Source organism: Muntiacus reevesi, chromosome 3 (assembly GCF_963930625.1).
Source record: "Muntiacus reevesi chromosome 3, mMunRee1.1, whole genome shotgun sequence".
Taxonomy (NCBI): Eukaryota; Metazoa; Chordata; class Mammalia; order Artiodactyla; family Cervidae; genus Muntiacus; species Muntiacus reevesi.
This window is the reverse complement of record NC_089251.1, coordinates 8,010,541-8,147,600: the sequence shown is the minus strand read 5'-3', so window position 1 is coordinate 8,147,600 and position 137,060 is coordinate 8,010,541. Positions and strand designations below refer to the sequence as shown.

Below are 137,060 nucleotides of genomic sequence, written 5' to 3'. Positions count from 1 at the left end.
CTTTGGGGTATCAGACTGACTCAGGTTCCAGTGCTGGTTTTGCCATTTACTAACTCAGAGATGCTTCATCCCTCTGTGCCTCAGTTTCTTCACCTGTAAAATGGGTACAATCATCATAGTCCCTGCTTCCTTGATTGTTGTGGATTCAGCACACACACTGAGCACCTACTACATACCAGGTGCTAGGTGTTGGGGACACAGCTATGAACATTAACAGAGGCGCCACCCTCACAGAGCTTACATCCTGGTGATGTTATGCACGTACAGTGCTGAGCACAGGCATCAGTTGCAGTCACAAGCACTGACCAGGGGAGATAAGGCAGGAACCTCCAAAGTCCCACTATGGGAGGGTCCAGGGAGCAGCCTGGCTGCCTGGAGGCCCCCTGGACCTCTGCCCCGTATTTGCCTCAGGTACCAGAGGAAGTGGGATGAGTTGGCTATGCAGGAGAAGCTGTTTCGCCAGGAGTTTGAGCAGCTGGCCAACAACAAGAAGGAGATCGTGGCCTTCCTCAAGCGCACGCTCAACCAGCGGGTGGATGAGATCGCCGACCTCAATGAGCAGCTCCAGAGCCTGCAGCTGGCCAAGGAGATGGAGAAGGATGCCTTCGAGGCACAGCTAGCCCAGGTGCGCCACGAATTCCAGGAGACCAAGGACCAGCTCACCACCGAGAACATCATCCTTGGTGAGGGGCACTGGCCGGTGAGCCGACAGGCACACATCACACCGGGGGGGAAACCCAAGGCTCTGTCTCTCTGGGCTCCAACTCCAGCTCTCCCACTGTCTTTCTGACCTTGGGCCAGCCCTACTCTCTGGCCCTGTTATCCCACCTGGGAAATGGGGATGATACATCTTCCTTGAGCAACAGCTACGTGCAGCTTCCCACACGTATCTTCCATGGTAATGGCCCCAGCAATCCTGAGGCAGGAAATACCATCTCCACCTGCCATTGGGTAGGTGAGGAAGCATTTCAAGAAGATGGAGTGTCTTGCTCAAGGTCACCCAGCTGGCAAGGGTGGCTGTGCCTTTCAGGTGACAGCAGGAGTGCCTGGTCCAGAGAAGGTGTTCAGAGTTAGAGGCTGTTGTCACAGTCAGTTTCATGAGAGTAGAGGAGAGTGTCAAGGGGGGCTTCCTGGAGGAGGTGGAACCTGAACTGGGTTTTCTAAGACTTGGGGAGAAGAGGAAGAGCAGTCCAGACTGAACCAGAAAGGCGGACAGGATTACGTGTGGGGACAGGGGACTGGCCCTACTGGATGGGGAAGGGTGGGGTGCGTCATCACACAAAGCCCTGCCGCCCCCACCCCCGGGACCCTGCCCTCCCGAGGCGGCCGTTCACCAGGCCCGTGCCCTGTGGCGGGGCAGGGGGAAAGCTGGCAGCCCTGGAGGAGTTCCGGCTGCAGAAAGAGGAGCTCATGCAGAAGTTCATGTCGCTGGAGGACCAGCTGCGGAAGCAGGAGAACGAATACAAGGATTACGTGCACAACCTGGAGAAGAAGTCGGTGCTGGACAAGGACAGGTGGGCAGGCTGCTGCAGGCGCAGGACCCCCCCCACTGAGGCCAAGTACAGCCAGGTCTTCAGGCCTCCAACAGCCTTGGCTTCTAACTGGGCAGGGGGGAACCATGCCAAGTCCTTGATACCCCGACTTGCCATTCCTCGAAACTGTGGCTGATTTGGTGGGGGGGTGGGTGGCGGGGGGCAGCGGAGAGAAAAAAACAGGCTCCCAGTTCTCACACAGACATTGGAGAATCCCTGGACTTCCTTGTGCCACTTATTGCGACTTTAAAGTATATTTAATGGTTCATCATACACGGACATGGTTCAAAATATTACAAAGGGTCTACAATAAAGAGCTCCTGCTGGTGGCCCTGGCCCCTCCTGTGGGGGACAGAGAGGTCTAGGCGCTCTGGGGACCCCCCTCTGCCTGAACCCCGCCTCACCCCCACCCATCCCGCCTAGACTGAGAAAGGAGATCATCCAGCGTGTGAACATGGTGGCCACAGAGTTCCGCAAGGTGGCCACGAGCCAGATGTGGGACACGACCAAGCGGGCCATCACAGAGAACAACGCGGTGACCCTGCAGCTGGCCAAGATTACACGGCAGGGCACGCAGCTGCTGGCGGAGAACGAGCAGCTCCGGGGCCACCAGGACGACCTGTGCAAACAGCTGGAGCTGCTGGAGAACTCCCAGAAGCTCATGGCCAGGAACAACCGGGGCCACCAGAAGGTGCGCGCTCCCGGCCCTCACCCCGGGAGGCCCGGCACGGAGAGCAGGAAGGAAACCTAGGGCCCCATCCTCGGGGCAAATATGGCCCCTGCAATGGTGGACCCGGGGTCGGAGCATGGGGGAGGCAGCCGTGAGGCAATGGGGCCCTCGTTGGGAGGGCTCTGGCCCCCATCGCTGGTTTGTATTTGACTTGGAGCCCCCATCACTGGCTGAATGGGAACCCAGCCCCAGGGCCCCTACCCGCACAGGCGACTTAATGGGTGCACAGCAGCCCCGAGGTGAGTCCAGCGGGTGCTGGGCTCCCAGGGCCGCGGCCGGCCTCTCTGGGGGATGCAGGGCTGGCTGAGGGCCTGCGGCAGGGCCCAGAGCATGGCCACCTGCCCACACTGCAGGTCATCCTCATGCTGACGGAGAAGTGCCGGGAGCAGCAGCAGGGCGCGGCCGAGGCCAAGCGGCTGCGCGTTCTGCTGGGCCAGCTGGAGCAGGACCTCCTGAAGCAGCAGCAGGACAACGAGGCACTGAGGTGCAGAGCGGCGGGAACACCCTCCCTCTGTGGTCATGGGCCAGCGACTCCCCGCTCTGTACAGGGGCCTGGAGGCTTTGTCCGTCACACAGGCTGAGGCCCGGGGCTGGCCAGAGAGAAAAGACAGGGCCCCTTGTCCTAGGACGGGGAGGAGGCTGACCTGTCTTGTCCTGGGCCCAGGAACGAAAGAGACCAGCTGAACCTGCAGCTGGAGCGGCAGCAGGCCGAGGGACAGCGGCTCCAGCAGCAACTGACCAAAGAGCAGAAGGCCCGGGCCAGCCTGGAGACGGCCTTGGCCCAGGCCACCTCCTTCCTACAGGACATTGTACAGGTGAACTGGAAGTGGGTGAAAGTGGGGACGGGGGGGGGGCGCAAATCAAGGACTAGAAACTGCCCGGAGATAAGCAGACTGCCAGAGATGACCAAGCCAGGCCCAGGGCCCCTCTCTCCCCTGAGAGTTTCCTGGCAGATCTGTCTTTTTCTGATTCTCCACGTCGAGCCATTTGAGGTCTCAAAGGAGCTGGACGAGGCCTCTGAGACCCTGGAAGTCATCAGTCTTCCTATCTGGAAAATGGGTATTCCACCATAGCCAGGGAATACTGAGATTAATAGGCACTGGGGTTGGAGTTTCCCAGTGGTGGATGCTGGGGCCACAAAGGGCCTGACCTGGCAGGCCCACCCGTCCCCTTCTCGGCAGATGCAGCCTAACGAGGAGGACGGTGACTTCGATGTCGTGTTCCAGCTGCAGCGAAAGGAGATGCTGCAGCAGTTGCTGCTCATGCTCGGTTCGGCTGTGGTCTTGAGTCCCCAGATGGCCAAGGCCCTGCACCGGGAGAGCCAGCCCTGTGGCCTGCCCAGGGAGGGGTGAGTGTGTGACCCCGTGTGACCCCAGAGGAAGCAGCTACAGAACACGTCCAAGGGCTGTCCTCGACTGAGCTGGGGCCGGAAGCCTAGCTCCCTGGAGCTGCTCTGAATCTCGGCTTCCTCGTCTAAGATGTGGAGGGGATGACACCAGTCCCCTCCCCACAGCCAGGACAGCAGCACCCAGCTACTCAAGACAGGGTCTCTGCTACAGCAGCTGTCCGGCATCACACCCTACCGGCCTGGGGACCTGGGTCTGGTACCTCGACGGATCCACATCCCACCCAACCCTGAGGACCTCAGGCTGCTCTCACATACCACCCGCATGGGCAACTTACAGGCGTACAGCAGCCCTGAGGTGAGGGTGCCAGGGGGCCCCAGGGACAGCCGGATGAGGGCCACCCTTGGATGAGGGCAGCCCTTGGGTGCATATCACCGCTCTGCCACACCGCAGCTGTGTGGCTCTGTGGATGTGGCTGGACCTCTTTTAAGCCTCCACTTCCCCATCTGTAAAATGGGCTGAAGAAAGGTGTGTCAAGGCCTCAGTGGATCCAGACACGCCCACACATCCCCTGGGAGGGGAGCCTGCTGGATCCTGTGGGCCCCTCCTCCACAGGCAGGGGAGGGATGGGAACCCCACCTCGGAGGCTTCAGCTTCTAAGGTGGCACCTTTACTGTTACAGATCCACACCTCTGCTCCTCAGAAAAAGTTAAAAAAAAAGCTTAGTCTTCCTAAAGTTTCCCTACTTTCGAAGTAGGACACGGAGAGAAGACCAACCTCCTATCCTAAAGAAGGACAGTTCCGGCCACAGTCCCCGCGTTAGTCCACAGGCAGCCTGGGGCAGCCCAGGGAAGAGTTATATTAAAAAAAAAAAAAGACCTCACAGGCTGGTGTGGCACCTCTGTGGATGGGTGGATGGGTGTGGGCATGACAGTCGGGCAAGCAGCCGAGTCCACCGGCCTCAGGGGCCTGACGAAGACCCCTGGCTCCGCTGGCGGATGTGGTCCAGGAGCAGGTCCGCGGCACGCTCCAGCACTGGAGGCAGCAGCTCCTGCTCAGCAGGGGAGAAGCGGCCCAGCACGTAGGCCTGCACTGCATCCTGGTGGGTCGGCCGCCCGATGCCCACCCGCAGCCGTGGCATTGCCTGTGGGGGAACCAGAGGGGCCCAGGGAGCTCTGGTGAGAAGGAGTGTTGGGGGCCCTGTGCCAGCCACCCGACTCAGTGCAGGATGGAGGCGCAAACTCACACTGGAGTTGAGGCAGCTCATACAGGAACGGACTCCATTGTGGCCCCTTCAAGGGATAGGAGAGGGGGAGTCAGTGCTTCCTTGGGTCAGCACCCTTCACCCCATTCCCTGCCGAGCCTGGGGTCAGCACTTTTACCCCCACTCCAACCCGAAGGCTGGCTTCCCTATCCCACCTTGACCAGCTCAGGGCCTCACCTGGCGCTTCCTCCCAACTTCAGAGCCACTTTCCCCAGCGGCTTGTCCAGCTCATCGTGTACCAGGTAAACTTCCTCAGCAGTCAATCCAAACAGCTCCGCTTGGTCCAGGGAAACAGTGGCCCTGGTTACTACTGATCCGCCCAGGAAGGTTGTCCTGACTCTGGGCTCCCATGAAGAGAGACCACAATTAACCCCACTTGGTGGTAAAGAACCCGCCTGCCAATGCAGGAGACATAAGAGACTCAGGTTCAGTCCCTGGGTTGGGAAAAATGCCCTGGAGAAGGGCATGGCAACCCACTCTAGTATTCCTGCCTGGAGAATCCAATGGACAGAGGAGCCTGGGGAGCTACAGTCCACAGGGTCGCAAAGAATTGGATATGACCAAGCGACTAAACCACCACCACATATAAAGAATCTGAAGTTCTCAGTTTCTCAGTCACCCAAGGCAAGGCAGCAATTGGAGCTCAACTGGTACCTGGAGCTCTAGGTGAACCGATTTGCTGCAGTCCAGAATGCAGTCCGGGTCCCTGGGCCCTCCTGGGGGGCACACACGTGGGGCCCTCAACTTACCCGCCCGGGCCACACTGTGCCCGTTGAGGTTCATGAGCCTCCGTGGCCGGAGCAGGACCAGCTGGGCATCTCCGAGTGAGGCCAGGGCGAGGTCCGCGGCACAGCGCCGGTCGCGTACCCAGCTCTCCGCCACTCCCAGCCGCCGCGCCAGATGCCCCAGCACCGCCATGCCCACGCTGTGCCGCGTGCCAGGCAGTCCAGGGTTTCCCAGGCCTGCCACCTGCGGGCGACATCAGGGAAACTGAGCCCCGACAACTCTCCCCATAATCTATCTCACAGCGCGACCCCACCCGGGGCCCCAAAGCAGAGGAAGGTAAATGGAAAACGACCGGAGTAGGTTAAGGCCACGAGGAAGAGTCCAAGAAACTCTAAGACTCCAGATGGCCAAGTGGAAGCGCCCCCCAGAGTGGGCTGGCAAGGCCCCCCAGTGCAGGAGCGGAGTTCCTGGAAGTCTGGAGCCCATCGGAGCATCTGATCCATTCTAGATAAGAAAACTCAAGACAAGGAAGGGGGAGAACTTTGCCCAGGAGACAGTGGCAGACCTGGAGCTAGGGCCCGGGAGTCCCTACAGGGCTGTCCCCCACTCCACTCACCAGCCACCGCTTCCCCGCCGGCCGGGGTTCCAAAACGCAGCGGCTCATGGCTCGACTCAGCCACAGCCCGGCGCGCGAGAGGCCTAGCGGCCCCATGCTGCCCCCATTCAGGACGCGGACCCCGCCCCCTGACGTCAGCCAGCCCCTTGGCCAGTCGCGGCCGCCCCTAGCTGCTAACGCCCAATCCGGGGCGGGCCACGTGGCCACCACCCTTCCGAGGGGCGGAAGTGGGGGGGCGGTGGCCTGGTCCGGGCGTCCCTACACATTCCGCGTTGCCGCGTCACCGTCTCCTGCGGGGTTTGTCGTGGGGCTCGCGGAGCCCTTGTTTGACCACTGGATTGGGAAGGAGTGTGCCCTGTTTTGACCCACCCCTGGGGCCCTGCCTCGCTGCGGAAAGCAGAAAAGCCTTTTCCTTGGCTTCCCCAGCTAATAAAAACTTGCTAAAGCCATTGCAAGGTGTCATCTCTTAGAGCGTTGTGGATTGGGAAGATCCTCTGGAGAAGGGATAGGCTACCCACTCCAGTATTCTTGGGCTTCTCTGGTGGCTCAGACGGTAAGGAATCCGCCTGCAATGTGGGAGGCCTGGATTCCATCCCTGGATCTGGAAGATCTCCGGGAGGAGGACATGGCAACCCACTCCACTATTCTTGCCTGGAGAATCCCATGGACAGAGGAGCCTGGCGGGCTACAGTCCATGGGGTCGCAAAGAGTCGGACACGACCGAGCGACTAAGAGCGCAGCTTCTTTCCGGCTCGGTTTGAAATTGGATTTCAGGGATTGGACTCCTCGGGATTCCGGGGGCGTGGCTAAAGGGCGGAGCCTGTGGGCGTCCTGGAGATGATGCCTAGCAACGTGGGAAGGAGGGGGCCAAGAGGAAAGTGAGGACCGCGAGTAAGCTGGTCCAGGTCCTGGGGTCCTCCCGGAAGGGGCCTCATGACAGACTCCGGAGAGGTGCGGGAGAAGTCTAAAGCAAAGGCAAAGGGTGGGGGAGAAGTGACCACGTATGGGTTCTCAGGGAAGGTTTTCGTTCAGGAGAGGCCAGCTCAGTTGTGCGATTCTGTAAAGTCCCTAGCTGCTGTGCAGAGAACAGAGGTCTTAGGACCTGCGGCTGGTGGGGAGGTCGGAGGGGTGGCCGGAGCTGGCATAGAGACAGAGATGGCAGTGACCCATATGAGAGAAGAGGGGGTATCTGAGAGATCTGTAGGAAGTGGGATGGACAGGACTTAGGGACTAACGGAACATAAATCTCGCAAGACGTTGCTGGACCCCCAGGGCCTTTGGCTTGGTGCAGGGCCTGAGCTGCAGACAAGAGTTTTGGGTGTCAGTAGCTGGTAGAAGCTGAGGGGGACCAGGAGGAGAGCAGAGAGCAGTGTGAGCTTGAGATCTTGACCACAGGAGAGAGAGGCAGGACTGGAGAGAGGTTAAGGGGAAAGGGGTTGGGAGGGCCGCCAGACCCCAGACTGTGCCTCCTCCCAGGCCCCCTTTCCACCCCCTCCTCCATCCTGTAAAACACCCGAGGAGAGTGTGTCAGTGGAGTGGGGATTGTCTTTGAGGCTTGCTCCAGCTTGCTGTTGCTTGGTTCCAGGATGGTCTGGAGCATGACAAAGCTCCCTCACAACACATCCCAAAGCCATGGGTGATTCCCATGCCAAAGGGGACCCTCCAGCGCATCTTTGGGACCAGCCAAATCTTCCAGAACTTTGATGATATAAAACCAAAGGCTACGGGGTTAACCGTGCCCCTCAAAGTCAGGGAATAGTGAGTGTCTCCCTTGCCCAGGGGTCCCAGGTTCCTTCTCCTGCACAGCAGAGCCACTGACATGCTGTGCAGCCTTGGGTGAGTTACTCTCCCTCTCTGAGCTCCAGCAAGCTCAACTGTATACTGGGGCTCTTCCACCTCAGCAGCAAAAATAAGGCTGGATGGGCTCCACGGATGGCCAGCCTGCTCTCCCTGGGTCTCTGTCTACCCCTCTTGTCTTCCTACCCAAGTCCCCCCTCCTTGCAACGCATTCCCAGCCCCCCAGCTCTATGTCCTGGGCTGGTCCCAAGTCAGGGCCAGCCTGCCCCCTGCCTGTGTCCCCTGCCCCCCACAGCTACCATCGAGCTCATCAGTGCTTGGAGCAAGAGGACTGGGAGACGGCCGTGCTCTTCTTCTCCCGCGCCCTCCACCTGGACCCCCAGCTGGTGAGAGGGAGGGTTTGGCTGGGCACGGGCAGTTGCTGTCCCCCGCTTACACTCTCACCTCTCAGGACCACGAGTGAGTCCCTGTGGTAGCCGAGTGGCAAACCTCGGGGCGGATCGTGGGGAGGGGAACGGCAGTCTGGGTCCCCTCTCCCTCAGGTAGAATTCTATGCCTTAAGAGCCGAGGCTTATATCCAGCTCTGCGACTTCTCCTCGGCCGCCCAGAACCTCCGAAAGGCCTACTACTCCCAGCCAGAGAACAAAGACTACCTGGAGCGACTCGCCCTGGTGCTTTACCTGAAGGTGAGCGGCGCTGCCCGAGGCACCCGCCTCCCTCCCCGGCCTGCTGGCTCTCCCTCCAGCTCTGGGGGTTTTCCTTGCTCCCGGGGCCAGCCCTGACTTCCTGGCGACCTTCTTGTCCCTGCTTCTGTGGCCCCTTCTGCCACTCCTTCTCATGACCTCTCCCACCTTCCAGGTTCGTCCGCCACCAGAGCTGGGTACGTCCAATAGAACTTTCTGCAGTAGTGACAGCGATCACTTGGCATGATGATTACAGTCCATTCTGATGGCCACTAGCCACGTAGAACTGTTGAGCCCTTGAAATGTGGCGAGTGTGACTGAAGAACTAATTTTTTAATTGTACTGATAGTTAATTAGAATCAATTTGAATTTGTATGGCCATGGGCAGCAGGTGGCTATTGTACTGGACAGCACAGCCCTAGAGTCCACAGGCTCTAAGCACTAAAAAGACAAGAGTGTGACTGAAGAACTAATTTTTGAATTGTACTGATATTTAATTTGAATAAATTTGAATTTGTATTGCCATGGCTATTATACTGGACAGCACAGGCCTAGAGTCCACAGGCTCCCAGCACTAAAAAGACAAGAGTGCCCCCCATTTGTAATGTGTAATAAAGATGATATTAATCCATAAAATCCCAAAAAAGTCCTGATTTTTCCCCCACATTCACAACTTTGATGTCTTGGTTTTTAATGTCAATAATAATTCAATTCTGGAAATTCCCTGATAGTCCAGTGGTTAGGACGCTGCATTTCCACTGCAAGGGGGTGGGGCAGGATTGGATCCCTGGTCAGGAACTAAGATCCCACTGCCATACTGTGCAGCCAAAATAATAGGAATAATAATTATTATTATTCAACTCTGAAAAAAGAAACATTCCTAAAACCAGACCACATGCTTAAACTGTCTGCGGGGGTCCTGAGGCCAATCTTGTTCTTTCTGTGTGTCCTTGGAAAGGTCACTTCACTTCTCTGAGCCTCAGTTCCTTCATCTAAAAGGGGAATGTTACCTAGTCCCAATGAGATAAATTTAGGGTGTTTTTTTTTTTTTTTTTTTAATTTTTGCTGCACCTGGGCAGTTTGCAGGATCTTAGTTCCCCAACACACATCCTTGTAGTCAAAGCACTGAGTCCTACCCTGGACAGCCAGGGAACTCACTAAGTTATATGTATCCCTAAGAATACAGGAATTCCCTGTATTCTTTATTTTTTTATTTTTTAAATTTTTATTAGTTGGAGGCTAATTACTTTACAATACTGTAGTGGTTTTTGCCATACATTGACATGAATCAGCCCCTGTATTCTTAATACAGGGTTTGGCACCTGGAGCCCTGGTCCAGGAAGGAGCCTGTTATCGTTAGATCTGCTGTTCTGATCCACCTCTCAGGTTTTCTCTTTTTTCCCTATCTCTCTGTCACCAACTATATATTTATGTGTCATGCTGTCTCCCCAGCTCTGTATCTCTGTCTATCTCTATCTCTTAAAATCTCTCTCTGATCTGAAGGACTCTGTCCCCATCCCTTTTCATTCCACCCCGGTGATGGCCATCCCTCAATTCATGGGGGCTGCTAGACTGGGCTCACAAGCAGGATTGACGACCCCTTTGTCACCAGGGCCAGTGCCTTTTTGAGCAATGCGCTTTTCTGGATGCCTTGACCGTCTTCTCCCAAGCCTCTGAGCTCCAGCCTGAGAAAGTCTGCTTCCGGTATCGATGGTGAGCACCCTGGTCAAGAGCTTTCTAGCCTTTGTGCCCCTCAGCGTCTCCTTCCCGCCCCTCTCACTGGGCAGACCAAGCACCTTTGCTCTCCGCCCACAGCCTGGCCTGTCTCCTGGCCCTCAAAAAGCATCGTGAATGCCTCTCGTTCGTCACCAAGGAGGTGAAGCAAGGCACCACCAATGCAGATGTCTACATCCTCCGGGCCAGGCTCTACAACTTCTTCCAGAAGGTAGAGCAGGGCAGGCAGGGCCAATGGGTGGGCCTCCTCCCTGTTTGGGTGCTGAGATTACAGGAGGCGGCTAGGCTATCCACCAACCCAGAGGCCACAGCTCCCAGTGTGGTGGGAGCCCTGTCCTTCCCGAACCCTGACCAGTGCTGACCACTCCTGCCCGGTCAGGTAGTTGTTCCAGCATCATTCAGCCCTAGCTCTCTGCCAGGCCTGCACCAATCCCTGAAAACCACAAGGTGAGAAGTCTCGGCCTGCCCTGCCCTCACGGAACTCACAGGCCAGGGAAAACAGCCCCCAGCAAATAATTACACAAGGACTGACTTCCCAATTATGTGAAGCACCATCAGAGACCGCCAGGCATCCTTTAGATGTGAGACTTGGGGTCACAAAGAAGGAGGGGCTGCAGGGATGAGAGAGTGATAGGCAGGATCTCGTGAACCCCGGGGGGCCCTGACTTCTTCCTGGGGAGCAGCAGGAACCTCAGAAGGGTGCTCCCTGGGGGCAGTGGGCCTTAGAAAAGTCCTTTTGGCTGCCAGGGGGCATGTGGGCTGGGGGGGCAGAGGGGCAAATTGGGAGACTGGAAGCCTGGGTACCATCCATCTGGATAGGAGTGGGACTCAGGGAGGATGAGCAGGATGGTGGCAAGGAGGAGGGCAAGTTCTTCAGACCTTTGCAAGCAGGACCAGAGAGTGACTGGGGGTCTGGAGAGGTGAGAGTGAGGAAAGCAGAGGCATCCAGAACAAGGCCTATTGTTCCAGTTTGGCTAGGATGCTTGGGTGCTTGGGGTAGGGGGCAGGGGGACTCAGGAAGAGGAGGGGCATGATGGGCTGGAATGGGCAGGGTGTCCTCAGGGTGCTGGAACCAAGAGCTTCCCTCTGCCAGGGGCTGGGCTCTTATGTCCCACAGGTGACTCAATGGGAGAGGCTCCTTCAAAGGTAGGAGACTAGTCATTATTGACAATTATTGTTGATTGTTGGGATTGCAGCTGCTCCCTACAATGCATAGACACATTCTAAGCACTTTACTCACATTTGTCTCTAAGGCTGGCAGTAACCCTCTGAGGTTAGACACAACCCACTGTCCTCTTCTTACAGATGAGGAAGCAGGTTCAGATGGTTTGGCTAACTTGCTCCCCTTGAATCCAAGTCCACCTATTCCAAAGCCCTGTCCCAACCTCTGCCATTTTTCCCCTCCCAGTTTCCACTCACACCCAGTGTCAACACTGCCTCTCTCGCCCTCAACCAATTATGCCACAGGACATGGGTTACTTGCTAAAAATGTTGACTGACTGACTGACCTGCTCACCCAGTGGAAGGTATTTGTCTAGGGATGTTTTCTGCTCATGCCCAGGCCTGAATCTGTTCTTGGTTAGAGTTGTCTTGGGCTTAAATGTCAGAGGTGTGCGGGAGGGTGTACAGGGGAGGACAGGGAGGACATGACAGTCATGGTCAGGAGACCATGACCTCCCCCTACCTCAAGTGAGCCTCGCAGAAGTCCTGCAAGGAGGAGGCATCTGTAGCCCCATTTTACAGCAAAAACCACTGAGGCAGACCTGGCTCACCTGAGGTCACATCTGGAAAGGGGCCAGTAGGGATGGGGCCTTGGATAGGATTTTCCCACAATGCTCCCTTCCTCCTTCAAGAGACAGAAAAGGCAAAACAACAACGGAGGGGCGGGGGGGACACTGAAGATGGGTGGCATGGTGCTGGCCTGCCCAGAGGTCTGCCTCTCCCCAGTAAACAGGGGGGAACTCAGCTTGAGTGCAGTCCTGACGCTATCCTTGCCTTGCACCCCTGCAGCCCAACCTCTGCTATCGAGACCTACACAGCGCCTTGCTATTGGATCCCAAGCACCCACAGGCCAAGGTGCTGCTCCAGGTGATGGTGGGCCAGGCCCAGCAGGCTCGCCAAGATGCTGGGGTCCTGGCCGTGCAGGGCAAGTTGCAACATGCGCTGCATTGCATCAATTGTGCCATTGAGAACAACCCTCTGGACCCCAGCTTCTTCCTCTTCCGGTACTGGGGGGGGGATGCTGTCTTGGGTCCCAGGCCCTGCCTTGCCTCAGATGTGCTATGTGATCTCGGGAGCGCCCTTGACCCTCCCCAGGTCTCAGTTTCCCCATCTAGTCCCTAAGGGTCTTTCCCTGCTCTCCATCAGGACTGAGGAATCATGGGAGGTGATTTCTGCTACTGCCTCTGGAGAAGGGGCAGGCAGCAGCCTGTTAACCTGGGAATCCTGGACCCCCAGGCCTGCTGAGCAGTTTATACTGGGAGACTCAGCCCAACCCAGCCCAGTAAAGGAGGCTTAGGTTTGAATTTATGCCCGCTACCTCCCCAGCAAGGGCTCAACACCTCATTCTGGGCCATTTAACTTCCCTGACCCTGGGTTTTCTCAATAAACAGTGGAGGTAAAACAATCATCCTGTGTACAAAAACCCTTAGCAGAGAGGCTGGCAGGCACGCTGCTCCCAAAAAGAAAGAAGTTATTTGTAAAGCAAAGTAGAATCATCAGGCTATCTCAGTAGCAATCGGGGAGCCACACAGGCCAAACCTAGCGCATGAGCGGGGAGGTCCCCCCACCCTGCCGCCTCCAGCGGTCTGGGGACCCAGACTGCATCCACTCTCTGGGACACCCCGAGTCGGTGCAGGCACTCTGGCTCTCATATGCCTCTCCCGCAGGGGCACCATGTACCGACGGCTCCAGGATTTTGACTTGGCAGTGGAGGACTTCCTGAAGGCGCTGGACATGATGAGCGAGCACCAAGAGGAGCTGGTGCAGCAGGCCCAGCGTCAACTGCTGCTGGCCTACAACGACTTCGCGGTGCACTGCTACATGCAGGGCGCCTACCAGGACAGCGTGCTGCTGCTCAACAAGGCCCTCAAGGACGAGCAGCAGGAGAAAGGCCTCTACATCAACCGCGGCGGTGAGTGGGGTCCCGGGGAGCCCGGCGTGAGCCCCTTGCCTCTCTAAGGCCTGCGCTGGGCGCTCGAGGGCCCTGAGGGAGGGAGGGAGGGAGAAGGGGCCGAAGGGGAGTCTCAGGGTCCCACGAACACACTACGGAGCGGAAACGTTGTCTGAGAGACCATCTGGCTACACAGTCCTTCAAAATGCTCAGATCGGGCCACTGGAAAGAAGCGCCCAGCTGCATTGAAAAGCCGCTGCAGGTGCTGGCGACCGCCCACGGGTAGCATCAGTTGCAGGCCCCGCCTCCTAGGGGGTGGAGCCAACTGGGCCGCGGCTCCTGCGCCCTGGGTTTTTGCGATCCCCACTCAGTCCCCGCGCTCCAGATTGCTTCTTCCAGCTGGGCAACCTGACCTTTGCTGAGGCGGACTACCAGCAGGCGCTGGCACTGAGTCCGAAGGACGAGGGCGCCCACCTGCGCATGGGCCTGTTGCAGGAGAAGTTGGGTTTCTGCGAGCAACGGAGCAGGTGTGAGCCGACGGTGGGTGGGGCGGGGCCGTGGGCGGGGCAGACTGGGCTATGGGCGGGGCCGGGGAGATCAGGGATGGAGACTCCTGCTTGGGCTCCCTGGGTCAAGATGTCTCTGCTCTCCCAGTTAAGTCTTCTAAATATCAATTTTATTTTCCAAGTTTTCGCTAAAAATCATTCACTTTTTCTCTGAATATTGTTACGGTAATTGCGCTTATTAAAAAAAAAAAAAAAGTAAGTATTCAGTAACATAAGACTCAGAAAATGGAAGTTCCTTCTAATACCTGTCTCCCAACGCCTCCCCTGTCTGGGTGAGTTTGGTAGAGTCCTCCAGATTGATTTCTACGCATGTATTGGCAATTGCTATCATTTTACAAAAGTGAGATCGTGCTGAGCTGATATTTGACAGGCTTTTTTACTTCCCATGGCCGTTACACAAAGGATGACTTCATTCTCTTCTATTGTTTGCAAAGTATTCCATTCGGCGGAAGTACCACAGTTAATTTTTCTAGACAATAGTCTGCTGGTGAATTTGGGCTGTTTTCAGTTGTTTTTTTTTTTTTTTAATGATAAATAATGCAATAATGACACCCAAGACATGTGTTTCCATCCATTCATACTGTCGTTATTCATAATCTGTCGTTAGATTGCTGGAAGTTAAATTTTTGATTTAATGTTAAATTTTAACATTTTAAAGATGATAACCAATTGTTCTCCAAAAAAACAACCAATATAAACTTCCCCCACTAAAAGAAAGTCATTTCCCCAAACCTCCCTAGCACAGAGCATTAACACTATTTTTTAACTTTGCTAATCTGTAGGCAAAAAAAAAAAAAAAAAATGGTTCTCTTGCATTGGATTTACTTTGCATATTTAAATTGTGGGTGCAGGACAGCATTTTTCCTGTGTTTATTGGCCATTATGGTCTGCCTAAAATGTTCTCCCATTTGCTTTTAAATTGTCCAATAAAAACTTTTTTTGGTTATAAGAGTTCTTTGTAGACTGGAAAGTTTGCTTATTATCTGTCTTATGTGGCAAAATATTCTTCCCTATTTGCTGCTTTCTTTTGTGGTGCTTTTGCTACTAAATAATGGGATTTAATCATGGTCAAATTAGTTTTTTTTTTTTCTCTTCATATTTAGCTGCTGGGTTTGTGACATTCAGAAAGCCCTTCCTATTCCAAGATCATAAAAGTGTCCATTTATTTTGGGACTTCACACTAGCATTTAAGTGTTGGGTCCATCAGGAGGAGTGTTGGTGGCAGGGAGCAGAAACTAGCCTGGTTTTCCCCCAAACTCCCCAGTGAGGTCCAGAAGCCCCCATTTCCCCCAGGTGGCCTAGCTCAGAGCACCCTGTGGCCCACTGTGTCCTGCAGGCAGTTCCAGAAGGCAGAGAACCACTTCTCAATGGCCATCCAGCACAATCCCCGGAAGCCCCAGTACTACCTGTACCGAGCCAGGAGCCGGCAGCTCATGCAGAACATTTTTGGGGCCCGCCAGGATGTTGCCACTGTCCTGCTCCTTGACCCCAAGCAACCCAAGGTGTGTTCTTGCTGGGCCAGGAGGGTGGGCTCCAGAGTCAATACCTCTGACCATCTAAAGATACATCCTGTCCCTAAAAGAAACCTGGATTCCTAGCAGTGATAAGCACTGCTAATGCCAGAGCATTTACTTTGTACCTTCTCTGGTGGCTCAGCGATAAAGAATCTGCCTGCCAGTGCAGGAGACACAAATTCAGTCGCTGGGTTCGGAGGATCCCCTGGAGGAGGAAATGGCAACCCACTCCAGTATTCTTGCCTGGGAAACCCCATGGACAGAGGAGCCTAATGGGCTACAGTACATGGGGTCACAAGAGTCGGGCATGACTGAGTGACTAAGACAACAATGATGCCATAGCATTTACTATGTGCCAGGCACTTGGAGATGGCAACCCATGCCAATATTCTTGCCTGGAGAATTCCATGGATAGAGGAGCCTGGAAGGCTACAGTCCATGGGGTTGCAGAGTCAGACACAACTGAGCAGGTAACACATTAGCCAGGCACAGTTCTAACCACTGCAGCTTATACCACCCTGTTTAACCCTCTTTAACACCTACGAGACAGGTAACATTATCGTCACCCCATAATTCACAGAGGGAAGAGGGTAGGGCTTAGAGAAGTCAGTTCCCTTGGCCCAGGTCATGGAGCTTGGAGGTCACACCCTCCTCTGGCTGACTCCAGAACCCTTGATCAGACTCAGAACTCCCTCACATAATAGTTCCTTCCTCAAGATCTCCCAATAGTTCAGGCCCAAAGAAACAACAATTTATAAAAGGACTTCCCCCTGATGACTCAGATGGTAGAGTCTGCCTGCAATACAGGAGACCCAGGTTTGATCCCTGGGTTGGGAAGAGCCCCTGGAGAAGGAAACGGCAACGCACTCCTGTATTGTTACCTGGAAAAATCCCATGGATGGAGGAGCCTGGCGGACTGTTGCAGTCCATGGGGTCACAAAGAGTCAGATGTGACTGAGCAACCGATGCTGAATTTGTAAACCCTTCTCTTCTTCAGCCCTGAGAAGGGACTCGGCCAGTCAGGGCAGCGCCACACCATCTGCCCCTGTCCTAGCCCACACCTGACTCTGGTCACCTTCCTTCCTGGCAGCTGCTCCCGATGATGAGCAACCTTTTCCCCGGCATGTCAGTGGAAGAGGTGCTAAGCAGCCAGGTGGCGAACCTGGCTAGGCTGCAGCTGGAGCGGGTGGTGGGGCACAGCTTGTACACCAGCACCCCTCAGGACATCCTCGAGTAAGTTTCTACGGGAGGACCCACAGGCCCAGAGTTGGGGGACGGCTGGGGCTCAAGGCACATGCTTGCCTTTTCAGGCCACCATCCAGTCCCGGAGAGGGTGGGGTGAGTCAGAGAGGCTTACCCAGCGCTCTGACAACTCGCTTTGGCAGGCAGCTCAAGGATCGGAAACAGAGGGCCCGGGCCCTGATCGTCTCTTGGAAGCTGGAGCCGCCTTTACTGGAGACCTCCAAGGAGATGGAGGCCCCTCGCCAGTTCCCGCAGGCAAAGCCAGAAGGCCCAGAGGAAGAGGTGCAGGTTTCTGGGAAGGAGAAGGTGAGTGCACCCCACGCCGGGGCCGGGTTTCCTGGGGGTGTGAGGTGGACTGTACCCCAAGCCAGGGCTGAGGGCTGCAGGCTGGCTAGAGGCTGGCTCTGCCACCACTCAGCTGTGTGACCTGGGCTGGGGACGTGTTGCTGTGAGGGGGAGAATGTACCAGTAAAGGGGGGGACACCTGAAGGAGTGCAGGTGAGAATGGGGGCCCCTTACAGAGAGAGGCTTCCTACACTTTGTCCACACTCACCTTCCCTGGTGGCTCAGACTGTAAAGCATCTGTCCGCAATGCGGGAGACCTGGGTTCGATCCTTGGGTCAGGAAGATCCCCTGGAGAAGGAAATGGCAACCCACTCCAGTACCCATGCCTAGAAAATTCCATGGATGGAGGAGCCTAGTGGGCTACAGTCCATGGGGTCGCAAAGAGTCGGATACAACTGAGCAACTTCCCTTTCACCTCTAGTTTCAGTGGGCGGTGGGGGAGGGGGGCTCCTCTTTGCTGCGGTGAGCGGGCTTCTCATTGCAGTGGCTTCTCTTGTCACAGGGCACAGGCTCTAGGCCCACGGGCTCAGTAGTTGCAGGTCATGACTCTAGAGCTCAGGCTCAGGAGCTGGGGTGCACGGGCTGAGTTGCCCTGTGGTGTGTGGGCTCTTCCCGGACCAGGGATTGAACCTGTGTCCCCTGCTCGAGCAAGCGGATTCCTAACCACTGGACTACCAGGGAAGCCCCCAGGATTTTAACACTTGAATTCATTTCTAAAAACTTTTCATTGAGTGGAACATAAAGTACACAAATCCTCAGTGAACTGGTTGATGAATTTTCACAAAATGAATACCCCTTATGACTCCATTCTCCAGCTCAAGAAAGAACACATTCCCAGTTTTCCAGAAGCCCTTCTCACCTGGCTCTGGGCCCCTCCTCCCTCAGGACTGTTCTGATTCCTAACACTGCCAACAAATGCACTGGTCCTTCTCAATGGAGGATGGCACATGCCTGTTTGCCTCTGGCTCTGTTCATTAAGCTTCCAAGTTGGTAAGAGGCATTCAAGTTGACTGCTCCTTCTCATTCCTGTGGACAGTTCCATCCTGTGGCTATCCTACCATTTTATTGATCCACTGGACTGCTGATGGACAGCAAGTAAATTATGTCCAAGGGAGACTTTAACCACTGAAGTCCTTGGAGTGCCAGCATCCCTTATCAGACATGGAAAAGGCGAGCTCTACATTTTTCCAACTCATGTTAGGATACAGAGCTACAGATCGGGGGTCTGTGTGTGCCCTGAAGTCATCATGGGCTCCCTGCTTAGTGCTCCAGAGCCCTGCCCGTTCCATCTCGCTACCACATGTTCCCCGCTGCAGCCTGCAGGTGTGACCAGCTGCCAAAGGCCTGGCCGTAGACTCTCCCACCGCCCACCCCCACCTGGATTCCAGCTCTGCTTGTGTGCCTCTTAGCCGAGTGCCAGGCTGCTTAGGCATTTCCTGGTCCAGGCAATTATAACAATGGGCATTCCCTCCCAGATGCGCCTAGAGATGAATGGGATGAGGCAGGGAAGGTGCAGAGAAGCTCCTCAACCCCTCTAGCCATTTGGCAGGGCGCAGCACTTCACAGCATACAGAAGCCTTTCCCACACTGGAATTTGCATTTTGCAGATAGAGAGACGAGGGCCAAGCAGCCTTTTGACACTGCTTTTCTTGTGTCGCCACACCTGTCTAACCTGGTCACCCCCACTCCTGTCCACTCAGCCGCTCCATGTCCCCATCCAGCCCTAAACTGCAGCCCCCGAGGAACTCTAAGTTCCTCTAGAAGGCTGGCCTTCTAGAGCTGCGGCCTCCCACAGCCTGCCAACTGCCCAGCCTGTCTCTGATCCTAGGAGAAGTTAAAGCTGGCCCCCAGCAAGGAGTCATCCTTGACCGACAGCTACATCAGCCAGACCTCTTTAGGCTCCATCTTGGGCTGTAAGTCCCCCTGCATGGGCCAATACACCAGGGAGGGCAGAGGTCAGAGGCTCCCAGGTCTGGGTGTGAATCTGGCCTCTGCTGCTTACTGCAGTGTGTATATGGAGCAGGAGGGCTCATGCCAGCTTTGTTGTGGGTGGTGGGGGAGTGGCGGGTGCAGGGATGGGGAGTGAGGGGAACCCTCGGGGATGCCCAGCACACAGCCTGGGCAGCCAGCTCTCACTCGAGGCACTTCATCGTTGCTGCCTGCTCTACCTTCATTCCCCGCTCAACCCTGTCCCTCCTCTCTCTGCCCCCTTGGCCTCTCCCTGAAATTAGCCCACAGAGCCTGTGCATGTCCAGGGGGCTTTTACCCTCAGTTCTGCCAGGTGCCAACATGGAAGGGACAAAATGAAAAACCTGAGAACGCGGCTTTGAGTCCTGGGAGCAGCTGCGGGCAGTCTGGGGAGGGATGGATGTAGGGGCTCTAGTCCCCTTCCTGCCATTTAGCAAATGTGTTGAGCATCCCAGGGCCGAGCCTGTGCAGGACACCGTGTGCGGGCATGAATGGCACAGTCCTTGCCCCAGGGAGCTCTTGGTCCTGAAGGGAAGACGGTACACAGGTACACAGGGAACTGGACAGTGTAGCCATACCACGGAGAAGAGTCCTGAGAACGATGGGTGCATTTAGCCCCTGTTGGGGGAGGGTCAGGGAGGGTCAGGAGGGTCAGGAAGGGCTCAGAGGAAATGGGGTAGCCAAGTGTGGGCAGAGTAGAGTCCAGAGAACTGCTGCAGGCAGAGGGCCAGGTCCCCGCAGGTGCTGGTGGTGACGGGGACACAGGGCGAGAGGCGGCCGGCAGAGTGGAGGCCAGCGCTAGACAGTGGGGACCTTCATCTCTCCCCTTTATCTTATGGCCATGACCCACCTGTAGGCCTCAGGGTGCCAGGAGGGCTGGGCTTAGTGAGATCTGGGAGGCCTTCCCCCTTGGCCACATGAGGCCTTTGGGTCATAGGCAAAGGTGAGGCCTAGAAGCCTCCCTTTCCTGGGACTGTCTGGGGAAGGCAGCCTGACAGCTTCTCTGGACACATCCTTCCCAGTCAGGACCAGGTCCATCTCAGAGACAGAGACATCCAGTACGGGTCAGGAATACAGGAGCACTTCCACCACTGTTGTGACAGCCTCTGACTCCTCACTGCTAAGGACACCATCCTCAGACTCAGGGGACAGTAGGAAAGACCTAAGCCTGAACCACAGCCCCAGAGAAACCAAGTCCACCCCAGGCCACCACCAGAGGCCCAGCAGGACAGAGGCCACCTTCATCCAGAGCCAGAGGCCCAGCAAGACAGACGCCACCCAGATTCAAAGCCAGAGGCCCAGCAAGACAGAGGCCACCGTCATTCATAGCCAGAGCTCCAGCAGGACAGAGGCCACCCTCATCCACAGCCAGAGGCCCAGCAAGACAGACGCCACCCAGATTCAAAGCCAGAGGTCCAGTAAGATGGACACCACCCAGATTCAAAGCCAGAGGTCCAGCATGACAGAGGCCACCTTCATCCACAGCCAGAGGCCCAGCAAAACAGAGGCCACCCTCATCCACGGCCAGAGGCCCAGCAAGATGGACACCACCCAGATTCAAAGCCAGAGGTCCAGCAAGACGGACAATGCCCAGATTCAAAGCCAGAGGCCCAGCAAGATGGAGGCCGCCCTCATCCACAGCCAGAGTCCCAGCAGGACGGAGGCCACCCTCATCCATAGCCAGAGGCCCAGCAAGACGGACACCACCCAGATTCAAAACCAGAGGCCCAGCATGACAGAGGCCGCCCTCATCCACAGCCAGAGGCCCAGCAAGATGGACACTGCCCAGATTCAAAGTCAGAGGCCCAGCAGGACGGAGGCCGCCCTCATCCACGGCCAGAGACCCAGCAAGACAGAGGCCACCCTCATCCACGGCCAGTGGCCCAGCAGGACAGAGGCTGCCCTCATCCACAGTCAGAGGCCCAGCAGGACGGAGGCCGCCCTCATCCACAGCCAGAGACCCAGCAAGACGGATGCTGCCCAGATTCAAAATCAGAGGCCCAGCAAGACTGAGGCCGCCTTCATCCACAGCCAAAGGCCCAGCAGGACGGAGGCCACTCTCATCCACAGCCAGAGGCCCAGCAAGATGGAGGTCACCCAGATTCAAAACCAGAGGCCCAGCAGGGCAGAGGCTGCCTGGAGCCCAAGGCAAAAGCTCAACAAGACCCAGGCCACCCAGGGCTCAAGGCGGAGGCTCAGAAAGTCCAAGGGTGCCCGTGGCCCGAGCTGGAGACTCAGAAAGGCAGCTGCTACCCAGGACCAAAGCTGGAGAATGATCCAAAGCCCCAGCAAGATCAATACTTCCTATGACTCAAGTTGGAGCCCCTCCAACACTGAGGCCACCAAGGGCCAGGCTCAGAGTCAGAGGCGCAGCCAGTCCAAGGCGGCCCAGAGCCAGAACGCAAGCCCAGGTTCCAGCAAGACCGAGGTCACCTGGGGACTGAACCCGAGTCTCAGCAACATGCAGACTGCCCAGGGCCCAAGACGGAAGCCCAGCCCCGGCAGTGAGGCTCCTCTCTGAAAGGTATGCTCAGCCCCTCACTTCCTGCTGCAGTGCAGGGTGATTCTCCCCTCTGCTCCGCGCTGTAGCCTCCTTCAGAAGCAATCAGAACCTGGGCCAACATTCTCTGGTCCTGTGACTAAATTTATTTGTATTTGTTCTCTTCATGTACAAAATTAAAAACTTGAAAAGCTCAGCTCCAGTGTGAACTTGAGTCCCTCTGTTCACGGAGACAGAAGTCTCAGCCTGGTTTTACCATATGGGGACACGGGGGGGGGGGGGGTGTGTGGTATGGTACTGGGGCAAGGGCCAGAGGAACAGAGTGAAGGAGGGCACAGCCATGAGCCACTGTCCCTGAGTTACAATTCACATTTTAAGAAGGCTCAGGCTGCGGTCAAGTCTCCTTGAAATTCTGGGGTGACCAGTGATTTCCCTGAGGAAGGAGGCAAAGGCCAAGATGCCCTCAGACCAATGAAGAGCCAGGGCCTGCCCAGGCCTTCTGTCTCACGGCCCAGCCAACAGCCCTCCTCATCTTCACAGTATGCTCTGGGTCCCACTCTGCAGGACCAGGGACCCTCCGGCAGTCCAGGGCTTTCCTTCATGGCCTGGCCAGGTAGAGGAGGACAGGGATGCCAGCTGGGAGAGTCAGAGGAAGAAGGTGATTCGGGAAGCCACCGTCTTGCAGCCATTGGAGGAAAAGAGCTGCTCGTCCTCGGGGAAGAAGGTGGTACTGTCCAGCACGGCCTGGACCACCTCATCCCTGGGCTCCAGGCCCAGCTGGGCCAGCTCGTTGAGCACACAGTGCCGCACGTGGTGCCGCTGGAGTGGCAGGAAGGGCACCAGGACGTCCAGGAGATGCTCTTCCATGATGCCGGAGCGCCAGAAGCCATCTGCAGGGCGGAGCCATGGGAAGAGGCTGTGCTTCACAGGGGTCAGCCAGGCCCCCGCCCACCCCCACAGGGAAGGAAGTGCAGGAAGGCTGCTGACCTGAATCCTCCCAGCCCCGCACGGGTGCTAGGCTCAGGGGAGGCTGTCCACCAACCCTGAGCGCCAAAGCCTCGGCTGGAAAGTACTGGGTCGGTGGGCAGAGCATCTGACCTGGGAGAGCCTGACCCACCCCCAGGGAGTCCAGCCCAGCCCTGGGTGTGATCTGGGAGTGAGACCCCAGTCTGGAAGCCCCCCTGGCGTGGGGTCCTCAGCTGAACTCACGGTGCGGGTTGTCTAGCACAGCCTGGGAGATGACCGGTCCCAGCTCCTGCAGGCCGATCTCTTCGCGTTCCCTGCGACTGCGCCACGCCTCCAACACCACCTGATTGATCTGCTCACCACCGGTGTTGCTAAAACCACGGGGGACGCAGACCGTGAGGGCAGGATGCAGCTCTGGTTTCCCACATGCCTCCTAACAGGACCCACCCAGCTCAGTGCCAGCAGGAGCCAAACACATTCAAAACGCCCCCAGGAACCGCTTCCCCTCTCCTGAGCCATCCATAACCGCGACCCTGGAAGTTTGCCTATCTGTGTCATGCACTTTACAGTTTATATTAATAGGACACTTTTAGGTCCCTTACCTACTTTCCCTCACTCAGCCTCGAGGACAGTAGGGTATTAAGATTGGCCCTGCTCAGAAAAGGAGATGGGAGCTCAGAGAAGTGAAGTGATTTCCCCGAAGAAACACAGCTAGAATTCTCAGAGGTGGAACTGGTTCCTAGTCCTGTTTTTCTCAGGCTTGTGTCCTCTTGGTCACAAAAGAGGGAAACCTCTTAACCCAGCAGGAGTGCCACAAAAAAATGAGGATTGAGAGACTGAACCCAGGCTTTGAGAATGTCAAAGGGGAGTCAAACACCTTGAATGATGGTGTCACCAGTGAGGGTATGGGGGACTTTGGGGGGGACCCAAATGGGCCCTGGGGGGGAACAGTATTCTGCCATGGGACAAGACTGGATAGCTGAGACCTCTGACAAGTGTTCCTGCACCAATGCCTGCTGCAAAGTTGGCCCCACCTGATGAAGATGAAGATGGCTTTGCGATAGTTGGTCCCATAGACAACCCAGGAGGAGCCCAGGAAAGGTCGTAGGACTTCTATCAGGCCTGGGGCCAGCTTGTCCATCTCATCGAAGAGAAAGAGGGAGCGGCTGCAGGCAGTGAGGTTCCCCTGCACCCAGCTCTTAAGATCCTTCTGTGGGAGAGAGGCAAGAGTATGAGGGGGCCTGGAGCTGCTTCCCCAACCCCAGATTCCTTCCCAAAATAAGAATTAATGGAGCTTCCCTAGTGGTCCAGTGGCTAAGACTCAGTGCTCCCAATACAAGGGGCCAGGTTCAATCCCTGGTCAGGGAACTAGATCCCACACGCCACAACTAAAGATCCCACACGCTGCACCAAAGATCAAAGCTCATGCATGCTGCAGCTAGGACAGATGCAGCCAAATAAATAAATATTAAAAAGAATTCATCTTCCCAAGAAGATATAGTCTCCCAAAGAGCACTGATCCCTTAATGAGGCTGATGGCGAAACTGTGGCCCAGAGAAGGGCAGAGAGTAGTCCAAGCTCACACAGCAAGTCAACAATAGAACAGGGATGCAGACCCAGGCTTCACACCTGCCTTGTCAGGGGGCTCCTTCCCTGACAACTCTTGCTTTCTAGAAAAGGGGAGGGCACCTTCCTGCTCCCTGAACCTTCACAACAGAGTTGTGACAGCTGAAACAGATCAGCCTGGGAAGTACCTTGCAATCAACAACAATAGTCAAAAGAGCTAATATTTCCTGAGTGCTTACTCCGAGCCTCCTTACTCTAAGAGCTTTACAGAGAAGATAAAGCAGGTTGTCTGGCAAAGGTAAGTGCTCATAACACCTGCGATTCTATAATCCCACATCCCTCACAACAACCTTGGCACACAGGTACCATTACTGGCCTCCAGGCATTAAATCAAGAACTCCCTGCCAGGTGATAGCACCCTAAGCTTTGTTTAGGATGGGTCCTGAGGGTTGAAGGCTGTAACTGGCTGTGTTGCCTGGAGCAAGGGATTCCACTCTCTGGGCTCAGGACTCACTCCCACCCTAGTGGAGTCACCCTACGGTGCAGAGGGTGGGCCAGGACACTACCCGCCTACCTTGTAACGCTCCATGTGGCTGGGGTGGGGGAAGTGGATGACTGGGGAAAAGTGGTGCACGTGGGGGCTACGGAGGCCATCCCGGAAGAGGTAGTGTGCCAGCAGGGAGCTGACATAGGACTTGCCAGTGCCAGTCCAGCCATGCAGAGAGAGGACCAGCGGCTTGGCGGGGGCTGGATCCTGCAGGAAAGCCTTCAGTGCCTTCACCACCAGTGACCTGGCCAAGTGCTGGCCCGCCAGGTGCTGGGCCAGGTCACACTCCAGACCTAGGGCCACAAGAAGAACAGTGTCGGAGCTGAGGACACACGTCTGCAGTGGAACAGGTTCAGGAGGAAAGTCATGTCTGGGAATCTGTATTCTGGGATGTTTTTTTACAAGCTGTCTGCAGAAAGGGAGTGAGGCCCTTGGCGGGGTTGGGGCGGGGGATGTCCTCTGCCTCTGGCTGACTCAGCTCTGCAGCACCCCCACCAGGTGGCCCTCTGGATCGCAGCTCAGCCCTAAATGGTTGCCAGCTGTCAAAAGGGTCGACCCCAGACCCCTGCCCACCCTCAAGGCAGGCTTCTCCCCTGACCGGCCAGTCCAGTGCGGAGGTCTAAACTGCCCACCCTCGACCACCACCCAGGGCTCTGCTGTCAAAGGCATCTCTCCATCCTGACTTCCAAACAGGCATCCCTAAACCCTCGCCCCAAGTCCTGTGCCCCAGGCTCTCAGAGTCCCTCAACGCCGGGCCCACTTCCAGCCCGGACCGTCTGGAAGTCTCGAGGGGTCTGCCCTTGGGTCTACTCTCCACGTCTGGCCCCGGCACAACCCCGGCATCCAAGGTCTCCCCTAGTCCGCCCGGCTCTCCGGTCTGGGCGCCTTACCCTGCAAGTCGGGCCGGAAGTCACATTCGCAGAAGGAGCCGAAGTTGCAGCGCAGCGAATTCAGGTCCCAGGAGGCGGCCGCGGCCGAGACCAGCCAGATCAGCCCAAGGAGAGAGCCCCAGGGCCGGCAGCTGCGCGTCGCAGCCGCCATCCGGGTGAGGCCGAAGCTGGGTCTGGGGCCGCCAACCGCCTCTGCCGAGAACTACGACTCCCGACGTGCATCGCTCTGCGGCGGCCACCTCCTGCGGCCTACAACTCCCAGCTCCCCTCGCTCCCGTCTCCAAAGCCCTCCCCGTGGTCCCCCGTAGGCTTGCAAGGCGGCCTCCAGGGGGAGCCCGCGAACCGTCCAATCCGGGACTGCGCACTGCGTTTCCATGGCCACGGTAACTGAGGGACCATCACAGCCCCGAAAGAATAATAAATGACGGATTATGACTATCAAGGGTGACGTAACAACTGTAGCAAAAACTTGTGCGGTACCTTGTAAAGCGCCTTTTCTGTGCTCTTCCCCCCCTCCCCTTTTATATGATAAAAGAGCACTAATAGCTTTTGGTGAGCACCTATTATGTGCCCTTAACAGACGATGCCTTGTATATCTTGGGCTTCCCAGGTGGCGCGAGTGGTAAAGAACCCGCCTGCCAATGAAGGAAAGGTAAGAAAAGCGAGTTCGATCCCTGGGTCGGGAAGATCCCCTGGAGGAGGGCATGGCAACCCACTCCAGTATTCTTGCCTGCAGAATCCCATGGAAGGAGAAGCCTGGTGGGCTACAGTCCATGGGGTCGCAAAGAGTTGGACACGACTGAGACTTAGCACAAATGCATGCCGCTTGTATATCTTATGATAACAGTACCTCTCATCAAAGGCATGGTGATATTTCCATGAAGTACAGGCACATGAAGTGTTTTGGCCCCCAAAGTAATCAATAAATGATTATTGAAAATCCATTATGGAACTTCCCTGCTTGCCCAGTGATTAAGACTCTGTGCTTCCACTGCAGGGGGCACAGGTTTGATCCCCAGTAGGGGAAATAGGATCTTGCATAACCCTGGGGCATGGCCAAAATATATATATATATTTATCTATTACATATAAAACATGGTGGTCCCTCACCTAGCAGCTACTATGTGCTACATGCTTTAACAGTAGCCCAAAGAGATCAGTTCTGTTATTGGCCCCATTTTATTGAAGAGGAAACCTGGGCCCAGGAGGTTAAGCCCCTTATTCAAGGCCAGTCAACTAGTGAACTGAACCCAAGTCTGGCTGCTGCCTAAGATCTAATGCAGTATGTTATCCAGCCTCACTTGGTCAAAAGTTTCATGAAGCGAAGGGCCCCAGACGTTTCAAATTCAGTGACCAGGCTCCCCAGGCCTCCAGCCTAGTGTGGGGTGGTGATGCACACTGCCTTCCTCCTCTGCCCATCGAGTCAAGACAACTGCCTTCAAGGCCCTCCTCAAAGATTCCTGCTCCACCCACCACACACACACACACACACACACACACACACACACATTTTGGGGCCACATTCCAAAACTTGAAAAGAAGTGGGTAGTTCCCACTGTTGAGAAAAGGCAAGAACTTCCAGTCAGGATACCCCAGTTCCAGGCTTTCTCATTCTGCTGCTGTGACTCAGGGAAAGTCCCTTCTCCCTCCAGTTCTGTTTTCCTGAGGGAAGCTGGAATCTTAGATTTCATAAAGCCCTTCCACCCCCAAACATCCGGGATACTGGACTGTACATTTGTGGGAAGCTTTGCTGCAGCTTCTGGAGGCAAAGAATGGGGAAGGAATGGGTGCAGGTCAGTATTTCTCCAACTGGTGGGAATTAGCTATTTATCACCCTTCTGGCCTGTGAGGAATGGTGATACTGCCATGAGGTATAGGCACAGGGAGTGTTTCGGCTCACAAAGTAATCAATCAATGATCACTGAAAACCCATCATGGAACTTCCCTGGTGGTCCCAGTGGTTAAGACTCTATGACAGGGATTGGATTTTAGTATTGGCTGTAACTCTGGCTCCTGGTACAATCTAGAAATGTTTCAAGTGCAAAATGAGTATTTGTTGAATGAATTGTTTCCACTTTCACCTGAGAAAAGACACGTCCACCCCAAAGCCCCCTGAGAGACAGGAAAAAAAAAGAGTCATAAAAGTTTATTATATGAAAGAAAGAACATGGTTTCTATACATATATTTACAGAACAGACAGATGTATTTACAGCCAGAGGGAGGCCTTGGTGTCAGGCTTGGATTGTGGGCGGGGGGAAACAGATGCCCGGAGAAGAGTGAGGAGGTATAAGAAGCCTCCTGTGGCTCAAACCCAGGGCAACCTCAGCAGGAAGGGGAGAAGCAGAAACTGGAGGGAGAAACAGGGGTCCAGTTCTTCCTGAAGGGAAGCCTGGTGAGTGTGGAGCAGGTAGGATGGAGCCCAGCGTCTGCGTAGACCCTGGAGGTGCACAGGAGATCCTGGAGTTGAACCCGGAATATTCTCAGGCTGATCACAGTGTCCCTGGGGTGCTCTGGGGCAAGGTCTGTGCCCTTCTGATCCCGTTGCTGCCCGCAGCTGCAGAGGGGAAGGGTCCATGGGGGTCACAGCTCGCTGGAGCGGACAGCAGGCTCCAGTTTGTGGGAGAGGGCAGTGAGGACCTTGTCAAACTTCTCATAGCGGCGGGCCTGGCTGCTGCAGGCGCCCTGGCTGCCCCAGAGGAGGCGCATCTGGAACTCAGTGCTGAACACCTCGAGGAGCTCCGGCCGGGCCTGGAAACCTGCAGGGTGGGGCACAGGGGTCAGGGGACCACCATCTGGCTAGGGAAGCTGGGGCTCCTACCAGGAGCCACCACATCCCGCAGGGCCCCATTCCAAGGGACTTCCCCCCACATCTGCCAGGGATCCCACAAGGTTTGTGGATGAACATAACCAAGCAGTTTAACACCTGGTCTTTGTCCTACTATTCCTTGATAGCTCAGTTGGTAAAGAATCCACCTGCAATGCAGGAGACCCTGGTTGTATTCCTGCGTCAGGAAGATCCCCTGGAGAAGGGATAGGCTACCCACTCCAGTATTCTTGGGCTTCCCTTGTGGCTCAGTCGGTAAAGAATCCGCCTGCAATGCGAGAGACCTGGGTTTGATACTTGAGTTGGGAAGATCCCCTGGAGAAGGAAAAGGCTACCCACTCTAGTATTCTGGCCTAGAGAATTCCAGGGACTATATAGTCCTTGGGGTCGCAAAGAGTTGGACGCGACTGAGCGACTTTCACTTTTCACTTTCAATAATTAAAAAAAATTTCTTAGTTGCGGCATGCAGGATCTTTCATTGCAGCACACAGGGTCAGTAGTTGTGGTGTGCGGGTTTAGTTGCCCCAAAGGATGTGGGATTTTAGTTCTCTGACCAGGGATCAAACCTGTATCCCCTGTATTGGAAGGTGGATTCTTAACCACTGGACCACCAGGGAAGTCCCTGCAACATATAATTTTAAAATGACTAGAGGGACTTCCCTGGTGATCCAATGGCTAAGACTCCGCACTCTTGATGCAGGGGGTCTGGGTTCCATCCTTGGTCAGGGAACTAGATCCCACACGGCACAACTAGAAGATTCCAAATGCTGCAACTAAACATCCCGCAACCTACAATGCAGATGGAAGATCCTATGTGCCTCGACTAAGACCTGGTGGAGCCAAATAAATAAATAAATATTAAAAAAACAATAAAATGACCAAAACATAAACTATCACTGCTAACTTGGGGGGAGATATTGGGTGATTCTTTTCTTTTTTGTATTTTTCTGTAAGTTTCAAAATTTGTCATAAGAAATATATATACATTTTGGAAGTAAATGTAAAAAAATTTTTGTTTTGTTCTTTCTGAAGAAAGACTGAAAAGACGTTTACCAGAATGCTCACAACATTTACCAATTACCAGGTAATTGTTGGTGTTTTATCTGGGTTTTGTTCAGCTGTTTGTCTACAGTGAACTTTTGTGAGTTAAATATTGCCTAAAGAAGTAAAAGGTCTGAAAGCCGTTATCTCTGCTTCTTCCATAAGAAGGGATTCTACTTTCTGATTGAACTGACAGCTCCTTGAAGACAGGGTGAGTCTGCCTCAGACCCAGTTCCCCAGGTCAAGTGCTTTGTAAACAACCTTGTAAAATGGGCTTTTCAGGATGCCCACTTCACAGATGAGAAAACTGAGGCTTAGAGAAGCTAAGATACACAGCTACTGTGCTCTTTGAATCATCCCCCAAGCTGACCTGGTGCCTGCCACTAACTCGTCAAACTGCTGAATGAGTGAATAAAAGGGGTGAGGAAAAAGAAGTCAGGGAGGGGTGGGACAAATTGAGAATGTAGTACTGACGCATATACATTATCATATGTAAAATAGATAGCTTGTGGGAAGTTGTTGCATAGCACAGGGAGCTCAACCCAGTGCTCTGTGACAACCTAGAGAGGTGGGATGGGAGGGGGAGGGAGGTTCAAGAGGGAAGAAACATATGTATACTTATGGCTGATTCATGTTGTTGTAAGGCAGAAACCAATACAACATTGTAAAGCAATTATCCTACAAATTAAAAAAAAAGAAAGAAGTCCAGGAGACGGGGCAGCAAAGAGGGATGGAGAAAGCCGAAGGGATGTTTGGAGGAGAAGGGAGAGCAAGTTATGCGGAGGGAGGCCCAGGCTGCAGGACCAGCAGTGGCTTGCCCCCCAGATGCAGCCCGTGACTCACCCTGCAGCTTGACTTCGGCATTGGTGTGATAAAGGCCGCCATGGTGTGCCACCGTGCGGGCGGCCTCCAGGTGGGCCAGCACCACCTCCACGCCATGCTCCGTGCTGCCCCAGGGTTCAGGGCCCTCGGCCGGGGCCGAGTCACATTCCAGCAGAGTGATGAGCGGCAGAATGTGAGGAAACGTGGTGTTGCTCAGCGGCGGGCCTTCTGCAGGGAGGGAGGCACGTGTTTAGAGGTCTCAGAGGGGCCCACCGTCCACCAAGGTCCAGAAACTGAGGATGCGTTAGGGGAAGGGCCCTGCCTGAGGTTCCAGCGAAAGCCCCCAGGATTCTGACTCATGAGACAAGCCCCTCCCTTTGGATTCCTCCAGCTGAACCCACTGCACCTTGGCCCAGCCCACGGGCTGAGGCTGGACCTGGACATGGCATACACGTTTGCCAGGTGCAGAAAGTGAGCGCAAGAACGGCCTGCACAGAGTTCAGTCAAGCCCTCGTCATCCTCCCTACTGGGAGAGTCTGGGCCAGCCCAGAGAGGGCTGGAACCCGTCTGAGGTCGAACAGCAAGACGGGGGAGGTACCTTTGCCCTCATTGAGGCTCTTGAGGAATGGCTTGAGCGTCTTCTCATAGAGGATGGCACCCTCTGTGTGTTGCTGCCGCAGGGTCACCCATGTCTGTTCCAGCCGGGCAATCTAGGGAGATCAGACTATGAGCGACTAGCCAGCGAAGGGGCCTGCTGGGGCCACAGGCCAGTATGCCGAGCCGACACCCAGATATGGGATAATAATTATTAGTACAGTCACCATTCCGGTCTCAGGGACAGGGCTGACGGCTTTTCACAGGTCTCCCATGAAGTCCTCGCAACAACCCATTTTACAGATGCGGGAACTAAGGCTCAGAGAGGACAATAAAGGCACTCCCCTCATGAGATTGTTTTAAGGAATCAATGTTTCTAAGTACTCAATGTACCTTGTGCATAGTGCTTGCTAAACGCTAGCCACGTTATATTTATTCTTTCAACTCATATAATGCTCCTCAATCATTTTACAGGTGGACAAAGGGAGAGTGGGGAAAGGGAAAGACTTTGTCTGGAAGCAGGTCGGCATCTAAAGGACTCAGTTCTCCCAGTTACTGTCACCAGTGCTGCCTAAAATGTCCTCGGGTTCTTCCTGATTCAATAGACAGCCATCCCAAAGGGACACGTATCAGGGCTCCTGGCAACAGAGACTAGCTTATGTCCGGTGCTACGTGGGCCCCTCAGTACCTGGGCCATATCCAGGGCACCCATAACCGCAGCGAAGCTGAACATGTTGCCCATGGTCCCTCGAAGCTCGGCTGCCAGCTGGATGGTCTTGTGCAGGAGCGCAGCCCGCTCCTCAGCGGAGCCGGTGCAGCCCAGGATGTCCACGGCCAGCATGATGGACATGGTGTGGAACCTGTCGGAGCGGCCGGGTCAGAGGGGCGGGGCCAGGATTCTAGGGTTGGGGTCCCTGTGGTTAGGCGCCGAGGGGCGGAGGACAGAGCCAGAAGTGAGAGGTTGTAAAGGGTCAATGAGATTAGGGGGCGCGGCCAGAGTGTGGGCGGGGATAAAGCAAAGTTAAGGGGTTCTGACTGGTCAGTATAAGTCAGGGGGCGGGGCCAGAGACCCTTGAGCACCAGGCTGAGGAGCGTGTGACCGATCAGTGGAAATTATCGGAAATCATCTGACAGAGCTGTTCTAAGAAAAGAAAGAAGCCAGAGCTGATGGGCGGGCCAAGGCTCATAGATTGTGGTCGGTCAAGAGGATACAGAAAGTGAATTCGGAGATAAAGGGCTCAGTCTGGGAAACCAGGATTACTTGGAACTGGGTAAAGAAAGCTGAGCTCTGAAGAATTGATGCTTTTGAACTGTGGTGTTGGAGAAGACTCTTGAGAGTCCCTTGGACAGCAAGGAGATCCAACCAGTCCATCCTTAAGGACATCAGTCCTGAATTTTCATTGGAAGAACTGATACTGAAGCTGAAACTCCAATACTTTGGCCACCTGATGCGAAGAACTCATTTGAAAAGACCCTGATGCTGGGAAAGATTGAAGGCGACAGAGGATGAGATGGTTGGATGGCATCACCGACTCAATGGGCATGAGTTTGAGTAAACTACGGGAGTTGGTGATGGACAGGGAGGCCTGGCGTGCTGCAGTCCATGGGGTTGCAAAGAGTCGGATACAACTGAGCGACTGAACTGACTGAATGAACTGGATATCAGGAACAATTGGTCAATGGGATAGGGGGCGTGGCTAGGATTTGGAGCCGGGGTGAGAGGCTGTAATTGGCCAACCGGCCACAGTAAAGAGCAGCGAGGTAGTCCATGGGGTTGGTTGCCGGTGAGTTCCCGTGTGCGCGCGCCTTACCTTTCCAGCAGGTCTAGTCGTAGCTGCCGGCCATGGGGGAGAGTGAGCAGCTCCATGCCCCAGCGGACTCCCATTAGGGTCTGCATCTCCTTGGTAACTCCCAGTATCCTAGCAACCTACAAGGACGCCCAGAGGGCTGATTAATTTCCTGTCAGGGCTAGCCCAAGCCATCTGGGAGTCAGAGAGCTTTATCTAGCAGGGCAGCCTGGCTGGGAAGCCGGCTCTGAATTCCAGGTTTATGACTAACCCTCTGACATGGAGCAAATGAGTTTCACTCTCCCCATCTATAAAACTCAGGATAAATGGGAAAATGCCCAATGGGGTCTGACATGTGCCAGAGATGCCTGGGAAACCCTTATTCCAGAAGAAATAAGGTCGAGGGAGGGAAAGGGCTTGTCCTAGGTCACACACTGGACCTAGAACCCAGGGCTTCTTCCTTCATGCCTAGCACACTTCTCAGCGCTGTTTCTTTTCTTTCTTCTTGAGCTCAGAGACAAGTGTGACCAAATAATCAGTGTTCCCCTCCCCAACACACACACACACACACACACACACCAAACTTCAGAGGGAGAAACTGAGGCGTAGGTCAAGTTAGGGTCCTTAGATGGGCAGGATTCATTCAAAGCAAAGGCCCAGGCATTAACAATTTATGGACCTAGACAATGAGTTTTGTCCACTAGGGGGTGTGGGGGTGGGGAGTCCGGCCTTTTACAGTCCCTGGACGGGCCAAACCAACTCTCACCGGGCTCAAAAAGTCTCCCAGGGAGCCAGACACCACTAGTTTTCAGGACTCCTCTTTCCAGTGCCAAACTGACATCTGGAGGAAGCAAGAGTATCTCAGCTTTTGCCTTTTTTTTTTCAAGGAGAAAATGGGAGCCCAGAGAGGTAAAGTGATTAGTCAGTCACACAGCAAGTAAAGGGCAGCCATGAAGTCAGAATCCAGGACCACTGCTCTACTTGGGGATGTGGGGGCCAGTTGCTCACCACCCTGACCCCTGTCCCAAAGCCAGAGGATAGAGGTAAACCCCTGCCCCAGTGTGCACCCAGCACCTACCAGGCAGTCAACCTTGGTGACGTGCCGGGCCAGTGTCCGGGCATCGACCTCTGCCAGCAGCTCCTTGACCTTACGCAGGAGGCCCACCTCCAGTGGCCGGTTATCCTTGGGGATCAGCAGTGACCGGAAAGTAGCCGGGTTGAAGGAAGAGGTGGCTTCCACGACAGGGACTGTGAAGGTCCTGCCCCAGTCCCCTTCAGGGGCCCCGTTTTCTGACAGTTCCTTAAGCTTCTCCCCATAGCTCCTGGCCTGGCGGCTGGAGGCTTCAGCTGCTGCCCACTCTCGGCTGCCACGGGCAGGAGGCTGGAGCTGGCAGTAATGGCCAGAGTCCGGGTCACTGTAGCTGCTGAGCGATGGTGATGGGGAGGCCTTGCAGAGGGTGTGGGAGGGGCTGGAGTAAGGGCCCTTGTCCGACTCCCCATGGGGCTTTGGGGCACTTCCGGGACACAGCTGGGGTTCGCTGGAGCGGCGGGTGACAGGGGAGGCGGGCAGCGCTGTGGCTGAGGGGGCAGCAGGGGCGGCGTGGACACGGGTCACTGCAGGGAAATAAAGAGAGACAACTAGTTACCATGACTCCCTAGCCAGTGAGGTTCCCCCATCGCTTTCCCAGAGGACAGGCTCCACCTACCCCCTACAGGGGTGATATCCCAACTCCCTGTGCCCAGGCCAGGCCCAGCCGACACTGGCACATTGACCAGCCCTCAGCGATACTCTCAAATTCCCTGGACCCCAGGGGTCAGACTTTCTTACCTTAAGGCTGCTGCAGCCTTGGGGAATCACTGAGCTACTTGAAGGAGCTTTCTGTGATTCAGAGAAGCTAGCTAAGCAATTGTTGGAGTTCACTGTGTGGAATCATTTCTCAATGAATTAATAATAAGGATTTATTGAGGACATGTGTTCTGGGAGCTGGTGACATGCTGGAGCTGTACCAGTCAAAACAGTAAAACCATCATCCAAAATTAGAGGTGATGTTTATTGAGTTCTAACTGCCTATGAGATCCTTCTCTGCCCCTTAATCTGTTTAACCCTCTCAACATCCTGTGCGTGAGTACTTTTATGATCCTCATTCTAGAAGATGAGAAAAGTGAGACTCAGAGAAGCCAGCTGACCTGCCTAAGGTCACCCAACCAGCAAAGGGTAGAGCTGGGATTCAAAACTAGGTGTCGAGTCCTCACTCTTGGGTACTTCACTGTGCCACATTGCTTAGAAGTTGTCCAATAAATAATTTGTGGCAAAGCATCTTAACATTTATACTCAGGGGTGTTGTTTGGAAGGCAAGTTGGCAGTTATGACAAGCTGGCAGGCCCATGGTTAGAGAAGAATTTGTAACAACCCATATAGACAGCTACATGGCAACAGGGCATTTCCCAGCAAAGGTTTCCCTGGGCTGTCCCTCTGTCTGCATGCTTTGCCTGCCATGTGGACAATATGTGGTTTGGCCTGTTGAAAACATCATTTTTTTCTTCCAGAAATGAACTAGTGGCATCTTTCTACAGTAGAAATCTTCTTTGTACTTAAAAAAAAAACGCACAGTGCTCTGTGCTTTCTGCTCAATTTTGCTGTGAATGTAGAACTTCTCTGAAAAGATCTATTTAAAAGAAAAAATAAATAAAGCAAGCTTGACCAGTCCAGTTGGATCCCACCATTTGGAATCAGGGATACATTAAATCCCAGCCAATACAGGGCCTGGTCAAGTGGCTCCTCACATATGGAGGCATTTGACCAATGGGGGCTGAGTGTTGCTGACGGCACAAACTTCACAGCATTGGAGCCCAGATTCAGTAACATTCAGGAGAATGCATGGAAACCACATGCACAGTGCCTGGTATCCAATAGGGACTCAATGAACTGTTGCAGAATGAGCAAGCCATGGCTATGTTTTGCATGTCAACATGGATAGTTTTAGTATCCACTGTTGCAGGGCATGGCTCTCAGATAAGAGGAAGAAGCACACATGATCAAACACTATAAGAGAAATCGTCAGACAGTGCACACATGGGCACACGAGGCCACTCCCACCAGACCCCCCATGTCCCGCCTCCACCAGCCATACCTGTACTATAGGCAGGGGAGCTGGGGCTCTCGGAGATAGGGGACATGGGCGAGTGCAGGTCTTGGATCTGGTCCATGCTGAGTGCACAGTTGCGGATGGATTCCCGGGGGTGGGGCAGTGACGTGCTGTGGAGCAGACACTTTCATGAGCAGGGAGCCCAGAGGTCAGGGTCCTCAGCTAGCATTAGGACCCCCACCTCTGCCTCCATCCTAGATCTGCTGAAATTCAGAGGCAGAAAAGGCTTGGAAATGATCACATCCAACCTCCCACCTGGCAGGTACAAAAACTGAAGCCCAGAGGAGGAAGGGCTTATTCAGTCCACAACCTGCACAACTGTTCTCTTCCCTGGGAACCTTGCCCCCAACTTGGAGAACCATCTCAGGAGAGACGCTAGCAAGAAAGATGGCCAGGCTAAGGGAGCCAAACCCACCATCCTGGCCTCTCCTCACTGATCCCATACTATTACTCAGGATGCCTTGGGCACACATGGCCTGTAGATCCTGGCACTGTTTTAATCACTGGTTCCAAACCACAGGCCAAGTGGTTACTCCCCAGAGGGTATCCAACCAGCAGTTCCTTGGCTGACAGCATGAAGTCCAGGCCCAGGGAAATGGGACCTATCGAAGTGCTGAGGCAAGCACATGAGTGCTAAGTCGCTTCATTCGTAACTGACTCTTTGCGACTCTATGGAATGTAGCCCGCCAGGCTCTTCTGTCCATGGGATTCTCCAGGCAAGAATACTGGAGTGGGTTGCCATTTCCTACTCCAGGGGATCTTCCTGACCCAGGGATCAAACCCGCGTCTCTTATGTCTCCTGCATTGGCAGGTGGTTCTTTACCACTAGCACCACCTGGGAAGCCCCACAGGATGGCACGTCTTGCAGCAAACAGCCAGGGAAGCCATAGAAACTAGGGGCACAGACTTTGGAGTTGTGGACCTGGGTCTGAATCTTGGTCCTACCACTCTCTAGCAAGCAGCTACCCCTCTTCAAGCCTTGTTCTCATCTACAAAGTGGCAGCATGGACGGGAGTCACCTCCCAGGGGGACTCGGGAGTCAGTGAGGTTGGGAAAAGAGCATCAGGAGAAGGCCAGGTGCACAGTAGGGCCTCAGGAATGATTTGCAGCTGTGGCTTGTCCTCAGATCAGGGCCTGGTGTCACCTAGCCCGACACCTGGGCATCATCAAAAATGTCACTGAAAACATTCCATTTCCTGTGCAATGGTTTGCAAAGTGTTCTGTTCTGATGCCCACCTGGGCCTAGTTAGGTGGGGTGAGGTGGGGTAGCATTAGCAACAGGGACCAGGCCCCCGCCTGGGATAGGACAGCATCCAGGGCTCCTCCAGGCCAGAGGGAGCTTTCTGAGTGAGGGCCCTTGATAGGTCGGCACGTGGAGGCAAGAGACGAGGAAGGTCAGGGCCAAGGGTGCACAGCAGAGCTGAGACAGCAACTGGGTTCTGTGGGCTCCCGCACCCCACTCAGCATGGCTGGGTTTCCTCCTCTTGTTCCGCACACACTGAGGCTCCAGAGCAGTCATTTTACCCCGGACCAGTATGACTGGGTCTTCCCTTTCCCCACCAGCATTCACATTACTGACACCCCCACTTGACAGATGAGAAGACTGAGGCTGAATGTGGGTTCTCACTCACCTGGTGGGGCAGCCATCGCTGCGGGTGACTTTGTCAGCAGTGAGCCCATCAGTCATGGTGACGCTGCGCCGCTTCATGTGGCTGCCCTTGGGGCCCGAGGGGCTGGCGGGGCTGGCGGCCTTGCCCCCACCCTGGCCCAGGCCGTAGCAGGCCTCCAGGTAGCGCAGCGGGAAGGTGCGGTTGACCGGGCAGTAGATGATGGCGCCGCTCTGCTCCGACACAGCCTTGCGGCTGCCCACGTGATACCGCACCAGGGCGGGCACGTGGTCGAAGCTCTCCTGCTCGAACAGGTACTGGATGTGGGTGTAGCTCTCGCCCGCCTTCACCACCACCTTGTTGATCTTGAAGTGCAAGGCCTGGTTGCGCCAGCGGCACGTGAGTACATAGTCGCCCAGGCTGGTGAGCGAGTCCCGGATGAGGAAGTCGCCATTGCGCTGCACCAGGGTCTCCGAAACCTGAAAGAGGCAGGGTCAGGCTGGAGCGAGGCAGGAGAGGGCCAGAGCCAGCGTCTGGGGCACACAGTCAACAGAGATAGCTGCAGCTTGGGAGGGGGACCCAACGACCCACATTCAGAGGGCGCATCTCAACCAGAAGCCACGGACCTGGGCACAGAGGCTCGGACATGGAGGGACATGGCACCCTCGAAAGGGAGCCCCCAAGATCTGAAACTCAGCTCTCAGACCTACTCCTTCTTAGGGATCTCGTTGGGCACAGTGAATTCCCCATCCTTCTTCCTCCAGTCAGGGCTCTGACACATCTCTGGGCTGAATATCCTCCCATTCCTGCTCACCTAGTGAACCCCTATCCATTCCACTATGGCCTCTCTCCTCTCTACCCCTTCCTTGGGGCAGCACACACCCCCTCCCAGGCAACCCATTATTGAGCTTCTCCCACTGGGTTCTGACTGCCTGCCTGTCGACCCCCACCCTGGACTACCAGCCATCGAGAGAAGCCATCACCTATTTTATCTCTGTATCCTTGGTGCCCAGCACAGGAGCTGGCAGAGTTGATAAAGTTGACAAAGATTTATAGCAAGCATGAAAAATGGAAGAACAGGTGACTGTTAGCCCAAGCCTCTGCCTCAGCCCAGAAAGTCAACCTTATCAAAACTGAATCATTGAAGTGCTGATATTCACTAACCAAACACATAAGAGGCTGATGTATAGACCTATAACAGTAACTAAAAATAGTGGTAATAATAATAACAACCACCACCACCATAAATAAAGGACAATGTTCATTGGGCTTACTGCATATCAGACATTGTGTTAAGCACCTCACATGAATTAACTCATTTAATCCTCACGTGCTAAGTTACTTTAGTTGTGTCTGATTCTTTGTGACCCTATGGACCATAGCCCACTAGGCTCCTCTGTCCCTGGGACTCTCCAGGCAAAAAAACTAGAGTGGGTTACCATGCCCTCCTCCAGGGGATCTTCCCGACTCAGGGATCAAACCTGCATCTCTTATGCCTCCTGCATTGGCAGGCAAGTTCTTTACCACTAGTGCCACCGGGAATTCTCACAACCAACCTTTACAGTAGGTACTATTATTAGCCTCCATTTAATTTAGTCCACACCTTTCAGCATGTGGGATCTTAGTTCCCCGACCAGGGATCAAAGCTGTGGCCCCTGAAGTGAGAGCACAGAGACTAAACCATTGAACCACTAGGGAAGCCCCATATCCTCCATGTTATAGGTGAGGAAACTGAGGCTCAGAGAGGTGAAGTGACTTGTTCAAGGTCACGCAGTCAGTTAAATGGCAGAGCTAGACCTCATCCCAGTCTACTCTGATTGAACCCACTGAACGATAGTCAGAGCTTTTCTGGTCTGGGACTGGCCAAGGTGGTGGGGGTAAGGGTCTAGGGCCAGGGTCCCAGCTCAGGGCCCACTCACCTCACGTGGGATGCGGCCATGGTACCAGGCGTGGCTGCGGAGATCTGTGCTGCTGAGTTTGAGCTCTTCCTCCAACTCCTTGTGCAGTTTCTCAGGCGATGAGTCCAAGATGTACTTCTCCTTGGAGAACTAGGCGGGAGACAGAAAAAGTTGGCATCCAATCTGAAGCCCCTTCCTCCTTCCCTCCCAACGTCCCCCACCCCAGGTGAACTCATTCCGTCCCGGGACCCTGGGAACACTTAGGCACAGATGCCAGAAAGGTTCTCACCCATGAGTCCCTATCCCAGTAGGTGTAGAAGAATCTCAATTAAATCCACCAAAAAGTGCCTACTGTGTGCTAGGCACTGCATTACTGCCAGGGTAGACAGGGAAATAAACAAGCCTGTCCTCAAAGAAGTTCCTTGTCTAAGACAGGAGGCAAAAACAACACAAGTATTTCAGCAGACTGCAGTCAGCACCACAGTACTGGACAGCGGCAAAGAGCCAGGTAGCTTTCGAAAGGGAGATGCAGTATGGGCCAGGTAGAGTGGTCTAGGAAGGCTTCCTGGAGAAGATGGCACTCATGAAATTCATTTTGTACCAAGGACACCAAACTGATCTGGAAGTAGGGGGAGGGAGGATTTCTACAAGTGGATAAGACAACAAGTACTCAGGTAAAATTGTGGACAAAAACAGGGTTGTGTGGATGAGGATACATTCTGGGACAGTGAATTATACAGGGGTGGAGGCGGCAGCTACAAAGAAAGAAGCAGAGGCCCCCGCCAAAGGCATCTGTGATGTCCTTTATTGTTCACAAAGCCCTTTCTTCCTTGCTATCCCAAGCAATCCCTGCTAGATGGGGTGGCCAGCCCAGCAGGGAAGCCCGAGGTCACTCAATGGGGATAATGTCCAGGATCCCCCTTTCCACCTGCCCAAGGGGGAGATTCCTGGTTTCCTGGTTGCTGTGGCCTGGGGTTGGAGGCCTAAGAACAGGGAGATGGGAGTCCGTGCTGCCAGGTACATTCCCATCACAGAGCCCAGCCCAATTCTGGCTATGTTGTGTGAGTTCCCTGGGCCTCAGTTTCTTCCTCTATAAAATGGGCACAATTGCAGAACCTGCCTCACCAGGTTACAAGGATAAAAGGAGACAATACTCCAAAGCACTGCAACCAGCCCATAGATGTGCTTGTCACTGTGAGAAAATGTAATATTGCTCCCTTTCCCCAACTTCAGGCCCCAAAGATGCCTAGTCCAGGACAGACAGATCCAGCCCAGAACTGACCAGGCAGCAAGACAGATGAAAGGGGTCACTAAAGGGAAATCTCTCCGCCGGAGCTGCTCCTCACCAGGGTCCAGTGGCCTCCAGTCCACTCCCTGCCTCCTCTGACCTTTCACAGTTCTCAGAGCCTAACCCTGACACTCCATTTGCTAGCCTTCTGCTTCTACTGCCTCAGTTTACCTCAATCTACACTGCTCCCAAGACACGGCATTTCCCAGCTTCAGAGATATCTAGAATTTCTGACTCCGTTATTTCCACATTGATGGAACCCCCACCCTAGGACAGGTCTTATGCCAGGGGCTGAATCCAAGGTCATCAGCACAGGCAGCCTCAGCCCTGGGGGAGCTACGCAGATACTGACAAGCAATCCCAGGGTTTCTGGATGCTCAGAGACACAGAGGGAGCTCCGGGAGGAAGTGAGCGTGTCCCCCCTCATCTGGTCAGGGAGCCCCTGAAGAGGTGATGTCCCCCACCGAGGCCTGAGTGAACCAAGCAAAAGGACCACAGTGGGGACAGACAGGCAACCAGGTGGGCAAGAAAGAGCTCTGGGAAGACAGTGGCGAAGTCAGGGCCCTGGAGACAGAGCTAAGGCCCTGGGGGTGGAGGAAGAAGCTTCAAAAGGACTGGAGGGTGGCAGGGGCAGGCGTGGCAGGGCTGTGAATCTGCCTTGGGAAACTGAGATTAACCCAGAGGCCACAGCAGAGCTGCAGAGGGTTTTTAAAGCATTGGGGCCGGTTCTATCAGCTGTGTGGAGAGGGCCTGGAGTATGTTCCAGGCAATGGCAGGGCAGGGTGGGGTGTGGGGGTGGGGACTGGGGGAAGGGCGTTTAGACAACCATTGATGGGGTGCAGGGAAGAGAGTGGAGGGGTCAGAGAGGATTCCAGGCAGAGAGCTTGGGAGGACAGAGCTTGGAGACACTCTCCAAGGTGGGCAAGACTAGGGGCAGGAGCAGCTTGGTGATGGGCTCATAAAATTCTGAGCTTTGAGGAGCCTGTAGGGCTCTGGGGCAGATGGCTGGAGTGGGTGACATACATGAGTGCCCAGGGAAAAGCAGGGCCTGGAGATGGGGGTTCTGAACATCCCCTGCCCAGGGTAGAACCTGATCCCCCAGAAAGGCAGGGAGTTCCAGGGTGAGCTGACATTTGGGCCTTCTCAGGTTCCTACACTTCTCCATGGCATCCCCTAGTCTTCAGGGCCCTGGCCCCTCTCCTAAACCACACCACACCTGGGGAGGGAAGAGTGCAAGTCATGGGGCAGATTCCTCTTTGACAAAGAGCATGCAGCTGAGAAGTTGCCCCGGTACCACAGCTGCAGCAAGAGGGACGGGGGGGCAAAGAAGGGGAGGGGGCTTCGTGGGAAAGAACCCGGTGCCAAGACTCTGCCTGCCACTGTGTGACCTTGAGCCAGTCGGTTTCCCTCTCTGGGCCATAAATAGGGGCTGGGAGCCTGGACTCTGCTTTGCCAAACATAATCAATCGTTAAGGAGAACCTGGCCGATGAACTGGGTCGTCCCACACACCTGAAGTTAGGGAACCCTAGGGTCCCTGTGCCCTCTTCCTCACCTTCGACCCAGGGGTCCCTAGCTCCCAAGGGGAGTGGGTGCTGGGGTGCGAATGCAGCATCCCTGCACCCGGGAGCACTGCTATTGGCCAGAGATGATCTCACCGCCTCCCGGCCTGCGAGCGCCTGATTGGCGGATGCAGGGATGCTGCGCTCAGCCGCCGGCGGGGCAGTCATTCAGGCGGGCTCGGAGTGTGTGTGTGTGTGTGTGTGTGTGTGTGTGTGTGTGTCTGTGTGTGTGTCTGTGTGTGTGTGTGAGTCTGGGGGAGCGCAGAAGTGATGCGCCCAGCGTCCCCCAGGGGGCTCGGGAGGTGAAAGCGCGGAGACCCCGGGTCAAGGTCTTAACCCCTTCCCACCAGCCAGTGCCCAGCCAAACCCCTCTAGCTCCCTTCAGTCTGGCAACCCTAAGCAAAGCCATCCCCAGATGATGCTCCGCAGAGAGGCGGGGTCCGGGTCCTCCCCTCCACCCCCTTCCGTTTAACCCTTTCACCGCCACGGCGCCTTCCCGCACTGCCCGGACAGCTGGGTTAGGAGCCCCGCGCCCCAAGCATGCCCGAGCCCACCTAGAGGGCAGGAGAGTCACGGGCGCTTCGGCCGCAGCCCCGGCAGCATCCCCTCAGCTTCCCACACCTCTCTCAGCCTCTGGACCCCGGCCCAGCGCCGCCGGGTACAATGGGGGAGTCAGTCTGCCCGGGTCAGATGCAGGGGCCGGAGCGTTCGCAGGAGAACCGGCAGGACGCCGGAGACCCCGTCTTCTGGTACCCATTGCCCCAGCTCAGCTCCTCCCTGCGGAGGAGGCAGGAAGGACCGGAACGGCAGCCTCCGCAGCCCCGAGTCTCCGGAGGGGCGGCTGGACCTTCACCCTGCGGAGCGTCTGGGCGCCCAGAGGTGAGGCTGGGGCGACCCCGCCCCCTCCCGCAGCCCGCAGCCCGCAGCCCGCAGCCCCTGCCCCGCCGGACCCTGCGCGGCGCCGCAGGCTGAGGTTCCCCCGGCTGCCCCGGCGAGCGCCCGGGGTCCCAGCTTGGAGCGCCTGGCGGGGGCCAAGCCGCCCCCTCACCTGCACCTGCACGAAGGAGCCGCGGTAGAAGCAGCAGGCGGCGGCCGATAGGGCGCTCCACAGGCTGCAGCGCTCGGTCATGGTGGGGCCGGGCGACCGGGGCCAGGACGGTGCAGGGGGCGGCGGCCGGTGGGGCAGGGGCGCGGGACCGACCGGGCTGGGCACCGGCTGCGCGTGCCTCTCGGCGGCGCGATTACCTCATCGCCTTGTCGGGGGAGGAGCGGGGAGGCGGGGCGGGGAGACCCCACCCTCCAGCCAGCCCCGGGAGGGGAGGGGGCCATTGTTCCTCCCTCCTCCCGCCCCCGACTCCCCGCCCCCTCGCCCCCCAGTCCCCCGCCCTCCAGCCCAGCTCGCCCCGGCAGCCCGGAGCCCGGGGATGCGGAGCTGAGGACCTACCAAGGGGGGGTCAAGAAGGCAGAAGGATGGGGTGGGCCGGCAAAAGGCGGGGGGGGGGGGTTCCTGCCTCCCCCACTCACCTCTCCCCTTACTGACCCGGAGAGGGCAGAGATTTAAAATTAAACCATGTCTAAAGCTGGAAAAATCCCTGTAGACATTTGACCAAATCCTTTGTGGCCTAAGGAAATCTCCCAGAGTCCAGGATTTCTCATCTCTGACTTGGAATCAGACACTCTTCTGGGAAATGCGGGATGTCATTGACAGACTGGGGGTGGGGAAGAAAACTCAGTAAGGCTCTGGGGTTTGGGAATCAACTAGCGATGCCCCACCTCCACCCAACCAGTCCCTTCTCTTGCAGCCCAGACTTACTCATCTGGAAAACATACCTGTGCCGATCTCACAGAACTCTGGTAAGTATTGGCTGAGCTGATGCATATAAACTACCAGACATTAAGCAAGTGCTCAAGAAATGCCTGCTATTATTTTCAAGCTTAGTGTTTTAGAATCCGGACCTTTGGCCGTAGGCTCTTCAGTGCAAAGGGAGTCATCGCTGACTCTGCATCAGTCAGGCCTGGAGTTCAAATCTTGTGGCAGGCTGTGTGACCTTAGGTAGATGAGTTCACCTCTCTGTTCACCTCTCAAATGTTTGATTATTTTCTGTAAATACATCTGAAGCTCTGAACATGGAACTTGGAATTTCATGGTCTTGGAACTTCAGAATCCTTGCCTTAGAATCCAAGTACTTGCATCATGGTCTGAGAACCCTAGAGTTCTGGCAGCTGAGCATGTAAGGTGAGGAATGGACTTTGGGTAACTGACTATTGATTCCATTTTCTTCTGAGGCTTAAAGCTAAAACTAATATTCCTTTGAGTTCATTCTTTAGGGAACTGTTTAATCAGTTCTGGTGTGTGGGTATTCTCTCTTTTATAGCATTTTTAATTACATTTTTTCAGCTCCATAAACTAAAGGAAAAATACAAAGCTAATAATCCTCTCAGGGATCTCACTACCATCAGTGATGGGGATCTCATTACCTTGCAGCTGGGATTTGTGAGATGCTGAAATATATGCCTCTGTGGTCTACCACTTGCTTTGGGGCTGGTTCTCCCTGAGGCCTCTGTCCCACTGTGATGCCAGGGCTCTGGATGAGAAGTCAGGGCCCAAATCCTGGCAGTAGCTCCAGCTCAACTTGCTGCAGCCCTGGGCTGCATTTCCTGGGCTCACTGAGCTCGCTTTCTGACCTCGCCCATACTCTTACCTCTGCCTGGATCATTCTACCACTCATCTCTGCTTAACTTTATCTCCTTTCCAGCTTTCTGTTTGGAGAGAGGGTGTTGGTGCATATTCCTGGCCAATTGCAATGGCTTGGCTTCAATGCCTCCTCCTCCAGAAAGCCTTCCTTGATCTCCTCATTCCCAGCTCCTGAGCTGAAAGTCATCTCCTACCTCCAGAGCCCTAGTGGTTTCTTATCGAACCTTCTGCTGATGGTAAGGGACAGCAATATGAGTACTTCCCACAGTGCTCATTACTGATCACTTACACAGGGCTTTCCAGGCAGTATTGTGGGTGATGGAAAGTCCCTGGGGTCAGGAACCAGCCCAGATTCCACCCCCCCCCCAAATGGGCATGGATTCATTGAGCCCATAGCAACCCTGGGTCGGAGATACCACTGTTACCCCATTTCACATAGGTGAACACTGAGGCTCAGAAAGGTGAGACACACACCCAAAGTCATGTAGCAAATAAGCAGCAGACCTGAGACTAAAATTTGGGCCTGCTGGATGACAAAACACAAGTCCAAACCATTGAGTGGTTCTCCTTTGATTCCCACATGGGCCAGGAGCCCTTGAAACACAGGGCCTGGTGCTCCTTGCCCCTTGCTCCATACTCAGAGAGGACCTGACTCAGGGTGGTGTTCCTGGATGGGGAAGGCCAAGAGCTCTGTCCATGGTCTTGGCAGCAAATAAATTTCGACTGCAATCCCAGTTCTGCCCTGCAGTAGCTGTGCGGCTGTGGGCAAGTTACTGCATTTCTCTGGCCTCAAGTTTCCCATCCATAAATGCGCACAAGAAGGCCCAATGATGAGGGGAGAAGTCAAAGACCTCATTCATACAAATAGCTCAGAACTGATTCCCTTCCAGTGCCAGCAGCCAGCACAGGACTCTGCACACAGTAGTCACTCAAAATGTTCCGTCGTATTATGGTGGTTATCATTATTATTTCAAAACTGCATTTTCGAATAAAAATAAATGGAAAAAAACCCCTGCATTTTCAACATTCCCAGTGCTCAGGACAAGTTAAGTTTATGATCAATGCGACTGTGTTATCTGTGATGAAGAACTGAGTCATCCTTTCCTGCTCCTACTTCCCAGTTCCAGCTCAGAGACCAAGCAGTATTAGAGCCCGTCTTCCCATGGAGGCACCCCTGGGGCCCTGTCCAGCTGGCAGCTGGATGGGGTCTGGTGGGAACAAACATTGGGAAGTCCTGAGACTGGGGCCAGGAAAGAATGATGGCAGGCCTGGGAAGAAGATGCTGGGAGTGAAAGCAGACCCCTTAGGCTGCCCTGACCCCTAGACCTTCTCCTTCTGAGAATAGTGAGTGAGGTCTGACTTCTAATGGGGCCAGAAAAGGACTCTGCCCTTCCTGGAACTGGCTCTGGGTGCCCCCCACCCAGTGTCCCCTGCCCAGCCCCTCTTACCTTCACATAGTCCCCGCCAGCCTCCGGCTCTGCAGTGGCCCTGGAAGGAGAGAAGAGAGGTGAGTGGTCCCCATCCCTGCCTGGCTCCCCAGCTGCCAGCCTCTGCCCACCTGCCTGGTGCCAGCACTGAGCACCTGCAGGACTGAGCACTTGCTGGAATCGGCAGGCTGGGCTACTCCTCCGGTCTCCAGCTGTGTGACCCTGGACAGGTCCCTTCGCCTTTCTGAGCCTGTGTTTCATCGGGTTGTCTCAGGGCCTCTGGGAGCTGATGAATGTCACACGCTTAACATAGCGCCTGCTTCCTGTCTTGACTCACCTTTAGGACACTGTGGTCTCCCGGTGTTCACTCCCCACCTCCTCCCTGACTCTGCGCGTCGGTGACCGCAGACTGGACCTCAACCTCCTCCACTCCAGCCCCACCCTCACCCTCATCCCCCATCAGAGGGACCCACCCAGCGGCACATCGCCGTGACATTGCTGGTGACAGCTGGCTGCAAAAGTGATTCCCCTCCCCTCAAGGGTGGCCTGGGTGGAGCCTGGAGTGCTCAGAGGCCAGGGGTGGCTGTTGTTCCCAAATAAATACATATTTATTTGTTCCTCCCAAATAAATATCACCCTTCCTGATGAGGACCTCCATGAGCCACGTCCCCAATCCTCGGCCTTAAGTGCCCTCCCTTCTCTGATGCAGCCTGGACTTCCCCTTCAAAACAAGACTCAGAAACCCAACTGCCTCCTTAGCATCTCTTCCAAGATGTCTGAACTTGACTTTTGTATCCAAAGCAGGACTCCAGATCCCCCACCCCACCCGATCCCCCACACCCTAGCTCTCCACATCCGCTTCCCATCTCAGGAGATGTCAGCTTCATCCTTTGTGTTGCTTTGTTTGGCCAAAAACCCTGCGGTCCTCTGTGCTTCCTCTCTCACTCACAGTCCACGCCCAATCCATCAGGAAATCCTGTGGGTCTCTTTCCAAAATAGATCCTGACCACTTCTCTCTGGGTGTCAACTCTGCCCCATCTGGGGCGCCTTCCCTGTCCTCCGGGGAGCACACAGCAGACTTCTTGCCACGCGCCGTGTCTGCGCTCACACCCCTCGGGCAGCTTCCCCTCCGCTGCTATGGCGGTGCTCAGGTAAAAAGCTAAGCAGGTCACTGCACAAACACCTCCCATCCCGGGATCTCCCTGATGTGGGTAAGACTCCGGACTCCCAAGGCAGGATTCCTAGATTCGATTCCTGGGCAGGGAACTAGATCCCACATGCCATAACTAAAGATCCCATGTGATTCTGCATGCTGCAGTGAAAAAAGATCTACCAAGATGGTGCTGCAACTAGCAACTAAGACCTGGTGCAGCCAATTAAATAAGCATAAATTTACTTTTTAAAAATGCAGTCTCATCTAATTTAAAATGAAGCAAAACAAAAACAACCCCCCAACGCTTCCATCCCTCACAGAACAAAATCTAGACGCTATTCCATGGCCTGCAAACAGCCAGCCACGTAATTTATCATCTAAACCAAGACTTCTCTTGTGAGAATAAAGAGGAACCATTTTTATGCCAGAAAAACAAGCGTAAACAAGCTTATATTTGCCCCAGTCTACAAGGCCCTGTGGTGACCCAACTGCCCACCTCATGAATTCCCACCCCCAAAATAGGCCTGCTTCCCTCATTCTGCTCTAAGCCACTGGGCCTTTGCACTTGCTGTTTTTTTGCCTGGAAAGCTCTTCCTCCAGATTATCACATAGCTTGCTCCTCCCCCGACTTTATTTAGGGCTTTGTTTAATGTCCCCAAGCCTTCCCTGACCACTGTGCCTAGAACTGTCCCTTGTCCTTCACTCTCTGTCCTCAACCCTGTTTTATTTTCCTCAGTCTGCCTGAAACAATCACTTTCCATTGACTTGTTGACTCAGGTACCTGCCATCTCCACCAGGGCACTGGTGAGATTGGTCTCATTCACTGCGGAGCCGCCAGCACACAGCAGGAGCTTGAGAACTGTGTACTGCTGCTAGTGAGGACCCACAGCGGCTCAGTGGGTAAAAATATCTGCCTACAATGCGGGAGACCTGGGTTCGATTCCTGGGTCGGAAAGGTCCCCTGAAGGAGGGTGCAGCAACCCACTCCAATATTATTGCTTGGAGAATCCCAAGGACAGAAGAGCCTGGTGGGTTACAGTCCATATGGTGCAGAGTCGCAGACAGCTGAGCGCACACGCACTAGTGAGGACCTGCTCTCTAGCACAGGGAGCTCAGCCCGGTGCTCTGTGATGACCTAGACAGGATGCGGGGGCGGGGGGGGGGGGGGGGGGATGAGGGTGAGTGTGGGGGTGGGAGGGCGGTCCGAGAGGGAGGGGATGTACCTATACGCATAGCTGATTGACTTCATTGTACGGCAGAAACTAACACAAAAACACTGTAAAGCAACTACCCACGCACGTGCACTCAGTCGCTTCAGTCGTGTCCGACGCTTTGCGACCCCACGAGCCACAGCCCACCAGGCTCCTTCTGCCCATGGGATTTTCCAGACAAGAATCCTGCAGTGTGTTGCCATGCCCTCCTCCAGAGGATCTTCCCAGCCCTGGAACTGAAATGAACCTTTATCTCCTGTGTCTCTTGCATTGCAGGCAGATTCTTTACTGCTGAGCCACCGGAGAAGCCCACATTTATTGCCTAAGAAATGTATGGAGAGTGTACCCTCAACCAGTATTCATCACTCTCGTTATTATTAATTCTGTCAGGCTGGACCCTGGTTTTCTGGCTGACACAAGCCTCAGTATTCCCATCTGCAAACTAGGGAGGGAGGTCAAACTTCCCCAAATAGAGAAGCCCCAAATTTAAACTGAAATGTGATAAATCTAACAAAATAAGTTGCAAACCGAAAAAGCTGAGCTACAAATGAGACAAAAATAAAAACTGTGGGTGAGGTGTGTATTTCCAGGGTGGGATTTCACATAGGGTTCCCCCTAGCTCCTGAGGCCAGGGGCTCCTCTTTGGGATGCTGGCTGACAGTCCTCCCTATTTTGACATTCTAGAGTCCCTGGGGCTGTCCCTCCTCCCTGAAAAGTCCTTTCTGATCTCTAACCATTGTCCCTCAAGCTGCAAGCTGGCCCCTGCAGGCTCCGAAAGCCATGTGAGTTCTCTCTCTCCAGCCAAGATGGGGTGAGGGTAAAGTAGGGACCCCTCCCCTTGCTCACCTCCCTACTCTTCCTGGGTGAGGTGTCCTGTCCCAGCATTTCCGGCCATTCAGGCCCGGAAATCCTCCCACTGTTGGGAACAGACTGGCCAGGACACTGGGATTGCCCCAGCATTTCTTCCTGCTTCCTGTCCACTTCCCCTCAGGCGCTGGGCAGGAGCAGAGTCTTGGGGAGGGGGTACCCGCCCCAGGGATATGTGGTAGCCAGAGCCAGTGGGGTGCTTGGGTCGAGGCCCAGGCCCGGGAACTCCCCATGGCCCCTCCCTGCCCCTCTGCAACACTCCAGGATTTCTAAGACCTAAGGTGACCATGTCTGCTTACCACCCGTGACCATCACCTGCCCAGAGTATGGCCACCACTTCGCCATGCCTCCCCGCCTGTGTCTGTGCCCCTGTGACTTGTTCTCACCCCAGCAGCCAGAGTGGTCCTGTTAAAATGAGTCAGATCACACCTTTCCTCCGCTCCAACCCACTGGAGTGGCCCCTAGTTTCACTCAGAGTAAGAGCTGAAGTCCTCATAATAGCCTCCTCACACTGGCTCCTCACCACCTCTCCTGCCAATCTCCAACAACACTCCCCTCATTCATGCTACCCCAACCAAGCTGGGCTTCTCGCTGCCTTTTGTCCCGACCTCAGGGCCTTTGCACTTCCTGTTCCCTCTGCTAGAATACTTTCCCTCCAGATATCCGCTGAGCTCCTGCCCTTCCCTCCTTCAGGTCTTTCTTTACTAAAGCGTCCCCTTCTCAGTGAGGACTTCCCTGGCTGCCCACCTGGAAGTGAAGGGAGCCCCCTCAAGGCTCCCCACCTCCCCGCCTGCTTCATTGTTCTCTGTAGCGCTTCATCTGACTTGCCCTGTGCCATCTCCTCTCATCAGAACATCAGCTCCACAGGGTAGGGGTTGGGCTCTGCCTGGAATGGTGCCAGGTACCCCATGAAGATGTTTTTGAATGAAAGAATGTCACAGCAGTCCCTGCAATCCTGAGGACAAGCTCTAGTTCTGGTTGGTGGGCCCTCTGTGACTAGGTCCCTGCCAGCCACCCCTCCACTCTTCCTCAGGGTCCTCTGTGCACTCTGGCCTCAGCCTTCCTCCAAAGAGCACTACTGCCTCCAGCCTCAGGACCTTTGCACATGATATTCCTTCTACCCAGAGGAATTCTCTCCCTTAGAGTCAGAGGAATTTCTACTCAGCCTGCAGATCTCGGTTTGCTTGGAAATTTCTAGAATGTTCTCCCTCCTTTTGTAATGACTAAATCCAGGAATCGAATCTTCCATGTTTAAAAACTCAGCTCCATTAATTAATTCATTAATTAATTTCTTATTTTATGGATTTCAAAGGCATTTCCCCTCTAATATTAGTGGTGAAATCAATTAATAAATAATAGTGACAATTGAGCTAAATCAGTTCCATTAATCAGCTGCATCAATTATTTAAATAACCAACCCCTTTAATTGCCTGTATTAGCTGATTTGTTCTAATAACTGATACCACTTATCGCATACATTATCTTAATTAATTGAATTAATGACCAGCAATTACAGTCCATTACCCTTTATTTCCCCAACTCAGGTTTTAGTCTGAGCTTTACCTTCAGGGTCTCCATCCTGGCCTGAGAGAAAGGGTGAGGCTCCCCCAGGGACCCTGGAGAAGAGGCTACTGTCCTCTTCCACCTTGGCCCTTCCTCGCCACAGGCAGCCTTGCCCTGCAGAGCCGTGGGGTCTTCCTGCCCTCTATCTGTCCCCCAGTTTGCTCCTGGGGCGTGGTCATATGGCCTTAAGTGGACACTTCCCAGCCTCTGCCTCCTGCTTCTCAGTTTGCCCCCGCCCTCCCCTCTGTGAGCTTTGACTTTCCGATTTGTGACATGGGCATACTTTAACTCTCTTCATAGAGGGGCTGCAAGGATCCTATGAGAAGAAAAGGTACAAGGTTCCTTAACCCCTGGGGCTCCTCCCTCTGCCACCCCACTCTGATCCTGCCCTTCCTGGGGGCTGGAGAGATTCTCTCCCTTCTTCACTCACCCGAGCAGAGCGACAGCCCTGCTCTGTGCTCCTCAGTCCTTCAAGGCTCTGAGCAGACAGAGCTGGGGGTGGAAAGCCCCATTTCTCCGGGGACACCCAGCCGTGGGCCTTTGGGATTCCATGCCAGGAAGGCCCTTGTCGTTAGCCCCTGCCCCACCGCCTCTCCCGAACAAGGAGCCACCACTGTCCTGGAGAGAGCTTGCTCCCCTCCCCATTCTGCACCCTCAGTCTTCTGGGCAGGGATGAGCTCCCCAGCAGAGCTCAGGGAGGGCGCCAGGCCTGTGGGGAGAGGCCAGAGCAGTGGCCTCTCTTCCCAGGGCAGAGCTGAGGGGTCTGGGTCCCGGGAGTTGCTGAGACTCAACAGCTGCTGGCCAAGGGCAGAGGGGGAAGGCGAGCGCTGAGCACTGACTGAGGGCCTGTGTGGAAGCCCCGCTTCACAGCAGGGCACGCGGCCACTCAGAGGAGACTCACGTTGGTTCTGCTTCTTTCCTTGCCCTAGGCAGGCTCCCCCAGAAGATGGGGATGCCCCCGGATGGAGACAGGGAGACAATGGGGAGAGGAAGGCGACGAAAACTAATCTTTCAACCAGACCAGGAGCCCCGAATTGACATCAGGAAGAGGAAATGGAGTGGGCATGAACAGAAAGAAGACACCTGGGGGCTCTGGAGAGGGCACTGAGCTGGGATGGAGGAGGCTGTGTGATGTCGGGTGAGTCGCCCCCGTCGGGTCTCATTTTCCTCTTCTATATATGGGTGTCCTGATAGCTGAGCATCCCGTGTGCTGGGACTCCCTCGGGCCATATCTAGGAAGAACGCTCTACTATGTCTGCTCTTCACAATGACCCTGTGAAACAGGCGCTGTTTTTGGAGAAGCAGATGGGGAAACTGAGGGTCAGAGAGGGGAGGGGGTCTCTCAACGTTATAAAGACAGTCAGCGGGCCTCTGAGCAGATGGTGTATCCCACCCTCCCCCACCCCTCCCCAGCTCTCAGCCCCCGAACGTCCAGCATTCTGTAAACAGGGTCCCCTGAGGGTTTGAGGGGATGTGGCTCCAGCTGGGGATGGGGGAACCTTCCGTCTATCCCGAGCCAGCGCAATTCCCACAGCCCGAGGCGTCTAGGGGTCTCGAGGGCTGTGAGAAAGTCTCCACAGGAAATGAGAGCCAGGAGCAGCTGGGCCCCTTCGGAAGACAAGGACCAGCCGCCCAGAGCCTGAGGAGACTGAACAGGCTGGGCCCACCGCAGCCCCCTCCCGGGGTGGGTAATCACTACCAGATGCCCGGCAACTGACGTCACTTTGCAGGGCCGAGAGGGTCGTGGGACTCGGGGGAGTGTTGGGAATTCTTGGACCAGATTCAACATTCCAAAAGGATATGGGGGGGGGGGGGTGTCTTGGCCTATTCTCAGTGCCTGGCACCAGGGCTGGGGCGCGGGCAGCTTAGGGTGCCCCTGGCTCTCCTATGGGGTGCTACCTTCTCCAAGTCTCAAGTTTTCCTGCTCAACAGCCCTGAGAATGAGAGCGGAGGGGTCTGGGTCTCTGGGAGGAAGGAAAGGATGCTCTGGTGAGACACTTCAGAAAAGAGTAAGACTCGGTCCAATCTTCCTCAAAGGAGAGGTGCTTGTCAAACATAAGTCAGAGTGGGACCGTCCTCTGCTCAAGGCCAGCGACGGCTGCCATCTCGTTCACAGTCAAAGCCAGGTCCTTGCCGGGCCTTCCAGGCCTTGCTTATCTGAACCCATTTCCTCTCTGGCCTCATTTCCACCCCTCCTCTCCCCAGCCCCCATCTTGCTTTCTGCTGCTCTTCCAACACGCCAAGTATGCTCCCACCTCAGGGCCTTTGTAGTTACTGTTCCTTTGACCTAGTATATCCTTCCCCAGCCATCAAGAGGGTCTGATCCCAGGATGCCTGAGACTAACATAATATTGTACATCGACTATATTTCAAGTAAAAAAAGCGGGGGGCGGGGGGGGGGGGGAATCTGTTCCCTCATCTCCTTTGCTCAAATATCAGTTTCTCACTGAGAATTTTTCCCTGGATAACTTTCAGCCACTACCCCAAGACCAGTTCCCCTACTTGATCTAAATCTTTCTCTCTAGTGCTGTTCTCTTCTAGCCGACTAGGTAACTCGTTATCTGATTTATCGTCTGTCTCCCCCACACTGGAATGGGGGCTCCACGAGAGTAGTGTTTTGTCTGCTGTGCTCACTGCTCTCTCCCCAGAATCTAGAGGGGTGTCTAGGGCATAGCTGCATCTCGGTAACTATTAAAATGAATGAAGTTCCAGCTCCTCCACTGTCTCAACTCGAGCAAGTTGTTAACCTCACAAAACCTTGATGTCTTCATCTGTAAAATGGGCTCCTGTTACCGCCTTTCCAGGGTTATGGGAAGCCATTTGAAGTAATGGGAGAGACAGATCTGAGATGCTTACTTACAGCAGGTGATATGTGGCTGGTGGTTAAGAGCCTGGGCTTGGGACCTGGTCAGGTCAGAAGCAAACCTTGGTTCTGACAATCTCTCTGTGACCTCAGGAAAGTCCCTTTTTCTCTCTGAATTTCAGTCTCCTCACTGGTAGAATGCAGCAAATAGAGGCTCCCACCTCACAGGGCCCATGCGGTAGAGGAGACCCACTAAGTACTCCAGGCAGGGCTGGTCAGCTGTCCTCTGGTGGGACCCTGGCCTGACCATTCCTGTGTGTGGGTGTGGCTATGGTGTGGGGCTTTGGGGGACCTCCCTTCCCTCTCTAAGCAGCCGCTTCCTCTTCTACAGCATGAACCAAAGGGTCAAGTGTCAGGACTCTCTAGAGCCACTGTTTCCCTGTAGGCAGCTGAGGGGATGGGGACTGGGGGGAGGCTGGGCAGCTCTCCTTTTTGGGAGCTAAAGGCCCTTCATTGCCTATGTTGTCGGCCCCTCCTCCCTCCTTCCTCTCATCCCCCATGATCTCAGCAGAGTACAGGGCACCAGGAAACTCCTGCAGCCTCACCTCTTCCCCTTCCTTCCTTCTGCTCCAGGTGCACCCTGCTTCCCAGGGGGTAGGGGAGGGACATGTCTCCCCCAACTTAGGCTGAACAGCCACTGGGATGACCCCCTTGGGACACTCAGGAACAAGGCCCCTAGTCTTACGTAGTGGCAGTTCTCAAACACCCTCATCCCCAAGCTGGACGGATCCTCAGAGACCATTCCAGGCCCATCTTGGCTGCTGGAGAGATGGACGCCCAGAGCAGGGTAGGATAAGCCTGAGATCACAACTGCAAAGCAGCTCTCCTGTCTCTGACATAGAGCTGAGCTTCACGGGCTCTTAGAAGAAATGTTCAATAGTTCCTCGCCTCCTACTTGGTCTAGGGCAGGTGAAACACTGGGTCCCAGGGCACCAGGAAGGGGCTCAATCCCATCTGCTAATCCACCCTCCTCAGGACCCCGGGACATCCCAGGTGATCAGGGGCAGGAAGGGAGAGTCTCCCTATTTCCTCTGTCAGTTCTAAGCCAGGCCTGATACCCCGAGGCACTGCCAGGACCATCTCTGCCCACAGGGGAGGATGACTGACTCCTAGACCTGGCATTCTCCAATTTTAGTATACGTGCTGCCAAAGCGAGCACTAGACCTGGCATTCTCAAGATGTCTCAAGACCTGCTGAGGGGTCTGATCCAGGAAGATGGAGTTAAACCCTGGTTCTGACTTTCACTAGTTGTGTCAAACTGGGCAAGTAAACCTCTTTCCTCATCTGTAAACTGGAGATAGTCATAGTGTCTCTCTCTTGGGACTGTTGTGACCAACAGATGCTCAGCCTGAAGCCGGGTCAGAGTTGCACCAAAAGAAAGTTTAAAAAGTGCCAGGTGCTAAACTCGCACCCAAGTTTGTCAGCTGCCCCAAAGGCACAGATTTGCCCCACAGATAACTCCCGGTCCCCGGCGGCGGCCCTCCTTGGTCCCAGCTCGGTCACTCACCCTCTGGATCCCAGTGCGGGGCACCTCCGGCCCACTGCAGTCATGGTTCTCTGCCGTAGCCGCCTGCAACCCGGGGACCTCCTGTTTCCAAGGCTCCCGCCTTTCTCAGGCTACCGAGCTGCGGAGCTCACAGCAGGACTCCAGGGGCGGAGCCTGGCTTGTAGGCCACGCCTCGGACACGCCCCTCCGCCCCTCTCTGGGCGCTCTCCACCGTCTACTCCGCCCTCTGGGAAAGACGTGCCCCGCCCCGGACACGCCCTTCTCCTCTGTCTTGCTCCGCCCTCCACGTCCGTCAGGGTCGGGGAGGGTCGGAAGGCCACGCCCCCAGCACACGCCTCCGCCTCGCCCCGCCCCTCTCCAACGCCAGCTTCCCCAACAGTCCCCGAGCAACACGGAAGGGCCACGCCTCCCAGGCACGCCCCTTCGCGCCGCCCGCCCCGCTTCCGCAAACTATCAGAGCTCATCTCAGGCTTTGGGTTACCTTACAACGCTCCCCCCGCACCGGACCCCTACATACAATCCTTGTTGCACGCCCGAATGAGGCCGAATTTAAGAGGATGGCAAGAGAAGGCAGGCTGGAGTAGGTAAAGATGGTGGGAAAGCATTCGTTCTTTAAATCATAAATGTAAGCACTTCCCATTCACTGCGCTGTTTGTTGTGTGCCAGGCACTGTGCGGAGATTCTTACAAGTACGTTATTCTTGAATTCTCACCACAGCCCTACAAGGTAGGTGGCTTCGTTGTGCCCATTTGTTAGATGAGAAAAGCGAGGCTCCGAGAAGGGAACAGACTTGTCCAAGGTCAGTAACAGGCAGTCTGGTCTGGATTCACTCTGCAGCTCTCCAAGGTCCTCCTCCTCCCTACTGAAGGACCAATTATCCCAGCACACAGAAGCTGTGCTTGGGGTCTCAGGGCAAAACCACTCAAGAGAGGATCCAGAACAAACCCTAGAGTTTACTTTTGCTCAGATTTTCTTTTTCCCTCTTTATTTCAGTAAGTACATCTATAATAACCAGTGTGGTTTAGACAAAGTCTCTGAGAATTGAAAAGACAGGGATGTCTTTGGTTGGGGCTGAGGGATCTCCCAAGGGCTGTAGGGCTTATAATGCGGTGGGTACCATGTGATGGATGAGTGTGCAGCCACTGGAGACAGGCAGATTCCTGCTCAAATCCCACCCCTGCAACCTTGGCTGAGTCTCAGATTCCCCAGCTGCAAGATGGGGGCGGGGAGGGTTATAGTATTGATATAATCTTTTACAGAATTTTCAGTGAGTAACATTTGTTTTGACACCTAGTAAAACGGGTACTTACTAATTGAGAGCTATGGTCATACATCACTATTTGTATTTTTGCAACAATTCAAAACACCCTATACCCAAATTAGGTAACAGATGCTTTACCAGACCAAGGGGAGCAATGTTGTCCAGTAGAATTAAAGGTGGAAATTCAGAGGTGGGGGCCCAGGGCAGGGATCCAGTGGCTGGGCTGGGCCCAGTCAGTAGCTGAAGGCTCATGCTGGAGGCTGCCTAGGGCTTTGGAGTCAGGTGGGTTTTAGGTCAAGTCCTAACTTCGTCATTTGCTAGATGTGTAATCTGACTGGGGCAGATGGCATGTCTTCTCTGAATCTCAGTTTCCTCATCTGTGGTATGGAAATAACAGTATCCTCTCCCTGGATTTTTTTTTTTTTCTGAGAATTAATTACACATGAAGGGCTAAGTACAGTGCCTGGTCTATAGCACTGAAAAGTGAAGTGAAAGTGTTAGTTGCGCAGTTGTGTCTGACTCAGTTTTGTCTGTGACTCCATGGACTGTAGCCCACCAAGCTCCTCTGTCCATGGGATTCTCCAGGCAAGAATACTGGAGTGGGTTGCCATTCCCTTCTCCAGGGGATCTTCCCGACCCAGAGATCAAACCCGAGTCTCCTGCATTATAGGTAGATTCTTTACTATCTGAGCCACTAGGGAAGCCTGGTTTATAGTAAGCACTTAGTTAATGTGTAGGGGTGTGTGTGTGTATTTTGTTTCTACAGATGTGTGTGTTGGGCGGTCCTCTCCAGACTGTGTTGGCAGAAGGTTGAAGATGCCATCCCCGCAGGTCCTGCCCTCACCCTTCCCTGATGGGCACCTACCTTTCTGAGGGCACATTCTTGGGGTCTCGCTCCTCTTCTGTGTCTGGCCTGGCATCCTCAGGTTTTCTTGTGGGGTCCACTTCCACCACTGAAGGGTTGGTTCCCACTCCTGGGGTGTCCTCCCTGGAGGCAGCAGTCTCTACCATCACCTTCTCTGCTGCCTCCAAGACTGGGGGTTCAGGCAGGCTTCGGGGTACCACCTGGGGCTCAGGGCCAACTTTCTGGGCCTTCTGGGTGGGCTGTTTGCCCTGAGCCTTCTTAATGCTGGGGCGAGGCATGGTGCCCATGTGGCTGTACATGTCGCTGGAGCGGGCATAGGCCGGGGGGCTCTTGGGGACTGTCACCATGTCATCCTGTGTGGCATCGAAGGTGTCAGCCTCCACCTGGGGCCGGATACTGTTGGGGGCCATAGATCGTCTCAGAGTAAAGGACCGAGGAAGGTTGGAGAGACTCCCAAACCCCTTGAACTTGAAGAACTCTGGAAGAGGGGAAGGGAGGGAAAGGAGTTAATGACATTGCCAGCAATAATAATAATGACAAGGAAACATTTGTGCAGTTCCACTAACTGAGGGTTCAAGGAGGGTTGGGAGCTTCACTGACACCCCCTCTAAGTGTTGTGGTATAACATGGCACCACTGGGATCCTGTAGCCTTTGAATTCCACATCCTAGCTTTGTGACCTTAGGCAAGTCACTTGACCTCTCTGAGCCCCATTCATTCACATCAGTAAGATAGAGATTATAGTATTCATCCCCCACAGCAGGGGCAGGGGCAACCTCTGGGCTGTGGACCAGTACCTCCTGGCAGATCAGCAACAGTATTAGATTAGAAATAAAGTGCATGATAAGTCTAATGCACTTGAATCATTCCCAAACCATCCCACCCCATCCCCAGACGATGGAAATACTGTCTTCCACGAAATTGGTCCCTGGTGTCAAAAAGGTTGGGGACCACTGTCCTCTGGGCAATGGAAAAATTGAAGAAAGGCATGAACTCAGCATGTAAATAACATGCTTCATAGCCGTCGGAAGTAGTGAAGATGGTGATGACGATCACAGTAAACGCCTCTGCGTTTGTCAAACATGCCACCCTCATTAATTACTTCCCTGAACTCACAGCACTACCCCATGGCACGAGTTTAATCCCCCATTTTCCAGATGAAGAAACTAAGGTTCAGAGCGGTGACATGACCTGCCTGAAGTCACACAGCTGGAAGCAGGTGTGTGTGTGTGTGATGTGCGTGTCAGGGTCGGGGGAGTGGGTGTTTGAACGAGGCTCTGAGGTGCCCCGGAGGTGCGGATGAAGTGAGAAGGGGGCTCTTGGGTCCCCGAGGGTCCCACTCCCTGCGGTTCTCTCCTTCCTGTCAGCTGAGCCCTGGTCGGGACTCAGGCGGCAGTGCTCGGGTGATACCATCTCCGCGTTTCCGCAGGGGTGCGCCTGAGCGCCCTCCTGCCTGCTCCCAACTGTGGGACTGCCCCTCCTCCTAGCCACCACCGTCTGCCCGACTTCACCACGGCCCCTCCATAAGCAAAAACCCAAAACCCTGGCATTTCCCACTTCCTTGGCATCCTCCACCTCCTCAGATCCTCACGACCATGGTGGAACATAGGTGGGATGGCCCCATTTGATGGAGGGGAAACTGAGGCCCAGAGAGGGGAAGGAATTTGCCCAGGGTCAGAAAGCCAAGCGGAGCCTGGCCGAGGGCCCAGGGCTCTGGAGTGCGGGGGTCAGTGCTCTGGGGCTTTCCTCCCAGGCCTGCCCACCCCCCTCCCCACCCTCAGTCTTAGAGCCTCTGCCTCCCGACAAGCCCATCAGCAGATGCTGAGGCTCTGCTCTCAGAATGAATCGCCTCCGTTCTTGGTCCCACTTGTTTTTCTCCTGGGGGCCGGGGGTCTGGAGGAGTGGGGCAGGGAGGGAAACTGAAGTCCAGGGTCCAGGGAGGTGAGACTGAGCCCTGCTCTGTACCCCCATATGACCTCAGGCAAGCCCCTGGGTCTTTCATCTGTGGAACACAGCCATAATCCTTGCCCTGTACACTCCTCTCATGTGCTGTCAGATCCAAAGCACCAGAGGGGGTCTTCCCTGTGGTCCGCTGGCTAAGACGCTGTGCTCTCAATACAGGGGGTCTGGGATTCAACCCCTGGCCAACGAACTAAATCCCACATGTTGTAACTAAAAAGATCTTCCATGCCACAGTGAAGATCTAAGATCCCAAGTGCTGTTACTAAGACCCAGCATAGCTAAATCTGTATCTAAATCTTAAAAAAAAAAAAAAAAAAAAAATCAGAGGGAGCTGAAGTTTTCTGGGACCAGGAAGGAATCAGCAACCTGGGGAAGAAGAGTGATGGGTGGGTGTGGCCCCTCAATGAGTTGCTCTGGGTCCCAGCGTCACTGCTGGTGGGGTCGTGGGACATTAACCCATGGCACGCACCTCTCCCCCCTCCGCCGCCCCAGCAACTCCCAACCTGAGACCCCCATGTGAACCAGTGCAGAGGCAAGCAATGGAATGCGTGGAGGTCTTCCCTGGCCCAGCCCGGAGGTCAAAGGGAGCCAGAGGACACATAGACAAATGGAGAGACTGACAGTTGGGCGGGGAGAGACAGAGAAATAGCGACAGACAGAGACAGACAAGAGAGAAACAGAGATGGAGACCCAAACCAGCTGGAGAGAGAGAGAGATCGGGCCAGAGGGATGCAGAGACGGCGCCATGGAAACTCAGAATCAGAGTCCTCCAGAGAGAGCCAGAGATGGACAGAAAGAGAAACAGAAACGAGATAGAGAAGCAGCAGATGCAGAGAGGCTGGGACGGACGGACAGACAGAGGGATGAAGGACGGTGCAAACGGCACCCCGCACTCACTGAACTTCTTGCTGGCCTTCTTGGTCCCCTCCGTCATCTCGGCAAGTCGTGCAGAGCCCCTGGCCGAAAGGCAAGTGGTCACTCGAAGCTCTGGACATCAATGCTGGGATGCCTCCCTCACCTCCCCTTCCCCTTTCTCGCGCCCTCTCACTAGCTTCCTCTGTGTATTTTTAAACCAGTGAAACTCTCACAGCCCCACCCTCCCCATCCTCTCCGCAGGGGGGCGGAGGCAGGGGCCCCCCCCTCAAGTCCCAGCCCCTGTGGGCCTCCTCCTTGGCCTCAGCAGCGGGGGGAGGCGGGGGGGCAGACCACAAGCGCGTGAGATCTAGAAGGTCTGGGAATGAAACCGCAGGCTCTGGGAACAGAGCCTACTGGGCTGGGGGCCTCCAGGGACCTGACGACCGCTGTCGGGGGGTCTGGCCAGTGGGCTGGGAGGGTGCAGGGAGTCAGGCCTGCGGGCAGCGGGGTTTACTCTAAGCCTCAGTGCTGGCGGATGTACTGGCAGTGGTGGCGAGGGGAGTGCCATGGTTTGGCCCGTTGGCCCTGAGACCACCCAAATTCAAGTCTTGGCTGCCCCCCTTCTGTCACCGTGTGATCCTGGACAAGTCCCTCCCCAAGCCTCAGTTTTGTCTCTGTGAGTGAGGGGTATTTGCAATGCCCACCTCACAGGGTCCAGCGCTTGGTGCAAAGCCTGGCACAGAATCAGTGTCCTCAAGGCATGGTCACTCCTTTTCAAGCTGGCAGGGACATGGCGATAATTTAGTCCACCAGCCAGCTATACAAGGACAGGATAGGAAAACAGAGACACAGGCAGGCAGAAGGACCCCGGGCCATACAGCGGCTTGGTAGCACAGACTGAGTGACAACTTGCCCTTTCAGGCCCTTTTAACCCACAGCCTGGTGTTTTTCTACCCTGCAACCCCGTGTGTGTGTGTATGTGCACGCTCACATGGACAGGACAGAGATGAGGAAATGAAACCTCCCCTACATAGGTTGTCCCTGACACCTGCCGAAGCATCCAGCAGCTGCTGGGGGCACCCGAAGACCAGAGGCTTCAGATCCCGGCTCTGAGTGCGGAGTTACTTCTGCCTCCGAAGACTCGGCCACCTAATTTCTAGAATAGGCACGAGTGTAAGGTACACAGTCAACCCACGAAGGCTGTGGCATGATCGGACATTATTATCCTGGCCCCAGGGCTGGCCCACTGGGGTGTGAAAGGGGAAGTTCAAGGTCAGGTGGGGCCCCTTGTACATCCTCCATAAAAATAATAACTACTAACGACTAACATTTTCTGATCACCTAGTATGGGCCAGCCAGAGGGCTCAGTTCTTCTGCCCTAAGGAGGCAAATACTGTTTTTCTTGTCCTCATTCTATAGATGTGGAAACTGAGGCCCTGCTCTGAAATCAAGTGACCTGCAATTGGGACCTGCCGGTCTAGGCATGGAGTCTGAGGTCCTAACTTGCACACTCAGAGCGCCTGCCACCCTCTGGCAGCTGGATGATAGACCTTGGTGGGAGAAGGGCCTGCCGAACTTTCTCAATGGGACAAGGGGGAACCGGCGGCCTTGGAAGGGAAAGGGACACAGCCCATGAGATGGAGACAGCAAACAGGCCTGGCTGGGACAAAGTTCAAATGAAAGGATGGGGCTTCTGGACCATGGACTTGGGAGGAAAAGGGGGTACAACTCCAGCTCCCTCTCTTAAGCATTGACCATGATCCAGGCATGGATCTGGAAGCCCCCACAGATCATCACAGATCTGTGAGGTGATCCTGGCATTGTCCCATTTCACAGATGAGGGAACTGAGGCTAACGGGGAGCAGGGGCTGGACAGATACCCAGGTGTTTTAACTCCCAGACCAGTGCCCCTTCCCATCTCTGGTTGTTGTCGGAAGAGGGAGAGGGGCCGGTGGCCTGGTGGTAGCTAAAGGGGTTTTCCTGGTGAGAGCTGGAGGGTGGATCCCCCAGCTTCTTTCTCGGGAGGCAGTTGGAGGGATTTGGGCTAGCTGCTGAGGCAGTGGCGTCAGCCAGTACTGGCTTTCTGGCCAGGCCTACTCCCGACTTGCTGTGTGACCCTCCATGAAAGACTTTACCTCTCTGAGTCTCAGTTTCCTCATCTGTGAAATGGGGTCGCAGTAATCCCCCCGGCTCCCCCACTTCCTGGAGTTGTTGGGAAGACAAAAAAAGCGAGTGATGGCCTGGGCCACTACACACTGGCACTTCTTGCTGAAGGATGGAGGTGGTTCAGGCCAGGGGCAGACTGGCTTAGGTCAGGAAAACCCCGGGGCAGGCACGCTGGGTGAAACTCGGGAGTCCCAGGCACGGCCAGGGCGAGGCTGTGCTGCCGTGGTGGAGGAGCCTTGCTTGCGCCAGGCTAGCCCTGCCGTTGGCCCAGGCGCCAGGGTAGTTGCCGCATCCCTGGGAGAATGAATGGGGCTCAGTGTGACCACTCAGCGTGGCGGCTCCGCTGAGCTCAGAGCCCTCTTTGTGCCGCCTCGAGTGGCCGTTGGGAGTGCGGCTGGGGACCTGCTGGCCGGTGGCTGTCCCCCGGGCCCTCCTCAGCCGGCGCTGGAGGCCAGCCCAACCCCGCTCTGCAGCCCTGAACACATGAGAGCTTTCCAGCCTCAGGCCTTTGCTTGGGCTAGACCCACACTTGGAACGCACGCACCCCTCCACTGGCTCGTCTTTCTCTCCACTGAGTCTCTGTGGTCTAGACTGAGCCACAGGGCCCTGGGAATCCTGCTCTGATTTCTAGCCCCTCCTTTCTCCCCTCCCCAATCCATGACAGAGGTGTCAGCAATCTGGCCAAGGACGATTAGAGACTGGAGCCTTTCAATGTCATAGTCACTGTACCCAGGCACACCTGAATCCAGACGGCCACCTGCCTGACCTCAAGCAAGTCACGTCACCTCTCTGAGCGTCATTGTTCCCATCAATAAAATGGGACAAACTCAGCATCTCTCACACGATCCTGTGGCCATGAAATAAGACGTCTACACTGAGAATACTATCTGTATTCCATTCACTTGTGTCTTCATTTTTTAAAATATTTTTATTTATTTACTTGGCTACCCTGGGTCTTGGTTGCAGCACATGGGATCTTTAGTTCCTGTAGATGGGATATTTTAAATTGTGGCATTCAGAATCTTCTAGTTGAGGCATGCAAACTCTTAGTTTGGCATATGGGATCTAGTTCCCTGATCAGGGATCGAACCCAGGCCCCCTGCATTGGGAGCTGAGTCTTTGCCTCTGAACCACCAGGGAAGTCCCTCACTTGTGTCTTTATATGCATGTTCCAAACAAACCTCATGCTTCGTCAGAGGCACTGGCCTCAAGCTTCCACACTGGCTGCAGGCCTGCTCTAACTGTAGGACTCAGCAGACATCTTTTCACAGCTTGCCTCAGTTGTTTTCTACGGGGGGCCAAAGAGACCTGGCTTTGAACCCCAGCTCCATAGCCCCATGGCTGCGTGGCCTTGGGCAGGTCACTTTTACCACTCTGAAACTGTTTCCTCTTCTGTAACTTGAGTCCCCTAACAGCAGGTTTCTAAGACAGGTGCTGTAAAGTTCCAGAGGTCTGGCCTGTATCATGGGGCCAGGCACGCAGTCAGTACCTAGCTGGTGTGGGCAGAAGGTCCATGGAATTGCAGGGCTGTGAACATCCCCCAGCCATTCTCTATTCTATGTCCCCCTATCCGGTGACCCCTTGTCTCCCCAGGTAGACCAGCAACAAGAGCACCCCACCAAGGAGCCTTTCTTCTTCCCTCCATATGCCCCGCACCCTGCTCCTGGTCAGGGGAAGGAAACAGGAGGTCCAGATCAGACAGCTGGCCAGGGGCTCCCTTTCCTACTCTGTGCCTCAGTTTCCCTAACTGCTAAATGGCAGCAGGACCAGAGGCTCTCTCAAAGCCTGGTCAGTCAGTCAGCAAACATTTCCTGAGTACTGGCCACAGGCCCGGCCTTGCCAGCCTAACTGATCCATGGAAACAGGAAACATTTCCTTCCAACCAGCAAAGAAGTCAGAGTCGGTGAGAAGTTGTTTCTGGCAAGAACCTAATTTCTTCTCACTTTCACTGGGCAGCCTTCTGAAGGGCTCTGACTGCTCCTGCCTCCCGCAGGGAGGGCTGAGGGCCCGAGGCCCTGAGGGAAGTGACTGGCAATGTCAGGGTTCAGGCCAGGGATGGTGGGGTGGAGGTGATGACACCACCGGAACTTCTGCTGAGGCCTCTGCCCACAGGATGTGACTTAGGGAGGGCTCGTGAGAAACAAGCAGGGGCCCCAGCCTGAGAATCTGATGGTGGAAGTCACCCAAACCCACGCAGACCTCCGCTCTTCCACCCAATGCGACTATCCCCTCCCACACCTCCCAGTGGCATCCGGCCACCCAGCTGGCGATGCTGTGCCATGACTGTGCCCTTGCTCCACCCTCAGCCCAGGTGGGCGGGGCCCTGACATGGGTAACTTCTTGGGGTTGGCACCAGACTTTGGCTGGTGTTGGCTTTACATATCAGTGTGGCAACTGGCCAGGTGTTTGACCCTGGCCAATGATGTCACCATCCATGGGGTTCTCCAGGCAAGAATACTGGAGTGGGTTTGCCGTTTCCTTCTCCAGAAGATAAGCTGGTTAGATAGTATCACCGACTCAATGAACATGAATTTGAGCAAACTCCAGGAGATAGTGAAGGACAGAGGAGCCTGGCGGGCTTCAGTCCACGGGTCAGAAAGAGTCAGACACGACTTAGCAACTGAACAACAACAATAAGTGATGTCACCTCTGAGTTTCAGTGTTCTTCTATGTACAGTAGAGGTAATAATAGTATAATATTGCTGAGTGAGAATTGAGATAATTCCCATAAAGTGCTAAGTGTACAGCTTGGACCATTTATTTTCCCTCCATAAACTATAATTACTACAATTATTATTATTTTCTTTCTCCCTGCTCTCCCTACCCCCAATTTAGCCAATGGCCACCCTGCTTCTAATACTGTACCCAAGAAACTGACCCCAGATCACTCCCTGACATGCCCCAAACCCTCACTGGTCCATACTGCCTTCAGGAGAGGGCTCACTACTCCTCACCTGATCCTCAAGACCTTCCCTGGCAGTCCCCCCGCCTCCCAGCAGAACAGGGTCTCTTGGGACACCAGGATCACCAGACCCGTTCCTGACTCCTCCTACAAAGAAGCTTCAAGGCCAAGCCATGTGAGCTAAGAGCTGGAGAGTAACCCAGGAACCTTCCTGGCAGAAGAGAAGGTAGTGGGGTGCAATCACAGAGCACAGCCCTGAAGGCAAGGGGCTCTGGGGTGTAGGAAACAGTGTGGCCACAGCCTAGGTGGGGAGATGGAAAGAGCCTCAAATGTCACAATTTGGCTTTTCCTGATGATAGTGGAGAGAAATACATACAGACATCATTTCAGAATGCTCTGACGGGCGCTGGGAGGGGGACAGATGGAGGGGACAGACTGGGGAGGACAGGTCTTAGGATCCATTGGTAGAGGACTGGGGTGGGGGCTGCAGATTGAAGAGGGGTGGAGAGGAGGTCTGAAGGCGGCTGGTTGTTAAGGGCTGGAGGGAGATACAGGAGGCTCCTGGAGCCAGACGGTATCAGAAAGCTGCTGGGGAAGAAGGGCCAGGGTAGGAGAAGCAGGCATAGGATCAGAGGAGGAGATGGTGAATGGTGGTGGGCTTGGTAACCTGGCATAAGGACAGCAGGCCTCAAACAGCACCACTTGCTATATTGCTGGACAGACCGTAAATAGTCTGAATCAAGAGAATCCTCTTCGGATTCAGACAGACAAGGTTCGAGTCCCAGTTTTATTACTGTGTGACCTTGAGCAAATGACCTCACCTCTCCGAGCCTCAATGTGCTCCTCTGTAAAATTGGTTAGTGATGCTGACTATGGGGCGGTGGATTCAGGATTCAGCAGGAATGTCCAGCACTTCCTGAGCACACAAGAAGGGCCGACGAAATGCCGGCTACCTGTGTGACTACTAGCCCGGGGGGAGACCAGTTAGGGAGCAGCTCGGCGGGAGCCAAGGTCCTGTGGGTTTCATCTCTGTCTCCCAGAGAACCGGGTGGGGGTCCAGGAGTGGACGGCCCAGGCGTTGCTGGCTCACCACCTTCAATGTCGCTGCGCCCCCTGGCGGCTGTCGCTTGCCATATCAACAGCGGGTCGGCGGGGGCCCGGGGAGGCGGCGGCGGGGGCCCGTTCTCCCCTCCCCGGACCCAAGGCCGCTCCCTCGGCGCCTCTAGTCTTCGCCTGCGTAGAGTGGGGTGTGGGGGGCGGGTAGGGAAACCCCGAGCCGGGGAGGAAGGGACTCCCCGCTGCGGCTGGCATGTGCGGGTAAACTGAGGCACGCGGCAAGTCGCGCCCCGAAGCCAGGTGTTGAGCGCGGGGCCCCACCTCCGAAGGCGGAGGAGGGGCCGCGGGCGGTGACGCGCCGAGGGCGGCGGGCGGGCGGGAGGCAGGCGGCGGCGGCGGCAGGTGCGGCCGCGGAGGGTGGAAAGGAGGAGGGAGGGGGCGGGCGGAGGGGGAGGGGAGGGCGAGGCCCGGGCACCTCCCCCTTTATAACGCGCCCCCTCCCGGGCTCTCGGGCCGCCTCCTCATCGGCTGTTTCCGTCTTGCCCCCTCGCCCGGCCGCCCCGGGCCCGGGCCCGGCCAGGGAGCCCCCAGGCCGCGGCTCGGGGGGCCGCCCCCCCATCCCCCCCGCGCCCGGCGCCCAGCGCAGCCCGGCGGAGGCGGCGCCGTCGGAGGAGGAGGAGGAGGAGCAGGGCACTGCGGCTGGCCCCGGATCGGGCGCCAGAGCGGCAGCGGCTTCGGCAGCGGCGGCGGCGGCGGCCCGAGCCGATGCAGCGGGACGCACCACCTCGAGCCCCAGCCCCGGCGCCCCGACTCCCCGCGCCCCCGATCGGGGCCGCCGCCGGCGCCAGCGGCGGCGGAGGCGGGGGCAGCGGCGGTGGCGGAGGCGCCTCTGCAGCTTCGGCTCCTCCTGGCCTCCCGGGAACTACAAGTCCCAGGGGGCCTGGCGGCGGGCGGCGGGCGGAAGAGGCGGGGTCGGCGCCTCGAGGCCGGAAGTGGCCGTGGAGGCGGAAGTGGCGCGGCCGCGGAGGGGCCTGGAGCACGGCGGCGGGACCCGGAGCGGGAGCGGCGGCAGCGGCGGCGGCGGCGGTGGCAGGAGGTGGCGGCGGCGGCGGCGGCGCACTGGAGTCAGCCATGGCAAAGCAGTACGACTCGGTGGAGTGCCCTTTTTGTGACGAGGTGACCAAATATGAGAAGCTCGCTAAAATCGGCCAAGGCACGTTCGGGTAAGGCTGGCCCCCACCCCCAGCCCCGGGGACCGGGAGCCTCTGAGCCTGCGCCCCTTCCGGCCGACGTCGGGACGTCCAGCCCCGGGCCTGGTTGGTCGGGAAGCCACTTAGACGCAGACTTACCCCCTGGCCTCGCTAGGCCGCACCGCAACCCCGTCGGGGCCTGAAGGAGTCGGCCGGCGGGGAGGGGCCTGAGGCCCTCGATGGGGGGGCAGGGAGGGGTTGCAGAGGGGAGCCTGTGAGTGGAGCGGGATCTCTCCGCGAAACGCCCGGGTGAGGCGCAAGGAGCAGAGGGAAGGAGGTTGAGACTCGAGAAGGGACTGAGTCACCGCGTGGTGGGGTAGCCGAGTGCCCTGCGGGACCCGGCCCAGCCCCGCCCGGGATTCCCTTTCCGGCCCTCCTCTGGTGGGGGAGGGGCGGGCCCTGCGGAAACGGCCTCTAAGCGCTCTCTTGGGTCCCCCCTCTCCGCCTGCAGGGAGGTGTTTAAGGCCAAGCACCGCAAGACCGGCCAAAAGGTGGCCCTGAAGAAGGTACTGATGGAGAACGAGAAAGAGGGGGTGAGTATGGGGTGGGGTGGGGTGGGCAGCTCGGCCAGCTCCCTTGGGTGTGAGGTTGCGTTTCCACCTTTCTGCTTTTGAGACTCTCAATGTAATAGATTCAGATTAGGTGTTTGGAAATTTCCATATTACAGGAAGTTTGACTTCCCAGTTCAGTCTTTGAATTGAGATGTCTTAGAGCTTTTGATACTTCATTCTTAGGTGAATATGGTTGATGCCAGGAGGGGGAGCCCATGCTTGCACCCAGTGCCCCTGGGGTTTTGAAGTTAGGAAGTCTTTAAACACTTGTTTCCTTAGAGTTTAATTTTGTTGAACGCAAAAAAAAAAGAAAATATATATATATATAAAATAATGATAATTACATGCAATGGTTTTAAAAAGGTGATTGGTGTTCAGTTGAAAAGCAACAGTTTCTCCTGCCACACACGTGTGTTAGTTCTGATCCAGCTTTCCAGAGACCCGTTTCTTTAATTATATATTGGTTAACTGCCAAACAGGCTAAACGCAGGCATAGGGCTAAAATTTATAAGGTTGAAGAAACTGCAGAGCGTCTGATGACTGGTTACAGAACCTTTGTGTGAAGTATCACTGTTTCAATTCATTCATTGAATTATTTTGATTCATTTCATTCAGTTCTTTATGAGGGGTACATAGTTACTCCCATTTTAGGTTTGTGGCATCTGAGACAACTAATTTCAGAGCCTGTGCATTTACTCTGTCTCCCAACCTTTGACCCTTCGCGTGGACCCCATGGCCAGTTCCTGGGTCTATAGTGTGCTCACCCACTTTTGACTTCCTCCTGTCTTTTCTCCCACCCAGTTCCCCATTACAGCATTGCGGGAGATCAAGATCCTCCAGCTTCTAAAACACGAGAATGTGGTCAACTTGATTGAGATCTGTCGAACCAAAGGTAAGTTGTTTGAATCGTGTCCCCATTTTCAGATGGGGAAACTGAGGCTTTGTTTGCGGAGTTGAAACTGGACACATTTACACTGCCTCTTCTTAACCCAGACATTCCAACCGTGACTGCTTTCTCTGGTCCTTTCATCGGAGCAGGTGCTTTCCCCAGGGCCTGCCACAGCACCCGGCCCAGAGAAGGCACTCAGAAAATATTTTACCTGTGAAGGAGCTGGTACCCGGATATCCGGGTGGCCATGGGTTGGAGGGGTTGGGAGCTAGTTTGGGGGAAATGAGCTGCATATGAGGTTTCTGATTTTTTTTTTCTTGCCTCTCCCTCCCTCCTCCTCATTCTTCCTGCCTCAGCTTCCCCCTATAACCGCTGCAAAGGCAGTATATACCTGGTGTTTGACTTCTGTGAGCATGATCTTGCCGGGCTGCTGAGCAACGTCTTAGTCAAGTTCACACTATCTGAGATCAAGAGGGTCATGCAGATGTTGCTTAACGGCCTCTACTACATCCACAGGAACAAGGTGGGGGCTGGAGTGGGGGAGGAGAGAGCAAGGCTTGGGCTGGCCTTTGCACTCACTGCGGGGTGGGCATAGCTAAGGGACCCCTGGGAACCCTCCGCCTTGTGCCTCCTGCAGATCCTGCACCGGGACATGAAGGCGGCTAACGTGCTCATCACCCGCGATGGGGTTCTGAAGCTGGCGGACTTTGGGCTGGCCCGGGCCTTCAGCCTGGCCAAGAACAGCCAGCCCAACCGCTACACCAACCGTGTGGTGACCCTCTGGTACCGGCCCCCAGAGCTGTTGCTCGGTGAGGACTCTCCCGAGCTGGCAGAGGGGAGCAGGGGCTGGGCACTCAGCTCAGTCTCAGCACCCCAGCTGCCAGGGCTTCTTGAGCCACCGGCCCCAGGGGCGTGGCCTCTCCAGAGGCCGTGGGGCTCAGGGGGCCCTCCCTGGTGTGCTCTTGTTCCCAGGGGAGCGGGACTACGGCCCCCCCATTGATCTCTGGGGCGCTGGGTGCATCATGGCGGAGATGTGGACCCGCAGCCCCATCATGCAGGGCAACACGGAGCAGCACCAGCTCGCCCTCATCAGCCAGCTCTGCGGCTCCATCACCCCTGAGGTGCGTCACAGCCCGCCTCCTGGGGGGCCCCGAGGCCACACACCTCCGAGGGGGGTGGGGGGGGGGCACGGAACGGAGGTGAAGCCCTGACCTGGACAGGCGGCTGTGGAGGGTCAGGGTCTGCTGTTCAGAGCCATGGAGACGTCAGGTCTCAGATGCGTCCCCAGTTACTGGGGTTTTCTGGCAAGGCATCTTGAGCCCTCACCTCAGAGCTGCTCTGTGCCGTGAGACATCTGTGGTTCTGTCAGGCTTGGCACATGTGTCCCAGGCAATTCATGTCAAAGGGTACTCAGTGCCTGTGTCCCGTCTGTGGTCACTGCTGCTTTGACCGCAAAGGGCTCTGAACTGCTCTCTAGGGTGGTCTGCAAGCATCTGAGCAAGTTGTACATATTTACTTATTTAATTTTGGCTGCTCTGGATCTTCACTGGTGCGCCTGGGCTTTCTCTAGTTGCAGTGTGGGGGGCTTCTCTTGGTCCGGAGCACTGACTTTAGACCCGGGCTTCAGTCATTGTGGCGCATGGGCTTCGTTGCTCCATGGTTATGTGGAATCTTGCCAGACCAGGGGTCAAACCCATGTGCTCTGCATCAGCAGGCAGTTCTTAACCATCGGATCACCAGGGAAGTCCTGAACAGAGACATATCCAGTCACTGAATACGTACTTGACCAGTGGACCAGCCACATACCCCGCTGGACTAACTCTTACCCTCTTTCTATGCCTCCCCCCTGCCCCAGGTGTGGCCAAATGTGGACAAGTACGAGCTGTTTGAGAAAGTGGAGCTGGTCAAGGGCCAGAAGCGGAAGGTGAAGGACAGGCTGAAGGCCTACGTGCGAGACCCCTACGCGCTGGACCTCATTGACAAGCTGCTGGTGCTGGATCCCGCCCAGCGCATTGACAGTGACGACGCCCTCAACCATGACTTCTTCTGGTCCGACCCCATGCCCTCGGACCTCAAGGGCATGCTGTCCACCCACCTGACATCCATGTTCGAGTACCTGGCACCTCCACGCCGAAAGGGCAGCCAGATCACCCAGCAGTCCACCAACCAGAGCCGGAATCCCGCCACCACCAACCAGACGGAGTTTGAGCGCGTCTTCTGAGGGCCGGCTGCTGTTGCTTCTCGTTAGGGCCGTGGTTTTGGTTTTTTTTCTTCTGCTCTGTGACTTGCACTGTGGAGATTATGGGGCATGTGAGTTTTTCCTCTAGCGCATATCTTATTTAATCCGCACCCTGGGCATCGGGCACCAACCGAGCAGACTGGAGTAAAACTTTGGCGGAGAGTCCAGGAAGGCACCTGAGCTGCCTCACCTTGTTCCCTGGCTTTGGCGGTGATGCCCAGAGGGTCTCCCTTTACCTTAGGACAGGACTGGGGTGGGGGAGAAGGCATGCCCACCTGTGACTCTGAGAGACCCCAGCATGTTGGGAGGAGGGGACTGGTCCCTCACCCACCCCGGCCCTCCCTGTGGGATGAGAAACTTCTGTGGGGCACAGAACCAGCCTCAGGAATGGGAAGGTTAACCATCGGATCACCAGGGAGGTTAATGGGAGGTCTCAGCCTAGCCCTCAGAACCTCTGGGGCCGACGGAAGCTCTTGGTTTCTTTAATAGGACAGTTTTATCGTGTTGATTTTGTTCGATGTTCAGAGACATTCCTGGGTACAGGCTGGTCAGTTACAATTAAAATTGACTCTTTTTCAGTAAACAGTTGTGTGCTGTGTTCTGTGTTCAGACTGCCAGCTCTCAACCCTGTAGCTGACCACTGAGATTGGATTTGTCAGGACGTGGTACTTCCTTTGTCCCGGTTCATGTTCCCTGACATACCTTCAGGGGACTTCTGTCTCTCTTGTTTGTTTCTCCTGCGTACCCAAGTGGCAGGTACCATGATGCTCCCTTATTCTCCACTCAGTGTCAGAGAAAGCAGGGAGACAGATGAGGAAAGGGACCCAGTCTGCGAGGAGGAAACGGGGGGACCTTCTGTGAGCCGCATCTGCAGCGGTGACCCAGTGGGGCAGAGTCTGCCTTGGCTGACAGACTTGTTCAGACTTGACTTACAAACACAGGAGGCTGGAAAGGCTTCTAGCCAGTGGAATGACAACAGATCTGTAACCTGCAGGAGTTCTTGGGCTGCTGACCAGAGAGTGGCAAAAGAGGAAATGACCAGAAGAGCTGAAGGGTCTCCAGGGCCTTGTGGAGGTGGCAGTAACTTGAGTTAGGGTGGCAAGCGGGCAGGAGAACAGAGAACAGTCAGCAGAAGCTTGGGTCGTGCGGGCTCAGACCTGGGACACTCAGATGAACAGCACTTTCTGGGGAATACCTTTGATACATTTCCTGTGAGTCTGAAATCTGAAATAGGCACACATGCACATTCTACATTCTATCCAGTGAAGGCCACTTAAAGGGGACCTGGGGAAAAAAGGTTGGCAAAACTTTTTGCCTGAACTGTCCTTTGCTGGTAGGTATTAACCTGGGTCACAGCTTCACAAAAGGCAAGTGAAAGGAAAAAAATAAAAAATCATGACTAGCCTATTCGATTCTTGGGGCTGCCAAACACAGAATAACCAACTTTCTCTGTTCTGGAGGCGAAAAGTCTGAAATCAAGTTGTCATCGGCAAGGTTGGTTCCTTCCGGAGGTTTAGGGAGAATCTGTTCTAGCCCCAAGCCTAGGAAGCTTTCAGAGAGCTCTGTACAGAGAGGAACACAATCTAGTGATTTAAAAAAATATCCAAGTTTTTTTTTTTTTAATTTTCTGATGGCACTGCATGGTAGTCAGGATCTTAGGTCCCTGACCAGGGATAGAACTCATGCCCCACTGGAGTGGGAACACAGCCTTAAGCGCTGGACCACCACCAGGGAATTCCCACAATCTGACTTAAACAGAAAACAGTGGAAAACATGGGGCTTCCCTGGTGGCTCAATGGTAATGAATCTGCCTGCCGATGCAGGAGACGCAGGTTCAAGCCCTGATGCGGGAAGATCCCATGTGCCGTGGAGCAACTAAGCCTCTGTGCCACAACTCTTGTGCCTGTGCTCGAGTGCGGGAGCCACAACTGCTAAGCCCACGTGCCCTAGAGCCTGCACTCTGAAACAAGAGAAGCCATTGCAGTGAGAAGACCTTGCTCTGCAACTAGAAGGGAGCCCCCACTCACCACAGCCAGAGAGAAGCCCAGTAGCAACAAAGACCCAGCACACCAAAAATGAAATAATTTTAAAAAAATAATGGAGTTCCCTCAGAAAACTAAAAATAGATTTACCGTATGATCCAGCAATCACTCCTGGGCATATATCCAGATGAAATTATAATTCAAAAAGACATGCACTCCTATGTTCAATAGCCAAGACATGGAAACAACCTGATGTCCAGCAACAGATAATGAATAAAGAAGATGTACATACATGTACAATGAAATACTAGTCAGCCATAAGGAGATCCAACCGGTCCATCTAAGGAAATCGGTCCTGAATATTCATTGGAAGGACTGATGCTGAAGCTGAAGCTACAATACTTTGGCCACCTGACGTTAAGAACTGACTCACTGGGAAAGACCCTGTTGCTGGGAAAGATTGGAGGCAGAGGGAGAAGGGGACAACAGAAGATGAGATGGTTAGATGGCATCACCAACTCGACGGACATGAGTTTGAGCAAGCTCCGGGAGTTGGTGATAGGGAAGCCTGGCGTGCTACAGTCTATGGGGTCACAAAGAGTCACATCTGAGCAACTAAACTGAACTGACAGAGCAGAAAATAATGCCATTTTCTGCAACAGGGATGCAACTAGAGAATATCATACTAAGTCAAGTCAGACAAATACCAGGTGATACCACTTACATGTGGAACCTAAAAGATGACACTAATGAACTTACCTATGGAACAGGAATGGAATCGGTGGTAGAGAATTGACTAGTGGTTGCCAAGAGGGAGAGTGGTTGGAGAGAGATGGATTGAGAGTTTGGGATTAACAGATGCAAACTAGTATATGTAGAATGGATAAACAAAAAATCCTACTATATAGCACAGGGAACAACATTCAATTTCCTCTGATAAGCCATAACAGAAAAGAATATGAAAAAGAACGTATATACATGTATAACTGAGTCACTTTCCTGTATAGCAGGAATTAATACACTGTAATTCAACTATGGGCTTCCCAGGAGGCACTAGTTGTAAAGAACCCACCTGCCAATGCAGGAGACTCGGGTTCAATACCTGGGTCAGGATGTAAGAGACTTGGGTTAAATCCATGGGTCAGGAAGATCCCCTGGAGGAGGGCTTGGCAGCCCACTCTAGTATTCTTGCCTGGAGAATCCCATGAACAGATGAGCCTGAATGAAACCTCTCAAGGGTTGGAACAGAACTGGACATATAAACTTTCTGCCACTCCCAAGACGAAGAGGGCTGCAGTGTCCAGGCTGAGATGGCAGGTATACATATGGTGTCTAGTTCAGGGCCCCCCAAAGTCTAGACACACACACAATTTGGGAGTTGTCAACTCTCCCAGTTGGTTTTTAAAGTCACATCACAGGAAGAGGGGAGAAGAGACGAGGCCCACTGGGACACTCCAGAGTTCAGTGTCATCAGGGACTTGAGGACAATAACAGACAAAATAAGAGACCACAGGGGGCTTCCCTGATGGCTCAGCAGTAAAGAACCCACCTGCAGGAGACACTGGCGCAATCCCTGATCCAGGAAAATCCCACATGCCTTGGAGCAACTTAGCCCGTGTGACACAACTGTTAACCTGTGCTCTAGAGCCCGAGAGCCGAAAGTGCTGAACCCAGGTGCTTTAACTTGTGAAGCCCTCACCCCCTACAGCCAGAATTCCCCAACAAGAGAAGTCACCCCTCAATGAGACGCCTTAGCACTGCAACTAGAAAGTAGCTCCTGATCACCGCAATTAGAGGGAAGCCCACCCAGCAACAAAGACCCAGCACAGCCCAAAATAAATAACGTATAAAAGAGTTACTCTTTAAAAAAAATCAGAGACCATAGGGGACTTGCCTGACAGTCAAGTGACTGAGACTTCACTTTCCAATGCAGAGGATGCAGGTTCAATCCCTGGTTAGGGATCTAAGATCCCACATGCTTCGCGGCCAAAAAAACAAAACATAAAAACAAACAAAAACAGGAGCAGGACTTCCTTGGTGGCGCAGTGGATAAGAATCCACCTGCCAATGTAGGGGACAAGGGTTCGATTCCTGGTTCTCGAAGATTCTGCATGAAGCACAGCAACGAAGCCCATGTGCCACAACTACTGAGTCAGTGCTGCAATTACTGAGCCCACGTGCTGCCAAAAGCCTGAGCGCCTGGAGCCTGTGCTTGTCAAGAAGAGAAGACTTTGCAATGAGAAGCTCGTACACCACAGTGAAGAGTAGCCCCACTTGCTGCAACAAGAAAAAGCCCAGACAAAGCAATGAAGGCCCGGTGCAACAAAAAAAAAAAAAAAGAAGAAGAAGAAGCGATACTGTTATAAATTCAATAAAGACTTAAAAAAAAAAAAAAAAGTCATACTCTTTAAAAAAGAAGAAGAGACCATAGAGGGAATTCCATTGTAGTCCAGTGGTTGGGTCTTGGCGCTTTCAGTGCCAGGCCCCAGTTTCGATCCCTGGTTGGGGAACTAAGACCCTGCAAATTGGGAAACATGGCCAAAAGAAGAGAGAGAGGGAGACTAAGAAGAGTGGGATCCAGGAGCTAAAGAGACAGAGGGTGTTTTTGAGACATAGGATCGATCACTTAGACAAATACTGCTAATAGGCCCAGGAAATGGGGGTGAAGACTGACCATCAGGTTTAGCCATGCTGACCTCAGTGGTGACCTTGGCAAAGCCACTGGATGGATTGTTTCAGATGAAACCCCTCTGGGAGCAGTAGGATCCCTGGAGAACAGGAGGAGAGGAACCAAAGAAGAAGTAGAACAGTCTACTGTAGGAGGGTCAGGGAAGGAGCTAGTCTTGCATATGTGTGATGGGGATGGGAACCAGCGCATCATAGAATGCACAGCAGGAGAGGATACCTGTTAATTCTTGCCCTGTACACAGAAGAGCCACGTGGCCCAGTGTACTGCGGCCACACCAGGGCTGTAACCTCAAAGATCATGCCCCTACCCTGTTCTCTGCCACCTCTGCCTGATTCGCCCATGATGTTCAGGGAAACTTTGCTTGTGGAAAAGCACGAGCCCCCATCAGCTTCAGTAAGTTAGAGCAGCACTCCCCCAGGGTCAGCACACATCCAGTCCCTGACTCCCAGGTCTGTGTCCAGGATCTAGAGCAGGGCCCTGTGACAGGATGCTGGGCAGCCACGCAAAATGACAGGAAGACATTCCAAAGATATTCCAAAGACAACAGGTAGAAAGAGCAGGTTACAAAATACTGGGTTGGCCAGAAAGTTCGTGGTTTTACCATGAGATCGTATGGAAAAACTCAAATGAACTTATTGGCCAACCCAGTATCTCCTGCTTCCACTCTTCTGTAAGGAAAATGGAAGCAATCACACTAAAACGTTACCCATGTTTATTCGGGGTGGTTCTGTCCTTTAGGTGGCGCTAATGGTAAAGAACCTGTCTTCCAATGCAGGAGACGTAAGAGATGCAGGTTCAATCCCTGGGTTGGGAAGGTCTCCTGGGAGGGCATGGCAACCCACTCCAATATTATTGCCTGGAGAATCCCATGGACAGAGGAGCCTGGTGGGCTAGAGTCCGTGGGGTTGCCAAGAGTCAGACACGACTGAGTGAGTTCGCAGCACTGTCTTTTATGCTTCTCTCTGTTTTCTCATATTTCCTGAATTAACATTTTTACTCATGCAGTTAAACCATATTTTAAAAACAACCAGGGCTTCTCTGTGGTCCAGCGGTTAAGAATCTGCCTTGCAATGCAAGGTACATGGGTTCCATCCCTGGTCCAGATGCCTTGGAGCAACTAAGCTGGAGCACCATAACTAGTGAGCCCTCACGGGCCCAGAGCCCAGGCTCCACAACAAGAGAAGCGAGCATGTTGTGAAGCCCTCATACTGCAACAAAGAGTAGCCCCCACTTGCAACTACAGTGCAACAATGAAGATCCACCACAGTTAAAAAAAAAATCTAAACTTAAAAAAAAAATAAAAACAACCAAGTGAAAGTCACTCAGTTGTGTCTGACCCTTTGTGACCCCGTAGCTTATACAGTCCATGAAATTCTCTAGGCCAGAATACTGGAGTGGGTAGCCTTTCCCTTCTCCAAGGGATCTTCCTAACCTAGGGATCGAACCCAGGTCTCCTGCTTCGCGGGTGGATTCTAAACAACCAAAAACAACCAAAATAGGTTCTAAACCCTGGAGCTTCTGGCTCCTCTCTCTCCCCACCCTTCATCTCCCCATAGAACACCCCAGAGAGGAGGCTGGGATGAAGCCGGCAGGTGTGAGTCTAATCCTGTTTATCCTTGAACCCTGGGGTGATGTGTCATCCTCACCTGTGAAGGGAGGTGTGTATCCAGGAATGAGCTCTCTCAGAGGGCAGGGCCTCGTGGGGGCATCACCTGAGGCAGCCTGGCACCCAGGGGTCTCCCAAACATTAGAGCGAGCCAGCCAGCGGTCTAGCAGATGACTGGAGAGGCTGCGGAAACAGGAAAGGCCTTCACCAGCTCATTTGACCAGGCCCTCAATGTCACCCTGTAGGCCGAGGACTGGGTCTGTGTCCTGGCATCTTTCTGATCAAATGATTTGGCGACTCAGCCCTCCCCCCAGCAGGCCTGGACACCTGAGGTCAAGGGCAGCCCCGTGGCCTCTCCCTCCTTGCCAGGGATCCCAGCCGGGCCGGGCCAGGGCAAACGGCCTTAACGGTAAGGGGAGGTGGGCTGTGATAAGAGAAGGCAGATAAAACCAGCCCCATTGGGCACGAAGCCCAGCCTCAAGGCCCGGAAGTCTCTGCATGCCCCCTCCCTTCTGCCTGCTCACCTTTAGCCTCCACCGGGTTGTTTTTTAACTCACAGAAGATTCTGACTTAGTCCTGCGCTCGGAATTCCAGCAGGGAGGCCGAGAGATCCCTGGGCTGATCCCAGGATGAAAGCAGAAGCCTATCAGGTGAGACCTTCTCCCAGCCCCCTGCCCACCCGCCCCAGGCACGCTCCCCCAAGGCCAGGGTAGGAGAAGGCCAGGTCTTGGGAATCCCTCCAGCTCCCCCTCCCCTCTGTGGCCCAGCCCAGGGCAGGCTTGGCAGAGGTACCCACACCTGTGAGTCACTCCGTGCCCCATCCGGTCAGGGAGCGGGAAGCCCAGGGATGAGAGGTGCCAGGTCCCTGGCTACTTGCTGGCCAGTGGCTGAGAAGCTCTGGTGGGAAGCAGCCATGGAGGAGCCAGGCCTAACGGGGTGTCCTCTCTCTGCTAAAACTGCCTCCTTCCAGGTAGGAGAACACGGTGACCTTGGACAGGCAGCCTTCTTCTCTAAGGCTATCTTTTGTATAATGAGAGTAGATAGACCTCAGGGATCCAAGCCATTAGTGATGATCATAACCTCATACTTTGAAATGGAGATCCAAGGGAAAAGCCTTGTCATCCTACACCTTGTTCTGAAGGCCTGGGGTGGTCCAGGGCCCCCCAACCCCATGGGCCTCACAGCTCCCTTTTCACCAACTGGAGGCTCCGCAGAAGCCTCCACCCGGTGTGGAGATAGGAAGCTCTGAAGGAGGACTGGACAGCAGGCGTGGGAGGTGGCCGAGGCGGCCTTGAGGATCTTCCTGTGTGCCAGGCCCCATTTACAGACTGGGTTTTGTCTGACCAATCTATGAGGAAGAGCGGCCAGCTCTATTTTAATAATGATAATGACAGTGGCACTACTGATCAAAGCGCTTTCTACCTGCTGGGCCCTGTGCCCGCTGTTGTCTGTGCTTGATGATCTGAGGCCATTATTGTCTGCATTTTAAAGATCTGGAAGGTGCGGGTAGGAGCATGTAAGGACTTGGCCTGTGGAAGGTTTCTAACCTCATTCATGTGTGGAGCCCTTGCTCTGTGCTCTGGGCCCAGCACCCCCCTTCCCACTCACCTCCAGACCTCTGAGGCTGGCAGGACTGCGACCCCTACTTTACAAATGAGGAAACAGGGCTTCAGGGGGCAAGGAGACCACCAGCTCAGAAGCGACAGAATCATGCTTGGAGGGGACCAGCTAGAGCTGGGAATGGGAACCCCAGGCTGGACTATGAGGGTCTGTAGACACTAGACAAGCTGCTTAGCCTCTTTGAGCCTGTTTCCTCCTCTGTAGAATGGGCACCACAAGACCGCCTCCCTCCCTCTCGGGATGGCTGTGCGGGGCCCTGTGAGGATCGCACGGCTGTTGTGGCTCAGCCAGCGTCCCCTGGGGCTGCACGCCAGGCTGGCCGCTTCCCCCGCGGCCCCCGACAGAGAGGACCTTCCGCCCAGCAACAGAGGAGCAGCCCCAGAAGCCAGGGGTTTGGAGTTATGGCTTCTTCAAGGTCAGCCAGGCCCCCTGGCTCTAGAGGCCAGGACCCCAGAGAGGTGAGGTGACCTGATACACAGTGTGGTCCCCTCACCAGGGGCGGCCTCCTGGGCTGGGGAGTATTGGCATTTTCCAGGGCTTCTCATCTCCCTCTGAACTGAGAGCCAGCTCAAGGCCAGAGCCCAGTTAGTTGACCAGATGACCAGGCACCCCCAGGGGCACAGAGCAGCTTGGGCGGGGTCCAGGGATGCCTGGGGCGCACTGTGGCTGTTGTTCAGTCACTAAGTCGTGCCTGACTTTTTGTCAACCCCACGAACTGCAGGATGCCAGGCTTCCCTGTCCTTCACTATCTCCCAGAGTTTGCTCAAACTCATGTCCACTGGGAGGCCTGGTATTACAGACCCCTGTGAATGACTACACCACTTCCCCTGTTAGGCCTTTGTTGTCTTCCCTGAGAAATGGGTCCCAGGTCAGACCTTCCCTCACAGGGTGGGTGTGAGGATCAAACAAGACAGATGTGTGTATAGTCCTTGCACAGTGCTGATGTCTAGGAAGAACTTGTATTGTTATTTAAGAAAATCCATGTTACCAAAAAAACAAAAAAAATTAGCCAGAGTTTCCCTAGCTTGATTAAAGGGGCTAAATTTGGAATCAAAAGGAGCTGGAACTGAGCTGAATCCTTGAACCAACTTGTTGGTTGGTGACATTCCCAGGTGGTTCCTTGCCTCTTGTCCCGTTTCCTCACCTGTAAAATGGGCTCAGTACAGCCCCAGGCAAGGAGGAGGCTCTGTAAATCTTATCTCCAGGGAGAAGGTGCCAAGGACCATCAGTTGCAGAGTGTGATAACAAACTGAGAAAACATGTTCCACACTTTTTTTTTCCCCTCTGAAAATTGGCAATCTGCTCTCAGATTTGAGCAAAGAAAGGATCGGCCAGTTCAGAGAGCCCTCAGGCCCTTCCGGGAGGTGGCAGAACTGAAGCCAGCCTTTCAGTGGCATGTCTCACCTCAAGGCTCCACACCACACACCTGGGGCCCTTCAAAAGGCCTTCTTGGCTATGAGTGGGGACCCCAGAAACTCCCAGGAGCATCTGGGAGCCACACCTGCTTCCAGGTCAGTTCTGGCCCCTGCTGGGCTTCAGTGTCCCCAGCTGCTGACCAGGAATGTTGATCACGAAGGGCTCTGAGGGATTTCCTTGGCAGTCCAGTGGTTAAGACTTTGCCTTCCAATGCAGAGGTGAGGGTTTGATCCCCGGTAGGGGAACTAAGATCCCAGGTGCCTCTCAGCCAAAAAGACCCAAAATATAAAACAGAAGCAATATTGTAACAAATTCAATAAAGACTTTAAAAATGGCCACATCAAAAAATCTCAAAAAACAAAGACACAGTAGAGCTCTGAGGTGCTGGTCACCTAACATGGAAGGAATCATTCATTCTTTTTCCCACTTAGGCATGTTACCAGGGGAAAAACTATAAAATACATACAAGCAAAATGAAGGTAACAGTCACCTGTAAATAAAATTTTTTTAAAAGGAAAAAAAAATATATATATATATATATACTTATAAAAGAAGTCACTTCTAGCCTTACCTCTCAGAGCTGATCATAGTTACCTTTTTGGAGAAAAATGCCCAGGCTGCTTTCTAAATTGTAATTATTTGAACAATAGGATCCCAGTGTCCATACTGAGTCATCAAAAGGTTTGTTCCCTTATTAACAAACCTTTTCTTATATCAAAATTTACAATGTTCTGTTAGAAAACATTTATTTTGAAATGCTGATACAGTCACATGGTTTACAATCTAAAAGGTACAAAAGGGTAGATGCCAAGAATGTGGCAAGGGGACATTTGATCAGAGATCTGAAATGATCATGAGTTCGTCACGTGAACTTTAGGGAGAAGAACATTCCGGACCGAGGGAATCCCAGTGCAAAGGCCCTGAGGCTCTGTCCTGCGCTCACTCTGTATGACCTTGGGCTGGCTGAGCAGCCCCTCTGCCTCAGTTTCCCATCTTCATCACAGTACTCCTTAAGCTGCTGTGAGGATTAAATGAATACCGTTCATGCTAAGTGCTCAGTAGGTGTGGACTTTCACAAAGGTGGGCGTGAGCATGGTGTGTTTGAGAATCAGAGGAGACCAGCAGGGCTGGGGGCAATGATAAGATCCAACATTTGGACTTCATCCTAAGTGCGGTGAGAATCCATGGGGAGATTTGAATCAGGAGAGAGGAGATCTGGTTTTATCAAAAATGATGAAGAACAGAGATTTCCTTGGTGGTCCAGTGGTTAAGATTCCACACTTCCAGTGCAGGGGGTGTGGGTTTGATCCTTGGTTGCGGAACTAAGATCCTCCATGTCACGTGACATGGCCAAAAAAAGACAAAAAAAAAAAAAAAAAGGGAAACAATTGTGGTTGTAGGGGTCAAGAGGAACAACAGTAAGGAGGCAATAGGTTAGACCAGCAGTAGTGGCCTGGGCCTGGAGGGATGGCAGTGAGTCCTAGCTTTATTTATTTATTTATTTATTTTTATAATTGTATTTATTTATGGTTGTGCTGGGTCTTCGTTGCATTTCTCCAGTTGCAGTGAAAACAGGGGCTACTCACTAGTTGCGGTGCCTGGGCCTCTCTTGTGGCAGATTCTCCTGTTGCAGAGCACGGGCTCCAGGGCGTGGGGGCGTCAGTAGTTGTAACACGTGGGCTCAGTAGTTGCGGCTCCCAGGCTCTAGGGCACGGGTTCAGTAGTTGCTACACGGCACGTGGGATCGTCCTGGGTTAGGGATCAAACGGTGCCTCCAGAATTGGCAGACAGATTCTTTACCCCTAAGTCACCAGGGAAGCCTAGCTTTAGACTTGAGCCCCCTGGGTGGAGCTGTTCTCCAAACTGAAAAGCCCTGGGGAGCAGCTGAGATGCCTTCAGACGCTGAGAGGTCACCAGGCGCTCATGTCGGTAGCCAGCGAAGAGGGACATTTGAAAGTCAAACATGGTCACAGACCCGGGACAGCAGGGAGCACCTCGGGGAGAGAGGCATGAGCCTCTGGCCACCAACAGGAAGAGGTCGGAGGGGAGAACGAAGGGCCAGTAGGGCTCACCCAGCCAGGAAGGAGGAGGACGGGGAGGGGAGGTGTCCGGGAAGCCGAGAACAAAGGGTTTCAGGAAGAAGGACGTCATCAGGTCATCAACTGTGTCACCTGCCACCCGATATGGAGAGTGATAAACAGCACGTGGGGCCCTGAACACAGTTCCAGTTGTTGGTTTCCTCGGGGTCAACCTTAGAAGCAGTGGAACTGCAGGGTCAGAGGGAGGCCCATTTTTAAGGTCCACTGCCCTCCTCACACACTAAATCCATTCACACCTCTGTAGCCAAAGTTGGGGTGAGGATAAGAAGAGGCTATCCCCATTGAGGATATGGAATTCTGTTTAAGACAAGTTTCTTCTCACCCAGCGACAGAAAAGAGTTTTCATGTAGGTCCCTGGATATAAGCTGACATCCAAAGGTGGGGGGAGTCCTTATGTATCAGAGGGTCTGAATCTGGATGTGGCATTCGGAAATGTACCCTCCCTTCTGAATGCTAATCTTCTGCATAAACCTGCCAAAGAGCTTGAACCTCCTCTGGTCTTCACAGAACCCTGGGTGGGGGTGGGGAACGGGCAGCGGAACCCTTCTAGTCCTGGCTCTCTGGAAAGCCTTTGGAGACTCTTGGCGTCATCAAGACCCACCCTCCCCTAGAAATTATGAGATGGGACAGAACTCATTTCAGCCTTGTCCTATTAAGGAGAAGACTGCAAGTCAAGACAGAATCAGAAATAGGAAGCAAATTGCCCAAGGTCACACGGCGCATCAACAGCAGAGATTAACCAGACCAGTGGTGGCGAGTTGGGGCAGGTTTTAGAGCCAGCAAATCTGGCTTTGTGTCTTAGCTCCGCCACACACTGTCTCACTCTGAATGAGTTGCTTACCCTCTGTGAGCCTTCATTTTGCCACCTGTCAAATGGGGATAATCTTTCATTCATATCATTCTTGTGAGGATTAAAAAGAGATTGCAATGCTCGCTTCGGCAGCACATATACTAAAATTGGAACGATACAGAGAAGATTAGCATGGCCCCTGCACAAGGATGACAGGCAAATTTGTGAAGTGTTCCATTAAAAAAATAAATAAATAAAAAGAGATTGCAATGCCAATCCCAGGGATAAATGCTAAAGGAACCCACCCAAAAGAGCAAAGAGGAAAAGTTTAGGGGAAAGGTGTTTCAGGCAGAGGTAAAAGTTGTGAACATGAGCTTGGCCAAGACCAAGTCCCGAAGTCTGCCAGCTGTCACGATGAGGCAGGAGAGAGAGCAGTAACTCAGGCAGATCTGAGTGGAGAAAGCCCAGAATGCTGCCTTTGCTGACCTGCTGTGTGGCCCCAAGCTGTCTCTCTCCCTCTCTGGTCCCCAGCCTCCCGTTCCTACAGGCTTTAAACAGAGATCTCAAATCTTTATTCTTTGCAAGTTTCATTCTTCACTCTTCTCTTGCTCCCTGGGCAGGGCGCTCCAAAAGCAGAGCCTTGTCATCTGTCCCCACAAGCCAGTGTCCCCAGCATGGAGCCCAGGTCTGGCAGAGACAATTTCTCACCAAATGAATGCATGAATGGATGGATGGATCCACCCTTTCCCTTTGGGAGAGTGGGGGGTTGAAGCAGGACCCCCTGGCCCCTCATTACCCTCCGTGCATGCCTGCAGACCTGCCTCCCATGGGTGGACACTGGCCTGCTTGCCAGTTTCCTTGAGTCCTTGTTTTCTTTGCTCTCCACACAATGGATTTGTTTCTATTGTTTTTTATGGAGAATGAGAACCCCTTCACCGTATCGCCAAAAGGCCAACAGTGGTTCTCCAGGTGTACTATGAAAGTGCTTTTGATTTTCTCCTTTATACATTCTCTACTTTCTTGTACAAATATCTGTGGCTTTTCAAATAAAAAGCAATTTCCCTGGCGGTCCAGCGGTTAAGACTCCATGCTCCCAGGGCAAGGGGCCCTGGTTTGATCCCTGGTCAGGGAACTAGATCCCGCATGCCACAACTAAGACCTTGTTGGTTTTCAGTTGCTCAGTTGCGTCAGACTCTTTGTGACCCCATGGACTACAGCACGCCAGGCCTCCCTGTCCTTCACTGTCTCCTGGAGTTTGCTCAGATTCGCGTCCATTGAGTCGGTGATGCCAGCCAACCATCTCATCCTCTGTCATGCCCTTCCCCTCCTGCCCTCAATCTTTCCCAGCATTAGGGTCTTTTCCAATGAGTCAGCTCTTTGCATCAGGTGGCCAAAGTACTGAAGCTTCAGCTACGACCTGGTGCAGCTTCACCTAAGACCTGTGTAGCCAAATAAAAAAATTTTTTTAAAAGCCATAATGCAAAGGAGATGAAGGGAATGCTAAAGAAATACAAATGACCTTTTTAAAAAAATTAATTATTTTTATTTTGGCTATGCTGGGTCTTCGCTGCTAAGCAGGCTTTTCTCTGGCTGTGCAGAGCAGGGCCTACTCTCCAGTTGCGGTACACAGGCTTCTCATTGCGGTGACTTATTTTGCTGCGGAGCACAGGCTCTAGGCTTGGGCACTTCAGTAGTTGTGACTCCCAGGCTCTAGAGCACAGGCTTAGTGGTCCATGGGCTTAGTTGCTTTGCAGCATGTGAGATCTTCCTGGATCAGGTATCGAACCCATGTCTCCTGAATTGGCAGGCAGATTCTCTACCACTGAGCCACTAGGGAAGCCCATGATTTTTAAAGATAAAAAATGCTCACCCTCCTTCATAATAAAATAAATGCAAAAGATAGCTACCCTGAGAATACATGTTTCCCCCTATGGGATTGGCAAGATCAGAGTTGGCTAACGGTGTGTGTTGGTGAGGAAATAGCTGGCTCATGCCCCTCAGGGCCACAGGGGTAGAAACTGGCCTTGTCCCTATGGAGGACAACGTGGCAATCTATATGAAAGTGTCAAATGCACATCACCTTTGATCCAGCCATTGCACTTCCTGGAATTTATCCATCAGATGTGCTCACACATGGAAGGAATAATGTTACCCACCATAGCATTGCTTGTGATGGCCAAATACACGACAGTACTTCCACACCAAAGAGTACTATGCAGCTTTGAAAAGGCAAATTAGCCAATAGGGCCTCTCTTATGTGGCAACATGGTCCAGAATAAGGTCTAGAATATAAAGTTATATGGAGAAAGTTCAATGCAGACTCGTGTGTATAGTCTGCTGCTATCTTTGAGTGTAAAGAAGTGTGTGTGTTAATTGCTCAAGTCATGTCTGACACTTGGTGACCCCATGGACTGTAGCCCAGTAGGCTTCTCTGCCCATGGAATTCTCCAGGCAAGAATACTTGAGTATAAACAGGAAATCAATATATATTTGTATTTCCTTGTAATTGCATAAAATGTCTCTAGAAAAATCACAAGAAGCATAACTTTGCTTTTGGGTGGGGGAATTGGGTTGCTAGGACCTGGGGTGGGAGGGAAGCTTTTCCCAGTGTATCTTTTCATATCTCTCACTATTTAAATGATATGATGTATTATCCATCCAAAAAAAAAAAAGTGAGAATTTAAAAACAAAATAAAAAGTAAGGAACAGTTTGAATATGACAAAGAAGATAAATCTATCGCATTCCTTCCCCTCTTAAATTTCCAGGTGTCATTGACTATAAAAATTGTCCTTGGAAGGAATTCCCTGATGGTCCAGTGGTTAGGACATGGTGCTTTGACTGCTGGGATCCGCCAAAAAAAAGTGGTCCTTATAGACCATGGAGGAAATGTCACTGGGTAACTTTGCCAAGGCTTCCTGTTTTTGTTGTTCAGTCGCTAAGTCATGTTTGACTCCTTGTGATCCCATGGACTGTAGCATGCCAGGCTCCTCTGTCCTCCATCATCTTCCGGAGTTTGTTCAAATTCAGGTCCACTGAGTCAGTGATGCTATCTAACTACCTCATTCTCTGCTGCCCCCTGCTCTTCTTGCCTTCTGTCTTTCCCAGCATCAGGTTTTTTCCAATGACTCGGCTCTTCACATCAAGTGACCAAATTGTTGGAGCTTTAGGTTCAGCATCAGTCCTTCCCATGGATATTCAGGATTGATTTATTTTAGGATTGACTGGTTTGATCTCCTTGGCTGTCAATAAGAATTACCAAAGGTGGGGGGAGAGAGAGGGTTAAGCAAAAGAAAAAAAAACATTTAATGCCATTTTATGATAAATTTTATGCAGTTATTAAATTATAATATATAAAGAAAGTTTCAATTATTTTTTAAAAAGAAGAAAACTAAGCAAGACAACGACCTATCCATCTCCCATGGGGCAGGGGTGGGGGCACCCAGCAGTGATATGAACAGTAGAAGTCTAACCAATGACAGAATCTTCCCAACACATATGTTTACTTCAAAATCAAACAATCTCTGGTAAATATTTAGACCCAGTGTCTGCAGGAAAGAGGGAGAGACTGCTGGTACTGAAATCCCATCAGTTGTTAAAAAAGTGAAAGTGAAAGTGAAGTTGCTCAGTCCTGTCTGACTCTTTGCAACCCAGTGGACGGTAGCCCACCAGGTTTCTCCGTTCATGGGATTCTCCAGGCAAGAATACTGGAGTGGGTTGCCAGTTCCTTCTCCAGGGGATCTTCCCGACCCAGGGAGCGAAGCCAGGTCTTCTGCATTGCAGGCAGACGCTTTAACCTCTGAACCACCAGGGAAGCCCAAAATTGTTAAGGGACTGCCTTTTGTCCGAGAAAACTTCTCCAGAAGCTTCTTGCAGCAACTCCCCACCCCCACCCAAACACATACACCTTTCCAGGTCTCAACTGTAGAAAGGAAATCTCCATACTACTTTTTTTCTATGCTAGCAGTTGGGACCAAGAAGGTCATATACAGGAAGGTCATATACCAATGAACAGGGCCCAGGTTCAACCTGTGGTCATGGATCTAATGGGGGGCCAAGAAATAAAGTAAAAAAAGATTAAGAAAAGTAAAACAAAAATATTTTTAAATAAAGAGCAAAAGTGTTAATTAAAAAAATTAAGTCATAGACAGAAAAAGTTCTGAAAACTCCAGGACAAGCCTGGATCCTCCACCCACAGGTAGGACAGATTACTGTCCTCTCTGATGGCAGCTCTCTCTAAACAGCACATCTTCCGAGTTGCAAATTTGATCTTGTCATCCTTTCTTAGAACCATTTTATTGTAATCCAAATCTAAATGCAGTTCAATTTCTTCTAAGGCCACAAGATCCTGCTGGATCTGGCATCCTGTCACCCTGGGGCTCACTAACTGCGCTCAGTCTCCACAGCTCATGAGGTCAGGATGTTGCCTTTTCCAGGAAGACTTCCCAGGCTGCCCAGGAATGGTTAGGGGACCCAGCAGCTGTAGGTGCCTGGTTTTTGGTCTGTTACGCCACAGTCGAGCTGTCAGATTCATGAGGGCAGAGGCCGCATTCCTGCAGTTTGTAGTCTCTGTGTTGGGTCGGGATGTTTTGGGAGCTATGATTCAGTGATCTCCCTGAGGTGTCCACCAGTTCTATCATTGTATCCTGGCTCGCTGATTCCTAAAATGTCGATGTTCACTCATGCCATCTCCTGTTTGACCACTTCCAATTTGCCTTGATTCATGAACCTAACATTCCAAGCACCAGTTAGAACTGGACATGGAACAACAGACTGGTTCCAAATTGGGAAAGGAGTATGTCAAGGCTGTATACTGTCACCCTGCTTACTTAACTTATATGCAGAGTCCATCATGAGAAACGCTGGGCTGGAGGAAGCACAAGTTGGAATCAAGATTGCTGTGATATCAATATCAATAATCTCAGATATGCAGATGACACCACCCTTATGGCAGACAGCAAACAATAACCAAAGAGCCTCTTGATGAAAGTGAAAGAGGAGAGTGAAAAAGTTGGCTTAAAGCTCAACATTCAGAAAATTAAGATCATGGCATCCGGTCCCATCACTTCATGGCAAATAGATGGGGGAACAGTGGAAACAGTGGCTGACTTTATTCTTCTGGGCTCCAAAATCACTGCAGATGGTGATTGCAGCCATGAAATTAAAAGACTCTTATTCTTTGGAAGGAAAGTTATGACCAACCTAGACAACATATGTTGTCTAGGACTGATGTTGAAGCTGAAACTCCAATACTTTGGCCACCTGATGTGATAAGCTGACTCATTTGAGAAGACCCTAATGATGGGAGGAAGTGGGTGCAGGAGAAGAAGGGGATGACAGAGGATGAGATGGTTGGATGGCATCACCAGCTCAAAGGACATGGGTTTGGGTGGATTACGGGAGTTGGTGACGGACAGGGAGGCCTGGTGTGCTACAGTTCATGGGTTCGCAAAGAGTCGGACATGACTGAATGATTGAACTGAACTGAACATTCCAGGTTCCTATACAATGTTGCTTTTTACACCATTGGCCTTTGCATATCACCAAGCACATCCACAATTGGGAGTTGTTTTTTCTTTGGCTTCATCTCTTCATTCTTTCTGGAGTTATTTCTCTACTGATCTCAAGTGGCAAATTAGGCACCTACAGACCTGGGGAGTTCATCTTTCAGTGTTCTATCTTTTCACCTTTTCATACTGTTCATGGGGTTCTCAAGGCAAGAATACTGAATTGGTTTGCCATATCCTTCTCCAGTGGACTACATTTTGTCAGAACTCTCCACCATGACCCGTCCATCTTGGGTGGCCCTACACGGCATGGCTCATAGTTTTTTTGAGTTAGACAGGGCTGTGGTTCATGTGATCAGGTTGGTCAGATTGGTTATGCAGATGACACCACCCTTATGGCAGAAAGTAAAGAATAACTAAAGAGCCTTGATGAAAGTGAAAGAGGAGAGCGGAAAGTTTGGTTTAAAGCTCAACACTCAGAAAACCAAAATCATGGCATCTGGTCCCATCACTTCATGGCAAATAGATGGGGAAACAGTGGAAACAGTTCAGTTCAGTTCAGTTCAGTTCAGTCGCTCAGTCGTATCTGACTCTTTGTGACCCCATTAGAACTAACACCCGAAAAAGATGCCCTTTTCACTATAGGGGACTGGAATGCAAAAGTAGGAAGTCAAGAAACACCTGGAGTAACAGGCAAATTTGGCCTTGGAGTACAGAATGAAGCAGGGCAAAGACTAATAGAGTTTGCCAAGAGAACACACTGGTCATAGCAAACACCCTCTTCCAACAACACAAGAGAAGACTCTACACATGGACATCACCAGATGGCCAACACCGAAATCAGATCGATTATATTCTTTGCAGCCAAAGATGGAGAAGTTCTATACAGTCAGCAAAATCAAGACTGGGAGCTGACTGTGGCTCAGATCATGAACTCCTTATTGCCAAATTCAGACTTAAATTGAAGAAAGCGGGGAAATTCACTAGACCATTCAGGTATGACCTAAATCAAATACCTTATGATTATACAGTGGAAGTGAGAAATAGATTTAAGGAACTAGATCTAATAGGCAGAGTGCCTGATGAACTGGACGGAGGTTTGTGACATTGTACAGGAAACAGTGGCAGACTTTATTATTCTGGGCTCCAAAATCACTACAAATGGTGACTGTAGCCATGAAATTAAAAGACGCTTACTCCTTGGAAGGAAAGTTATGACCAACCTAGACAGCATATTAAAAAGCAGAGACATTCCTTTGCCAACAAAGGTCTGTCTAGTCAAAGCTATGGTTTTTCCAATAGTCATATGAATGTGAGAGTTGGTCTATAAAGAAAGCTGAGCACCGAAGAATTGATGCTTTTGAACTGTGGTGTTGGAGAAGACTCTTGAGAGTCCCTTGGACTGCAAGGAGATCCAACCAGTCCATCCTAAAGGAAATCAGTCCTGAATATTCATTAGAAGGACTGATGTTGAAGCTGAAACTCCAATCCTTTGGCCACCTGATGTGAAGAGCTGACTCATTGGAAAAGACCCTGATGCTGGGAAAGATTGAGGGCAGGAGAAGGGGATGACAGAGGCTGAGATGGTTGGATGGCATCACTGACTTAATGGACATGAGTTTCAGTAAACTCCGGGAGTTGGTGGTGGACCAGGGGGACCTGGCATGCTGCAGTCCATGGGGTCGCAAGACTGAGCGACTGAACTGAACTGAACTGAACTGGTCCCGGCTCTCAGCTGGTTCTGGCCTGGAGCACGGCTGCTGACTGGGACTGGCTATTTGGGGTGGGTGAGGGGAGTGCGGCCAGATCCTGGAGAAGACGACGAAAAGAGTGCGTATTTTCCTAAGGCAGAGGACTCCCGCGGGACCGTGCCCCTCATAAACAGGAACGAAATCTCCGGCCTTCGCTGGGGCCGGCCCCTCACAACGATGGCGTCGCGCAGACTCTTATTGGTCGCAGTGGGCTCGACGGGCAGCGCTGATTGGCGAAGAGAGGAGGCGTGTCGGGGGCGGGCCCAGGAGCTCAGTTTTTTTCGGTCCGGGCCTAGCGTGCAGCTGCCTGCCGCTCTACTATGTCTCGGGCACGCTGCCACGCTCTCTTCCTGGCAGCGGTTTCTCCGCGTGGTGCAACAACCGGGGTCGCAGCGCGGCGAGGCTTGAGCGCGTGGCCTGTACTGCAGGAGCCAGGCATGGAGTATCAGGTATCTTTGCCCGCCGGCGGGAGGTCGCGTAATGACTCGTGAGCCAGCCTGAGGTTACTTAGCATCTGGTCTGCGCCAAGCTGAGAGGGTGGCCAGGAGCCTGGGACTCGCTGGGGTCGAGGGGTGGGGCGGGCGGAGACCTTCTGGAGTCTGGAGGTGGGGACAGGCACCAGGAAGTTGGGCCCGGCTCTACCGGATTTGGGAATTCTGAGGTTGAAGTGAACCGCGGTTGGAAGAGACGAAAGGGGTGCCTGGTGGTAGGACCAACGGCTCAGCTGAGATTCTGGAGTTATCACAGTGTCTCCGGACTCCGAAGCAGCAGTTGGGGGTGGGGGAGAGGAGAGGCATTAGGGAGTTCAGACTTGGGAGTTCAGACGGGAGATCCAGGAGTCTTGATGTGGGTTGGAGTCTCCAGGATTCAGGAAGAAGGAGATCCAAGTGCTTAGAATTGGGGAGCAGGCAGAACTCAGGAGCAGGGGTGGTGGTGAAAGAACATGGAAAACAAAAACTTCCTCCTGGTTCTGTGCCAAAGGCCAATTGCCAGAGACCAGCACAGGATGCTGGTCAGGCAAGCGGCACCAGTTTGACGAGTAGGGCCTGCAACCAGCCACTGAGGCCCTGAAGGATTATAAATATCACTCCCACTTCCACCACCCAGTGTGAACTGTCCTGAGGCTATACCTACCTGCCTTCTTGTCTGGGCCATCCTGGCACACCCTTCCTCCCTCTGAGACTCCTCTCTCTCAACTGGTTGCTTCAGGCCACTCTTCTCTGGGTTGGAATGTGGAATCCCAATCCTCAGGGTTAGGCATGGAAGCCTCCTGGAATTCCTAGTTCTAATTCCTTCAGTTTTAAGATCCTAGCCTTCTGTGGTTCTGGCTCTACTTTAGGAGGGCCAGATATAGTGATATAGTGTGAACTATGGAAGGAATTGGGCTTTCCCAGTGGCTCAGTGGTCAAGGATCTACCTGCCAGTGCAGGAGATGCAGGGGACATGGGTTCAATCCCTGGCTCAGGAAGATCCGCTGGAGAAGGAAATGACAACCCACTCCAGTATTCTTGCCTGGGAAATCCCTTGGACAGAGGAACCTGGTGGGCTACACTCCATGGGGTTGCAAACAGCTGGACATGACTGAGCATGACTGAGCATATACGCACACACCCACACATGCATGGAGGAAATTAGGGCAAAGACCTGAGAGTGAAGCCTAGTCCTGTTAGTCAGTTTACCTGTTTTGCCTGGCACTCCCTAGGTGAAGCTGAACTGCCCCAGGCTCCCATTTCTGCCAGAGCTAGAAAGATGCCACTTCTTTCTCAGTGGTGCCTAACCTCTGGGCTGCGGCACCAGGGGCTGGCATGCCTAACCCCTGGCATGCTGTGTGCCCCTGTCCCCATGTGCCCCTAATGCACCTTAACTTGCTACCTGGGGCTCACTGCCAGGATGCTGTGCGCACACTCAACACCCTGCAGACCAATGCTAACTACTTGGAGATGGTGAAGCGTGAGCGGGGTGACCCCCAGACACAGCTGGAAGCCATGAAGCTGTACTTGGCACGGAGTGGGCTGCAGGTAAGGTGGGGAGGGCCTATAACCACCTCCACCCCCCACTTCTGTCTGTGCATCCTGTGGCTGATGCAGGGACCTTGTCTGTCTGTCCTAGGTGGAGGACTTGGACCAACTGAACATCATCCACATCACTGGGACCAAGGGGAAGGTGAATCACAGGACCCAGGGGTAGGGCGTCCTCGGGCTGGGGTGGGGGTTTGGGACCTGCCCAGACAAGACCTTTTCTTTGCAGGGCTCCACGTGTGCCTTCACTGAACGTATCCTCCGAAGCTACGGCCTGAAGACGGGGTTCTTTAGGTACTGAGGTACAGAGGGATGTGGTGTCTCCTAGCTGTCTGGGGGTCTCTGGATCCAACCTGCACCTCAGGGTCAGGGTCCCCCACAGGAACTCAGCTGCATGTCTCTCTGCCCAGTGCTTATTCATTCAACATACATTCAGTTAGCATTTAGTGTATTAGCCCAAGTTTATGGCAATCTCTAATTTTTATAATGCAAAGAACTTGAGGAGGGGAGCAGCAACTTGAATGGATAAACAAAATACACAGCTGGAAAAGTCAGATATCTTTTTAGTTCTTTTTTGGCCACATCATGTGGTATGAGGGATCTTAGTTCCCTAACCAGGGATCAAATCCGTGTCCCTGCAGTGGAAGCACGGAGACTTAACCACTGGACTGCCAGGGGAGTCCCTCAGATGTCTTTTTTTTCAGTTCAGTTCAGTTCAGTCACTCAGTCGTGTCCGACTCTTTGTGACCCCATGAACTGCAGCACGCCAGGCCTCCCTGTCCATCACCAACTCCCAGAGCCTACCCAAACTCATGTCCATTGAGTCGGTGATGCCATCTAACCATCTCATCCTCTGTCATCCCCTTCTCCTGTCCTGAATCTTTCCCAGCATCAGGGTCTTTTCCAATGAGTCAGCTCTTCACATCAGTGACCAAAGGATTGGAGTTTCAGCTTCAACATCAGTCCTTCCAATGAATATTCAGGACTGATTTCCTTTAGGATGGACTGGTTGGATCTCCTTGCAGTCCAAGGGACTCTCAAGAGTCTTCTCCAACACCACAGTTCAAAAGCATCAATTCTTCGGTGCTCAGCTTTCTTTATAGTCCATCTTTCACATCCATACATGACTGCTGGAAAAACCATAGCCTTGACTAGATGGACCTTTGTTGGCAAAGGAATGTCTCTGATTTTTAATATGCTATCTAGGGTGGTCATAACTTTCCTTCCAAGGAGTAAGCGTCTTTTAATTTCATGGCTGCAATCGCCATCTGCAGTGATTTTGGAGCCCAGAAAAATAAAGTCAGCCACTGTTTCCCTATCTGTTTGCCATGAAGTGATGGGACCAAATGCCATGATCTTAGTTTCCTGAATGTTGAACTTTAAGCCAACTTTTTCACTCTCTGTCACTTTCATCAAGAGGTTCTTTAGTTCTTCACTTTCTGCCATAAGGGTGGTGTCATCTGCATATCTGAGGTTGTTGATATTTCTTCCAGCAATCTTGATTCCAGCTTGTTTTTCCTCCAACCCAGCATTTCTCATGATGTACTCTGCATATAAGCAGGGTGACAATACTTGGGTGACAGGCCTTGATGTACTCCTTTTCCTATTTGGAGCCAGTCTGTTGTTCTATGTCCAGTTCTAACTGTTGCTTCCTGACCTGCATACAGGTTTCTCAAGAGGCAGGTCAGGTGGTCTGGTATTCCCACCTCTTTCAGAATTTTCCACAGTTTATTGTGAGCCACACAGTCAAAGGCTTTGGCATAGTCAATAAAGTAGAAATAGATGTTTTTCTGGAACTCTCTTACTTTTTCGATGATCCAGCGGATGTTGGCAATTTAATCTCTGGTTCCCCTACCTTTTCTAAAACCAGCTTGAACATCTGGAAGTTCATGGTTCATATATTGCTGAAGCCTGGTTTGGAGAATTTTGAGCATTACTTTACTAGCATGTGAAATGAGTACAATTGTGCAGTAGTGTGAGCATTCTTTGATGTTTCCTTTCTTGGGGACTGGAATGAAAACTGACCTTTTCCAGTCCTGTGGGCCACTGCTGAGTTTTCCAAATTTGCTGATATATTGAATGCAGCATTTTCACAGTATCATCTTTTAGGATTTGAAATAGCTCAACTGGAATTCCATCACCTCCACTAGCTTTGTTCATAGTGATGCTTCGTAAGGCCCACTTGACTTCATATTCCAGGATGTTTGACTCTAGGTGAGTGATCACACCATCGTGATTATCTGGGTTGTGAAGATCTTTTTTGTACAGTTCTTCTGTGTATTCTTGCCACCTCTTAATATCTTCTGCTTCTGTCAGGTCCATACCATTTCTGTCCTTATTGTGCCCATCTTTGCATGAAATATTCCCTTGGTATCTCTAATTTTCTTGAAGAGATCTCTAGTCATTCCCAGTCTGTTGTTTTCATCTATTTCTTTGCACTGATCACTGAGGAAGGCTTTCTTATCTTTCCTTGCTATTCTTTGGAACTCTACATTCAAGTGGGTGTATCTTTCCTTTTCTCCTTTGCCTTGAGCTTCTCTTCTTTTCACAGCTATTTGTAAGGCCTCCTCAGACGGCCATTTTGCCTTTTGCATTTCTTTTTCTTGGGGATGGTCTTGATCCCTGTCTCCTGTACAATGTCACAAACCTCCGCCCATAGTTCATCAGGCACTCTGTCTATCAGATCTAATACCTTAAATCTATTTCTCACTTTCACTGTATAATCATAAGGTATTTGATTTAGGTCATACCTGAATGGTCTAGTGGTTTTCCCCACTTTCTTCAGTTTAAATCTGAATTTGGCAATAAGTTCATGATCTGAGCCACAGTCAGCTCCCAGTCTTGTTTTTGCTGACTGTATAGAGCTTCTCCATCTTTGGCTGCAAAGAATATAATCGATCTGATTTCGGTGTTGGCCATCTGGTGATGTCCATGTGTGGAGTCTTCTCTTGTGTTGTTGGAAGAGGGTGTCTGCTATGACCAGTGCGTTCTCTTGGCAAAACTCTATTAGCCTTTGCCCTGCTTCATTCTGTACTCCAAGGCCAAATTTGCCTGTTACTCCAGGTGTTTCTTGACTTCCTACTTTTGCATTCCAGTCCCCTATAATGAAGGACATCTTTTTTGGGTGTTAGTTCTGAAAGGTCTTGTAGGTCTTCATAGAACCGTTCAACTTCAGCTTCTTCAGTGTTACTGGTTGGGACATAGACTTGGATTACTGTGATACTGAATGGTTTGCCTTGGAAACAAACAGAGCTCATTCTGTCATTTTTGAGATTGCATCCAAGCACTGCATTTCGGACTCTTTTGTTGACTATGATGGCTACTCCATTTCTTCTGAGGGATTCCTTTTTTTTTTTTTTTTTTTAAGATTTATTTATTATTTATTGGCTGTGGTGGGTCTTCATCACTGCTGTGCGGGCTTTCTCTAGTTGCGGCAAGCAGGGGCTACGCTTTGTTGTAGAGTGGGGTCTTATTGCAGTTGCTTTCCTTGTGGAGTACAGGCTTCAGGGCACACGGGCATCAGTAGTTTCCACACTCAGGCTCAGTAGTTATGTTGCATGGGCTTGGTTACTCTGCAGCATGTGGGATCTTCCCAGACCAGGGATCGAACCAGTGTCCCTTGCATTGCAAGGCAGATTCTTAACCACTGGACCATTAAGAAAGCCCACTCAGATATCTTTTTATTAACTTAAATTCCTTACACAGTTTTTAAATCACATAGAAATATTTATCAGTTTGGGTATCTTTGCCATAAGGAGCAGAAAGCCTGCCTAGAAAGGCTTAGACAGTAAGCATAGGGTATGATGCCCCTGTCGAGGTCTCCCTAGTAGGCAGCAGAAGGGAACCCTATCACTGTGCCAGCCTCATCCACTGCTTTGCCCGCTCGGCAGCGCCCCGTCTTGGCTGCATTCAAGCATCTAAAATCACACCACAGGATTGCAGTGAGCTGGTAGGGATAGATAGGGGTCCCTCTTCCCTGAAGCTATATGTGCCTTTCTTAAGCCCATCGCTGGCAAAGCAGTGGAATTAACATGCCAGTTAATCGCTCAGGTTTCAGTCCCTAAGCTCAGGGCATTCAAGATGTGTGCCTCCTTTTATTTTACCAGTTTTATCAAGTGACCTCTGTAAACAACTGAAACCAGCTGACTGAGGTCCTTTCAGATCAGTGTGTTTTCCCTCCACAGTTCTTTGTTCAAAATAGAGAAATGGAGAGGATTCATAATATGAGAGGATCTTTGAGGATTCAAACAAAAGCCCCAAATCTCTCATCTAAAATAATTTGAGGGGTTAAAAACTCAGCCTTCAACTTGGGCCCATGTGGCATCATGGGCCAGTCTGGGGCTGCACCTTGAACACAGCTGATGAGGCCTTGTCCTCAAGGGCAGGAAGACAGACAGACATTATGGGGGCAGATGTTGGCAGAGTAGCTGATGGGTATGGGCTGGGGTGGGGGGGGCGGATGGGGGTGTGCTATAGGAGCCCAGAGAGCATGCCTGACCAGCCTGGTGGGAGGATCCTTTCTCTCTGCTGGAGGAGTGGTCTTACTTGAGATCTGTGTAGTGGGCAGGTACACAAGTAGGCCTGGAGATAGAAAGTATGTGGGCAGGGGGAAGAAAGCAGGGCTGGAGGAGCTAAAAAATAGTCCAGAGGGGCTGGGGCACAGGGACCTAAGAAGGGCTGCAGGAGAGGTGAGGCGCAGAGGCCAGGGGAACCAGCGCTACTGGGGCCTAGGAGGCCGAGATGAGGAGCGAGAAGGGTTTTCAGCAGGATAGTGACACAGCCTGATTTGTTTTTCCAAAAGACGGGTCTGACTATGGGGCGAGGGTAGGGGGCAGCCTGGGGGTCTTGGGAAGGGAGTTTCCTCATGACCCTGGGTCTTTCGGCAGCTCTCCCCACCTGGTGCAGGTGCGTGAGCGGATCCGCATCAATGGGCAGCCCATAAGCTCCGAACTCTTCACCAAGCACTTCTGGCGCCTCTACCACCGGCTGGAGGAGACCAAGGTGCCTGTGCCAGAGGGCTGGTGGGTGGGCAGGGTAGGGGACCCCAAGTGGGTGGGTAGACCCAGAGGGTGCTGCGCATCCCAGGACACCATCTCCCCCAGCACAGAGGCTGCAGTGGCCCCGAGCTCTGACGTAATCCTGTCCATAGGACGACAGCAGCTGTGTCTCCATGCCCGGCTACTTCCGCTTCCTCACGCTCATGGCCTTCCACGTCTTCCTCCAAGAGAAGGTGTGTGTGGCCACCTCCCCAAAAACCCTGTGTTCCAGACCTTGGGAAGGGGAATCTCGGCAGGCTAAGGGCTCCCGTGCAGCGTCTGGGAGCCCCTGTGCCTCCTGCCATGCCCTCTGATCTTCTGCAGGTGGACCTGGCAGTGGTGGAAGTAGGCATCGGTGGGGCTTACGACTGCACCAACATCATCAGGTGAGGACGATGGCTTGGGGAGAGGGATGGTGGCCAGGAGCCCAGGGGCATCCTGGCCCTTTCGTTTCCCGCAGGAAGCCTGTGGTGTGTGGGATCACCTCTCTCGGCATTGACCACACTGGCCTTCTGGGGGACACGATGGAGAAGATCGCATGGCAGAAAGGGGGCATTTTTAAGGTGACCTGGGGAGGGGAGGTACATGGATGGCCTGACTCTGGCCCTCAAGATTCAGGGAAGGGGGGGGTGCTTATTTGTATCTTGACTCAAAATTAGGTCTTGGAATCAGTGGGGTCTGGGTTCTCAAGGGAGCTCTGTGTGGGACTGGAATAAGTTGAGCCCCATCTCTGGCCTCAGTCTCCCCATCGAGGGGTTCCCAAAGGTCCAGTGGGGGAAGGCTGAATGGGCTGCCCAGAAGCAGGGATGTGGGGGCCAGAGACTGGCGGTGGAGCACCCTGGGTAGCCCCTGTCTCACTCACCGTGTCCTCCACAGAGTGGCGTCCCTGCCTTCACCGTGCCCCAGCCTGACGAGCCGCTGGCAGTGCTAAGGGACAGGGCTCAGCAGATCTCAGTGAGTCTGAAGGAACTGCCGGGGGGCAGAGGAGGACTGACTGGGGAGGCACTTTATCCGCTGGGGCCTCGGTTTGCTCATCTGTGCTCGTCCAGCTGGGGTGCATCTCGGTTCTAGGAACAGGGTTTGGTGGGTTCTGGTTGATGGAAGGGCTGATGGCATCAGGGAGGGCCATCCCCTGAGCAGCTGCTGCCCGTCTCCCCTGCAGTGTCCCCTCTACCTGTGCCCACCACTACAAGCCCTGGAGGAAGGGGGGCCACCGCTGACCCTGGGCCTGGAGGGAGAGCACCAGCGGTCCAATGCTGCCCTGGCCTTGCAGCTGGCCCGCTGCTGGCTGCAGCAGAAAGGTTACCAGGGTAAGTGGGCAGGTCAGTGGATGGGCAGGGGACAGGTGGACCCGCCTCTGAGGGCCCTTAGAGGTGAGGACCGAGTCCACTGAAGCCCTCCCTCTCCCTTCCCTCCCCTGTCAGATGCCGGGGAGCTGAAGGCATCCAGGTCCAGCCTCCCGGGGCAGCTGCCCCTGGCACCTGTGTTCCAGCCCACACCCCACATGCAGCAGGGTGAGTTGGACCTTCCTGCCCAGCCAGGCCCCCTTCAGGTGTTTTCTTCTGGTCTCCTATTAGAGAGGTGGGACCAATGGTGCCTTAAGAGAAAGGACTCTGCTGAAGGCAGTAAGTTTCCCGCACTTTGAGTCCATGAAGTCTCTTTGAACCCGTTTCCCCATCTGCCAAGTGAGATGATGATAGGATCCACTGAGAGGTGCCGTCACTAAGGGACTGAGTCCGGAGCCTGGCAGATACGGGATAAAGTGCCCAACCAGCCTGTGGCAGCTGCCAGCATTGTCATGCTTGTCATCATCAGGAGACCATGAGAGTCTTGAGGACCGTGATACTCTTCAGACTTCTTGCTTCCCCTCAAAACTTTCAGCACATTGTAGGTCCTCGTGGCTGTTAAACCCCTTCAGCGGATGGTTCCAGGGTCCCCACTGTGTGCCAGGCCCTGTGTCAGGGCCGTGAAACAGTCCTGGAGCCAGGTGGGTTACATCCCAGCCCCAGGACTCAGGGCTTCCCTGGGGGTCAGCAGTGCAGAATTTGCCTGCAATGCAGGAGACGTGGCACACACGGGTTTAATTCCTGGGTCGGAAAGATCCCCTTGGAGAAGGAAACGGCAACCCACTCCAGTATTTTTGCCTGGGAAATCCCATGGACAGAGGAGCCTGGCGGGCTACAAGTCTTGGGGTCACAAAGCATCCGACGTGACTGAAGCGACTGAGCACATAAGTCCAGGACTCACTCGCTCTGTGACCAAATCTCTCTGAGTCAGGGTTCTCTGCCTGCATCTTAGGACTAACATATGACAGCAGCCCCCCTCTCAGAGCCACCTGGAAGATTCCACCAGATAAGGCAGCCAAAGAACTGATCCCAGCGACTAGGGCCCAGCCAGAAGCTTCTGGGCCGATCAGAGTGGCTAGCAACGAGGGCTCTGCGAGCGGGCAGGCAGTTGAGGACCACAGTGGGAGGATACGGGAGGGCTGCCTCGGGGCTGCGCCTGAAGGACTGCCTTGCTCCCCAACCCAGGGCTTCGGCACACGGAATGGCCAGGTCGGACGCAGTTGCTGCGGCGCGGGCCCCTTACCTGGTACCTGGACGGCGCTCACACCACCAGCAGCATGCAGGCCTGCGTGCGCTGGTTCCGCCAGGCGCTGCACCTATGCCAGAGGCCGGACAGGTGAGCGGAGGGCAGAGGCGGGGCTGGGGCGGGGGCGGGACCTCGGGGAAGGATGGGGCGGGGCTTGGTCAGCGGAGAGGGGTGGGACCTTGAGGAGGGGTGGAGCGTGGGCGGGGTTGAGGCTGGGTCGGGGAGGGGGCGGGACCTCGGGGAAGGATGGGGCGGGGCTTGGTCGGTGGAGAGGGGTGGGACCTTGAGGAGGGGTGGAGCGTGGGCGGGGTTGAGGCTGGGTCAGTGGGGGGCGGCGGACCTCGGGGAAGGATGGGGTGGGACTCGGGGACAGGGTCGGACGGGGACAGTAGGGGAGGAGAGGAAGTTTCTGGAGGAAGGATGGGGCAGGGCCCGCGGAGAAGGGGTGGGAGGCCCCGCCGCTCTGACCTCCCCCACCTCTAACCCCTCCCTCTCCCAGCGGGTCCGAGGTGCGCGTCTTGCTCTTCAACTCCACTGGGGACCGGGATTCCGCGGCCCTGCTGAAGCTGCTGCAGGTGAGGGACTGGCTGGGGTATGGGCAGCAGGCAGGCTAGCTCGAGTGCTGGCTTTGACCCCCAGCAGCGGTGCCTTCATCCCTGAACTTGTTTCCTCAGCTGGAGAAGGGCACTGATTGCTCATTCCCCTCCTGAATTGTATTATCAAAGCACTGGGCGCAGGGAAGTCAAGTCACAGGTCACTGCCCCCATTCTCCTCCGTGGTCACACTCAAGACCAGGATTATAGGCGGGACCAGGTAAGTGGTGTGAGGTGCAGGCTCTGGATTCACTTGCCAGGTTCCCTTCAGCCACTGGCATGTGACCCTGGATAAGAGTTGGCATTTCCCTGAGCCTCAATTTGCCTCACCATAAAACAGGGATGTTACTATGATACCTACCTGCTTCTAAACTTTGGTTTATCCAAGAAGACACATAGAACATAGATGGCCCATAAGTATATGAGAGGGTACTCAACATGCCAGATCATCAGTACAATGCAAATCAAAACCACAAGGAGATATTATTATCTCACACCTGTTAGAATGGCAGTCATCAAAAAGACAAGAGAAAGTAAGCACTGGAGGGGATGTGGCAAAAGGGAACACCTATGAACTGTTAGTGGGATATCATTTCACAGCAGCTATGGATAATAGGAAAATAATAGAAAGCTTTCTCAAAAAAGTTCAAAACTGGTATGTTATATGATCTGGTAGTTCCACTTCTGGGGATTTATCCCAAGAAAAAAGCACTAACTTGAAAAGATTAAAAAAATAATAAAGTTTGGTTTAAGGGGTCACTGGACTATTAAGCATAGAGGGAGGGGGCCCACTGTGCTCTGGGAAATTGAGTCTGCCCTGGCTGTCAAGGCTGAAAGGGTTCCTAGGGATCGTTTCCCATTTCATAGACAGGATGCTAAATCTGTCCTTCGTATCCACAACCTCGCTCCTTTGTGCTCAGTAGATGGGTCACCTTAAGCCAATGTGCATGCCCCCTCCAGTCTGTCTCCCTGTCTGTGTTGGGCTGTGCTGCCCAGGCCACAGGCCATATGGGGTACGCTGAGGCAGATGGGGAGGCAGGGGCATGGAAGTGTTGTGGGTGGGTTTATGCAGAAGTGCTCCAGTTCAGCGGCGGGGGGGGGGGGGGGGGGGGGGGGCATCTCTAGAGATGGGGACGTGGATGTGGACTCTGGGGGTGCTCTGTGGAAGTCAGGGTGGGGGGGCCTCCTCTCAGGCCCTGACACTGAGCTTCTCCCTTTGGCCTTCTAGCCCTGCCAGTTTGACTATGCCATTTTCTGCCCTAACCTGGCAGAGATGGCATCAACAGACAATGCAGGTGAGTTGACAGGCATAGTCCCTGGGGTGGGCAGGGGGCAGAGGGCCCTGAGGTGGATTGCTGTGTTGGTGACAGTGGGGGCTTTTAAACTGGAGGTCTTGGGTAAGAACTAGATTTGTTTTATCGTATAAAGCAATACCCTTTGGTACGTTTTGAATATTGTGTGTGACTGCAATACTAAGAAGGAATTGCTGGGGAAACAACAATTTTTCAAAATGTTTTCAAAATGCAGGATACAACCCAGTGATGGTTCTTGAAATCAGCTTAGCGGGTCTCAACCGGCATTTTAAATAAAATAGAATAGAGAGTGTCAGTGTGTCTTGCACAAAATTAAGGGTAGGTACTGTCTGATGACATTCTCTTCTAGACATATAAGTGTACACATGTGAGTCCTGGGCTGCTACTATAAAATGTATTCTTTTTTACTATGGGTTATATAAAAAATTTAAAAAAAAAATCTAAAATATACAGATCTCCAGGCCCCACATCAGTTGGCATGGGGATAGTCTGGGAATTTGCATTTGGAGAAATACTTAATGCCCACCTAGCGATGGACCTTGTGCATTTCACAGATGAAGGCAATGAGTTAGGGCAGAAAGAGGTGCTCCATGGGCAGAAGCCCCGACATTGAAGCTAAACTGCCTGGGCCTGTTTTCTCAACAACTCTGTGACAAATGGCAGTCACCGAACTTTCTGAGCCTCCGTTTCCTCAGTGCTAAGGATGGTCGGTGCTTGGATAGAGCCTGGCATTGAGCATGGGCTCACGGCATGCTTCCCCTCCCCGACCCTGGGCTGCCTCACTGATGTGTGTCCATCCCTGTGCCCCGCAGACCAACAGAACTTCACAGTGACACTGGACCAGGTGCTGCTCCGCTGCCTCACCCACCAACAGCACTGGAGTCGCCTGCACGAGGAGCAGGCCAGCCCGGACCCCTGGAGCACCCCCAGCCGGGAGCAGGGTGGGCCCGCATCTCTGCTGGCGCCTCACCCACCCCACACTCACAGCGCCAGCTCCCTCATCTTCAGCTGCATCTCCCACGCCTTGCAGTGGATCACCCAAGGCCGGGACCCTGTCTTTCAGCTGCCCCGTCCCCCACGGGGCCTCCTTGCCCACCCTGTGGCAGACAGCGGGGCCGTGGTACTCCAAGAGGCTGCCGCCATCCACGTGCTGGTCACGGGCAGCCTGCACCTGGTGGGCGGTGTCCTGAAGCTGCTGGAGCCCTCCCTGTCCCAGTAGCCCAGGCAGTGGGGTGGAGCGAAGGGGCGTCTGCCCTGCATCTCCCATGAACTCCTAAACTGTTTGCCTTTTGTGCCTTCCTGATTCTGTCTAGAGTGACCCAGGGTCTTGGGCTCTAAGCAGTGAAATAGAGAGCTGGAGGCAGGATGCCGAGCTCTCTCTCTGAGCCTTGGATGCTCCTAGCCTCTTCTTCCTGGTTCTCCAGCTGTTGGACCACACCTGACCGTCTAGTCCCTCTCTACTCCCATGCTGCCTGCTTCCTGTCTCAGGCCCAGCTTACTGTGTAAGCTGTCTGACCAAGCCTGGGGCCCTGTCGGCTGTTGGCTGCTGGTTGACAGATTTCCTCCTCCCAGTGGCCTTCTGGGAAAGGAGAGGGTCCCTGCCTGGGGCCCCCAGGGCGCAGAGGGTGGCTGAAATGATTTAAAGCTTTGAACTTTAAAAAAAAAAAAAAAGATTGGCTGGGACTTCCCTGATAGTCCAGTGGTTTTAAGACTCTATACTTCCAATGCAGAGGACGTGGGTTCGTTCAATCCCTGGTTAACTAAGGTCCCACATGCTGCATGGTATGGCCAAAAAAAAAAAATTAAAAAAGCACTGGCTAAACATTCGATGGGCTTCCCGGGTGGCTCAGATGGTAAAGAATCTGCCTGCAATGCAGGAGACCTGGGTTCGATCCCTAGGTTGGGAAGGTGCCCTGGAGAAAGAAATGGTTACCCACTCCAGTATTCTTGCCTGGAGAATCCAATGGACAGAGGAGCCTGGTAGGCTACAGTCCATGGGGTTGCTTGGAGTCAGACATGACCAAGCATCTAACACACAAACATTTGACTGACTTGACCTCCAGCTCCCTCAGCAGACAATAGGGGGATGAGGACTATGGCTGGTCCAAGAACTGGCCTGCGTAGGAGACCAGGTTGTGTGGACTGGACAGGTCTCTCCCTCCTTCCCTCTGAGCCTCAGGCGGCCTGTCTGTGAAATGAAAAGGATGAATTGATGTCCCTTGACCACACGGTGAGCACAGGGACCTTGTGATCACAAATTCTGACACCCATTTCACAGATAAGAGAACGGTGGCTGGCTTAAAGAAGCCGCAGGACCTGGCCACAGTCACACAGCCCAGAAGTGGGATTTGAACCCAGAACAGTCAGCCCTCTCCCTGGTGTAGGTGCCCCTCCCCTTCCAGCCCAGCCCAGCTCTGGTTTCATGGTCTGATTTATTGGTGATAAGTATACAGGGGAGGACCCAGGACAGACTGCCTGGGGGGTGGGCGTGGGGCGGTGTCTCTGTGTGACAGCTGCAGGGAGGAGCGAGGCCCCCCCACGCCACTCCCAGGCTGGGCGCCCCTCGGCTTCTGTCTCCCCGCCAGAGTCACGCCGGTTCCGACGTGGAGGCCGCTGGCAGCAGGTGCAGGTGGCTCTGTGCTGGCTTGGTTTCCACAGAGGAGGTGCCATCAGCCTGGGTGGGCTGGACTGAGTCCGGAGTTCTCACCTCCTGCCCAGCCCAGGTCACCGAGTGCTGGATCCAGGTTAAAATGACAGGGACTTTCTTGGGTGTTTACAGCAACGTGGACATACAGGGCAGTGGACTCTCACTCTGCGGTCCTGGGCAGCCGCACCCCAGGCCCTCTGGGTTTGAAGGTTCGTTGGGATGGGGTGGGGGGACCCCAAGGCGTTCCGAGCTGGTGCTCCCACTGGTGGCAGGCCTCTGGGAGGGAGGCAGCAGGGGCGGGTGCAGAGGGCAGGGTTCATCCTTGGTCAAGTGGAGGGGCTGGGGTCCCGGGGTAAGTCCACGGCCAGTGGTTCCCAGCTGCTGGCTGCTCAGTCTCTCCTGCTGGGCGGGGGCTGGCTGGGCACTACGCCATGCTGCTGGTGGAGCAGGGGGTGCTCTGGGTGCTCCCGATGCTGTGGTTGGTGCTACTGCTCTCCGAGGAGGCCGGGGCAGCCACCGCCACCACGGGCTCCCGCTTGCCGGGGTGACCTGGGGGCAGGGGTGGAGGTCAGGGCCCCGGCCAGGACTTCCCACTGCCCCAGAGACTGTGCGGGGCTCCCCCAGGTGGTGATGGAGGGGACCTGAGCACTCACTGTGAGGGCCTGGGATACTCACGCGTGTGCGAGTAGATGTACCAGAGCGCGGCGGTGAGCAGGGCCCCGATGAGGAAGGCGCCAAAGGTGATGCCCAGCACGGCAGGCAGGACGAGGCCTTTGTCTGCACCACCAAGGACAGAATGGCTGCGATCAGCACTGCCATCTTCTCCCTGCACCTCCCATCCCCACTCCCCGCCCTGTTGTGCCGGCCAGGAGCGCAAGTTTTGGTGCCAGTCTCAGCTCAGCCACTGACCCTGACTTCTCTGAACCCATTTCCTCATCTAGCCAATGGGCTCATCACACCCACACGTGGCATGAAGCTGTGTTGCTAAGAGCATCCCCCCAAAAGGGCCCAGTCAAGCCTTTGGGGCCATGCCTCTGCCTCCCGAGGCTGATAGAGATATATTTTTAGGGAGGCTGGATGGTATAATCTGAGCAAAGTATGAGTGGGGCCTGAGAGTCCAGAGTCCCGCTGTGTGACCTTAGGTCAGTCCCTACCCCTCTCTGAGCCCACTACCAAAGTAGAAGCCAGAGCACCCCTGAGGGCCCTTTAGCTCTCTTCTTGGGTTTTCCCAAGCTTCACTCTTTCTGCACTCCTGATGCTTGTCTGACTATGGGCACCCTGCCCGTAGCCCTCTGAATTTCCATCCCCGCAGTGGGGTCATTAACCTGCCCTCTTGATTGTAGGCTGGGCGTAGGGCCTCCATCCAGGCCCAGGTGGGATGGCCAAGGGGCTGATGCTTCTCCCACCTGCATTCAGTGTCAGGGACTCATCTGCCCAGGGGGGACCTGGGCCCAGGGGGGAACTAAGACAGGCCGGGGGGAGCTGGGCTGAGGGGCATCCTCCACACTAGGGGTCTTATGGAAGGAGAGGCCAGCGCTGCCTCCAAGTCCTGTCTAGTCCCGATTCCAGGAGGCTCCATCCCCCAGCAAGGTCAGCCAGCCACCCTGGGGATCAAGAAGAGCCGAAGGCCTGGGATGCGGTCCCATGGGGTGGTCACAAGCAAACGCTCTCCATGTGGAAGACTCTAGCTGTGGCCCCTGCTCTCTGGGGTCCTCTGAGCACCCATTGTGCCCCACTCTGACTTCAGTCCCTGGAACCCAGGGGAGACTTAGAACTCACCAGGCAGGCCGGCACTGACGATGTTCAGGCGCATAGAGACAGTCTTGTGGACTTCCTGGAGGAGGAAGAGAGCCTGGGGTGTGGCACAGCCTTTGAGAGGCAGCTCTAGGCTTCCTCCCTGTCTCTGTGACCCTGGCCTGCCACAGCCCACCCTGGGACCTTGACTCTGAGCCCCATCTGCACCACCTTCTGGCTGGGGGCCTCTGGGCAAATACTGGCAGATCTGTACTGTGGAAGGGTGGCAGCCAGACAATTCTTGGCTGCTCCTGGTGTGTTTCCTGTGAATTCCTGAAAGGTTCCCAACTCCTGTGAGGATTATGGGAGCACCGCATCCATTATCCTTGTGAATGCCCAGAAGCCTGGGCTCACCGTGGCCCAGGGAGAGCCCACTCAGGAGTGGTCCCAGAGGCTTCTCCAGCATCATACAACTAGAGAAGCTTCTCATCCTGCAGACCCTTTTGTGTGCCAGGGCTTGGGGATGACTGTGTGTGTGTGTGTGTGTGTGTGTGTGTCCAGGGCCCAGTGTTTAAGAACTGGTATACACTGGATGGTGAAGTGTTGTGACCAGTAAGTGCAGAAAATCAGAATTTTGTGTCCTTTGTACTAACCCTCTTCCCTGAGGCCTACTGTTAGTTGAGATTACCATGGTGATCATACTATATGGATAAGATGGGTGGGTGGATGGATTCCTGGGTGGATGGATTGATGGATGATGGCTGGGTGCAACTGTAGAAGGTTGGATGGATGACTGGGCTGGTGGAAGGACTCTGGATGAATGACTGGGTGGGATGGTGAGAAGCATCAACTGATAAATGATGACTGAATGGGATGGTGGGAAGACAGATAGATGGGTGAAATAATGGATGGATAGATGGATGGACAGATGGATAGTGGTTGCAGCTGCATATCCGACCAATGTCCCAAAACATACCACAGCCATCCAAAGGTTGTCGGGTGGCAGAAAGAGTGCCCTTGGTACCCAGAGGCCACGTGTCTACCTGTGGCTGTCTTTTGCCCACTGGTCCCATATCCTCCTGGTCTATCACATCCCTTCAAGGAAACTCCAAACCCAGAAGCCACCCTTGAAGCTGGGCTGGGCCCGGCTCCCACTCACCAGGGACCGAATCCTGGGATGCATGGTCACAGAGCAGCTGAGGATGCCAGTCGTGGGCATGGGCAACATGTAGCCGCGGAGGAGGAAGCTGAAGCGTATGTCACCACTAGGGCTCGGGGACAGCAGGCTCACGCAGCTGCTCTTGGCTTCCTGGCCCTGAATGAGTTCCACGATTTCCATGTCGGGCCCCAGGTTCAGTTGGCAGCTCTCCAGCTGGATCCTGAGCTCAGGGATGGATGGGGACACGCTCACCTGCACGAGTAGGTAAGGGGGCCGAGGCCCAGTCAGTTACTCGTAACTCTCCACCTTACCTGTTCTCCCGAAATAAGCTAGATTCATTCTAGAATTCCTGCTTGGGAACTTTGATGGTGGAAGGACAGTTACTGGCCTGCCTGGAGCAAAGGAGGAGGAGGTGACATTCCAACCACTGTTTGAGCTCTGCCTCCTCGCCCACTACCCCCATCCCACAACCCTGCACCAGGGTGGCCCCCTCCTCCCCCTGGGATGTCAAGTTCCACTGGGAAGAAAGAAAAGCTCTGAAAAATCCCAAGGGGCAGCAGGCCTGAGCAGTTAAGTCCAGTACCTGCACAAAGCCCTGCTGGCCCAGCTCGATGGTGTTGGAGGCTTGGAGGAAGTGCGGGCTGAGGTAGAGGCCCAGCTGGAGGGAGAGGTTGTCCATGTTGATGCACTGCACCTTTCTCTGTGGGGATGGGAGGGAGGTTTGGTGGGTCTGGGAGGCACCCAGTGAGAAAGCTAAGGGGTGGGAGCAGGAGTCGTGGTCCAGAGTTGTTGCCTGACCCTCCTCCTCACCTTCCCCACCACAATTGATATTTATCAAGAACTTGCTCTCAGGAATTCCCTGGTGATCCAATGGTTAGGATTCTGTGCTTTCACTGCTGAAGACCTGTTGTCTGATCTCAGTCGGGGAACTAAGATCCCACAAGTCACAGAGCCAGAAAAAGAACTTGCTCCGCACAAAACTGACCCGTGTGCTTTCCATGTCTCCTCTTGGTGATGGGTCATCCCATAGCAGGTTCCTTTCTTATAACTCCTAACTCCTATTAACAGGACCTTTGGGCCCAGAGAGCTTCTGTGATTTGCCCAAGGCCACACAGCCAATTCGTGCTTGAACCCTCTGACCTGAGAGACTGAGAACATGACCCTGAACAGTACTGCCCCCATTGCACAGAAGGGGAGACTAGGGCACACTGGAGACACATTGGCTTCCCAGGATCAGGGTTTGAGTCTCCTGAGGCCTGCTCCCCCCTGGACCACATGGGTTAGCACGTTGACCGTCCATCTCACCCGTTGCGGTGATGAGCTTGACAGGAGTCTGATGACCACCTGCAGGAAGAGAGCCAAAGAGCTGGTCAGAGCCCGAGAGGAGCCCAGAGGGTATCCCACCCAATCCGCCCATTTTTTTGGATGGGGAAACTGAGTCAACCAATGGCGAAGCTTGTCTTATCTTCCTACTGAGCACCACACCCACTCTCCCCAAAGCCTCTCTGCCTGGAAGATCCAGGAGGTGCCTGGAAGGGGCACCATCCCTTTTTCCCACCTCAGGTCTTACCTCGTTACTGACCACATTTTCCATCACTTCCATGCCACAGCTGGAGTAGCCACTGCTCAAGACAAACTCATCTTCTGTTTCCTCGGCTTGGCAGCTGGAGTCCCAGAAGGTCAGGCTTGTGATGGTACATAGCAGAGTCTGGGCCAGGGTTGTGGGGGGTGTGGGGGAGGCACTGTCAGGAGGCACAGGGCTCCCCAGGGCTTGTCCATCACACCCCAGCACCAAGGATTCGAGACCCAGGGGTCTCAAATCACAGCCACGCCTCTGCTCCCATCCCCATTATTGTTAGGTCTCATCATCCTACACCGTTTAAGAGTTACTACTTTTCCTGAACTTGACACACTTCTGTATCTAGCAATAATATCTGTGACATCATGAGCATATTCTAGACAAATGCATTCAGAGAAATTGTGTGGGTTTGGTTTTTTCCAAAGATCAATGGATGACATCCAGGATGACACTGGATGACACTGGATGCCAGTGTATGGCATCCAGGCCCCTTGGGACTGGATGCCAGTAATGCCAGCCATTGCTGATCCCTGCACCACCTCCTCCACCTCCCAGACATCTGCTGAGCCAAGTAGAGGCAGGTAAGAAGCAGGAGATGGGCTGCAGACAGATGGAACTTCATCTTGGCCCTGATACCACACACCCCAAAACACTTCCACATGGACATAGAGTGAAATGTCATTCTAAAATCCCTGAGAACATGCATGACTCATCAAGACTCTGGCAAAGAGATTTCCTGCCTCAGAAAGATTAGAAAAAAATCACAAAGGAGAAGATGGCCAGCTAGGATGGCCCACTGTTTTCAAACATCCCCAAAATTAAGAAACACTCTGGCGAAAATTTAAAGAACGATAACAAACCAGAAGAGATTATTTCAATAAGAATGATAGACAAAGGGCCACAAATGTCTTTCTTCATGTAAAAAGCTTATAGAAATAATCAAGAAAAATATCAAAGGAGGGAGGCTCAAGAGGGAGGGAACATATGTATACTTATGGCTGATTCATGTTGTTGTAAGGCAGAAATCAACACAATGCTGTAAAGCAATTATCCTCCAATTGAAAAAAGTTTTTTTTTAAAAATACCAAAAAAATACAGAGACTTTGATTATTATCAGTTACACAGTATCAAGTCCACACTCACTAATGATCAAAGAAGTAGAAACTCAAACAAGAATGGAAGACAAGGTTCCACCCCCCACATCAGCAAAGTTTTTTAGACAAAAAAAAACAATAATTTGGAGAGAGAGTCAAAGTGTCCTCATTAAGCAGCAGTGAAAATTGGAATCATCTTTTGGAAAGCGAGTTGGCAACATGTATCAAAATTTCCAGAATGTTCCCTCATTTTTGACCCAGCAATCTCACTGATGTAGAAACCTATCTTAAGAAAACAATTCTATTTAAAGAAGAATTTCATGCACAATGACACTTCCTGCATACTTATAATATTACAGAATTGAAAACACCCAAATGTCTAAGGAGGGAGGAGGAGTTAATTATGGCATCTCAATATGATGGGATCGAATGTGTTTTTAAAGTGATATTATTAAGTACATATGAACTTGGGCTTTCCTAGTGGCTCAGTGGGTGAAGAATCTGCTTGCAATGCAGGTTCAGTCCCTGGGTCAGGAAGATCTCCTGGAGAAGGGAATGGCTACCCACTCCAGAATTCTTGCCTGGAGAATTCCATGGACAGAGGAGCCTGGCGGGTTACAGTCCATGGGATCACAAAGATTCAAACACGACTGAGCACCTAACACATTGCTCCACACCAGGTGAGGTCGTTAGACCTCCTGTAATCCTCACCACCTGGTAGGAACCATTATCAAGCCCATTCTACAGGTGGAAAAACTAAGGCTTGTAGAGGAATGTGATTGGTCCTCCTGCCTGGATTAGGACAAAGGAAGGACCCGTGTCAGCTGGACTGGAGGCCAGGAGTTCCCTTACCGAGATGAGATCCTTCTTGAGTACCAGAGTCATGCCATCGCTGGAGCACTTGGGCTGGATCAGGGTCAGAAGTAGCTCCTGGTTGCAGCCCTTATTGGCAGTGGTGATCTCCACCGGTGTGGGTGAGGGCTGCAGCCCACTGCCTGCAGGATAGCAGAGGGGCCCCCGCAGACAGTCACTGTGGAGCTCACTGTGCTCTGGGGTGCTATACACCTCTCTAGCTAGGTACTCTCAGCATTCCTGAGATGCACATGAGGAACGTGGGGCTCCCACCAGCTGCTGCAAGTTCCCCAGTTCACACAGCAGCTGGGCGTAGCAACAGATCCCAGGAGAGGTCCAGGGAAGGGCGTGACGGGGCAAGGAAAGGGAGTCAGGTGCTTACCACAGCTGTGGGTCTTCAGAGAGACATCACTGGTCAGAGGGAGCTCCACGAAGGATGCTACTACACTGGCGTTGAGCCTCCGGGCCTCCCCCAGCAGGCCTTGGGTTGTGTTTGGGAGTTGGAAACCAGGGTTGATCCTATCTGGAAAGATCTTCAAGGAGTATTCACCAGTGGCCTAATGATAGGGAGAGAGGCAGAGCAAGGAGCTACAGACACAGTCAGGGGCCACACAGCCTGGCAAGATGTGCCTGCAGGCTGGCCAGGGTCTGCCAGGCCTCAGTCAGGAGCTCTTTTGCTCCTGCTGCTTCCCCTGCCTGGACCACCTCCCCTCATCTACTGGTTCCTGTCTGTCTTTCAACTCAGCTTGGAGTTCACCTCTCCAGGAAACTTCCCTGATGCAGTGGGTGGGGTTAGGGGGCCTCTCTAAGGGATCATGGAAGGCCTCCTGGATGAGGTGTCATCTAGGTGAAGGTCTGAAGGAAGAATAGGTAGAGCACAGAGAGCAGAAGGATCATCGTATATAAAGGCTCAGTACTGGGGTGATGGTGCAGGAAGTTCGGGTGTTTTCTTTGAGGAGCCTTGGGAAGACCTGAACGGGGCTGTGTGGGTCTCAAAGCAAGACTCACCCAGATCTGCATGTTATGATTGGCGTCGATTAACCAGGACACGTAGGGTGGACCCTGAAGGATGAGCACGGCGGCGTCAGTTTCTCTCCAAGCACAGTTCAGCTCCAACTTCACGGTCACTGTCCGGGGCCTGGGGAGGGGGAGACGAACCCCGCCCCCGCATCAGCGAGGGCGTAGTGCGGGGTGTGGGGCGGGGCGGGGGAGCTTGACCAGGAATTGCGGGGCCAGAACAAAATCTGGGGTCGGGTGAGCAGCCCCTGCACTCCTAACCTGGTTGGTCCTGGGTCTGTCGGCGTGGAAATGGGCGGGGCCCAGATATAGGCGGGGCTGACAGTTCTCTAACCAGGCCGGGGGCGGGGCTAAGGCTGGGACAGAAGCGGGGCTTTATAGGGGGCTGGGGCTGGCTGGGTTGGCTCCCTTACCAGGCCTCTGGGCCCGGTAGGATCCTCAGGATGTGCGCCTCCTTGTGGCCGGCCACACCTTCCAAGCGGCAGCCCCGGACCGGGGCGTAGGCTTTCCGGCTCCATTCGAGCGTGTGGCCCATGGCCTTCTGGGGTTCCAGAATGCAGAGCGGTGAGCTCGAGGCTGCGGAGATAAGCGCACCTCTGTCTCCTCCTGGAGCAGCCTGGCATCTAACACACAGGCCCACCCTCTCCCACAGTAATGGTGGGGCAGGCAGGATGGTTTCCAGGTGGCGCTGGTGGTAAGAAAAAGAACTCTCCAGCCAATGCAGGAGACCTAAGAGACAGGGGTTCAATCCCTGGGTCTGGAAGATCCTCGGAGAAGGAAATGGCAATCCACTCCAGTATTCTTGCCTGGAGAATCCCATGGACAGAGCAGCTTGGTGGGGGTACACTCCATGGGGTCACAATGAGTCAGAAACAACAGAAGCGACTTAACACACACACAGGCAGGATGGAGCAGCAAAGAGTGGGGGCTTGGGAGGACCCGGGTTCAAATCCTCTTACAGCAGAGTGACCCTCTGTGACAGAGGGCCTCTGTCCCTGGCCTCTGTTTCCTCATCTGTCAACACACATTTTATTTAAGGTATAAAACCATGGTGTATGTTAGAGATGCAACCCAGCAACTGCCTGTACATCTTCCCCCTTTTATCTTTCTTACAGTATTTACCATGACCTGAAATTATAGAATTTGTATACCTGTCTATTATCATCTTCCTACCAAAGTGCCAGCTCCAGGAGGGTAGGATCTGGGTTTGTCCCCACAGGGTCCCCAGATGCCTGGCATAGGGCTTGGCACATACTAGGGGCACAATAAATAATATGAAAGTGCTATTTTTGTAGGTCAAGAGACTGACAAATGGCAGCAGTTTCACAGGGTTCAATCTAACATTTGATGACAGGGTAACCACTGTCCTAAGTGACCCTGGGCAGATCACATCCCATATTGGTGCCTTTGTGTCCACATCTGAGTAATGAGACAGAGGAATTCAGATTCCTCCAGAGTGGAGTCCTGAACCCAGAGAGGCTGTTGGGGAGGCAGACCTTGGTCCAGACGAAGGAGGATGGTTTCTGGGTCGTTCAGCTCAGCAGCAGAGGCGATGGGACCCTTTGTAGTCGCCCAGTTGAGGAGCTGGTCCTTGGTGGTGAAGGATGGCAGCTGTGTGGTGTTGGCATCTAGGGCCTCGGGAATGACCAGTTTGGGGTCCTGGGGAGACACGTGGCAGCTCAGGACGCTTTCCCTGAGCCTGAATGCCTTCTGTCCCATGCCAGAGGTCAGGAGATAACTGGGGGAGGCAGCTAGTTGGCTGAGCAGAGAAGGCCAGGGCTGAGGAGGCTGAGATTGGTGGAGCCGAAGTCAGCCCACAGGCCCCTAACTAGGGCCCCTCAGAGCCAGATCTGCCCCATCTCCTTTCCACACCTGGGGGGCTGGGTGGACACACATCCATGTTCATCCACCTGTTCAAACGTCACCCTCCCACTCCTCCATAAGCATCCTCATTCAGTCCCCACTTATCATGAGGCTCATGTTGGTTTCCCCGACACTCTTGTGAGGGACAGTGGCTGGCTTGGCCACCCCTGCATGGGGCTTGACACACAGTAGGCACTAAGAAATATTTGTCTGACTGTGTGCTGGGTCTTGAGACCAGCAATAAAGATCCTGACATGGCACACGGCAGGTGCTCCCCGCACATGGAAATGGAGAAGGGAAGATAGAGGACAGATGAATAAATGAGTGAATGAAAGACAAACGATTGGTCCCTGCTCTGGGAGATCTAACCATCCAGAAACCAGTCATGCCTCAAGTCATTTGAAACAACAGAAGACAGAGGATATTATTCTATAAGAAACAAAAGGAGCAAGACAGGTCCCTTGAATGAACAGAGATGAGAATCTGGGTGGCTCCAGCACCCCATTGCCTCCACTGCCCATGCCTCAGCAGAGGCTCTGGTGGGCTAAAGAAGGAAATAGGAAAGACTTCCTGGGGTAGAAGTCGAAGGATTCATAGGAAGCTGCTGGGGCCATGGACTCAGAGTTCCTCTTCCGTCCAGCTCCAAAGCCAGAGGCATTATGCTGAAGCAGCAGCAGCATGTGAGCTTCAGGCTAGATACTAAGGGGGACTGCCTGACAGGCAAGACATCAGAGAATGGTCCACTTGGAATGGAGCAGGACTTTAACAAGGGGGCAAAGTAATGAGGCCCTGGGTGAGGAATCCGGTGCCCACCCGCACCCCATGGAAGGGCTGGGACAGCCGTCTAGAGCTGGAGAGTTGGGTTGGGTGGGGAGGGGGGGGACTTTTACCATCTGACCTTCAGGGTCAGCTCTGTAAAATGGGAATGTAATAGGGATTAAAGGGCATTTGTCAAGCTCTTGGCGCTGTGTCAGGTACAGAGTCCTGCGCCCTCCCCCGGTGAGACTCTTGGTCTCTCCAGAGGCGTCCAGGCTCCGGCTACTTGGGGCCAGCTCCGGAAGCTGCGGGCCGAGGTCGCGCGAGGCTCCGGCGGTCCATCCGCCCCCTCTCCCGGGCCCGTGTATTCTTAGCCCCGGGGAGGAAGGCGTGGCCGAGGCCGGAGCCGGCGGCCGCTGCGACCTTCCGGCCCGGCGGGCGGGCGTGCGCTTTTCATGTGCCCTGCGTCAGCCAGAGCCCCGCCGGGCCTAGAGCCCGGGGCTGGGCCGCCAGAGGGTCGGGGAATGGGAAGGGGGGAAAACGGGAGGTGGGGGAGAGGGGCCGTGGCCGGGCCTGGCTTGCCCGCACTGGGAGCCGCGGGGTGGGTCCCGCTGCGTCCTCCCGGTTGGCTGCCTTCGGCCTGCCCCGTCCCTCCCGTGGGGCTGGGGGGCTTCCAGCCGGCCCGCTCCGCCTGACTCTGCGCTTCCTGCCGCCAGTCGCGCACCCCCTCAGCTTCTCTCGCTGTCTAGGCCCGCGTCCCAGGCAGCCCGGGACGGGGGGCCTGTCTTCAGGTCCCTTCCTCCTCTCCCGCTCCGCGAACTCTTAAGTCTTTTCAGAGTCCGTCTGTGCCTCCCACAACAGGCCGGCCCTCTTTCCGTTTCCAATTTTTTTCTGTGTCTTGCTCCCACTTGTTTTCTTTGCTCTCCCCCGAGCTCCGGCTCTCTCCCCTCTGCTTTTTCTGGCTGTAAACAACAGCTGCTTACATCTGGTGGGGGGCCACCTCCCAGGGCCTTAAACGTGGAGGAGGCAGTGCACCCGGCCCACCCTACCTCCTCCAGCCCTGAGACCCCTGGCTGTGGTCCCAGCCAGTGGACCCTCTCTCTCTCTGGTGGATGTGTCTGACATTTAAAATTTGAAGTTTTTTTTTTTAATAATTTTTCTCCAATTTAGGCCATGTAAATTATAGCAAATCTTGCAAATTCAATACAGTGAAAAGAACAAAGCAGATCTATGCTCCTCATCCCTCTCCCCAGCCAGAACTACTGTTAACACATTGTTAGGTTTCTTTCTGGCCTTTTTTTGGTCTGTACTTGACTATTTTCACATTTACATCTTGTAAACTTTTTTAAAGACAGTGACAAGGTTATTTTATGGAGGAGTATCAGTGAGTCCAGTTCTCCCACTGGACAGACAGGAAAACTGAGGCTATGAGAAAGGGTTGGAGTTGGCCAATTTGCACATCAACCTGAGGGCTTCCCAGGTAGCTCAGTGGTAAGGAATCTGCCTGCCAGTGCAGGAGACGCAGGTTTGATCCCTGAGTCAGGAAGGTCCCCTGGAGGAGGAAATGGCAACCCACTATAGCATTCTTGCCTGGAAAATTCCATGGACAAAGGAGCCTGGCTGGCTATAGTTCATGCGGTCGCGAAGAGTTGGACACAACTAAGTGACTGAGCACGTACGCACGCACACACATCACCTCCCGCGTTTGATTCCCACCTCCGGGTTCGGGCTCTTTTCCTCAGGTTCTGTTGTCCTTTGTGTTCTCTCTGGCAGGGCCCCAAGGGGTTCACCAGGAAGGGCCCTGGTGAGTAATGTCAGAATGAAAAAGAGAAGCAAGGGACCCTGGCCCACAGAGGTGGACAGCTGCTGCTGCTGCTGCTAAGTCACTTCAGTTGTGTCCGACTCTGTGTGACCCCATAGACGGCAGCCCACTAGGCTCCGCTGTCCCTGGGATTCTCCAGGCAAGAACACTGGAGTGGGTTGCCATTTCCTTCTCCAATGCATGAAAGTGAAAAGTGAAAGTGAAGTCGCTCAGTTATGTCCGACTCTTCGTGACCCCATGGACTGCAGCCCACCAGGCTCCTCTGTCCATGGGATTTTCCAGGCAAGAGGACTGGAGTGGGTTGCCGTTGCCTTCTCTGGAGGTGGACAGCAGAGGCCTCCCAAAGCCCGTGCCTGAGGCTGCGGTTGGAGGTAACACACTCACATAGGCCAGCTGGAGTGGGATTCCCGGTGCCTGAAATTTCAGGAAGATGGATTTGTTCACGCTGAGGATCAGCAGCACCTCTCGGGGCCGGATGCCACCTTGCTTGGATGTCTGAAGAGTCAGCTTCAGTTCTGATATGTCCTGGGATGGGGGCAAAGGGAGAGACACATATACAGATCAGTCAGGCTGCACCGGCGGTGTGTGCCACCCAGGTCAGCAGCGTTGACTCATTTACTGTCAGCTTCCATTTCATTCTCCCTGCCCAGCTTGTCCACTCCTGTCTTCCAGAGCCCGGCACAGTGCCTGACCCTCAGGCAGGTACCCAGAAAATATTTGCTAAACGAATGAAAGATGAGTCTCAGCAAATCCAAGGAAACTTTTTTTTTTAATGATCAGAGGAAGGGATAGATTGGGAGTTTGAAATTGACATGTACACACTGCTATATTTAAAATAAAATGCCTGGGACTTCCCTGGTGGTCCAGTGGCTAAGACTCCATCAGGGCAGTCTATCCCAAATGCCGAAACTATGAGTCCTAGTCCTACAACTAGGACCTGGTGCAGCCAAATAAATAAATATTTTAAAACAAATAAATGCAGTGAGCCTAAACTTTATTCGGTAGTCAGTTGAGGTTTATTAATCCGTTAAACACCTGCTGTGAACCAGCCTGTGTGACTTTAGAGCATACCATGTGCCCTTTCTCTGTCCCAATGCAGCAGTGTTGAGGCATCAAACTCTGCTCCCCAATTGCAGTATTGCTATTTGCCTTACTGTTTTGAAGTACTAAATACTCATGTTTTGTCAGGCAATACCATTATTTTGATATTTTATAAGAAATGTGAAGTTGAAATCATTTCAGTCTCTAGAGGTACTGACTACATTAAAAAATTTAATTGATCATGGTATAGGTATTTAGAATGCTTTCATAACAACAATAACAACCAATACCTAACATTTATATAGTGCTTCCTAAGTGCTTGAACTATTCTAAGTGCTTTACACATTGAGTTATTTAATCTCACAACAACCCTAAGAGGTAGGTACCATTGTTATTTTCATTTACAGATGAAGAAACAGGGCACATATAGGTGAAGTCACGTGTCCATGACCACACAGCATGTAAGTATAGAACTAAGATCTAGACCTAGGCAGGCCTCTGCTCTCGACTACTGTCCTGCCCCATCATGGTTTTTATACCTCTTTATTCCCAGAAAGAAAAAGAACACAGCAATCCACAAGGCAAAGTTTCTACTGAAAGAATAGGCTTCTTTGGTCCTTCCCTGGTGGTCCAGTGGTTAAGAATCCACCTTCCAATGCAGAGGACATGGGTTCAATCCCTTGTTGGGGAAACTGAGACCCCACATGCTCTGGGGCAACTAAGCCCACTAGCCACAACTAGACAAGTCCACGCACCGCGACAAGAAGAAGCCTGCACGCCGCAGTGAAGACCCAGCACAGCCAGAAAGAAAGAAAGAAGCAGCCTCGCTGTGTTCGAAGACTCTGAACCAATGGAGGATGAACAGCTGACTCCTGAAACTGAGACAGGTGCAGGCCTCAAAAGCCCTGCCTTGGACTTACAAGGACAAAGACGGATGGAAACGTTTGATTGAAACACAAACTCCAGCTGTTCACAAAAGCTGGCAATCTCTCCAAAGAGACAAAAAGCTGACCCACCCCCACCACCCAAATCTCCTCAAACTTATCAAAAAGGAGAAGGATATTTCAAGATGAAGACATCAGTGGAAAGTTTTTAGATTTAACTTCTAATTATCTCCTGGCCATTTCCCCAACTGATGTCAGACAGCCAGAGTGTTTCAGCTGGAAAAATCTGCCCAGAAATATTTCCACTACCTAATAATGACACGGTGATCACACTTTGTAAGTTTGCTCTTTGAAACAAAATAAAAACAAATAATATTTAATTTTCAATGTTTCATACTTCTTTTTCATTTTAGTGAGCTATTAGGTTGCTTATTTTTGAATGATTACTTTTATGCTAGTTTATAGTAGACTGATATATCTTGAATTTATGTTTGTGTAAGTTCACTTTTTTTTATTAATTTCTATTTTCTAATGGGTTTATAACTTTGGGGGTTTGAAATATCTTGTGTCATCAATTTTAAAAAATAGTGTACATTCTAAACACTTAAAGGATTAAATATTGGATTTACTATCATATTTTGGCAAAATAGGAAATACCACTCCAAATGTCAGAACTGACATTTTGTTCCAGGATTGTGATCAATTCTTGAAATTAACTGAAGTGAAGGGAGACCCACCTTGGTGTTGTCAGGAAAGGCCTAGGCACTGCTGCCCTGTCTGAATCTTCAAGAATGGACCCACCCCAGCTTCATTACCTAATTGCCTATGTATTATTAGCTTGAACCATCAAATATGATTGCACAACTCTGTGTATATGATCAAAAACCCTCAACCGTACACTTTAAGTGGGCAGATGTTTTCACACTGAAGCTATTAAACTACGACGATCAAACATCAGTACTTTCACAGGGTTCAGTCTAACGAGTGCCCAGCCCTGTGTGTATGGCACGTGGTCTCATCGAAGCAGGGTCAGGTATTCTCCCATTTCACAGACGTAGCGGTCGGGCACAGGGAGGGCCCCTGCCAAAGTGAGTGGTGAAGTCAGACGCCCAGTACCCGTCAGCGTGGTGCCAGAGTGGGTGCCTGGACCCCTGGGCAGCTCGCCTGGACCGCGTCCTCCCTCTCAACCCTGCCTCTCCCCAGACTGCCCCACAGTTCATCACTGTCCAGCCCCATCTGTCTGTCCTCCCCCAGAGGAGTGACCCTCACGGCCCATACATGGCGAATAGATGGGTCCTATGGCTAGGAGGGGCCACGCTGCTGCAGACAGGGAGAATAATCCCTCCTCTGCCTTTTGGTGGACGCCCACAGGCCGAGAGCACAGCCCTCGAGGTGGCAGGAAAGAGCCCTGTGACCACCCATGCCTGCTGCCACCCCACGGTAACTGTCCCTGTTTGTTCCTCAGTTTCCCCGTCTGCAATACAGGGATAGGACAGAGTGGAAACCGAAACCAAGTGAGGCTCTGGATAAAGGAAGTTAAAGAAGAGAAGTAGAGGTCAGCGTCGGGTCATGCTGAGGGTGACGGGTTAGGAGACTGGAACTTTGTGACATCTGTCATGACTCTCAGCTCTGCTCCCAGGGTTCACAAACCGATCCCTCCACTCTCTTGTCACAAGTCCCTCCCTGTAGAGTTAGGGGTGGAGAGGGAGGAGGGGCATGGGCTGAGGCCCAAAGAGAGGCAGGCAGGGGCCAGGGCCATGCAGCAAGTAAGCCCTGTCAAAACTCAGGGAGGCTGGAGAGCTGGGCTTCCCGGGGTCTTGGAGCTCCCGGTGTGAGCTCAAAGGCCAGCTGGTTACCAGAAAAACCCAGCCAGGGTTTCCATAGCAAATACTTCCACCCCGTGGCCCTGACTCATCAACAGAGTCACTCACACGCAGACTTCCCTCTTTCCTCCCAGCCCCGAGCCCAAAGGTAAAGAAAGGGGTCTGCCTTGCACCCCATCCCAAGCTCCCAGTCTTTCCCATGGCATCCTGGGAATTCTGGAAGCCCAGCCGAGGTGGGCAGGCCAGTCACACCCTCGCCCCCAGCTCTGCAACCTGGGCTAGCCGGGGCCTGCCCGGCCCCTTCCCTGAGCCAGTGGGCGGGAGACCACGTTTCTATTTTTGTGCCTCTGGCCCACAGTTGCCATTGTCGGCCCAGCAGTCAGTGGCGGGAACGGGGATTTCAGAGGGGAGGCCCTGAGCGCTAGTAGCCACTTATAGAAAGTCGCTTCCAGCAATTCTTTTAGGAGTGGAGCCTCGGGCCTGCCTGCAGCCCCCACCCTCCTAGGGCCAGACTGGAGCCGGCCAGATTGGAGCCAGCCGTCCCTTTGCTCACCCCAGTGAAGTCAGACTTACAGGCAGGGTAGCAAGCGAAGGGCATCAAAGCCAGACGGACCTGAAGTCAAACCTGGGCTCAGTCATTAGCCTGTGACCCTGGGCAGTTACTTCCTGTCTCTGGGCCTTAGCTTCCTGATCTGGAAAATGGACTGAATGATATACCTACTTCATAGATTTGTGAGGATTCAGTGAGATTCTGCCTGCAAAGTGGGTGGTCCAATGTCCAGCCAAACACATGGCAGTAGATTGGCTTTCTCGACCTCCCATTCCCTCCCTGCTCGCTCGTCCAGAGGAGGGCCATAATTTAGGGGCTGAGGAGGTGGGCATGAGGGCTGGGCAGCTGTTAGCTGGAATTGGGACCAGTCAGGCCTCCCTGCAACAGCCCCTCTCTGGGCCTCAGTCCCCCCTTCTGTGTAGGCTAAGTACTATATGGCTCTTTGAGTCCGTCTGCCTCCTTGGGGCTCCCACTGTTTGCCATGTGGGAGTCGGTCTCCAGCCAGGTAACTACAGAGTGGGCTTCCAGAACCCCCTGGAGAGGCGCGCCACTCTCTCCAGCTGAGGGTTCCTGATCAGCCCATGTCATCTTTACTTCCCCACTTTCTTTGTCTGTCTGGGAGAATAGCACTGGGCCCAACCCAGGGCTGCTATGCTTTTAATGGGAGACAGGGAAGATGGCACAACTCTGTCCTCCAGGAGCTTGGCAGAGAACAAGACTTAACACCCCCAAACAACCAGTAACACTGCTAACCTCATGGAGATGGCCAATCAGCAAATGTTTATACACAGTTACATTTCCCCTTTCTTCCAATATTGACCCAGCAATCCAACCATCCACCAACCATCCACCAATCCAATCATCCATCCATCCACCCATCCACCCATTCACCCATCCACCCATCCACCCATCCACCCATCCACCCATCCATCCATCCACCCATCCACCCATCCACCCATCCATCCACCCATCTACCCACCCACCCATCCACCCATCCATCCACCCATCCACCCACCCATCCATCCACCCATCCATCCACCCACCCACCCACCCATCCATCCAACCATCCACCCATCATCCATCCACCCATCCATGCACCCACCCATCCATCCATCTGCCCATCCAACCATCCATCCAGCCATCCAGCCATCCACCCATTCACCCATCCATCCATACATCCACCCATCTACCCACCCACCCATCCATCCATCCATCTACCCATCCATCCATCCATCTGCCCATCCATCCACCCACCCACTCATCCATCCATCCATCTGCCCATCCAACCATCCATCCACCCATCCACCCCTCCACCCACCCACCCATCCATCCACCCATCTACCCATCCATCCATCCATCCATCTGCCCTTCCAACCATCCACTCATCCATCCATCCACCCATCCATCCAACCATCCAACCATCCACCCATCCACCCATCCATCCACCCATCCACCCATCCATCCACCCACCTACCCATCCATCCATCCATCTGCCTATCCAACCATCCACACATCCACCCATCCACCCATCCACCCATCCATCCACCCACCCATCCATCCATCTGCCCATCCAACCATCCAACCATCCATCCACTGATCCACCCCTCCACCCACCCACCCATCCATCCATCCATCCATCTACCCATCCAACCATCCATCCATCCACCATTCAACCATTCATCCACCCATCCACCCATCCATCCAACCATCCACCCATCCAACCATCCATCCATCCATCCACCATTCAACCATTCATCCACCCATCCACCCATCCATCCATCCACCCACCCATCCATCTATCTGCCCATCCATCCATCCACCCATCCACCCATCCACCCATTTACCCATCCATTCATCCATCCAACCATCCAACCATCCATCCATCCACCCCTCCAACCATCCATTCATCCACCCATCCAACCATCCATCCATCTATCCATCTATCTACTCATCCTTCCAATTCCGGGACTGACCCTGAGTTGAACACTGAGGATACAGCACTGAGATGCAGACGCAGTCCCTGCCCAGTCTGTCTGGCCCTGAGTCCATGCCCTTCCCACCAAGCCTGTCCCTAACATCTGCAGGGCCTAGGGCAAGGACACATATGACAGCCCCTTGCCCCAACACCCCTCTTCTCTTCACATGGACACATGTGGACAACCAGCCTGGATGCTCAAGCTCTGCCATGCTCACCCCGCAGCCCCCTACGACCTCCCCACCATCACTGAGTCCATCACTCAGTACCAGGACTGCTGACACCCACCTCTGCCTCCTCCAGGAGTGGCTCCAGGGCAGAGGCCAGGTCTGCTTTCTCTCTGCACCATTGATGCCCATTCTTAGTCACCTCATGTAGCCCTCAAATCTGGGGGAGCGAACTCCAGCCTTGTAGGGTCCCCTCTAGAGGAAAGGACAAGAAGGAGCCCCATCCAACCCTGGGATGAAGCTCAGTGCATTTGGGCAGGGAGTTCTGGAGTGCTGGGTACACAGGGCAGGGACTGGGGAGGGATGGCAGAGGGGTGCAACTGGAAAAGGGCCAGAGAGGGGCTACACGTTGTAGGTCCCAGGCAGGGGCCTCCTTGCTGAAGTCTGAGGGCTGCACTACCTTCCCCAGCCCTTCACAGGATGGCCTAGAGGAGCCTGGGGCCCCCTGCCCTCCCTCTGCCTGAGCAACCTTGTCTGCCCCTCTGGCAGGAGGCAGTCAGCACCATAGCCCTGTGAGTTCCGTCTGCTTGGGGGTGGTGAGGCGGCGTCAGCTCCCTGAGTTTGCCCAGAAGCGGGGTGAATCAGCGGCTGTCTCGGCTCTGCCCTGGCTGCTTGGGGCTTGTTAGGAGGATAGCAGATCAGTGCAGTCGGCCTGCCGGGAACCGCTGAGACACCAGGCTGGTTTCCTGTCTCCGCGGGTCAGGATGTGACCCCGGGCCCCCTCCCGGAATCCAGGCTCCGGCCTGCCCTTCGGGGACCCAGTGAGATAGAGCCCCTGCCCAGCGGCCCCCTCATCTGTCTGCAAATGTCCCGAACACACACACACACACACACCACACACACACACCCTGAACCTCTCGTTCCCGAGGCTCTTGGCCGCCACAGCTCATGTGCCGCCCACCCACAGGAAATCTGAGGATTCAGAGGCCACGCGGGGATGGACGGGAAACTGTTTCTCTGTGCCAGGGTTTGCAGAAGGCAGCCATAGGTCGGGAGGGATTGGGCTGGTTGCTGAGACAGCCGCCACCCACGCCACTGCTGCCAGCTCGTGTTTCTTGCCTCTAGGCCTTTGCTCAGGCAGTGCACTTTGCCTGGAATGCCCTTGACGCCTCTCTGTCTGGCTCAACACTGGGAGTCATTTCCCTACTGCCCCTTCCTTCCACATTCAGTGATCATCCTCCCGGGGCCCACAGCCCCTGGCACCCCCTTCCCTCCACTACCAAGTCCACCACTCAGTACCAGGGCTTGCCAAGGCCCTCCTCTGCCTCTCCTGCGAGTGGCTTCAGGGCCGTGGCCAGATTTGCTTTTTCTCTGCACCATCAAGGCCCAACACAGGCTGGGCACAGAGCAGGCAACTGATGAGGACTGGTTGTGGGGAGCTGTTGGACTGGAGAGCCCTTTCTTGGCGGCTGCCTTGGTGGGGGGAAGACGCCTCCAGGGAAACCACAGTTCTTTCTGTGTTATTGCAGTAGGTCCGATGGGGCTGTGGGCTCAACCCTTGGGGCAAGAGAGCCATGAGCATCCAGCTCCAGGAGGCTAGACCTCAGCTGCCCCTCTGCACGTGCATCCATAGTCCCTGCTTTAGCCACCTCGTAGCAGTTGCCTATGGGGATCCAATTAGTTGAGTGATGTGAAGATGCTCCGTACATTGTAGCATGTCGGGCTGAATGAGAGTATTAACATGAGAGATATGGACCCCACAGAGGAGATGCTATAACGACAGGCACAGTTACTGTAAGTTAAGTAGTGGCTTTGGGCAGAACCGTGCTCAGTATGTTGCCTGCATTGCCCCCCTGGATTCTCACAGCCCCCTTGTGAGGTAGTTATGGTCATCATCTCCATGTTTTCCGTGGAAAACCAAGGCTTAGAGAGGTGGCCCAAGGTCACGCCCCTTAAGGGGTGAGGTTCAGCTCAAAGACAGTTTTGCCTCAGAGCCCATGTTCTTGACTTTCCAAGTCACATAGCAATACAGTCATTTATTCATTCATGTGTATACACAGTCACTGGTGCACATCAGGGCCTGGGCCAGATTTGACTATTCCGTGATTCTTTGGTGAGTCTCTGAGCCCAAGAAATGTGTGTCTATTGGAGCCTGGAGAGAAGGAGCCCCCGTGCCTGCCCAGTGCAATATGAGATGCTGGCCAGTGATGGATGCAGAACTGGGGCCCCCATCTCCCAAACCCCAGCTCTTTCCATCACTCCCTCAAACAAACAGGCTCAGCAGTCCTGGAGCCTGGAGCCTGCAGCCTGGCTCCTTGAGTTAAAGGCTGGACACTCCATGGACTGAGTTCTCTGGTAGAGGCAGAAGGTGACAAGGAGATTCTGTTGTCATGAGCTTAGGATAACAGGTTACAGCAGCATCTGGTCGTGCCCCTAAAAATCCTCCAATGACTGTCACTGTTCACAGGATAAAGGCCAGGCCGCTTGCTGTGTCAACAGGGCCTTGTCAATCTCCCCAGCTGTGCCCCGAGGGGAAATGTATGCTCACGCTACAGCAAGCCACATGATGCTGACCCCAAACGAGGCCCACCTCCCTGCCTGTGCATTCACTCTGTGGGTTTACTGTGTCCTCTGAGCCCCATGGCCTCCTTCACTCTGTGAGCTCTGGCTGTCCTTAGCATTCTTGCAATCTCCAGGAAGCCCTGCCTAACCCCATAGCAGCCCTGTGCTCCCTGAGAAAGTTCCAGTCACCTGGGTCCTGGCTGTCTGTCTGCACATCTGTCTCCCATGGGCCTGGGTGCTTGGCCGGGAGCCTTCTCTGACTCTGGCCCGCTGCTGAGTGATTGGGGATGGGGGCATCCCAGTCACCCAGGTGAGGCGCCGAGACCTGAACATCCGAACAAACAAAATGAACTCACAGAGGGCAATCTCATTTTCCCTATCATTACTAAACTTGAAAAAAAAAAGTACAATGGCTATCGAAACCACATAACATGTGTTTGGCTCCATCTGGAGCCTGGGGATTATCAAGGCCCACAGTCCTTGTGACAGGCAGGGTGGTGGGGAGCAGGGCCCCCTGATATTGGTGGTCTGGGCACCATCTTATCACTGCACAAACGCAGGGCAGCCTGACAGTTTCAGGGACCACAAGTTCACCCCGAGCTGACACCACTAAATCGCTATCAGGACCTGAGGCTGCATGGGCCAGGTGTGGTCACCAGCCCAGGAGGGCCAGGTGCCCCCTGAACACTGAGATCCACTGGGGAATCCAGGGGACGGCCTAGTTTGGAGTCTCCTGGGATCTAGTGAACTCTGACCTCAGACATATTGCTTCACCTTTCTCGGCTTGCCACGGGTCCCTCCTCTGAAAAACGGGAAGACAGACTCCTGACAGACGGGCCCTCGAGAGGCTTAATACATGTAAGGTGCATAATTCTGTTCCTGGCACTTAGTAGGCCTACCACAGTACCTAGCACACAGTAAGTGCTCGATAAATGTGTTATTAGTATCAGGAGGGACCTAGACAAACTCACGGTGGGACTTCTTGGGGAGAGGAGGAGAGTCTCAGAGGTGACATCACCGGCTTCCAGACCCTGACCCAGTCACGGGGGTTTGATGAGTGACATTCCAGGGAGGGAAGCACTTTCTCAAGGTCAAGGCTGCCTGGAGCAAAGCCATATCCACTGAGAAGAAGTGAGCTCCCCATCACCGGAGCTGCACAAACAGCCGCTTGCCTGGCTCTTTTCCGCTCCTCTGCTGGTCAAACCCAGCCCTTCCCACCTGGGTCTTGTGCAGTTTGGGGATTATCAAGGCTCACAGTCCTTGTGGCAGGCAGCATGGTGGGGAGTAGGCCACTCCCCCCGATATTGGTGATCTGGGCAACGTCTTATCACTGCACAAGTGCAAGGAGACCTAACGGTTTCAGGGGCCACAAGAAGAAGATTACTCCCAGAAATGCCTGTGCTGACAGGCCCTGTGAGATGCCCATGTTACTATCCTGGCAGGAGCCCTGGTGAGGACTCACCCACTACCCCAGGGACTGAGTCCTCATCTCATCGGCCCTGGACCATCCTATGGGTCCCCACCCGACCCTGCCATTGGGTACTCACCCCTTGGAACGTCAAGAAGAGAACATGGACTTCTAGGGTGGCATCGGGGGTCTGAGCCACACAGCCCTCAGAAACCTGGCTCATTCCATATGTCACCTTGGAGTCCACAGGCTGTAGGTCACAGTATTGTGTTTCTGCAAGACCTGTGGGAAATCACAGGGGGAGAGAGGGACAAGTTAAGAACAAGGTGGTGACAACTGCTCTCACTTTCTGAATGCCTACTGGGTGCGTGGCACTGTTTAAGGTCTTTATTGCATTTTCACAGCTACTTTACAAGGGGGGTGTGTGTGTCTGTGTGTGTGTGTGTGTGTGTGTGTGTGTGTGTGTGTATGTGCGTGCTCAGTCACTCAGTTGTGTCTGATTCATTGTGACCCCATGTAGCCCGCCAGGCTCCTCTGCCCATGGAATTTTCCAGGCAAGAATACTGGAGAGGGGTGTCATTTCCTCCTCCAGGGGATCTTTCCAACTCAAGGTAGATATCATTATATTCATTCCACAGATGAAGAAACTGAGTCTCAGAAATGAAAGATTTCTTACCTGAGGTCACAGTGCTAGTAGGTGTAGGGTCAACAGATAAAATGCAGGATGTCCAAATTTGAATAAATAAATACATATTTAAAGTATAAGCACATCCCAAACATTGCATGGGATATACTTAGACTAGAAATTTTTCAGTGTTTATCTGAAATTAAAATTTCACTGGGCATCCTATATTTTCATTGGCTGCATGTGGCAATGCTAACGGTGTGGCAGGGCCCACAGGTATACACACCCAAGCCTCTGGGCTGGTTTGTTCCAAAGGATCAGGAGGCAAAACTCCCCCTCGTGAGCCTCAAGGAGGCTTGAGAGTCTCCTGGCCCCGGCGGAGAGAGGGAGCCCAGGTTCAGAGGGCAGGGCCGGAGTAGGCCACAGAGCCTGCTGCCCGGAAACGCAGGTCCTGAGGGAAGGGAATGGAATTTCACCCCGACCCAGCAGAGGAGGAAGAGGAAATGAGGCCCCTACACCTCGTCCGAAGGAATGTGCCGGCGAAGGGGGGGGTGGGCTCCGGAGGAGGGAAGGAGGACAGAGAAGGGGAGACTGTTTGGAAGTTTGTGTCTCCATCTTGTCGCGCTCACTTCCTGTTTTCTTGGAGATCAAAGATGGGCGCGGAGGGCCTGGCCGCACGTCCAGCCGACGCCAGCCCAGAGGATGGCGCGGGGGGAGGCTTCTTCCGAATCCTGGGCTATTGGGCTGGCTTTGGCTTAACCCCGTCTCCTTGCCCAACTTTTCACTGGTCGGCTCAGGGCCCCGCAGAGGTCAGAGAAGGACATGAGATGGCCGCCCCCCGCCAGCACACCACCCGCCAGCACCCACTTGGGAAGGATAAGTTCAGGACAAGAACATGCGGCTTAGAAGTCCTTGCCCTGACCCTGTGCTGTGTGCCAGGGGCCCCAGCGTGCCTGTGGAATAGGGCATTTTGGTTGAAAGCCAAGGTCCCTGGAACCAGGCTGACCTGGGTCTGTGTCCGAGGAGGCCTAACACTTACTAGCCTACGCGGCTTTGATCAACTACTTGACTTTGGGCTTCAGTGTCCTCGGTGGTAAAAGGACAATAAGAATAGAATCCATAAAACCATAGAGGTGGTTGAGAGAACTCCATGAGACAAAGCGTACGGCTGTTTGTTGCTGTTTTTACTTTTTGGTCACACCGCACAGCCTGTAGCATCTTAGCTCCCCAACCAGGGATCGAACCTGAACTCCCTTATGGTGGAAGCACAGAGTCTTAACCGCTGGACCGCAGAGGTCATTCTTTTAATTTTAATTCTTTGATTGACTTCGGCCATTGGAGAACAGCTGCTCCAGGATGGGTGGTGAAGTGGTGGGACAGGACAGCCTGCAGGCAAGGGGTCTCAGAGAGGGAGGTCACTGGTGTCTCAGGCTCAACTAGACTCAAGGCCTGATACCTTTTGCTGCTGTCCCCCCTACTTGGGGACCCACCAGCCCCTCTGTGCTCCCCACCCTCCCCCTGACCCTGTCAGTGAACACGGGCTTCTTGGCTGTTACTCAGCCCTCCTGAATAGATGGGAGACTGCAGTCCGGAGATGCAGGATGTCCAGGGTCACACAGTACACACAGCTGACCGGGCCGGGCTCGGACCTACCTTTCCCCTCGCAGCCTGGGGTCTGGTCTGCAGATTAGCCCAGCGCCTTCCTCCTTCCTTCAGACTTTCCCTGCCCCCTCCCCAGACTTCCAGGAACCCCAGTTCCTCCCGGATCACTGGGGCCGCCTGGGGCCACCTCCTCCATGCCGTCAGCGGGAGAGGCCACAGGCCTGGCCATTATGTAATGATCAGATAACAGGCCAGGCTGGGAGATCAGATAAGAGGTCCATTTATTTTGGGGCCTTTTCGAGTCCTGGCCGCCCCCACCCCGCAGACGAGAATGGGGAGACAGGAGGGAGTGTGACGCCCGGGGCCTGTCTCCCGGAGCCGGAGGCGGGCCCAGACAAAGCTGAAAACAATCCCCTGGCACCAAGGGAAACTCCTGGGACCTGGGTTGGAGGAGGCCCCGCTGGGGGCCTGGGTGACCGGGTGAGTGAGAGACCCAGCAACTGGGGAGCCACCTCTCCAGCCCAGTCTGCTCCCCCTCCTCCCCCACCCACGAGCGCAGAGCCACTTCGGAGACTTTCCAAATGGCCACCCCCAGCACCTAGGGAGGCCGAGAGGATAACGGTCAAGCAAAACCAGCTCTGGAGCCGGTATGAGCAAAATCCTAGCTCTGCCTCTTGGAAAGCTGGGCACCGTGAACAAGAGCCTAACTTCTCTGAACCTCAGCTTCCCCCTTTTCAAGACAGCTGCCATCATGTCATCAGGGACTCTTTAGAGGCTTTGCATGAGTTCATTCATTTGATGCGTGCAGCAGTCCTACAAGATGGGGACTGTTATTATGACCATTTGACACAGGGGGATACCAAAGATTAGGGAGAGGCAAGAATTTGGAAAAGATCCTGATGCTGGAAAGATTGACAGCAAACAGGAGAAGAGGGTGACAGAGGATGAGATGGTTGGATGGCATCACCAATTCAATGAACATGAATTTGAGCAGACTCCAGGAGATAGTGAAGGACAGAGAAGCCTGCAGTGCTGCAGTCCTTGGGGTTGCAAAGAGTTGGACACGACTGAAACGTTGAACAACCACAGCAAGAATTTGCCTGAGGGCACCCAGCATTTAAGTGGCAGGGTTCATGCTGGAACCCAGACCATCCAGCTCTAGCACCCAGCACTCACTACACAGGCTGTGTTAACTGCATGAGGTAACCCGCGTACAGATCCTGGTATGCAGTAAGTGTTCTGGACACAGAGGCCGTGATCATTCTGTGAAACCAGGGCAGGTCCTCTTTGACAGTGTTCTTTTCTGCTTTTTCTCTTCTTCAGTCACTCAGTTACCCTTTGCTCCTTTCAGGATCCAATCACGGCCTCAAAGATTTCCCTGCGTCCAGCCCAACCTTTGCTCCCTGGGCCTGGCCACCAGCAAGACCTCAGCACTCCTTTCCCCAATCTGTCCTGGGCTGCTGATGTCTCTGGGTTAAGGCCACCCTCCACAACCTGCAGCGGAGTTAAAAAGTACCAGGATCCAGAACTTCCCTGGTGGTCCAGCGGCTAAGACTCTAAGCCCCCAATGCAGGGGGCCCAGGTTTGATCCCTGGTCAGGGAATTAGATCTCACCTGCCGCAATTAAGAGTTCCCATGCCATAATTAAAGATCCCACATGCCGCAGCTAAAAAAAAATTAAAATTAAAAAATTTTTTAAAAATTAAAAAATAAAGTGCAGGGATTAAGAGATATTGAAGGTTCAGATCCTGATTCTGTTTCTTTCCAGCTTCCTTTCCATGCCTCAGTGCTATTATTTGTAAAATGGAGTGGTCGTAGTCTAAATATCTTCCACAGTGAGTTGGTGGAAGCATTGGTAAATTGACACATGCATGGTGCTAAGCAGGATTCCTGCTCAGGAACTGGCAACTGTTGTCAGTTATTTATGTCCCTCAGCGGGGAGAGGTGAACATTTCCACCAAACATACCTCATTCTTTTCCCTTTCTGTGCCCTCTCCCTGACCACTTCTTTTCAACTCCTATTCATCCTTCGAAACCCTGTTGGGAAAATCTTCTCATCAGAACCCATCCAGTTATGCTCTAGGTGGGAGACCCACTATAGGTGCAGGAGAGAAACCTAATGCGTGGGGTGAGACAGTTTGGCAACACACAGAGCCTATCTTCCCCAAGGCACTATGGTGTATGATTCGGTCCCAGGCTCAAGCCCCCATTGCTTGTTTCTGAGCTGTGTTACTCAGGCAAATTCCTTCACCTGCCAGTGCCCCAGTCTCCTCAGCTGTGAAATGGGGGTAACAGGAGTGCCTGCTTCATCGGGCTTTTGTGCAGATTAAGTCAGTACGCATAACAGGCCTAGAGCAGTGGTCTGGCCTTCGTCTCCACCCTTGTCACAGGTATTGAAGTCAGTTCAGTTCTGGATGAGGGTCCTCTTTAGCCTCCAGAGCTGATGCCCCAAAGCTGGGGCTGGAGCTAGAAGAAGGGGCTCCAGAACCAGGGTGATCAGTGTTCCAAGCCCCCCACAGCCACTCAGGCTACCTATGGCACAAGAAAAAGAAGCTGAGTCGAGTGGACAGCTTGGACCTGTCACTAGTCCTGAGCCTCAATTTCCTCATCTGTAATCTGGGTATAGAGACAAAGGGCTGCCTGATGCACTGGAGACACAGAAGAGATGATCCTTCCCACTCACCCTGATTCCTCATCAGGCCCTTGAGCAAACAAATAGACCAAGCTTGTCCTCTGAGGGGCCAGCACTGACTTAATGGAGCCCATGAGATATTGAGATCAATTCTTTCTCTCCCTTTGGGGCTTAGTGTTACCAACTATCTGGCTGAAGTGAGAAACTTAATTAATGGTCCTGCCCTCACTGTACCCAGGGAGCCCCTGTCTCCTGGTTCACACGGCTCCTCCTTGAACCTACCTTTCCCCCTGGTAAACGAGAAGCTGCCCCGAATGCCTACTCTAGGGATGGATAGCTGTAGGCTGTGTCCTGCATCCCTGGCCCCTTCTCGGGGGTCACAGGTGGGGAGACCCTCACACAGGTGGCCAGCAGCACAGAGGACTCCAAGTCACACCTCTATCCTGTCTTTCAGCAAGCGCTCACCCACACTTAGGAAACACTCTTTGATTCCAGCCACCCAGCACGGGCCACGAACCCCAGCACCTCCACTTCTGGGACTCTATCCAAGTGAAATACTCCAAAATACAGGAAAAGATGCATGTACCAAAAACGTGCTTGGAAGTGGTATTTATAACTGGGCCCAAAGGGGAAACCACCTAAGTATTCAGCAACAAAGGATTCATTAGGGAAACGATAAGATGGCACATTTAAGGGAGAGAATATTCTAGAACCACAACGGAATGATCATGGAGTCCACATGACAACATAGAAAACTTCTGGGACATAAAAAGGGTATATAAGATTTCTTAATTTGATCCACTTGCATTGAAATTACCTTATAAAGCTAGACAATAGCCAGTAAGAAAGACACCAGCACGCTAACAAAGTCCAAATTAATAGGAGCTGGGAGGTCGTTTTCCCTGCTCTTATCTATTTTCTTTGAGGAGCGGACGCGAGTGAATATATGGTTAAATTGCTTTTTAAAAATCTATACATATTTGCTCTTAAAAGAAATTCCAACATGACAGGAAAATATGTTTTAGAAAGTGAAAATCCTCTAGAAGAACCTGGTGCTAAAGAACAGTGACACTGGGGTTTCTTTTGTGCATATGGTACGTTGTATATGTGCTCAGTCATGTCTGACTCTGCAACCCCATGGACTATAGCCCTCCAGGCTCCTCTGTCCATGGGATTTTCCAGGCAAGAATACTGGAGTGGGTTGCCATTTCCTTCTCCAGAGGATCTTCCCAACCCAGGGATCAAACCCAAGACTCCTGTGTCTCCTGCATTGGCCGGCAGTTTCTTTTTTTGGCTGAGCCACTTGGAAAGCTCATAGTGTGTGTTACTGCTATTTTATTCTTACAGAACTGGAGTCAGTACTGTATGGGCATCTGACAGTGTGCCCCAGACAGATGTCCACAACAGTGTATATCTAGGAATAGCTTTTTCTTGGTAACGGCTATATGAGATTCCAAGGCATAGACAGTCATTTCATGGAGCCCAGGCTGGAGGACACCGGGTGGCTTGCAGCTGGCCGGTTTTTGTTATAGGCACCTACGGACCATACATCCTTACTGAGTTGGGCAAGTAAGGCCTCGGGGCTGACTTCTGAAGGCAAGGATGTTACACAAGTTAGGGTTTTGAAAGATTCTGCCAAGTTGTGTTCCCAGAAGGCTGGACCCATTTGGGGACCTGTTTTGGTCCTATTTTGACCGCTGGGGTGCCAGCACCTGCCAGTAGGAGCAGATTAATACGTTATCAGGAATTTTTCCAACCAGCTCTTAAACACAGCCATAATTAAAAATTAAATTTCATAAGCTTGCAATTAAATAAATCACATATTTTATGTGTAATATATATCAAAAGCATACTATGGTATCGAAAGTCATAAACCCTTAATTATTTTATTCCCTTTATATTGTCTGTGTTCTTGAGGTTATCTACGTCTGTCATATCTGGGTGGTGGAAATAGTAGATAAAGCTTTATTATGGTGCAGCCGCCCCAACTCCAAGTCTGCCGAGTTGATAGCTTGAAATCGGCTGGGTGGGAACATGGACACCATGGATATTAACAAACATTAATCCCCCGCCCCCACCCACCTCTCCCACCCCACTGTTGATTGTTTGCCAGTACACCACTGCCTTCAATCCTATAAAACCGGACCCTAAAGAGCTGCGAGGGTCTTTCTCTGATGACCTAGAGGAAGAGAGTGTTATCAAACTAGAAAGTGGGGGAGGCTGGAGAAAGGCAAGATGGCCGGGGGCCTGTCGTGGAGTTCAGGTACAGCTTCTGTCGGAACTGTGTGAACTCAGCAGGCCAGAGCCTCCACTTCCCCTTCTGTAAAATGGGGTGATAGAGGCAGCCGTCTTGGAAGAAATTGGGAGCTTATAGCGAGCTGTTGCCATATTACTGCCTGATCAGGAACAAGTGCTCAAAGGAGTCACAGGTCTGGGGCGAATCCCTGCTGGGTCACTTGATGTCTGAGACTCGGTTTCCTGTATTGTCAGTGAGGCAGTGGGAAGAGCTTAGAGACCCAGGATTATGGACCTTAAAATGCCTTGGCTGGAGTTAGGGGCTTCCCTGATGGCTCAGTGATAAAGAACCTGCCTGCAAAGCAAGAGACAGAAAGAGCCGCAGGTTCGATCCCTGGCTAGGAAAGATCCCCTGGAGAAGGAAATGGCAACAACCCCTTCTGGTATTCTTGCCTGGAGAAATCCCGTGGACAGAGGAGCCTGGTGGGCTACAGTCCATGTTCTTGCAAAGAGTCAGACACGACTGAGCAGCTAAATAACAATAACGACAGGGTAGGGTGGGGAGGGGGTGACCATCACTGCTGCTGTTCCCATTCTCACCCCCCACCCCTATCCCTTAAGAAGGTCCTGGATGTGCCCGAGGTGAGGGGACAGATAGCCACAGGGCTATCTAGGGGCTTCAAATAAATGAGGGGCAGGGAACAGAGAGGCCCAAGGAGAGTGGCATAAGTGGCCAGGTGTCCCTGACTCCTCGCTACCACTCATCTGGTCATTTCAGAAGGTCGCAGAGGCGATGACCACCTGGAGAAGCCCCCAGGCTGAACCCCTAGTCTGGGCTGTGCCCCCATTCCACACACTTCTTGGGTAGAAGCGGAGGGAGCACCCAGTTGGAGGGATCCAGGAGCCGCTCACAGGTCCCAGGGAAGATGAAGGAGGAGGAATTTAATCATGAAACCACAACAAACAGAAACCAGCTTGCCACTGACTTTCCCCGAAGGGGCTTCCCTTATCATCCTCTACTCCGCTCAGCGGCCCGAAGGCAGTCCCCCAAGATCACACCGCGAGGAAACACAGCGTGAGATCTGAACCCAGAGCCCAGGTTCTGACTCTGAGACTGCACCCCCTCCCATCCCACCCATGCCTCAGATGAGGAACTTAAGGCCCAGAGAGGGCAGGGGACTCGCCAGGGGCTGCACAGCACTCTAAGACCTGGGCTTCCTGGGGAGAAACTGGACGTAGCCAGAGGCCAGAGTTAAGGTAAATAACTCATCCCTGCTTGCCCGAGTCATTTAGGATGGAAAGTTCTTCATCCTGCCAAACCGGGATGGTTGGTCACCCTGTGACATCTGTCTCGGGTCGTCCAGACCCCCCACCCCCAGGACAGCTCCACTGGGCACAAGTTGGGCAGTGAGAGGAGGCCGGGAACACTCGGGGCCTGGTCTGTGCCCTGGGGCCAAGTCACCCCCTCCCCAGGTCCCTGGACCTACTTGTGGGGCCGAGGCTGCACACGACCAGCAATAGGGCAACGGCCTGGCAGAGCACGCCGCGGTCCATGCTGTCCTCCCGGGGGTCTGCGTGCGGGGCCTTATCCGGTGTCCAGGGGCAGGGCTGCGGACGGGTGCGGGGGCCGGCGTGGGCTCTCGCGGGGACCCAAGGGCAGCAGGCAGCTGGAGCGACGGCGTCCCTGCTCCAGCCTTCTGAGGTGGCGGCCGAGGGGTCAGGAGAAGCGGGCACGGGAGCGTGAGGCCAGGCCGGGGGGTCACTGGCCCAGCTTTAAGCGGGGAGAGGCTTCAGGGCTTCTGTGGACGGCGGTGGCGGTGGAGGCGGCCCCGGCCTGTGGATACAGATGAAGGCTGGGGTCTGACCGTCAGCTATGGGGAGCTCCGGCTCATCCAGCCTGGCCCGGGGAGGCAGGAAATGCGCTTCCTTAGAGAAGGGGCTGGGCCAGGCGGCCTGCCAGGCGGGGAGAGGAAGTGCCACGGGCTTTGTCGCTGGGTGGGGGGCCCTGGGGCGGGGGTGTTTGTGGGGGGATAGGCAGTGGGGTGGGAGGACCCAGGCTCCAGGCTTGTCTCCCCACATACCCCACCCTCCCATCCCACCCTCTCCAACGGCTGGCTAGTGGGGTGCATCTGGCAGCCCAGGGCGCCAGATGAAAAGAACCATCCTAACAGCCCACCAAGGGGTACTGTCAGGGGCCAGGCCTGGGCAAGGCCTGGAACTTCACGGGGAACTCAGCTCCACGAATTCACTGTCCCCGTTTTCTAGATGAGGGGACAGAGGCTTGAAGAGGTGTGATCACTGACCCAAAAAAATGGTGGAGCTGGAGTTTGAACAGGTCTCCTCGGGCACAAACACTGGTTTCCCTGAGTGTGACACTGGGCTGGCGTGCCCTTGTTTTGTAAGCAGGGAGCCTGAGGCCCAGGAGAGGGGAGCAACGCTCCAAAATTGGCACAGCGCGGCAGCTGGGGCTGAGATCTCAGGGCCCTAAGAGGACAGGGGACAAGCCCACTGCCACACAGTCACCCTGGAG

At 53.7% G+C, this 137,060-nt stretch overlaps 8 protein-coding genes and 1 non-coding gene across 23 annotated transcripts in view; 5 read left to right on the top strand and 4 right to left on the bottom strand.

Moving 5' to 3' along the window:
• Nucleotides 1-4,019, top strand: part of CFAP157 (cilia and flagella associated protein 157) — a 5,860-nt gene extending 1,841 nt beyond the window's left edge. The window contains 7 exon segments of the mRNA XM_065927207.1: nt 412-683; nt 1,361-1,514; nt 1,956-2,223; nt 2,616-2,746; nt 2,927-3,077; nt 3,444-3,616; nt 3,785-4,019. Of these exon segments, the coding sequence (XP_065783279.1) occupies nt 412-683; nt 1,361-1,514; nt 1,956-2,223; nt 2,616-2,746; nt 2,927-3,077; nt 3,444-3,616; nt 3,785-4,019 (1,384 nt within the window).
• Nucleotides 1-6,330, bottom strand: part of PTRH1 (peptidyl-tRNA hydrolase 1 homolog) — a 14,305-nt gene extending 7,975 nt beyond the window's left edge. Inside the window, exons 1-5 of one of the 5 annotated variants that reach the window (XM_065928406.1) lie at nt 6,215-6,330; nt 5,622-5,841; nt 5,050-5,149; nt 4,855-4,900; nt 2,000-4,752 (exon numbers count right to left, since the gene is read on the bottom strand). In XM_065928406.1, coding sequence (XP_065784478.1) covers nt 4,570-4,752; nt 4,855-4,900; nt 5,050-5,149; nt 5,622-5,841; nt 6,215-6,310 — 645 coding nt within the window. In that variant the 5' untranslated portion in view covers nt 6,311-6,330 and the 3' untranslated portion in view covers nt 2,000-4,569. Of the gene's footprint in view, nt 1-1,999; nt 4,901-5,049; nt 5,150-5,621; nt 5,842-6,214 lie in introns of those variants that run through there. The other 4 variants (XM_065928407.1, XM_065928405.1, XM_065928409.1 and 1 more) reach the window with 4 other exon arrangements.
• An 817-nt stretch (nt 6,331-7,147) lies between these two features.
• TTC16 (tetratricopeptide repeat domain 16) lies at nt 7,148-21,696 on the top strand. Its single transcript, XM_065927122.1, has 17 exons — nt 7,148-7,165; nt 7,800-7,972; nt 8,307-8,397; nt 8,554-8,697; nt 10,307-10,407; nt 10,510-10,639; nt 12,439-12,653; nt 13,317-13,561; nt 13,926-14,067; nt 15,443-15,608; nt 16,711-16,853; nt 17,006-17,168; nt 19,039-19,120; nt 20,198-20,448; nt 20,527-20,588; nt 20,706-20,978; nt 21,135-21,696. Exons 1-17 carry the CDS (start codon nt 7,148-7,150, stop codon nt 21,694-21,696), a joined length of 2,961 nt encoding a protein of 986 aa, XP_065783194.1.
• A 115-nt stretch (nt 21,697-21,811) lies between these two features.
• Nucleotides 21,812-25,836, bottom strand: TOR2A (torsin family 2 member A). 2 transcript variants are annotated; one of them, XM_065927120.1, is made up of 5 exons: nt 25,645-25,836; nt 24,782-25,047; nt 23,676-23,851; nt 22,885-23,012; nt 21,812-22,565 (listed from the first exon to the last, which is right to left on the bottom strand). In XM_065927120.1, the coding sequence occupies exons 1-5, from the start codon at nt 25,793-25,795 to the stop codon at nt 22,321-22,323; spliced, it is 966 nt and encodes a 321-aa protein (XP_065783192.1). In that variant the 5' UTR covers nt 25,796-25,836; the 3' UTR covers nt 21,812-22,320. The 2 variants fall into 2 exon arrangements, with proteins under 2 accessions (XP_065783192.1, XP_065783193.1); XM_065927121.1 differs by lacking the exon at nt 22,885-23,012.
• A 1,946-nt stretch (nt 25,837-27,782) lies between these two features.
• Nucleotides 27,783-60,635, bottom strand: SH2D3C (SH2 domain containing 3C). Of its 3 annotated transcripts, XM_065928401.1 has the most exons (12): nt 60,483-60,635; nt 57,625-58,102; nt 46,356-46,395; nt 39,386-39,514; nt 37,491-37,945; nt 35,845-35,969; nt 33,792-34,327; nt 32,738-32,853; nt 31,615-31,786; nt 30,931-31,042; nt 30,354-30,560; nt 27,783-28,401 (listed from the first exon to the last, which is right to left on the bottom strand). In XM_065928401.1, the coding sequence occupies exons 1-12, from the start codon at nt 60,517-60,519 to the stop codon at nt 28,226-28,228; spliced, it is 2,583 nt and encodes an 860-aa protein (XP_065784473.1). In that variant the 5' UTR covers nt 60,520-60,635; the 3' UTR covers nt 27,783-28,225. The 3 variants fall into 3 exon arrangements, with proteins under 3 accessions (XP_065784473.1, XP_065784474.1, XP_065784475.1); XM_065928402.1 differs by lacking the exons at nt 57,625-58,102; nt 60,483-60,635 and adding an exon at nt 55,499-55,617; XM_065928403.1 differs by lacking the exons at nt 46,356-46,395; nt 57,625-58,102; nt 60,483-60,635 and adding an exon at nt 43,261-43,730.
• Nucleotides 60,636-67,204: 6,569 nt separating this feature from the next.
• On the top strand, nt 67,205-72,076 carry CDK9 (cyclin dependent kinase 9). Its single transcript, XM_065928400.1, has 7 exons — nt 67,205-67,787; nt 68,266-68,347; nt 69,167-69,257; nt 69,611-69,777; nt 69,892-70,063; nt 70,227-70,375; nt 71,110-72,076. Exons 1-7 carry the CDS (start codon nt 67,330-67,332, stop codon nt 71,473-71,475), a joined length of 1,485 nt encoding a protein of 494 aa, XP_065784472.1. The 5' UTR covers nt 67,205-67,329; the 3' UTR covers nt 71,476-72,076.
• Nucleotides 72,077-78,327: 6,251 nt separating this feature from the next.
• On the top strand, nt 78,328-104,402 carry FPGS (folylpolyglutamate synthase). Of its 6 annotated transcripts, none has more exons than XM_065928398.1 (15): nt 78,328-78,420; nt 92,841-92,969; nt 93,061-93,114; nt 93,199-93,263; nt 97,856-97,970; nt 98,119-98,199; nt 98,330-98,391; nt 98,466-98,568; nt 98,882-98,959; nt 99,168-99,315; nt 99,430-99,519; nt 100,537-100,687; nt 101,097-101,172; nt 102,419-102,485; nt 103,316-104,393. In XM_065928398.1, the coding sequence occupies exons 1-15, from the start codon at nt 78,400-78,402 to the stop codon at nt 103,720-103,722; spliced, it is 1,647 nt and encodes a 548-aa protein (XP_065784470.1). In that variant the 5' UTR covers nt 78,328-78,399; the 3' UTR covers nt 103,723-104,393. The 6 variants fall into 6 exon arrangements, with proteins under 6 accessions (XP_065784470.1, XP_065784471.1, XP_065784467.1 ...); XM_065928399.1 differs by having other exon boundaries at nt 78,385-78,420; nt 92,871-92,969; nt 103,316-104,396; XM_065928395.1 differs by lacking the exon at nt 78,328-78,420 and adding an exon at nt 78,605-78,740 and having other exon boundaries at nt 103,316-104,395.
• Nucleotides 83,833-83,939, top strand: LOC136165678 (U6 spliceosomal RNA). The gene has a single exon (XR_010662680.1). It is a non-coding gene; the product is annotated as a U6 spliceosomal RNA (small nuclear RNA).
• Nucleotides 104,403-104,921: 519 nt separating the features above from the next.
• ENG (endoglin) lies at nt 104,922-136,451 on the bottom strand. Of its 3 annotated transcripts, none has more exons than XM_065928391.1 (15): nt 136,018-136,449; nt 127,576-127,718; nt 117,411-117,551; nt 114,082-114,244; nt 112,999-113,161; nt 112,577-112,706; nt 111,951-112,125; nt 111,569-111,711; nt 109,614-109,751; nt 109,349-109,387; nt 108,627-108,743; nt 108,044-108,295; nt 106,930-107,002; nt 105,826-105,927; nt 104,922-105,699 (listed from the first exon to the last, which is right to left on the bottom strand). In XM_065928391.1, the coding sequence occupies exons 1-15, from the start codon at nt 136,082-136,084 to the stop codon at nt 105,575-105,577; spliced, it is 1,971 nt and encodes a 656-aa protein (XP_065784463.1). In that variant the 5' UTR covers nt 136,085-136,449; the 3' UTR covers nt 104,922-105,574. The 3 variants fall into 3 exon arrangements, with proteins under 3 accessions (XP_065784463.1, XP_065784464.1, XP_065784465.1); XM_065928392.1 differs by having other exon boundaries at nt 106,930-106,984; nt 136,018-136,448; XM_065928393.1 differs by lacking the exon at nt 104,922-105,699 and having other exon boundaries at nt 105,800-105,927; nt 136,018-136,451.
• Nucleotides 136,452-137,060: the final 609 nt, after the last annotated feature.

What these genes read in the sequence shown, in the direction of transcription:
- TTC16 (XM_065927122.1), top strand. An exon ending in CCCTGGTGCTTTACCTGAAG is followed by an intron (nt 8,698 to 10,306) that starts GTGAGCGGCGCT and finishes CTTTGTCACCAG; the next exon opens with GGCCAGTGCCTTTTTGAGCA. An exon ending in TTTAGGCTCCATCTTGGGCT is followed by an intron (nt 19,121 to 20,197) that starts GTAAGTCCCCCT and finishes CATCCTTCCCAG; the next exon opens with TCAGGACCAGGTCCATCTCA.
- TOR2A (XM_065927120.1), bottom strand. Translation starts at nt 25,795, where the DNA reads ATGGCGGCTGCGACGCGCAGCTGCCGGCCCTGGGGCTCTCTCCTTGGG. An exon ending in GCCACATGGAGCGTTACAAG is followed by an intron (nt 23,852 to 24,781) that starts GTAGGCGGGTAG and finishes TCTCTCCCACAG; the next exon opens with AAGGATCTTAAGAGCTGGGT. An exon ending in GCCATCTTCATCTTCATCAG is followed by an intron (nt 23,013 to 23,675) that starts GTGGGGCCAACT and finishes CCGTGGTTTTAG; the next exon opens with CAACACCGGTGGTGAGCAGA.
- SH2D3C (XM_065928401.1), bottom strand. Translation starts at nt 60,519, where the DNA reads ATGACGGAGGGGACCAAGAAGGCCAGCAAGAAGTTCA. An exon ending in CGACTAGACCTGCTGGAAAG is followed by an intron (nt 31,787 to 32,737) that starts GTAAGGCGCGCG and finishes CCGCTCCGACAG; the next exon opens with GTTCCACACCATGTCCATCA. An exon ending in GTGCCCTGGATATGGCCCAG is followed by an intron (nt 31,043 to 31,614) that starts GTACTGAGGGGC and finishes TGATCTCCCTAG; the next exon opens with ATTGCCCGGCTGGAACAGAC.
- CDK9 (XM_065928400.1), top strand. Translation starts at nt 67,330, where the DNA reads ATGCAGCGGGACGCACCACCTCGAGCCCCAGCCCCGGCGCCCCGACTC. An exon ending in ACTACATCCACAGGAACAAG is followed by an intron (nt 69,778 to 69,891) that starts GTGGGGGCTGGA and finishes TGCCTCCTGCAG; the next exon opens with ATCCTGCACCGGGACATGAA. An exon ending in GCGGCTCCATCACCCCTGAG is followed by an intron (nt 70,376 to 71,109) that starts GTGCGTCACAGC and finishes CCCCTGCCCCAG; the next exon opens with GTGTGGCCAAATGTGGACAA.
- FPGS (XM_065928394.1), top strand. Translation starts at nt 91,272, where the DNA reads ATGTCTCGGGCACGCTGCCACGCTCTCTTCCTGGCAGCGGTTTCTCCG. An exon ending in TCACTGGGACCAAGGGGAAG is followed by an intron (nt 93,115 to 93,198) that starts GTGAATCACAGG and finishes TTTTCTTTGCAG; the next exon opens with GGCTCCACGTGTGCCTTCAC. An exon ending in CACACCCCACATGCAGCAGG is followed by an intron (nt 99,520 to 100,536) that starts GTGAGTTGGACC and finishes TCCCCAACCCAG; the next exon opens with GGCTTCGGCACACGGAATGG.
- ENG (XM_065928391.1), bottom strand. Translation starts at nt 136,084, where the DNA reads ATGGACCGCGGCGTGCTCTGCCAGGCCGTTGCCCTATTGCTGGTCGTG. An exon ending in GTGCAGCCTCGGCCCCACAA is followed by an intron (nt 127,719 to 136,017) that starts GTAGGTCCAGGG and finishes GATTTCCCACAG; the next exon opens with GTCTTGCAGAAACACAATAC. An exon ending in ATCATAACATGCAGATCTGG is followed by an intron (nt 112,126 to 112,576) that starts GTGAGTCTTGCT and finishes CCCTATCATTAG; the next exon opens with GCCACTGGTGAATACTCCTT.